Here is a 144,179-nt window from a genome sequence, read left to right as displayed (position 1 = left end):
ATATGCTGTTGTCCAAGTGTGACTTTTGCTGAATGAGATTGCATTCCTTGGACACATAGTGTCAGCTGATGGGATTAGGGTGGATCCCAAGAAAATAGAAGCAGTGATGGAATGGAAGCCTCCCAGGAATACAACTGAGGTCAGAAGCTTTTTGGGGCTAGTTGGGTATTACAGAAGATTTGTGAAGGGATTTTCCTTAATAGCTGCTCCAATGACCAAGTTGTTACACAAGAATGTCAGATTTGACTGGAATGACAAGTGTCAGACCAGTTTTGAGAAGTTGAAGGCTATGTTGATAGAGTCACCAGCAGCACACACGGCCTCGTGAAAGGACTTTGTGGTCTACAGTGATGCCTCACATAATGGGCTAGGGTGTGTATTGATGCAAGAGGGGAAGGTGGTCGCTTATGCTTCCATGCAGCTAAGGCCACATGAACAGAATTATCCTACCCATGATCTAGAGCTTGCAGCAATTATCTTCGCACTGAAGATATGGAGGCATTACTTGTATGGTGAAAAGTGCTACATTTACACAGACCACAAGAGCCTGAAATACTTGCCAACCCAGAAGGAGCTCAACCTTAGACAGAGGCGATGGATTGAGTTCTTGAAGGACTATGATTGTGTAATTGACTACCATCCTGGGAAGGCAAATGTAGTTGCTGATGCTTTGAGCGAAAAATCCATCATAGCTTTGAGATCATTGAATGCCCGTCTATCTTTGGTTCGAGATGGAGCTATTTTGGCTGAGTTGCAAGTGAGGCCAAACCTGTTACAGCAGATTTTAGATGGGCAAAAGGCAGATGAGAAACTAATGGCTATTATGAGCAAAATCTCAGAGGGAAAAGCAACTGACTATGGGGTGAAAGCTGATGGATGTCTGTATTACAAAGGAAGACTGTGTGTACCAGATAATGGGGAATTGAAGGCCAGTATTCTAAAAGAGGCACACACCAGTGCATATGCTATGCACCCAGGAAGTACAAAGATGTATCATGATCCAAGCTTCAGATTGGTGGCTCGGTATGAAGAAGGACATAGTCGATTATGTGACTAAATGCTTGACATGTCGCAAGTCAAGGCGTAACATCAAGTTCCATCAGATTGCTACACTTATACGCATACCGAATGGAAATGGATCGTGTCACCATGGATTTTGTAAGTGGTCTACCTCTCACCTAAAAGAAACATGATGCAAAGATGGGTGATAGTGGATAGATTGACGACGGTCAAGACACTTTCTCGCGCTTAGACCGATCACCACCGAGAAGTTAGCAGAATTATATATCAGTGAGATAGTTAGACTACATGGGATTCCACTTTCCATCATATCTGATCGAGACCCAAGGTTTACATCGAGATTTTGGAAGAAGTTGCATGAATCCTTGGGTACACAACTCCACATCAAGATGCCTTTCCATCCTCGACTTGATGGGCAATCAGAAAGAGTAATCCAGGTAAACAATTGAAACCAATGAAATTGATACAAATATTGAACTGAAATGATAATAATAACATGAAATATATGTCAGGTCCTTAAGGATATGCTGAGGAGTTGTGTCATTGAGTTTGAGGGAAGTTGGGATAGATACCTCCCACTGGCAGAATTTGCATACAACAATAGCTACCAAGCTAGCATCCAAATGGCCCCATATGAAGCACTGTGTGGGAAAATGTAGAACTCACAGGCCGGACTCAATTGGGCTAAGACAAATCGTAGGGCTGCACTGCAAACAGATCGAGGAGAAAGTGAAACTAATCAAAGCCAATCAAGGTTGCCTCGCATGCATGTAAATCTTATGCCGACCAAGAGAAAAGAAATAGAATATGTGGTTGGCGACAAAGTGTTCCTCAAGGTGTCACCGTGGAAGAAGGTATTGAGGTTTGGAAGAAAAGGTAAGTTGAGCCCTAGGTTCATTGGCCCATATGAAGTCATTGAACGTGTGGGTCCAGTGGCCTATAGGCTAGCTTTACCACCAGAGCTGGATAAGATCCACAATGTGTTCCACGTGTCCATGCTTAGAAGATATCGCTAGATCCTTCACATGTCATCTCCAGAAGAAATTGAAATACAACCGGATTTGACATATGAAGAAGAACCTCTACTGATCCTCGGCTTGGGAAGTAAAAGAGTTGAGGAACAAGTGATTCCATCGTGAAAGTGCTTTGGAGGCACCACAACACCGAGGAGGCAACTTGGGAAAGTGAAGAGACAATGAGGCAACAGCCTCAATCAAGCTTGCATCGTAAATTTCGAGGAAGAAATTTAAATTAGAGGGGAAGATTTGTAACACCCTCCCTGTAGCAACTCCGACATTCTACTGCTCCTGATTTAACGTCCAAAAATATTTAAACTAAAGTCAGAACCATAATTAACTCAAATATTAATAAGAAAAATTTAGTAAAAATTTTAGAAATAAAATACAACCAAATACAACCAAGTCAAATGAGCTGGTGCCCAAACAATGGGTAACCAGAGGTAAGTTGCGGTTCTCGCAACTAGGAGCCCTAGACCTGGGGAAAAATTTATAAAATAATTGTTGGGACTCCAGAGAAGGGTCATTGAGGTTCCTATTGTATTAATATGCCAAGAAAATATTTAAAAAAAATTTGTCAATCAGATGCATAATTTTGACCTAAGCCAAATGGAGGGCATTTTGGTCATTTCGCTTTCAGAGTTGATTTTTAGCCGACTTGTCCAGTTAAGTAAATAATTAATATGACATATAATATGAATAAACATTTCTAAAAATTAAATTAAAATTGAGTAGCGATGAAAAGAAAAGAAAATCAATATAAAGCAATTTTTGACATATGATGATGTCATTTAAAAGCTACAACCAATCACTATTGAACAACCATTTAACTAACTAATAAAAAGAGATAAACAAGACCAAAAAAAGACCAAAAGCTAGTAGCCATCTCCTTCCTCCCAAACCAGCCGAAACCCATCCTTAGCCAAACCTCCATTGTTGCTCAAATTGAGCTTGAAATCTCCCAAAAACCAACCTTAAAATCCTAATATCCTTTCAAAAAAAAGTCATCCCCACATCACAAGACAACTCTAGGCAGCCATAAGAAGAAGAAATTCTAAGGAAAATATAAGTCCAAGAAGTGCCACTTAAAGGTTAGTGCACCTATCTACTTAAAACCCTTATTTTTCATGTTAGGGACTAGAAATCAACATGAATTTGTGAATTAAATGAACCAAATTTGTGTGTATGCCTACTATGAATTTCGGCAGCCCTAAGGAAGGAACAATGATGGAGTGTTTTGATGGACTTAAAGTGGATTAGAGATCATGTTTAAAGCATGTATGCATGTGGTTAGTGAATGAGTTAGTGAAAATTTATAATGGAAACTAGGGTTTTGAGAGTAAAATGTGGACTTGGCTTATGAAATTATTAAAGAACATTCTAATGGTCAATTAGTGACCATTTGAGGAAATTTGACCACAATTTGGACTGAAATATAGCATGGCAAAGTGAATGAGTATGTCGCCTAATGAGTGCAGCAGAGTGGCAGTGATTCCAGCTCACTTGGACTGCCATATCTTTGGCTGTGTTGGTCCAATTGGTGTTTGGCCAATTGTACATGAAACTAGACTTATAATGGTACATTTTTTCTGAAGAAATCATGCCCAAAAGACCAAAGCAAGAGGACCAAAAGTTGGCCCCAATCCGGGTACCCTGCAAGCCAATTCTGCAGAATGACCAAATGAACAGTGGCAATAACTCACTGTAGAAATGATCAATTGACCTGAAATTTTTACAGCAACAAGTTAAGACATAGACAAACAACTTTCATGAAGAAACCTATCCCAAATTATGACCAGAACCTAACCAAAATGGCAGTCACAGTCACTGTTCATGGTACTATAGATTTGGTAATTCTGCAGTTTTTCCAATCCGGCCAGCTATGGTTTTGGACCATATCTGAGCTACAAACTCCAAATGGAGTGATTCAAAAAGAAATTCAACTAGACAAAATAAGGAATAACTTTCATGTTTACCATTTCTTCAAATTCCCACTGCACAATAAAGGCTTAATGGAACAGTAAAATTAGGCTTCAAAAACTGAAAATTCTGCCCTCTTGGTTTTAAGTTTAGAAATGGTATGGGTGCTCAATTTCAACAACTTTTAACTGTAAAATGTGGTACATGGGGAGTGTTAAAACTAATGTACCTATTTTCTATCCAAAAGTCAACATTTTTGTTGACCAATGAGGTGAATAGTGACACCAAAACTTGAAATTCAAAACTTGAAGAATTTAAAAGTATCAAATGCCCTAGTATACCTAACAAGATTGGTTTGATAGTTTGGCATGCCAATAAGGTTCAGTTAGCAGTACTGCACATGGCAATATGCCATTCTGTGATTTTATGGCTTTTAGCCATTCTGACCTTGTATTGAGATTAGGCCTTGTGCCTGATATTATTACAGCTTATTAGTTGTTCTATTGCACACCGGGAGATGCATATGTGACCGATGGTGTGACGCCCGAGGTACTAGATACCCAAAGGGCTTACCCGCTTATCCAAATCCACTGCCTAGTATAGGTTACTTGGGCAACCAAATGAATGAAAATGGACAAAATTAAAGAAATAAATGAATATAACAGATACAAAACAAATAAGACATATACATTCAATGCATATCTATTTTCTCGCTATTTTCTTTATTTTATTATTGCACCACTAAGCATTATTGCTTAGCGCTGCTTTTGCCACGCGTAGGTTCCGAGAGATACCGATCGAGAGCCCAAGAGACCATGACCGGGTGAGTCCATCCCGCACTCGCATAGTATCCGTGTCACCTCACCGTCTACAGTACATTGGTAGGACACTAGGCTTCATTTTGGTATTTTGTAATTGATTTTTATTTTTCTTTGTGTAAATGAAACTTATGTAATGTATTTTGATTTTCATGTAAATAATGAAAATTTGTGTTTGTGAATGGAAAAGTGAATATTGATCTTTGACTGATCCATGACTATCAAATGAGATGAATGATTGAGAAATGAATGGTTGTAAAATGTTGAGATTTTGATAAATGGAGTTGAGATGATTGAATATGAATATAGGAAGTGTTTTTCACAGTGTTCAAGAACTTTTCCCATTTTTAGCCTAGATCACGATTTTCTTTAAAATTTTCGGAACCTCAATTAAATAATAATTTTGATAAATGGCTTAAAATAAATTATATTTCATAAATTATATTTAAAACTATGACAAAAATTGATCAAGGTAAAATAGAGTGTGCCGATACACCGTGTGACATTGCTTACTCGGATATACTGTACACGGGTAAGGGGTGTCACAAAATTTCTCACAAATTATTTGATTAAATTGTTTTGAATTGATTTTCTAATTCACACTTAGCATGACAGGGCCTTATTATTCCTACTCCATTTATGGGGTGAGACCGATTATTTTTCTTCCCTCTCTGGTTTACCAGTTGAGGTTGTAGATCGGATGAGTACTCATTAGCTCGCTAGCCACCTTCCTCATTGATTTCGATTAGTGGGGTTATAGATTGCTTTGTCGTGATGTATAATACGGCATTGATCGGAAATTTTGTGTAATGGCTTAAGTTGTGTATGACTTGGCAACACTGTGTTTATTAAATTATTTGACTAAATTGTGTTATTATGAGTTTTGATAATTTGTGAAATGTGATTGAGAAATATTTAAATTGTGTTTTGTTAATGAATGATTTATGTATTGTATTTAAAATTTTTATTGTGCACCACTGAGTATTTTTATACTCAGCGATAGCTTATTTTGCTGTCGCAGATAAGAGCAAGGAGAAAGCAGCAGAGTGAGCTGCTATTGAATTGAGGACCATACTAATCTTTTTGTACGGGTATTATTTTATACCCTTGTAGTTAATTTTGATGTAAATATTGTAATGTTTTATGTATCAATGTAAAGTTGAGCAGTTGTATAATAAATTGCAATGATATTATTTTTGGATTTTCTTCTGTAAATTAAGATTTATATTTGTGAATTTCATACTATATGCACTGTAGATGGAATTATAAAATATCTTAAGTTGATAAATTGTTGGTTGAACTGTGGAATGATTTGAATTGCATTGATTTGAGATTATTTGGAGGTTGAGAGTTGAGAAAATTATTAGAAGTGCTTTTTTTTAGGTATTTGAAGAACTGTTTTCTCCAAATACAAACGGAACTCTGTCAAAATTTTTATAAAATTTACGGAAAAATAAAAATGGACAAAATTTTTACTAGTTTTTAAGCATTGAATAAATGATTTTAATTTATTCCAAAATGGTCACCACTTCCAAAATGTAAGAAAATAGTTTTAAAATTCCTTGTAGTATACTTAATGAATTATCGGTAGGTGAAGCTCGGTAGTTCATTAGGTATTCTACGGGAATATTTCATGCTTTACAGAGGGGTAAGGTGTGACATGTTTTAGTTTTTGCATATTTAAAATGCTGAAATTTTTGTAAAAATTGCAAAAATTTTAAATATCCAAAAATTTGATTTATGTTTGGACTCTAAATGAAGGTTTTTAAAACTTAAAAAAAATTTTACCCACCAATTCCAAAATGAACTAAAATTGTTTTAAAATCCTTTGTAGTATATTTAATGGGTTACCGGTAGGTAAAGTATGGTAATTCATTAGGTGTACTACGGGAACATGTCACATCTTACAAGGAGTAGGGTGTGACAACCATTAATAATAATTATCAATTACAAGTTCAAAACTATTTACATCTAAGAGAACCGTCACAACAAACTATTCATAGTAAATATATTAGTGTCACGCCCTATTCTTCCATAAGATATAACATGATCCCGTAGTACACGTAATGAATTACCATACTTCACCTACCGGTAACCCATTAAATATACTGCAAGGGATTTTAACTCAACTTTCGTGAAATTTAAATCATTGATTAAAATCTGGTGTTATAAAATTTTTTTCAAAATTTCGGCAGAGTGCCGGCTGTATTTTGAGAAAACAGTTCTTCAAACCTGAAAAGGAAAACACTCCCAATATGTTTTCTCAAATACAACTCAAATAAACTTCATTTCATCTCATAATTTAATCTCAATATTCAAATCATTTCATTTTCAAACCAACCTCATCATAAAAGAAACATTTCATTGATTACAAGACTCAAAAATTAATATTATAAACCTATACAGGTAAATGAAATCTCAAATTTATATTACAATAATTTACATTTAATTACATACCAAATATTTTACAAGAGTTTTTATACAATTGCTCAAATAATTTACATACATATTATTACATGCATACATCAAACTTATGTACATGGGTATACCTATGATATACCCGAGTCGATCTCAATGTGTCTTCAAAGAAGCTTACTCAACCGCTTCTATGCTCTTTTCACCTGTAATAAAGATGCAAAGCTATCACGAGTGGTGAACTCAGTGGTACACAACTATAATTTAAAATCTAATACCATATATATGTTGGCAGAATTATAACAAATAATTTGGAAATCTTGAACTTCATAAAAATTCCAAAGGTCAAAATAATCGTTGCTAATAATATAATCATTTGTTAAAATAACCTTGATCAAGAATTTCAGTTTATCAAATCACAATTGAACAATTAAAGTAATTCCAGTAATTTATGGAAATAAATATTAATTTCAATAAAATCAAGTATGCATGTATCCCATTTGAAATCAAAATTCTTTACTATTCAAAAGCCATTCTTTATCTCACTAACTATGCAAGACTAATCCGAAAGGGCCATCTTCGGGGTGATTCTAACTCCCTATGGTTAGGAAGGTCAAATCAGATTCTAACTCCCTATGGTTGGGGAGGTCGAATCATTATGCACAGTACACAACACAATAATGAAACTTCCGAAAGGGCCATAACCAAAAAAAAAAAAAATCTTAGATCTAACTTCTAATAAGAGGAGAATCCAAGCCAATGCATGTACCATGGTAATTAAAACAAAGCTAACTCTATTGTCTCCTCAACAAATGAGAGAGATGGGTAATAACCTAGTCAAGCATCTATAGTGAGATATAAAATAATATCATCAATCTCTTTGTCCTTTTTGTGAGCATAAATCACAATACAATTCAATTCAAAGTCAATTCCAATATCCAATAATTTTATGCTCATCACAATTCAAAACATAATTTATCACAATTTTTTCAAAACTAATTTCAATCCACAACAATGCTCAATACTTATTGAAATACCATTTCACAAGGCTAAATTCATACATACTATAACTATTTCAATAATCATTGAATTAAATCCAATACTTGATAAACATGATACATAAGGAAAATACGTTATTTAGTAATATGAAATTTTCAGAATAAAATCAATTAAAAACTAGTTGTGCACAAACCTCTGATGAGTCGCCTAGCCTTGACTCAAGGGGTCTTTTCCTTCCCAAAGGTCTTTTCTAACTGAAACACGCAATTTAAAGTGTTTAAGTACTCATTTAAATTGTTTCTAATAATAAGGTTTAATAATTAAATTTTATTAATATTATTCCTTTCATTAGTCAACCTATAATGTTGACCTTTAATCACACTAGGTGAATTAGTTTTAATGGCACTAATATGTTCCATTTTTCATTCCTCACATGTTGACATGTGTTGCCAATTTCATTTCAAAGCTTATTGCATTTTATTGCAATTATTCAGATTTCATGGCCAATGTTTACTGTTTATTGGACCAAGTTACAGTGTAAATTTAATAGATTTCTCTTTATTAAATTGTTTCTCATTGTGTCTTCTTTAATTTCCTTTTTGAATCACTCCATTTGGAGTTGTATAGCTCAAGTTATGATCAATTAACCATAATTAGGTCAAATCTAAATTTTAGTTTCCTTTTTAGGCATTTTCGGTTCTGAATTTACTAATTTATTTGGACTGTTTTTAATCACATTAAGGTCTAGCATTCTTCATAAGTATTATTGCTCTATGTCTTAGGGACAACCAGAAATTTTGTTTACCATTTTTCAAGTCTTATAGAATTCTTTATAGACAAATTGTTAACTTGGACTCAAAGGTCTTATATTGGCATGGTCCTCAATTAAGTTAATGGCTTTGACCTTAAATTCTAACCTTATACATTTATAATTTGAGAAAGTTGTTTAAAACAAAGTTTTAGGTCTCTTTCTTAGCTTTCCAGATTGGTATGACTCATTTAAATTGGACACTTCTGGTGGGAGATATGCTTATTTGAATTTTCTAGATTTTATGGTCAATTATGCTAATTCCAGATTTAGTGTGCCAATTTAATCAACTTAATTGACCTAGTTCCCTTAATTTCTGGGTTTTGGTCAAATTACCAATATTATAGATCAATGTCTTATTTAAATTTTGGGACTAATGTGGACCAAGTTAAGGTCATTTTACTATTGCTGATCAAGTTGCACTTATATTGCAAAGTTTAGGTCATTTTCAAGTCAAATTCAATTCTGCCAGTTTTTATAACCCAACTTGCGCAAGCATTCTGACTTGGTTCTGGTCATTTCTGGGCTTTGGTGTCCTCATAAGAGTTGTAGCTCTATGTCTAAGCTTTCCATAGTATAAATTTCAGATCATTTGGACCTGTTTTGAGTGAGCTATGGCCAAAATATTGACTACTGTTCATATGGTCAAAATTCTGAGTTTTCATGTCATGCAATTCCGGATTTGGTCATTCTTTTAGGTCACTTCTAGGTAAAATTTGGACAAGCTCTCTACATGAAAGTTGGTCTATATTGAGTCTAGTTTTACCTCCAATTAGCCTTATACCAATTGGGATCACACAATTAGGGTTATAGCCCCAAATGCATACTACCCTTATACAATTCTTCAATAGCACAAACATTACACATTTAAATTCTAAATCCTCAAACTCCCATACCTAAATTCTGGATTCATCACATTCCATACTCATTCATCACATTTCAAATTGGTTAATTTGAGCAGTTTATACAAGTCTTTAACAAACAATGCACAACACTTAATCAAATGCTCAAAATTAACCATAATACACATATAGATTAACTAACTAATACACATGAATTCAACTTAACAAGTTGCCATATACTCCCACTAATGTATTACACCATAATTCAATATTTATATTCATGAAATTAGCACTCTCCAATGGACCTCAAGGCTGCTGAAATTCATCATCTATCAAAGTCTTCAATACCTCTTACAAAACCTAAATTTAAATATACCAACTTCACACATACACATGACAAAATTTGACTACACATATAATACTTTAATTAACATCATAAATCAATTTCTTTACACATGAATTAATCAATCTCTTACTTCTTCCATGGTTGCCTAAATTGGAGGCCATCAAATACACTTCCATTTCTTTAAATTTCTCACCCATTCAAGTAATCCCAACATTAATTCAAAGTTTACTTGAGAAGGAAAGAAAAATTGACACTTACCTATTTTTGAAGCTTGCTAAACCTCACCAAATCTCTTCCTTTTTGCTCCCTATAATCTGCCCAAGAGGTATACACCACTTTTAATGAAGAAACTTGCAAAAAACCATAGCTTAATCATGGTAGATGGAGCTTGCATGAAGGGGCAACAGTGGAGGTTCTTTAAGAGAAATGAATTCGGCAAAATGAAATGAAAGAGATGAAGATGATGAAATATGGCTATCCACTTTGTCTCATATGCTTATATATGTCCCACTAAGGTCCACTAATTTTAAAATAATAATAATTTAATTAAACTTTTAATTATCCTAAACTTTACCCCTTTAATTTCCCTTAATTACATTTCATTCCAATTTCATTTTTCATGAAATTTTTAAAATTTAATACCACTTTATTTTTATGGACATTTAGGTCAAAAGCCAACTCTAGGTGTCAAATAACCAAAATGCCCCTCTTCGGGTTATATTTTAAATTTTTTGGTACTACCGATTTACTCCTTGTACCGCCGATTTCTTTAATTTTCATTTTTCAATTATATTGACTCACTAAATTTTCTTTGACATTTCCAATGTTAATTACACCTCAGTAGACCTTTAATTATGTCTCGAATTTTAATTCTAAGGGTTCCCCATGGTCCTGGGGTCCGCAATTGCCTTCACCATAACTTTCCGGTGTGGTCACCCATCGCTACGATGCCGGCTCATTTAACCTAGTTTCATTTCCTCTCTTTTAATTTTTCTTAATTTTTATTGTATTTTCTTATTATTTATTTCATCATTTTATGCCTTCTTACTATCACTAAAGTGTAGCCCCAGACATCTTGACTTGTTCGGACAGACATTAGGTCACCGGAGTAGTTGAATGTACAGACTACGTAAAGTGAGGGTGTTACAATTAGTTAGTCTCTCTTATTCTCCTTTGGACATCACACAATATATTTGTTACTTTAACTACATTATACATTGCAAAAGGGTGTCTTCAACTACATGAACAAGAGCCTCTCACTAATAGACAAGAATTCATCTTGAATTTTCCGTTTGTGGAACTATAGTGGACAATAGTCTTTTATCTTAGACTATACCCTTTCTTCACCTTACACTGAAGCTTTTCTCCCTTCATGGGACTGCAATAGGTAGAGCCCCTCATCAATGGGCAAAGTTACTCTCTATAATGGGTAAAGCCAAATAACCTATCCACAATACTCCTATTTATAGTGTTAGTCCTTTAATCCTATCCAATTACATGTCCCATTCAATTTAAGAATAATACTAAAATAAGAGTTTTAGATAATATAAGAAATAATCTTCCATCCTATTGAGGAATATTTCTCTTTTAAATTAGGAAAAGATATCTTTTAAATCCCACTAGGATTTTGAGTCACACATCTAATGATTCCCTCCCCCTCTCCCTATTTTTTCTCAATTTAGTTTGCAACACCTCTTTTTTTTTTATTTTTATTTCACAAGCAATTTATTTTCATATCATAGTCACATTGAATCAAGCAAAATACCCAAATTTTTCTCTATTGAACAAATCCACCGGAGTAACTTCTCTTCTCCTATCTTTCTTTATCAGCCATTCTCAACTAGTTTTTATTATTAACAATCATAAAAAGAAAGAGAACAACTAAATTAAGGAATTAAAGCGAACTACCCTTACCATAATTGTTAGCCAAGAAAGACCTAGGCTAGGGTCCTTTTCAATTAAGTGCTCCACTTAAAAATTTAACACTCTAAAATGAAAAATAAAACCATGAGATGAATGAAAAGACCAAGAAAGGAGGAAAAGAAGTTAGAATTAACCTACCTCTCCATATATGAAGGACAATCCTTCCAAAACTCTTATATTTACCCTTACTATTTTCTCACTTAATATTTGAAAGTTTGAGATAATGGTGGAGTAAGGCTTTTAAGATAAAATTAAAGCGAGGTATAAAAAATGAAAGGTAGCGGCTGCAGTTTTCTAGCAAAGGGCTTGAGAGAAAGATGTGAGATAGATGAACAACATGAAAAGAAGAAAGAAGAAAAAAAAAAAAGAAATAAATAAATAAGAATGAAAGGAAATTGGAAGAAGGTTCTTGACACTTTTTCCTTCCTCCTCATTTTGTGACATAGATCCTCAAACTTAGAATAATTATAATTTGATAGAAATTAATAACTATAGTAATTTACTGAATTGTAAAAGTACAGTACTTTTAAAATTTTTTGGCTATGACACATATTATGTATTTTTTTTTTATAACAAATAAGAATGATGGATGATGTTGAATTGTCTGAAGCACATAAAGCATTGCATATAACAATTCAGAATCTGGCTAATAAAAAGAACATCATCTTTAAAACCGATTCCTCAAATTCTCTATCTTGGTTCAATAGATCTAACGCTAGACCATGGAAGATGAATAATTAGATCAACTCAGCTTTAACATCACAGCGTCATTGAGTGTGAGCTTATTCCATGTCCCTTGTGACTTGAACAATTTTATGGACATCTTAGCTAAAATAGGTAGAAAAAGACAAGAAGATTTTGTGGCTTTCTTATATTGTCCTATTCTATTTTCTTTTATGTGGTTTTTCTTATTTTGTGAGGGTTTTCTTTTTCATTAATAATAATTACTAGTTATTTATGATGGGTGTATAGGGGTTGGGCCTATTGGTTTAGAGGCTTTCTTTGTTAGTTTTTCCCTTGTGAACGACAATTTTGAAGGACAAATTCAAAGGACATAGTGGGCAATAACTTTACCCCTTGCAGAGAACCATTACCCTTCATCACCATAGCCCAAAGGACATGAGCTCGAGACAGTGGATATAAGGGAGGAAAGACGCTAGGAACTCTCTTAGCCTGAGCTTATGTAATACTAGGCATTGAGCCAGCCTCCACTTGTTATTTTCTAAAGCCTATCTCATTATTTTCTGATTAAGTTTCCTATTCAAGCATAATGCCTCTCTAAATTGCACACACATATTGTTCATGTAAAGAAGCAAGTAAAGTCATACACATATACAAGTCCTAGTGTGCTAAGTTTCTAGGTTAATTTACCTTAGCTACCATTTTGCCCTAGTTAGTATGTTCCTAAGTTAGTTTCATGCTTAAGTTTACTTACACATAATAGACTTTATTCTCAACATAGAAAATAAAGATAAAAATCTTAAGGCATGTGATGTTTGTTTCGTGCATATTCTTGTTTTAGCTTAATAAATCTCCCTACTTACCATGTTTCTATGTCATTTTACATGCATTGGTGATTTTAAGCGTAAAACATGAATAATAAGGCAGTTAAAATTGAAATTATAAAAATAAATGGAGGAGGGAAAAGAAGAGATGATTCAAAAAATGCAACAAAATTAATTAAAAAGGCCTTTTAAAGGTAAAATTAATCTATTACAAGGCCTTTGGGCCCATCAACCCAAGCACAGGGCCCTAGAGTTCCTCTTCTTGGGTTTTTAGGCTTCAAATTTGCTTCTCCCTAAAAAATGGTAGACAGAATTGCAGGCCTCAAGCCGTTGTTTTCCAGGTTGGAACACAGCCTGGGGCATGTTCTTTGCTGCCAACTCACCCATGGTTGCTCTTTATCTTTTCCAAGTTCTTCAATTGCTCCTTTGCTTGTCTCATGTAAGTTAATGGACTCTTTAGGATTTTAACCCTTACTTCATAAACTTTAGGTAGTAAACATTATGAAATCATAAAGATTGTGAAATAAAATACAGTTAAAGGAACTTTATTGCGCAAAAATCTAATATTTGAACACTTAAGCCATTACTTTAGGACTTCAATCCCAAATCCCTTCATTTGGTCCTCTAAGCACATCCTAACAAAAATTTAAACTCACATAAGAAAAAAGTAAAATAATTTAGTATGATGATCAAATAGTGGAAAATAAGCAAAAAAAAAAAATCATAAAAGCTTCATGTACATTTGCAAACACTATACCATCTAGCATTATTGTAAAATACATTAAAAATAGAAAACTAGCATTAAATTTCCTAGACTTATATGTGGAGATCTCTAACATATTAAACTAAATCCTAAAAAAAAAAGAAGCAAATATTAAAAGGTAAATGGAAAAAATAATACGAAAATCAAGACATATTAGCATGCTGGCAGATTCAGACCTTCCTACATAAAACCTAGTTGCATGCAAACCCATAAGGAAAATTATATAATAAAAAATTTTACCACAATCTATATGTCCTGGCATACAGTTGCAATACAAGAATCATCCAAAAAGCCATTGAAAAACTTAAGTTATGCCATCTACAAATTCAGGCTTTTTTAGTGACCTGCCTTTTGCCTAAAACATTAACAATTCATAAGTAATGCTAGAAAAATTCTTTTTTGATGATTCAAAAGGCTAAATTACATTTACACAACCCAAAGCAGTCATTACAATTAAGAACTAGTCCATAAGATCATGTTTTCAGTTGGTAAATTTCAAACAGAAGTCAAAATGTATTAAAACATGCAATGGAGTTGTTAACGATGCCCTTTCATTTTACGTTTTTTTTTTGGTGATTTTTCCTTGGATTAGGGCCTTCTTGGGCACCTTAAGACTTTTAGGAACTATTTGTGTGCGTTGATGGAGTGTTTGATGGCCAAAAAATACCAAAACTTACCCTTTCTTCCAATCGGCTAGGATAGAAATGTGCGTGAGTGCAAGTGGTCTATATGGTCGGTGGTTGGGGCGTTCATGATAGTTTTGAGAGAGCTACGGCAACTATAGAGAGTGTTTAAAGAAGGGCCAAAGATGCTAGAATAGGTGAGGGGTGGGGAATATATATGATTAAGCCTATTTAGGAAGATGATCCTCTCCATAAAAGGAAGATATCACCTTCCTCTTTAATTGATTCCCTTTACATTTTCCCTCTCTATTTGCGGCCAGCATATCATCCTCTTCCTATTTTTATTTTTTTCACTTCCTAAATAAGTTATATGCTTCCCAAATTATTTTTAAATCTTCCCATAGATCAAAATTAGGTCTACATTGATGCCCCCCATTTTCACTACGGTTGAATGGGCCAAGGACCAAGCACATATGAGCTTGTCCTTTGGCCAAGCTCAGGTCCGCTCAGGTCCAAGGATCTATTGGTTCTTTAGGGGCTTTTAGGGCTTTAGACCTTACCCTAACGAAGAGGCACAAGGCCTAAGAGCAAATTGTCCATTGAAAACAAAAATTATTTTAGTCCTTCAAAACCTCAGTTTGTGAAAAGTCATCCGTTCAAAACGCTAGCATGTGTCATAGACTCTAGGCTTTGGCATAGGATGAGTGGCACAGGCTTTAAGCCTTTGCCCAATGGCACTGAGGCTTATGGTTAAATAATTGTAGCAAGTGATTTGTGATCAATGTGTTTTGAAGGTTGGCACTTAGAACATCTTCCTACGTATTTCCTTTTATGGGAGAATCAAATCCCCTCATAGTTTGAATGCTTTGTTGCGTGACCCCGATGTTGCTTTCTATATATGTCTCTTATGCCTTATAATTGCAACAGCGCCTTGTGATGATGCATGTGTTCTATGCCTTATTTATCTATCGATGACATTTGACATGCCTTACTTATCTATCATGCCTTACTTATCTATCATGACTTATACAACTATGTCATGTGCCCTAAATTATATCTGGGGACACAATGAACCTACTTCTTCTAAGGCTTACAGTTTGCTTTGATTTGAAATTGCTAACATGGTTGACAAAAGTAATATATTTTTAATATGGTGGGTTTCACAAACAAATAAAAATTAAAAAAATTAATTCAATTTTTATTTTTAATATAATAGGTCTCACAAAAAAATAAAAAATAAATAAATTAAATTTAAAATTGTTTAAATAAATATTATTTTTTCTTATTTTAATTGAATTTTAATATTAAAAGGGAAGAATACGAATCCATTTCCTTAAACCCAGCAATAAAGCCACCATAACAATCTATTTTCAAATCAATAATAAGATTAGAAATTAAAGGGATTATTCCTTTCACTTTTGGGGTAAAGAATAAAAAAATTCATAGAGTTCATAATTTTGAATTAGTGTGATAGTTTTTAAATAATGTAACCAAATTGAAATTACGCCTTAACTAATCATGCAAATATAGTTTATGGTCAAAATATCTCACCCATCTTTATTTTCTCTGCCTTATCTTACCCATTTTATCTTCTCAATCTTCTAAGACACCTAATTGATTGATTATTCCTTCAAATTCTAATTTCAATTTGTCCATTGTTGAATAAACAGAAAATTATCGCATTCAACATCTCTCTATGATTCACACCGCGAGCCAGTAAGAGGACAAAAACCTCTTTCTGTTGAATCCATTTTAGTTTTACATTCTTGCAACGGGATGAAGTCCACCTCCATCTTATGAATTTCAACTGCCTGTTGAATGCTAATGAACTCAAGCTTAGAGTGAAGGTCCTAGAGGACAATTTGATAGGTGCCATGATCGGTAAGCTTGAAGAGAGTGATAAGGATTTGTTGCTTGAGTTCTACCATGGCTAAGTAAAAGGAGAAAGAGGAGGGGTGAATTTGATTTGGGGATTATTGTGGGTTTTGCCAATTTGGGTTCTTATTTACTCAAGCCACAATTTGTATGGGTTTTGTTTATTATTCAGGAAAGTAGGGAAGTCAAAGTTTGGGGTTTTTCATTATTTCTTCAAATAATATATATATATATATATATATATATATATATATATATATATATATATATATATATATATATATATATATTTAATTTACGAGTTTATTGAGATTCCTTACACTTCTCTTAGGTCCAGATCACCTCTTTATTAACAATTGTGCATCCACTAATATATTCTTTATTCTTCAACACTTTGATATGAATTGCCAAAATCCACAGTAGCCCTTTTCTGTTACCCCAATTAGAGCCGTGCCAACTATGAGTGCATTAGTTCTTTTCCCTTTTCTAAGAGGGTAAACTATGGCGTATAGCTTCAACTATTGAACTGCCATTAACACTTCCTACTTGGTAAAATTTCTATTCCACTTAAGAATTACCATACAATGGATGACTTCTTTTCCTACCCTTTTGTGCCCCTATCCCAAGATGACCCCTGGGTACTAGGGATGACCTTCTTGAGAGACGTTGGATACAATGTTATGCACCACATCAACATTATAGGGAGACATCTCATAAAAATTGGCCAAATTTAGTGCCTTTAGTTAAATGGCTAGTAATTATAGTCTCTGTTACTATAACTATTAGTCCTTAAGGCTATTCACCAGCGCATCACAACTTAATTTTACCATTAATATGTTACAAACCAAGTTAAAATATAATTAGGACTAAAGGATTAATTGTTATATTGGGAAGTAAAATTAAAATAGGAAGATAAATTTATTTAGGAAGAAATAATAATAAAAAAGGTTTGGTGCGAGGAAGTTTAAATTCGTATAGAAATTGGAGTATTGTCCAATTTGAATTCGACTTGTAGGTGCCGTCCATAATTGCTTATAAAAGGAAAAAAAAAGGGTTGCTTATTAAGCCATGTTGAAAAGAGCCACCGAACGATATTGTGAAGAGAGCCACCGAATTGTTTTACAGTGAGCAATGGCCATATCCATATAAGGGAGGTGCACCAAGTGAAGCAAGGCCATCGAATTGTTAGGTTTACATTTGTAAGTGAGAAAAATAATCAGCGCTTGTAATTGTTTTTCCTTTAATAGTAGATTTATTTGTGGAGTAAACTTACATCAAATCACATTAAAATTTTGTGTTCTTTTGACTATGATTGGGTGAATTTCACAACAAGTAGCATCAGAGCTATTGTTCAAGATGTCAAAGATAATGAGCACAAAATTTGAGGTGGAGCTGTTTGATAGATAAAATAGTTTTAGTATGTGGCAAAGCATTATGAAGGATGTCCTTAGGCAACAAGGATTAATCAAAGAGTTGAACGAGAAGCAACCAGTAATGAGAAAAGATGATGATTAGGAGGAACTTTAATGAAGGGCAGTAAGTAAAATTAGATTGACGCTAGTCCCTGATGTGAAGTAGGAGGAACTTTAATGAAGGGCAGTAAGTAAAATTAGATTGACGCTAGTCCCTGATGTGAAGTATAATATTTTAGAGGAGAATTTGCTAGTTGTTTTGTGGAAGAAATTAGAGAGCTTGTACATGTCAAAGTCTCTCACAAACCATTTGCACTTGAAGGAGTTATACCAACTCAAAATGGAGGAAGGCAGTGATGTAAGAGATCACCTTAATAAATTTGATAAATTAATTATCCAATTAGCTAGTGTTAGTGTAAAGGTTGATGAAGAAGATAAAGCCTTCTTGCCTTTAACCTCTCTCCCACAATCTTATAAAAGCTTGGTGATGACATTAACAGCTGAGAAGGAGACATTGAAGGTGGAGGAGGTTACTACAAATATCTTAGATGATGAAAAGTTTAAGAAGATAAGTAGTATAAATGAGGGTGGAGCTTTTGTTATTGGTTCTAGTTATGGTAGAAGTAATCCACGTGGAAATAGTTTAGGAAGAAATAGTAGATCGACCTCATGGTTTACTCACTACTACTGTCATGAGAAGGGTAACATGCAATACACTTGTAAGAAGATGAAATAAGATCTTATAGTGTTTAAATAATTTAAGAAGAGTCAGGGAAAAGAAAAGAATAAATTTTGACAACTGTTCCTGAACTTATCTAGTTATAATATTACAGTCCCTCAACTTAAAAATGTAACATAAAACCTCATCAACTTTCAAATTTTGCACAGTAAAATACCTCTAACTTCCAATTACTGCTTTTTCGCTAGACGATCCAATAGTTCCAAAGATGGAGCTTAGTTAGTATAAATTGAATCCTTCTTCTCTTTGTAGACAGAATAATTTTTCACGTGTAGAGAGAATAATTTTACACTTTGCATAAGAGAGGAGAGAGAAATATTGAATAAGCGCCATGCTGGAGCTGTTCACGTCAGTTTCTAACTGAAAAATTAGTAATTGAAAGTCAAAGGGATTTTACTGTGCAAAATTTGAAAGTTTAGAAGGTTTTATGTTACATTTTAAAGTTGAAGGACTGCAGTGTTATAACCATATAAGTTGAAGGACAGTTGTTGAAATTTATCTAAAAAGAAAAAAAAGGAATAGCTACAATTGCAATTGATGATAGTGTTGACAATGATGTTTTGAATGTGGATGATGATGAGGGAAAGGCAAATGATCCATTACAAGATGAGCGGTTAATGTATTCTGCTTCCCCATTCCATATATGCTCAAAGAAGGAGTGGTTTGATGTGATTGAAGAAAAGAAAGGAGAGAAATTAAAGCTAGCTAATGAGAACAAGATGAAAGTCAAAGGTGTAGGAAGATTAAAGATAAAGCTACATGGCAATAGCGTGAAATTATTTGATGAAGTGGGGTATGTTCCTACATTCAAAAGGAACTTAATTTTCTTAGGTAAGTTACATTTTTTGGGTTATAGGTGTTTCATTCATAGTAGAGTCATGAGAGTTAGTCAAGGTGTTCTCATGATCATAAAGGGTGAGAAGATTAGTGTAAAGAATCTCTATAAGTTGGAAAGAAGCACATTGAGTGGAAGGCTGCAGTTGAGGCAAGGGGCAATATCAACAATCAAGTATGCAAGGAAGTACTTAAGAGAAAATTGACTTTCGCAGAAGTTGTGAAGACTAATTGATAAGTGCATAATTTATTAATTTTACTCCCATCACATTTAGTATTTTTAGTGTGTTTTTTTATGTTTAATTCAGTTGGTTAAAATATATTTATCATTTAGACATATTTTTAGATAGTTGTGGAGTAATTGTATTAAATGGATAAATTTTCAGCATTTAACTTTTACTGTATTTTTCAGGTATTTCTAAAGTTATGGGTCTCTAAATTGATTGTTGTTTAATCCATTGAAAAACTAAGATAGAGCACTTCAAATGATAAAGAGCGACCAAAGCCCAAATCAGTCTCCAAGGTTGACAAAATGAGTAATGATTCTATTGCAAAAGCCTAGACTCGATGGGTCACGACCAGTTTTAGTTTTTATTTTGTATCTAGAGTTTCAAATGTCCAAATGAAACAAGGCCAAGCCCAATTGAACCATAAGAGCCGCCTCTACAACTTCTATGAAGGGTTGGATGAGAGATGAGGCCATTTTAATTGTCAAAAATGGCAATGAAGTCGTCACAATGGGTTGGACTATCTGACTGAACCAGTCTTGGTTTTTGGGCCATAACTTGGACTGTAGACCTTGGATTTGGTTCTATGAGTACCCGTTGGAAAGCTAAGAAATAGGGCTACAACTTTCTTGAAGAGGGTAGAGGCAGATTCGGAAAGAAAGTCGTTGAAAATCTGCCTTGATTCCAGAAACGTGAATGCAGGCTGAAAATCTGCATGTTAAATTTCAAAACTTTTCTTAGTTTGGTTTGGTTCCTATCTTTGGGATTAGGTTTTTTTTAGTATAAATACGTCTTTAGGCAGTAGCTAAGAGCATCTCAATTCAGACTTTCGTTCTCCATTTACATTCTAGATTTCTTCTTCATTTCTTCTTTAATTTTCTGTAAGCCATGAACATGAGTGACTAAGTTTTTAATTCAGTCCAAGGAATTCAAGTTTTTATGTGTAATTTGTGAGATCAGGTTCTTAATTTAATTTTTCTTTTTGAATATCTATTGTTTTCTAATTTAATTGTTTTTTATCTATTGAATGATTTGCTAAAAATGCCTATTAGTTAATTGTTTGATTTGATCAATTGCTAGTTCATCTTCATAATCCGTAATTGTTGTGTAAGATTGAATATGACTAGCAATTAGGTTTTATTGATTATGATCCAATTTTTCGATAATAACCTAAGGAAACAATAAGGTGGATTAAATGATTTATGCTTCATAAATTATTGTTCATCTTAACTACTTCCTTTTCTTAAAGCAGTTATTAATTTAATGACGATTGCTTAATACCAACTCAGTTAATAATTATAGTTAATAAGAGTGCTGAGTTCGAATTGATGAATATAGAAAAGTCAGGGGTTTATCTCGCTATTTGGTAAATCTACGTTAAGTATTCAATAAGAGATAATTGTATTTCTTTTGTCTATGATCAAATCAATGCATTGGAATGCGAATTACGTTAGACTGAAGTTTGTTTAAATTGAGATTTTCATATTTAGTTCTTGAATTTCTGATTTCTTCTAATTTTGTGTTACAAACCACCCCCCCCCCCACCAAATATTTGTTTCTTTCATTTTCCATTACACACAAGTGCATGAAATTTAATAATTCAGTCTCTAGGGTTCGACCTGGATTTACCACTTGCTGCAGAAAATATTTCATAATTGGTGATTTTAGTTAATTAAATTTCTGGTGGATTCGACACCCATCACTAATTCCATTTGATTTAGAGGTGGAGATTGTTAGAATCCAAGTTAAAATTGAATTAGGAGCAAAAGATTAATTGTTATATTAGGAAGTAGAATTAAAATAGGAAGATAAATTTGTTTAGGAAGAAACAATAAAAAAAAGGTTTGGTGCGAGGAAGTTCAAATCCTAGTAGAAATTGGAGTATTTTCCCATTGAAATTAGAGTTGTAGTTGTTGTCCATAATTATAAAAAAGACAAAAAAGGTGGCTTATTAAGCCATGCTGAAGAGAGCCACCAAATTGTTTTAGAGTAAGTAGTGGCCATATCCGTATGAGAGAGGAGCACCAAGGGAAGCAAGGCCATCGAATTGTGAGGTTTATATTTGCGAGTGAGAGAAATTATTCTAATTTTGTGTTACAAACCAACCCCAAATCTTTGTTTTTTTTTTCATTTTTCATTACACACAAGTGCACGAAATTTAATAATTCAGTCTCTAGTGTTCGACCTGGATTTACCACTTGCTGCAGAAAATATTTCATAATTGGTGATTTCAGTTAATTAAATTTCTGGTGGATTCGACACCCATCACTAATTCCATTTGATTTAGAGGTGGAGATAGTTAGAATCCAAGTTAAAATTGAATTAGGAGCAAAAGATTAATTGTTATATTAGGAAGTAGAATTAAAATAGGAAGATAAATTTGTTTAGGAAGAAACAATAAAAAAAAGGTTTGGTGCGAGGAAGTTCAAATCGTTGTAGAAATTGGAGTAGTTTCCCATTGAAATCAGAATTGTAGTTGTTGTCCATAATTATAAAAAAGACAAAAAAGGTGGCTTATTAAGCCATGCTGAAGAGAGCCACCAAATTGTTTTAGAGTGAGTAGTGGCCATATCCGCATGAGAGAGGAGCACCAAGGGAAGCAAGGCCATTGAATTGTGAGGTTTATATTTGTGAGTGAGAGAAAAATAATTAGTTCTTGTAATTATATTTTTTTTAATAGTGGATTTGTTTATAGAATTGCTTTACGCCGAATCACGTTAAAATTTTGTGTTCTTTTAATTGCGTGTGGGTGAATTTGACAACATAATAGATAGAAGAACCTACTAGACATTTGGTCATGTAATGAGATGCATATGTATGCAATGATGCATGTAAAACACTTTGAAGATGTACATTTTAAATAGACATGCTATGAGAGCCGAGAATCATATATTACGCTCTAATACCAAAACTATAACATTCAAACTCCTATGTCACTATTCACATTATTGATTTCATAGTTGTAGTCATATTATATATTGTATTCCTTTTAAACGTTTCTAGAAAACTTTAGTAAAATTTTCCCTGTCAAAAAGCTTAAGCAAGAAAGGGAACTTCTAATGGAATCATAAGGCTCAAAAGGGCTTCAATAAGCTTAAGCATTCGCTAATTTTTCCTGTCAATTTTTTTTAAGACCTTTGTTATGAAGACTGATACTGCTAGAAAAGGGATTGGAGCTATTTTGATACAAGAATGGCATCCTTGGTGATGTTAAAAGTTGCTCAATGTTTAGAAAATTATGAAATCAATATAAAAAATTTTCAAAAACTCATCCCTATTCAAAATTCATATATACTTTTTTGCGTTATAACTGATTAATAGAAAAATATTTAGTAAAACTTGCACAAACCACGCTGGAATCCCACCATAAATTGAATAAAAGTAATTTGTTGAAAAATCACAAGGTGGATAGGCTGCAGTCTACAAAAGGACAACGAGAAATAATTGCCACTAAAGAAACCAAGCATTGTATAGAAGATTTGAGTGTATACCCACCTATTTCTTTCTACCTATTCTCGCTTTCCTTTTTCTTTTCTTTTCTTCCCTACTTTGGATGGTGCAATTTGTTAGTCTATGCTTAGTATGGAGATTCTTGGTGATTATGCATATCGCAGTAGTGTAGTGTCAAAAGGCCATTTCTTTTGTTGGAAAACGGTGTTGATTAGATTCTCTGAATTGGATAGTATCGCTTAAATTGTTTTTGGAGAATTTGGCAAGTGCGCAACTTCCACTAGCCTAGTGGATATGACATGACTGCCTATCCTTTTTATAAAGGGTGTTATATATATATATATATATATATCATTCAGTTGCCATAGTTTGTTTAACTAGAAAGCCATTTTTAGCTATTAGCATGGATATGCTTTTGAGCACCATTCATAGGATTCTCTGTTTCATGGTTTCTATTTAGTCCCACATTTTTCTTTCAGGAGTCAGCTCCTTTATCTAGTTTTTTTGGCTAAGATCATTATATATTTTCTATTTAATCTTTTCAGCGGTAAATTGAATATTGCATAACCCAATAAACAAGTAGCTATCTTGTAGCATAGAAAGGTGACAAATAAATGGTAGAAATTGGAGCAAAATAAATTAAATTGAATTGCAAATCAATCATATGCTCATTTATTATTCCGTGTAAAATTTAAGTTTATTTATGTTTTTTTAATTCTAATGGATTTAATCTGACCATTTTAATTTTATTTCATATATTTTATATTTTAATTTTATAATGAATTAAATTGTTTTAAATAAAAATTTAGCAATGATAACGATGAAGATCTCAGAATAATATCGGTGATAGTGATAATTAGAGATCTGGGAATGAATTAGCGATCTTCAAATCCGATAGGACAAGAATTTTCGTGAATGATTGCGCGATTATTTACCGTTCTTTAAAATCCTAATTAAGAAGATGTTTAATCACATAATGTTTAATTTAAGGACATGATTAATGGCTAATGCGCATAAAAATACAGAATTCATCTTTAAAAGCTTAGGCAAAATTTTATGGTGTAAATTTACTTTTTTGGTCCCTAAACTTTTCTTGTCTTTCATTTGAGTCCAAAATTTTAACAAGTGCCCCTACTAAAATTTGATGCTCATTAATACTTGTCCACACAACCATTTAGACATATATGCTTAAATTTACGAATTTATAAAACGTCATTATGAAATATTTAAACCTCGAAACAAATTAAATGAAGCCGATAAATATTAAAGCCAATAATTAAACTAAAAACATATAGCCTTTTAAATCGAGAGAAAAATATAACACGATCAAAATAATTTAGTAAGTCAATCAATAAATGAATAAAATTTTCGGGTTGTTGCATAGCCGATCTGCTAGGCCATGCAACGGATCCTGCACAGTGTCCTGAACTACGATTCACGAAGCCTGGGTTTATAGCAATAATGATAAAACATCATTGTATGTACATGGACGCGCTATTTTATTCTTTGAACCTTATGTCCATATGGTAGCCAAAAGAAACTGGGCTTCTATACAAAAAACTGGGCTCTTATACCATTCACCGTAGAAATTTTCGTTTTATTTTTCCTTTTAATCATTATAAGAGGTAATGGAAATCAATAAGTAAGGAAACAAATCATGCAAAAAAAGTAAAGGCGAAAAATTAGCAGATTGGCTATCCGTTATAAATCAGAATAGAAAAGTCGCATTCTCGCATTATAACAAATGAGGCATCTCATACTTTACAAAGAAACAAGGACGAATGAGTGCATTAACATCCGTGTGGAATTGATTGTCCTATAAGTCTAGGTTTAACATTTGCGATAGGGATTTTATGGGTCCGCTTACCCAATGTACTTGAGGTTAATGTTAGCAAGCTCAACCTTCTCGCACGGGACGATGCTACTACAGTTAAGTCGAAGGGCTATGGGAGTTGTTGAAGTGCCCTTAATATTCTTTAAGCTAACGTTGTTGATCTTTACCTTGGATTGAATCGAAGGTGAAAAGAAAGACAAGATTTTAATCAATTCTTAATGTTTGTGTGTGAGTGTGTGTGCCGATGAAATATCCAAAGATCACGTGACTGCAGGATATATATTAAGAGGAATTTCTTCCCTTTCTTTTTCAAGTTACCTTTGGATTGCATTGATTCCATGGGCAATACACTTGATCAATGAGGATAGGATTGTCGACATTTTTCATGATAATGTCTTCAAATGCATATCGATGCAATGCCACCATGTAATGCATGCCAAGTCATAATTCTCACACCATTATCTGTGTCGTAGACTGTTAAATTACTTACAAAAACTCCAACCACAGGGTCTTCCTTCTCGTACTTCCCTAAACTTCCTACACTAATGCCATGGCCCTGCCCGCATCTTACTTTCGTGATTCGTATTTGTTGGCTCCCATCTCCAATTGAGATGCAATCATCACCGGTGATAATGTCCAATCAATGATATTGATCCTCTTTGATCGCCCAATGTGAATTCCATCCGTGTTGATGCTATGTCCCTGCAATGATCAGTAGTGCCGAAGGTAACGCTGGCCCCATAACATTGACATGGAAATTCTTGCCGCCCAGGAAGTTACGCTCGAACTATGCTATTGGTGACGAAATCGAACCTTAAACTCGATATATTTTTTTGGAACAAGTACGTAAAGAAAATATTATCGCATATTACCATAGATAGGGTTGCGTAAAAGTGAAGATATGCGAGAGCATTCAATTGTGCTTACAATTGGAAGTGACTTGCATTTTGGGTTTTGGCCACGCTTATTTTGCTTCCAAGCAATTTCTCCTCGCCCATCGAATGTCCCACCACGATATTGTTAATCGATCGATGTAGGCAAAGGTAATCCAACTAGCCTTATTGTGCGTTAGGGCTTGTTGGCGCTATAAAGGTTCCTTGAACTTCAAGATGCATGGCACCCTTGCATGGACCTTTTAAATCCACCACGCCTAGTAAATATGTCCCTTTGGTATCATAATTTTGTTAGAACCCATCACAAGACGCCTCTTTCCATGCACTCAATAGAGCTCAAATGGAAAAGGGGAATGAAACTTTTACAAGAATAATCTAGGAAATATCATCATGATATCAAGAGTCGAATTTATTTGCATACCTTACTAGTATCCGACTCTCGCCCGCCTCGCACCATATTTTCGCACATCAAAAGTATTGACCGAGCTCCACTCGCATCGTAAAAGAATAACACCAAAGATATTACGATACATGTATCTTTGAACCCATCTTCTTTATTAATGTGCTTCCTATCCCTTGCTAGTTCTTGCTTAGATTGTGTCGTAAATGTGAATGCATTACTCTTCCACGTAAGGCCCTTTTATACGCTGAGTAGCTAGATTAATTTAGCCAAGGTTTATTACAGTCAGAGCATTTTCATGCATCATTTATTCTGTTTTCCTTTCTTGTTTTAAATTAAAAGTTTTAATTGGCAAAAGCCTACCTACCTATGCTAGTTTACAACCGATAATTGTCCCACAACTTATTCACTTCTCTCCAAACCTATTATTTTCGATATAAAATTCTTTTTAAGTTCTAACAAATTTTTCATACTTTCTAACTGTAGTTATATTTGATGTTGCAACGAGCCAAAGGGATCCCTTCACCTTTAATTTACTTTTCCTATATGTACGCATACTCTTTTAAACCTTACCTCTTCAAAGAGTCTCAGAATATTCGATCGCCCAAATTATTACTCTTACATTTTTTTTTTTATCTCTCTCGTGCCTTGCACTATTTTAGGTATAATATAACTAATGAATAATCGGGAGATTATGCAAAACCAAAGAAAATTATATGCCCATTTTATCCTATTGGTTTCACCCTTGCATTTTATTTTATTTTATTTTATTTTATATTTTAAGTATCTTGCAGCAGTATATTTACAACTCAATAAACAAGGAAAATGAAAGTGAAAAAAAAAAAAAAAATCTAAAATCACAGGGAGAGTGGCAGAATGAAAAGGAAGAATTGAAAAAAAAAATAATAAATTGAAGTGCGCTTGAGTCCATCTAAACTTTTGTCATCTCTTTTCCCATCCTTGTGCAAAACTTTTATTTTCGCTTATATTTCCTATTTTTGTTTTGATAACTTATCTTTATTAATAATTTTATATGATTTTATTTAAACGTGATTAAATATATTACTTACAAAAAAGGAATTTACAACAAAATTTTCACTTAATTCAATGTGACCTAAAACATTTTATTCATAAAAGTGCCCCTACTAAAATTTGATGCTCATTAATACTTGTCCACACAACCATTTAGACATATATGCTTAAATTTACGAATTTATAAAACGTCATTATGAAATATTTAAACCTCGAAACAAATTAAATGAAGCCGATAAATATTAAAGCCAATAATTAAACTAAAAACATATAGCCTTTTAAATCGAGAGAAAAATATAACACGATCAAAATAATTTAGTAAGTCAATCAATAAATGAATAAAATTTTCGGGTTGTTGCATAGCCGATCTGCTAGGCCATGCAACGGATCCTCGCACAAGTTGTCCCAACTACGCTTCACGGCTCGGTTTATAGCAATAATGATAAAACATCATTGTATGTACATGGACGCGCTTATTTTATTCTTTTGAACCTTATGTACATATGGTAGCCAAAAGATACTGGGCTTCTATACAAAAAACTTGGCTCTTATACCATTCAACGTAGAAATTTTCGTTTTATTTTTCATTTTAATCATTATAAGAGGTAATGGAAATCAATAAGTATGGAAACAAATCATGCAAAAAGTAAAGGCGAAAAATTAGCAGATTGGCTATCCGTGATAAATCAGAATAGAAAAGTCGCATTCTCGCATTATAACAAATGAGGCATCTCATACTTTACAAAGAAACAAGGACGAATGAGTGCATTAACATCCGTGGAATTGATTGTCCTATAAGTCTAGGTTTAACATTTGCGCATAGGGATTTTATGGGTCCGCTTACCCAATGTACTTGAGGTTAATGTTAGCAAGCTCAACCTTCTCGCACGGACGATGCTACTACGCTTAAGTCGAATGGCTATGGAGTTGTTGAAGAGCCCCGAATATTCTTGAAGCTAACGTTGTTGATCTTTACCTTGATGGAATCGGGAAGGTGAAAAGAAAGACAAGATTTTAATCAATTCTTAATGTTTGTGTGTGAGTGTGTGTCGATGAAATATCCAAAGATCACGTGACTGCAGGATATATATTAAGAGGAATTTCTTCCCTTTCTTTTTCAAGTTACCTTTGGATTGCAATGATTCCATGGGCAATACACTTGATCAATGACGATAGGATTGCATACATTTAACATGATAATGTCTTCAAATGCATATCGATGCAATGCCACCATGTAATGCAAAGCCAAGTCTTAATTCTCACACCATTATCTGTCGAGATCGTGCAATTCCTTACAAAAATTCCAACCACGTGGTCTTCCTTCTCGCATTTCCCTAAACTTCCTACACTAATGCCATGGCCCTGCCCGCATCTTACTTTCGTGATTCGTATTTGTTGGCTCCCATCTCCAATTGAGATGCAATCATCACCGGTGATAATGTCTGAATCAATGATATTGATCCTCTTTGATCGTCCAATGTGAATTCCATCTGTGTTGACGCTATGTCCCGGTGCAATGATAGTAAAGTGCCGAAGGTAACGCTGGCCCCATAACATTGACATGGAAATTCTTGCCGCCCAGGAAGTTACGCCTCGAACTATGCTTTTGGTGAGGAAATCGAACATTAAACTCGATATATTTTTTTGGAACAAGTACATAAAGAAAATATTATCGCATATTACCATAGATAGGGTTGCAGAAAAGTGAAGATATGCGAGAGAGCATTCGATTGTGCTTACAATTGGAAGTGACTTGCATTTTGGGTTTTGGCCACAGTTATTTTGCTTCCAAGCAATTTCTCCTCGTCCATCGAATGTCCCACCACTGGATATTGTTAATCGATTGATGTAGGCAAAGGTAATCCAACTAGCCTTATTGTGCGCAAGTAGGGCTTGTTGGGGCTATAAAGGTTCCTTGAACTTCAAGATGCATGGCACCCTTACATGGACCTTTTAAATCCACCACGCCTAGTAAATATGTCCCTTTTGGTATCATAATTTTGCTAGAACCCACTACTGCGCACGCCTCTTTCCATGCACTCAATAGAGCCTGAAATGGAAAAGGGGAATGAAACTTTTTACAGTAACAATCTAGGAAATATCATCATGATATCAAGAGTCGAATTTATTTTCATACCTTACTAGTATCTGACTCGCACCCGCTCGCACCATATTTTTGCACATCAAAAGTATTGGACTGAGCTCCACTCGCATCGAAAAAAAAATAACACCAAAGATATTACGTATACATGTATCTTTGAACCCATCTTCTTTATTAATGTGCTTCCTATCCCTTGCTAGTTCTTGCTTAGATTGTGTCAGAAATGTGAATGCATTACTCTTCCACTGTAAGGCCCTTTTATACGTTGAGTAGCTAGATTAATTTAGCCAAGGTTTATTACAGGCTGTAGCATTTTCATGCATCATTTATTCTGTTTTCCTTTCTTGTTTTAAATTAAAAGTTTTAATTGGCAAAAGCCTACCTACCTATGCTAGTTTACAACCGATAATTGTCCCACAACTTATTCACTTCTCTCCAAACCTATTATTTTGGATATAAAATTCTTTTTAAGTTCTAACAAATTTTTCATACTTTCTAACTGTAGTTATATTTGATGTTGCAACGAGCCAAAGGGATCCCTTCACCTTTAATTTACTTTTCCTATATGTACGCATACTCTTTTAAACCTTACCTCTTCAGTAGTCTCGTAATATTCGACTGGCCCAGCTATTACTCTTACATTTTTTTTTTTTTATCTCTCTCGTGCCTTGCACTATTTTAGGGTATAATATAACGGAATGAATAATCGGGGAGATTATGCAAAACCAAAGAAAATTATATGCCCATTTTATCCTATTGGTTTCACCCTTGCATTTTATTTTATTTTATTTTATTTTATATTTTAAGTATCTTGCAGCAGTATATTTACAACTCAATAAACAAGGAAAATGAAAGTGAAAAAAAAAAAAATTCTAAAATCACAGGGAGAGTGGCAGAATGAAAAGGAAGAATTGAAAAAAAATAATAATAAATTGAAGTGCGCGCCCGAGTCCATCTAAACTTTTGTCATCTCTTTTCCCATCCTTGTGCAAAACTTTTATTTTCGCTATATTTCCTATTTTTGTTTTGATAACTTATCTTTATTAATACTTGCAGATGAATTTATTTCAACGGGATTAAATATATTCCTTACAAAAAGGAATTTACAACAAAAGTTTCTTAATTCAATGTGACCAAAACATTTTATTCATAAAAGTGCCCCTACTAAAATTTGATGCTCATTAATACTTGTCCACACAACCATTTAGACATATATGCTTAAATTTACGAATTTATAAAACGTCATTATGAAATATTTAAACCTCGAAACAAATTAAATGAAGCCGATAAATATTAAAGCCAATAATTAAACTAAAAACATATAGCCTTTTAAATCGAGAGAAAAATATAACACGATCAAAATAATTTAGTAAGTCAATCAATAAATGAATAAAATTTTCGGTTGTTGCATAGCCGATCCGCTAGGCCATGCAACTGATCCTCGCACAAAGTTGTCCCGAACTACGCTTCACGGCCTGGTTTATAGCAATAATGATAAAACATCATTGTATGTACATGGACGCGCTTATTTTATTCTTTTGAACCTTATGTCCATATGGTAGCCAAAAGAAATCGGGCTTCTATACAAAAACTGGGCTCTTATACCATTCACCGTAGAAATTTTCATTTTATTTTTCCTTTTAATCATTATAAGAGGTAATGGAAATCAATAAGTAAGGAAACAAATCATGCAAAAAAAGTAAAGGCGAAAAATTAGCAGATTGGCTATCCGTGATAAATCAGAATAGAAAAGTCGCATTCTCGATTATAACAAATGAGGCATCTCATACTTTACAAAGAAACAAGGACGAATGAGTGCATTAACATCCGTGTGGAATTGATTGTCCTATAAGTCTAGGTTTAACATTTGCGCATAGGGATTTTATGGGTCCGCTTACCCAATGTACTTGAGGTTAATGTTAGCAAGCTCAACCTTCTCGCACGGACGATGCTACTACGCTTAAGTCGAATGGCTATGGAGTTGTTGAAGAGCCCTGAATATTCTTGAAGCTAATGTTGTTGATCTTTACCTTGGATGGAATCTGGGAAGGTGAAAAGAAAGACAAGATTTTAATCAATTCTTAATGTTTATGTGTGAGTGTGTGTGCTGATGAAATATCCAAAGATCACGTGACTGCAGGATATATATTAAGAGGAATTTCTTCACCTTTCTTTTTCAAGTTACCTTTGGATTGCATTGATTCCATGGGCAATACACTTGATCAATGAGGATAGGATTGTCGACATTTTTCATGATAATGTCTTCAAATGCATATCGATGCAATGCCACCATGTAATGCAGCCAAGTCTTAATTCTCACACCATTATCTGTCGTAGACTGCAATTCCTTACAAAAATTCCAACCACGTGGTCTTCCTTCTCGTACTTCCCTAAACTTCCTACACTAATGCCATGGCCCTGCCCGCATCTTACTTTCGTGATTCGTATTTGTTGGCTCCCATCTCCAATTGAGATGCAATCATCACCGGTGATAATGTCTGAATCAATGATATTGATCCTCTTTGATCGTCCAATGTGAATTCCATCTGTGTTGATGCTATGTCCCGGTGCAATGATCAGAAGTGCCGAAGGTAACGCTCCCCATAACATTGACATGGAAATTCTTGCTGTCCAGGGAAGTTACGTCTCGAACTATGCTATTGGTGACGAAATCGAACCTTAAACTCTGATATATTTTTTTTGGAACAAGCACATAAAGAAAATATTATCAGTAATATTACCATAGATAGGGTTGCAGAAAAGTGAAGATATGCGAGAGAGCATTCAATTGTGCTTACAATTGGAAGTGACTTGCATTTTGGGTTTTGGCCACAGTTATTTTGCTTCCAAGCAATTTCTCCTCTTCCATCGAATGTCCCACCGCCGGATATTGTTAATCGATCGATGTAGGCAAAGGTAATCCAACTAGCCTTATTGTGCGCAAGTAGGGCTTGTTGGCGCTATAAAGGTTCCTTGAACTTCAAGATGCATGGCACCCTTGCATGGACCTTTTAAATCCACCACGCCTAGTAAATATGTCCCTTTTGGTATCATAATTTTGTTAGAACCCATCACACAAGACGCCTCTTTCCATGCACTCAATAGATCCTTAAATGGAAAAGGTGAATGAAACTTTTTACATTAACAATCTAGGAAATATCATCATTATATCAAGAGTCTAATTTATTTGCATTCCTTACTAGTATCCGACTGGCCCGCTCCGCACCATATTTTCGCACATCAAAAGTATTGACCGAGCTCCACTCGCATCGAAAAGAATAACACCAAAGATATTACGATACATGTATCTTTGAACCCATCTTCTTTATTAATGTGCTTCCTATCCCTTGCTAGTTCTTGCTTAGATTGTGTCGTAAATGTGAATGCATTACTCTTCCAATCGTAAGGCCCTTTTATACGCTGAGTAGCTAGATTAATTTAGCCAAGGTTTATTACAGTCAGAGCATTTTCATGCATCATTTATTCTGCTTTTCCTTTCTTGTTTTAAATTAAAAGTTTTTATTGGCAAAAGCCTACATACCTATGCTAGTTTACAACCGATAATTGTCCCACTACTTATTCACTTCTCTCCAAACCTTTTATTTTGGATATAAAATTATTTGTAATTTCTAACAAATTTTTCATACTTTCTAACAGAGTTATATTTGATGTTGCAACGAGCCAAAGGGATCCCTTCACCTTTAATTTACTTTTCCTATATGTACGCATACTCTTTTAAACCTTACCTCTTCAAAGAGTCTCAGAATATTCGATCGCCCAAATTTATTACTCTTACATTTTTTTTTTTATCTCTCTCGTGCCTTGCACTATTTTAGGTATAATATAACTAATGAATAATCGGGAGATTATGCAAAACCAAAGAAAATTATATGCCCATTTTATCCTATTGGTTTCACCCTTGCATTTTATTTTATTTTATTTTATATTTTAAGTATCTTGCAGCAGATATTTACAACTCAATAAACAAGGAAAATGAAAGTGAAAAAAAAATTCTAAAATCACAGGAGAGTGGCGTAATGAAAAGGAAGAATTGAAAAAAATAATAAATTGAAGTGCTACTGAGTCCATCTAAACTTTTGTCATCTCTTTTCCCATCCTTGTGCAAAACTTTTATTTTCGCTTATATTTCCTATTTTTGTTTTGATAACTTATCTTTATTAATACTTGCAGATGAATTTATTTCAACGGATTAAATATATTCCTTACAAAAAGGAATTTACAACAAAAGTTTCTTAATTCAATGTGACCAAAACATTTTATTCATAAAAGTGCCCTACTAAAATTTGATGCTCATTAATACTTGTCCACACAACCATTTAGACATATATGCTTAAATTTACGAATTTATAAAACGCCATTATGAAATATTTAAACCTCAAACAAATTAAATGAAGCCGATAAATATTAAAGCCAATAATTAAACTAAAAACATATAGCCTTTTAAATCGAGAGAAAAATATAACACGATCAAAATAATTTAGTAAGTCAATCAATAAATGAATAAAATTTTCTGGTTGTTGCATAGCCGATCTGCTAGGCCATGCAACTGATCCTCGCATGTTGTCCTCGAACTACGCTTCACGGCCTGGTTTATAGCAATAATGATAAAACATCATTGTATGTACATGGACGCGCTTATTTTATTCTTTGAACCTTATGTCCATATGGTAGCCAAAAGAAATCGGGCTTCTATACAAAAACTGGCTCTTATACCATTCACAGTAGAAATTTTCGTTTTATTTTTCCTTTTAATCATTATAAGAGGTAATGGAAATCAATAAGTAAGGAAACAAATCATGCAAAAAAAGTAAAGGCGAAAAATTAGCAGATTGGCTATCCGTGATAAATCAGAATAGAAAAGTCGCATTCTCGCATTATAACAAATGAGGCATCTCATACTTTACAAAGAAACAAGGACGAATGAGTGCATTAACATCCGTGTGGAATTGATTGTCCTATAAGTCTAGGTTTAACATTTGCGCATAGGGATTTTATGGGTCCGCTTACCCAATGTACTTGAGGTTAATGTTAGCAAGCTCAACCTTCTCGCACGGACGATGCTACTACAGCTTAAGTCGAATGGCTATGGAGTTGTTGAAGAGCCCCGAATATTCTTGAAGCTAACGTTGTTGATCTTTACCTTGATGGAATCGAAGGTGAAAAGAAAGACAAGATTTTAATCAATTCTTAATGTTTGTGTGTGAGTGTGTGTGCGATGAAATATCCAAAGATCACGTGACTGCAGGATATATATTAAGAGGAATTTCTTCCCCTTTCTTTTTCAAGGTACCTTTGGATTGCATTGATTCCATGGGCAATACACTTGATCAATGAGGATAGGATTGCTGACATTTTTCATGATAATGTCTTCGAAATGCATATCAGATGCAATGCCACCATGTAATGCAGGCCAAGTCTTAATTCTCACACCATTATCTGTCGAGATCGTGCAATTCCTTACAAAAACTCCAACCACAGGGTCTTCCTTCTCGTACTTCCCTAAACTTCCTACACTAATGCCATGGCCCTGCCCGCATCTTACTTTCGTGATTCGTATTTGTTGGCTCCCATCTCCAATTGAGATGCAATCATCACCGGTGATAATGTCTGAATCAATGATATTGATCCTCTTTGATCGTCCAATGTGAATTCCATCTGTGTTGACGCTATGTCCCTGCAATGATCAGAAGTGCCGAAGGTAACGCTGGCCCCCATAACATTGACATGGAAATTCTTGCCGTCTGTGAAGTTACGCCTCGAACTATGCTATTGGTGACGAAATCGAACCTTAAACTCAGATATATTTTTTTGGAACAAGTACATAAAGAAAATATTATCCGTCATATTACCATAAATAGGGTTGCAGAAAAGTGAAGATATGCGAGAGAGCATTCAATTGTGCTTACAATTGGAAGTGACTTGCATTTTGGGTTTTGGCCACAGTTATTTTGCTTCCAAGCAATTTCTCCTCGTCCATCGAATGTCCCACCACTGGATATTGTTAATCGATTGATGTAGGCAAAGGTAATCCAACTAGCCTTATTGTGCGCGTTAGGGCTTGTTGGCGCTATAAAGGTTCCTTGAACTTCAAGATGCATGGCACCCTTGCATGGACCTTTTAAATCCACCACGCCTAGTAAATATGTCCCTTTTGGTATCATAATTTTGCTAGAACCCATCATTACAAGACGCCTCTTTCCATGCACTCAATAGAGCTCAAATGGAAAAGGGGAATGAAACTTTTACAAGAATAATCTAGGAAATATCATCATGATATCAAGAGTCGAATTTATTTGCATACCTTACTAGTATCCGACTGCACCCGCCTCGCACCATATTTTCGCACATCAAAAGTATTGGACTGAGCTCCACTCGCATCGAAAAAGAATAACACCAAAGATATTACGTATACATGTATCTTTGAACCCATCTTCTTTATTAATGTGCTTCCTATCCCTTGCTAGTTCTTGCTTAGATTGTGTCAGAAATGTGAATGCATTACTCTTCCACTGTAAGGCCCTTTTATACGTTGAGTAGCTAGATTAATTTAGCCAAGGTTTATTACAGGCTGTAGCATTTTCATGCATCATTTATTCTGTTTTCCTTTCTTGTTTTAAATTAAAAGTTTTAATTGGCAAAAGCCTACCTACCTATGCTAGTTTACAACCGATAATTGTCCCACAACTTATTCACTTCTCTCCAAACCTATTATTTTGGATATAAAATTCTTTATAAGTTCTAACAAATTTTTCATACTTTCTAACTGTAGTTATATTTGATGTTGCAACGAGCCAAAGGGATCCCTTCACCTTTAATTTACTTTTCCTATATGTACGCATACTCTTTTAAACCTTACCTCTTCAGTAGTCTCGTAATATTCGACTGGCCCAGCTATTACTCTTACATTTTTTTTTTTATCTCTCTCGTGCCTTGCACTATTTTAGGGTATAATATAACGGAATGAATAATCGGGGAGATTATGCAAAACCAGTAAAAATTATATGCCCATTTTATCCTATTGGTTTCACCCTTGCATTTTATTTTATTTTATTTTATATTTTAAGTATCTTGCAGCAGTATATTTACAACTCAATAAACAAGGAAAATGAAAGTGAAAAAAAAAAAAATTCTAAAATCACAGGGAGAGTGGCAGAATGAAAAGGAAGAATTGAAAAAAAAAATAATAAATTGAAGTGCGCGCCCGAGTCCATCTAAACTTTTGTCATCTCTTTTCCCATCCATGTGCAAAACTTTTATTTTCGCTATATTTCCTATTTTTGTTTTGATAACTTATCTTTATTAATACTTGCAGATGAATTTATTTCAACGGGATTAAATATATTCCTTACAAAAAAGGAATTTACAACAAAAGTTTCCCTTAATTCAATGTGACCGAAAACATTTTATTCATAAAAGTGCCTCTACAAAAATTTGATGCTCATTAATACTTGTCCACAGAACCATTTAGACATAAATGCTTAAATTTACGAATTTATAAAACGTCACTATGAAATATTTAAACCTCGAAACAAATTAAATGAAGCTGATAAATATTAAAGCCTATAATTAAACTAAAAACATATAGCCTTTTAAATCGAGAGAAAAATAAAACACGATCAAAATAATTTAGTAAGTCAATCAATAAATGAATAAAATTTTCGGGTTGTTGCATAGCCGATCTGCTAGGCCATGCAACAGATCCTGCACAGTGTCCTGAACTACGTTTCACGAAGCCTGGGTTTATAGCAATAATGATAAAACATCATTGTATGTACATGAACGCGCTATTTTATTCTTTGAACCTTATGTCCATATGGTGGCCAAAAGAAACTGGGCTTCTATACAAAAAACTGGGCTCTTCTACCATTCACTATAGAAATTTTCGTTTTATTTTTCCTTTTAATCATTATAAGAGGTAATGGAAATCAATAAGTAAGGAAACAAATCATGCAAAAAAAGTAAAGGCGAAAAATTAGCAGATTGGCTATCCGTGATAAATCAGAATAGAAAAGTCGGCATTCTCGTGATTATAACAAATGAGGCATCTCATACTTTACAAAGAAACAAGGACGAATGAGTGCATTAACATCCGTGTGGAATTGATTGTCCTATAAGTCTAGGTTTAACATTTGGCGATAGGGATTTTATGGGTCCGCTTACCCAATGTAATTGATGTTAATGTTACCAAGCTCAACCTTCTCGCACTGGACTATGATACTACAGTTAAGTCGAATGGCTATGGGAGTTGTTGAAGAGCCCTGAATATTCTTGAAGCTAACGTTGTTGATCTTCACCTTTGATTGAATCTGGGAAGGTGAGAAGAAAGACAAGATTTTAATCAGTTCTTAATGTTTGTGTGTGAGTGTGTTTGCTGATGAAATATCCAAAGATCACGTGACTGCAGGATATATATTAAGAGGAATTTCTTCCCCTTTCTTTTTGAAGGTACCTTTGAATTGCATTGATTCCTTGGGCAATACACTTGATCAATGAGTATAGGATTGCTGACATTTTTCATGATAATGTCTTCGAAATGCATATCAGATGCAATGCCACCATGTAATGCAAAGCCAAGTCTTAATTCTCACACCATTATCTGTCGAGATCGTGCAATTCCTTACAAAAATTCCAACCACAGGGTCTTCCTTCTCGTACTTCCCTAAACTTCCTACACTAATGCCATGGCCCTGCCCGCAACTTACTTTCGTGATTCGTAGTTGTTGGCTCCCAACTCCAATTGAGATGCAATCATCACCCGGGATAATGTCAGAATCAATGATAATGATCCTCTTTGATCGTCCACTGTGAAATCCATCCGTGTTGATGCTATGTCCCTGCAATGATCAGAAGTGCCGAAGGTAACGCTGGCCCCATAACATTGACATGGAAATTCTTGCCGTCCAGTGAAGTTACGCTCTAACTATGCTATTGGTGACGAAATCGATCCTTAAACTCTGATATATTTTTTTTGGAACAAGTACTTATAGAAAATATTATCTGTATTATGACCATAGATAGGGTTGCAGAACAGTGAAGTTATGCGTGTGAGCATTCAATTGTGCTTACATTTGGAAGTGACTTGCATTTTGGGTTTTGGCCACAGTTATTTTGCTTCCAAGCAATTTCTCCTCGCCCATCGAATGTCCCACCACGGATATTGTTAATCGATCGATGTAGGCAAAGGTAATCCAACTAGCCTTATTGTGCGCTAGGGCTTGTTGGCGCTATAAAGGTTCCTTGAACTTCAAGATGCATGGCACCCTTGCATGGACCTTTTAAATCCACCACGCCTAGTAAATATGTCCCTTTTGGTATCATAATTTTGTTAGAACTCATCACAAGACGCCTCTTTCCATGCACTCAATAGAGCTTGAAATGGAAAAGGGGAATGAAACTTTTTACAGTAACAATCTAGGAAATATCATCATGATATCAAGAGTCGAATTTATTTGCATACCTTACTAGTATCCGACTGGCCCGCCTCGCACCATATTTTCGCACATCAAAAGTATTGACCGAGCTCCACTGCATCGAAAAGAATAACACCAAAGATATTACGATACATGTATCTTTGAACCCATCTTCTTTATTAATGTGCTTCCTATCCCTTGCTAGTTCTTGCTTAGATTGTGTCGTAAATGTGAATGCATTACTCTTCCAATCGTAAGGCCCTTTTATACGCTGAGTAGCTAGATTAATTTAGCCAAGGTTTATTACAGTCAGAGCATTTTCATGCATCATTTATTCTGCTTTTCCTTTCTTGTTTTAAATTAAAAGTTTTAATTGGCAAAAGCCTACCTACCTATGCTAGTTTACAACCGATAATTGTCCCACAACTTATTCACTTCTCTCCAAACCTATTATTTTGGATATAAAATTCTTTGTAAGTTCCAACAAATTTTTCATACTTTCTAATCAGAGTTATATTTGATGTTGCAACGAGCCAAAGGGATCCTTCACCTTTAATTTACTTTTCCTATATGTACGCATACTCTTTTAAACCTTACCTCTTCAGTAGTCTCGTAATATTCGACTGGCCCAGCTATTACTCTTACATTTTTTTTTTTTATCTCTCTCGTGCCTTGCACTATTTTAGGGTATAATATAACGGAATGAATAATCGGGGAGATTATGCAAAACCAGCAAAAATTATATGCCCATTTTATCCTATTTTTTTCACACTTGCATTTTATTTTATTTTATTTTATATTTTAAGTATCTTGCAAAGATATTTACAACTCAATAAACAAGGAAAATGAAAGTGAAAAAAAAAAAATTCTAAAATCACAGGGAGAGTGGCAGAATGAAAAGGAAGAATTGAAAAAAAAAATAATAAATTGAAGTGCGCGCCCGAGTCCATCTAAACTTTTGTCATCTCTTTTCCCATCCTTGTGCAAAACTTTTATTTTCGCTATATTTCCTATTTTTGTTTTGATAACTTATCTTTATTAATACTTGCAGATGAATTTATTTCAACGGGATTAAATATATTCCTTACAAAAAAGGAATTTACAACAAAAGTTTCTTAATTCAATGTGACCAAAACATTTTATTCATAAAAGTGCCCCTACTAAAATTTGATGCTCATTAATACTTGTCCACACAACCATTTAGACATATATGCTTAAATTTACGAATTTATAAAACGTCATTATGAAATATTTAAACCTCGAAACAAATTAAATGAAGCCGATAAATATTAAAGCCAATAATTAAACTAAAAACATATAGCCTTTTAAATCGAGAGAAAATATAACACGAGCAAAATAATTTAGAAAGTCAATCAATAAATGAATAAAATTTTCGCGTTGTTGCATAGCCGATCCGCTAGGCCATGCAACTGATCCCTCGCATGTTGTCTCGAACTACGCTTCACGGCTCGGTTTATAGCAATAATGATAAAACATCATTGTATGTACATGGACGCGCTTATTTTATTCTTTTGAACCTTATGTCCATATGGTAGCCAAAAGAAATCGGGCTTCTATACAAAAATCGGGCTCTTATACCATTCACTGTAGAAATTTTCGTTTTATTTTTCCTTTTAATCCTTCTAAGAGGTAATGGAAATCAATAAGTAAGGAAACAAATCATGAAAAAAAAGTAAAGGCGAAAAATTAGCAGATTGGCTATCAGTGATAAATCAGAATAGAAAAGTCGCATTCTCGTGATTATAACAAATGAGGCATCTCATACTTTACAAAGAAACAAGGACGAATGAGTGCATTAACATCCGTGTGGAATTGATTGTCCTATAAGTCTAGGTTTAACATTTGCGCATAGGGATTTTATGGGTCCGCTTACCCAATGTACTTGAGGTTAATGTTAGCAAGCTCAACCTTCTCGCACGGACGATGCTACTACGCTTAAGTCGAATGGCTATGGAGTTGTTGAAGAGCCCTGAATTTTATTGAAGCTAACGTTGTTGTTCTTCACCTTGGATGGAATCTGGGAAGGTGAAAAGAAAGACAAGATTTTAATCAGTTCTTAATGTTTGTGTGTGAGTGTGTGTGCTGATGAAATATCCAAAGATCACGTGACTGCAGTGATATATATTAAGAGGAATTTCTTCCCTTTCTTTTTCAAGGTTACCTTTGATTGCATTGATTCCATGGGCAATACACTTGATCAATGAGGATAGGATTGTCGACATTTTTCATGATAATGTCTTCAAATGCATATCGATGCAATGCCACCATGTAATGCGTGCCAAGTCTTAATTCTCACACCATTATCGTGTCGAGACGTGCAATTCCTTACAAAAATTCCAACCACGTGGTCTTCCTTCTCGCATTTCCCTAAACTTCCTACACTAATGCCATGGCCCTGCCCGCATCTTACTTTCGTGATTCGTATTTGTTGGCTCCCATCTCCAATTGAGATGCAATCATCACCGGTGATAATGTCTGAATCAATGATATTGATCCTCTTTGATCGTCCAATGTGACTTCCATCCGTGTTGATGCTATGTCCTGCAATGATCAGAAGTGCCGAAGGTAACGCTGGCCCCATAACATTGACATGGAAATTCTTGCCCGTGAAGTTACGCTCGAACTATGCTATTGGTGACGAAATCGAACCTTAAACTCGATATATTTTTTTGGAACAAGTACATAAAGAAAATATTATCGCATATTACCATAGATAGGGTTGCGTAAAAGTGAAGATATGCGAGAGCATTCAATTGTGCTTACAATTGGAAGTGACTTGCATTTTGGGTTTTGGCCACAGTTATTTTGCTTCCAAGCAATTTCTCCTCGCCCATCGAATGTCCCACCGCCGGATATTGTTAATCGATCGATGTAGGCAAAGGTAATCCAACTAGCCTTATTGTGCGCAAGTAGGGCTTGTTGGCGCTATAAAGGTTCCTTGAACTTCAAGATGCATGGCACCCTTGCATGGACCTTTTAAATCCACCACGCCTAGTAAATATGTCGCTTTTGGTATCATAATTTTGCTAGAACCCATCACAAGACGCCTCTTTCCATGCACTCAATAGAGCTCCAAATGGAAAAGGGGAATGAAACTTTTACAAGAATAATCTAGGAAATATCATCATGATATCAAGAGTCGAATTTATTTGCATACCTTACTAGTATCCGACTCGCCCGCTCGCACCATATTTTCGCACATCAAAAGTATTGGACCGAGCTCCACTCGCATCGAAAAGAATAACACCAAAGATATTACGATACATGTATCTTTGAACCCATCTTCTTTATTAATGTGCTTCCTATCCCTTGCTAGTTCTTGCTTAGATTGTGTCGTAAATGTGAATGCATTACTCTTCCAATCGTAAGGCCCTTTTATACGTTGAGTAGCTAGATTAATTTAGCCAAGGTTTATTACAGTCAGAGCATTTTCATGCATCATTTATTCTGTTTTCCTTTCTTGTTTTAAATTAAAAGTTTTAATTGGCAAAAGCCTACCTACCTATGCTAGTTTACAACCGATAATTGTCCCACAACTTATTCACTTCTCTCCAAACCTATTATTTTGGATATAAAATTCTTTATAAGTTCTAACTAATTTTTCATACTTTCTAATCAGAGTTATATTTGATGTTGCAACGAGCCAAAGGGATCCCTTCACCTTTAATTTACTTTTCCTATATGTACGCATACTCTTTTAAACCTTACTCTTCAAGAGTCTCGTAATATTCGATCGCCCAAATTTTTTTTTTTTTTTTTTATCTCTCTCGTGCCTTGCACTATTTTAGGGTATAATATAACGGAATGAATAATCGGGGAGATTATGCAAAACCAGCAAAAATTATATGCCCATTTTATCCTATTGGTTTCACCCTTGCATTTTATTTTATTTTATTTTATATTTTAAGTATCTTGCAGCAGTATATTTACAACTCAATAAACAAGGAAAATGAAAGTGAAAAAAAAAAAAAATTCTAAAATCACAGGGAGAGTGGCAGAATGAAAAGGAAGAATTGAAAAAAAAAAATAAATTGAAGTGCGCGCCCGAGTCCATCTAAACTTTTGTCATCTCTTTTCCCATCCTTGTGCAAAACTTTTATTTTCGCTATATTTCCTATTTTTGTTTTGATAACTTATCTTTATTAATACTTGCAGATGAATTTATTTCAACGGGATTAAATATATTCCTTACAAAAAAGGAATTTACAACAAAAGTTTCCCTTAATTCAATGTGACCGAAAACATTTTATTCATAAAAGTGCCCCTACTAAAATTTGATGCTCATTAATACTTGTCCACACAACCATTTAGACATATATGCTTAAATTTACGAATTTATAAAACGTCATTATGAAATATTTAAACCTCGAAACAAATTAAATGAAGCTGATAAATATTAAAGCCAATAATTAAACTAAAAACATATAGCCTTTTAAATCGAGAGAAAAATATAACACGATCAAAATAATTTAGTAAGTCAATCAATAAATGAATAAAATTTTCGGGTTGTTGCATAGCCGATCAGCTAGGCCATGCAACGATCCTCGCATGTTGTCCGAACTACGCTTCACGGCCTGGTTTATAGCAATAATGATAAAACATCATTGTATGTACATGGACGCGCTTATTTTATTCTTTTGAACCTTATGTCCATATGGTAGCCAAAAGAAACCGGGCTTCTATACAAAAACTGGCTCTTATACCATTCATCAGAGAAATTTTCGCTTTATTTTTCCTTTTAATCATTATAAGAGGTAATGGAAATCAATAAGTAAGGAAACAAATCATGCAAAAAGTAAAGGCTAAAAATTAGCAGATTGGCTATCCGTGATAAATCAGAATAGAAAAGTCGGCATTCTCGCATTATAACAAATGAGGCATCTCATACTTTACAAAGAAACAAGGACGAATGAGTGCATTAACATCCGTGGAATTGATTGTCCTATAAGTCTAGGTTTAACATTTGCGCATAGGGATTTTATGGGTCCGCTTACCCAATGTACTTGAGGTTAATGTTAGCAAGCTCAACCTTCTCGCACGGACGATGCTACTACGCTTAAGTCGAATGGCTATGGGAGTTGTTGAAGAGCCCAATATTCTTGAAGCTAACGTTGTTGATCTTTACCTTGATGGAATCGGGAAGGTGAAAAGAAAGACAAGATTTTAATCAATTCTTAATGTTTGTGTGTGAGTGTGTGTGCCGATGAAATATCCAAAGATCACGTGACTGCAGGATATATATTAAGAGGAATTTCTTCCCCTTTCTTTTTCAAGTTACCTTTGGATTGCATTGATTCCATGGGCAATACACTTGATCAATGAGGATAGGATTGCTGACATTTTTCATGATAATGTCTTCGAAATGCATATCAGATGCAATGCCACCATGTAATGCAGGCCAAGTCTTAATTCTCACACCATTATCGGTGTCGTAGACTGTGCAATTCCTTACAAAAATTCCAACCACAGGGTCTTCCTTCTCGTACTTCCCTAAACTTCCTACACTAATGCCATGGCCCTGCCCGCATCTTACTTTCGTGATTCGTATTTGTTGGCTCCCATCTCCAATTGAGATGCAATCATCACCGGTGATAATGTCTGAATCAATGATATTGATCCTCTTTGATCGTCCAATGTGAATTCCATCTGTGTTGATGCTATGTCCCAGTGCAATGATCAGAAGTGCCGAAGGTAACGCTGGCCCCATAACATTGACATGGAAATTCTTGCCGCCCAGGAAGTTACGCTCGAACTATGCTATTGGTGACGAAATCGAACCTTAAACTCGATATATTTTTTTGGAACAAGTACATAAAGAAAATATTATCGCATATTACCAGAGATAGGGTTGCAGAAAAGTGAAGATATGCGAGAGAGCATTCAATTGTGCTTACAATTGGAAGTGACTTGCATTTTGGGTTTTGGCCACAGTTATTTTGCTTCCAAGCAATTTCTCCTCTTCCATCGAATGTCCCACCGCCGGATATTGTTAATCGATCGATGTAGGCAAAGGTAATCCAACTAGCCTTATTGTGCGCGTTAGGGCTTGTTGGAGCTATAAAGGTTCCTTGAACTTCAAGATGCATGGCACCCTTGCATGGACCTTTTAAATCCACCACGCCTAGTAAATATGTCCCTTTTGGTATCATAATTTTGCTAGAACCCATCACAAGACGCCTCTTTCCATGCACTCAATAGAGCCTGAAATGGAAAAGGGGAATGAAACTTTTTACAGTAACAATCTAGGAAATATCATCATGATATCAAGAGTCGAATTTATTTGCATACCTTACTAGTATCTGACCTCGGCCCGCCTGCACCATATTTTCGCACATCAAAAGTATTGACTGAGCTCCACTCGCATCGAAAAGAATAACACCAAAGATATTACGTATACATGTATCTTTGAACCCATCTTCTTTATTAATGTGCTTCCTATCCCTTGCTAGTTCTTGCTTAGATTGTGTCAGAAATGTGAATGCATTACTCTTCCACTGTAAGGCCCTTTTATACGTTGAGTAGCTAGATTAATTTAGCCAAGGTTTATTACAGGCTGTAGCATTTTCATGCATCATTTATTCTGTTTTCCTTTCTTGTTTTAAATTAAAAGTTTTAATTGGCAAAAGCCTACCTACCTATGCTAGTTTACAACCGATAATTGTCCCACAACTTATTCACTTCTCTCCAAACCTATTATTTTGGATATAAAATTCTTTATAAGTTCTAACAAATTTTTCATACTTTCTAACTGTAGTTATATTTGATGTTGCAACGAGCCAAAGGGATCCCTTCACCTTTAATTTACTTTTCCTGTATGTACGCATACTCTTTTAAACCTTACCTCTTCAGTAGTCTCGTAATATTCGACTGGCCCAGCTATTACTCTTACATTTTTTTTTTTTTTTATCTCTCTCGTGCCTTGCACTATTTTAGGGTATAATATAACGGAATGAATAATCGGGGAGATTATGCAAAACCAGCAAAAATTATATGCCCATTTTATCCTATTGGTTTCACCCTTGCATTTTATTTTATTTTATTTTATATTTTAAGTATCTTGCAGCAGTATATTTACAACTCAATAAACAAGGAAAATGAAAGTGAAAAAAAAAAAAATTCTAAAATCACAGGGAGAGTGGCAGAATGAAAAGGAAGAATTGAAAAAAAAAAATAAATTGAAGTGCGCGCCCGAGTCCATCTAAACTTTTGTCATCTCTTTTCCCATCCTTGTGCAAAACTTTTATTTTCGCTATATTTCCTATTTTTGTTTTGATAACTTATCTTTATTAATACTTGCAGATGAATTTATTTCAACGGGATTAAATATATTCCTTACAAAAAAGGAATTTACAACAAAAGTTTCCCTTAATTCAATGTGACCGAAAACATTTTATTCATAAAAGTGCCCCTACTAAAATTTGATGCTCATTAATACTTGTCCACACAACCATTTAGACATATATGCTTAAATTTACGAATTTATAAAACGTCATTATGAAATATTTAAACCTCGAAACAAATTAAATGAAGCTAATAAATATTAAAGCCAATAATTAAACTAAAAGCATATAGCCTTTTAAATCGAGAGAAAAATATAACACGATCAAAATAATTTAGTAAGTCAATCAATAAATGAATAAAATTTTAGGGTTGTTGCATAGCCGATCTGCTATGCCATGCAACGGATCCTCGCAAAGGTCCTCGAACTACGCTTCACGGCTCGGTTTATAGCGATAATGATAAAACATCATTGTATGTACATGGACGCGCTATTTTATTCTTTGAACCTTATGTCCATATGGTAGCCAAAAGAAACTGGGCTTCTATACAAAAAACTGGGCTCTTATACCATTCACCGTAGAAATTTTCGTTTTATTTTTCCTTTTAATCATTATAAGAGGTAATGGAAATCAATAAGTAAGGAAACAAATCATGCAAAAAAAGTAAAGGCGAAAAATTAGCAGATTGGCTATCCGTGATAAACTGTAAATAGAAAAGCTGGCATTCTGCATTATAACAAATGAGGCATCTCATACTTTACAAAGAAACAAGGACGTAATGAGTGCATTAACATCCAGGTGGAATTGATTGTCCTATAAGTCTAGGTTTAACATTTGCGCATAGGGATTTTATGGGTCCGTCGGCTCCAATGTACTTGAGGTTAATGTTAGCAAGCTCAACCTTCTCGCACGGGACGATGCTACTACAGTTAAGTCGAATGGCTATGGGAGTTGTTGAAGAGCCCTGAATATTCTTGAAGCTAACGTTGTTGATCTTTACCTTGGATGGAATCTGGGAAGGTGAAAAGAAAGACAAGATTTTAATCAATTCTTAATGTTTGTGTGTGAGTGTGTGTGCTGATGAAATATCCAGCATCACGTGACTGCAGGATATATATTAAGAGGAATTTCTTCCCCTTTCTTTTTCAAGTTACCTTTGGATTGCATTGATTCCATGGGCAATACACTTGATCAATGAGGATAGGATTGCTGACATTTTTCATGATAATGTCTTCGAAATGCATATCAGATGCAATGCCACCATGTAATGCAGGCCAAGTCTTAATTCTCACACCATTATCGGTGTCGTAGACTATGCAATTCCTTACAAAAATTCCAACCACAGGGTCTTCCTTCTCGTACTTCCCTAAACTTCCTACACTAATGCCATGGCCCTGCCCGCATCTTACTTTCGTGATTCGTATTTGTTGGCTCCCATCTCCAATTGAGATGCAATCATCACCGGTGATAATGTCTGAATCAATGATATTGATCCTCTTTGATCGTCCAATGTGAATTCCATCTGTGTTGATGCTATGTCCCGGTGCAATGACTGTAAAGTGCTGGAAGGTAACGCTGGCCCCCATAACATTTACATGTAAATTCTTGCCGTCCAGGAAGTTACGCCTCGAACTATGCTATTGGTGACGAATCGAACCTTAAACTCGATATATTTTTTGGAACAAGTACATAAAGAAAATATTATCGCATATTACCATAGATAGGGTTGCAGAAAAGTGAAGATATGCGAGAGAGCATTCAATTGTGCTTACAATTGGAAGTGACTTGCATTTTGGGTTTTGGCCACAGTTATTTTGCTTCCAAGCAATTTCTCCTCGCCCATCGAATGTCCCACCGCCGGATATTGTTAATCGATCGATGTAGGCAAAGGTAATCCAACTAGCCTTATTGTGCAAGTAGGGCTTGTTGGCGCTATAAAGGTTCCTTGAACTTCAAGATGCATGGCACCCTTGCATGGACCTTTTAAATCCACCACGCCTAGTAAATATGTCCCTTTTGGTATCATAATTTTGCTAGAACCCACTGCTGCGCACGCCTCTTTCCATGCACTCAATAGAGCCTGAAATGGAAAAGGGGAATGAAACTTTTTACAGTAACAATCTAGGAAATATCATCATGATATCAAGAGTCGAATTTATTTGCATACCTTACTAGTATCTGACTCGGCCCGCCTGCACCATATTTTCGCACATCAAAAGTATTGGACTGAGCTCCACTCGCATCGAAAAAGAATAACACCAAAGATATTACGTATACATGTATCTTTGAACCCATCTTCTTTATTAATGTGCTTCCTATCCCTTGCTAGTTCTTGCTTAGATTGTGTCAGAAATGTGAATGCATTACTCTTCCACTGTAAGGCCCTTTTATACGTTGAGTAGCTAGATTAATTTAGCCAAGGTTTATTACAGGCTGTAGCATTTTCATGCATCATTTATTCTGTTTTCCTTTCTTGTTTTAAATTAAAAGTTTTAATTGGCAAAAGCCTACCTACCTATGCTAGTTTACAACCGATAATTGTCCCACAACTTATTCACTTCTCTCCAAACCTATTATTTTGGATATAAAATTCTTTATAAGTTCTAACAAATTTTTCATACTTTCTAACTGTAGTTATATTTGATGTTGCAACGAGCCAAAGGGATCCCTTCACCTTTAATTTACTTTTCCTGTATGTACGCATACTCTTTTAAACCTTACCTCTTCAGTAGTCTCGTAATATTCGACTGGCCCAGCTATTACTCTTACATTTTTTTTTTTTTATCTCTCTCGTGCCTTGCACTATTTTAGGGTATAATATAACGGAATGAATAATCGGGGAGATTATGCAAAACCAGCAAAAATTATATGCCCATTTTATCCTATTGGTTTCACCCTTGCATTTTATTTTATTTTATTTTATATTTTAAGTATCTTGCAGCAGTATATTTACAACTCAATAAACAAGGAAAATGAAAGTGAAAAAAAAAAAATTCTAAAATCACAGGGAGAGTGGCAGAATGAAAAGGAAGAATTGAAAAAAAAAAAATAAATTGAAGTGCGCGCCCGAGTCCATCTAAACTTTTGTCATCTCTTTTCCCATCCTTGTGCAAAACTTTTATTTTCGCTATATTTCCTATTTTTGTTTTGATAACTTATCTTTATTAATACTTGCAGATGAATTTATTTCAACGGGATTAAATATATTCCTTACAAAAAAGGAATTTACAACAAAAGTTTCCCTTAATTCAATGTGACCGAAAACATTTTATTCATAAAAGTGCCCCTACTAAAATTTGATGCTCATTAATACTTGTCCACACAACCATTTAGACATATATGCTTAAATTTACGAATTTATAAAACGTCATTATGAAATATTTAAACCTCGAAACAAATTAAATGAAGCTGATAAATATTAAAGCCAATAATTAAACTAAAAACATATAGCCTTTTAAATCGAGAGAAAAATATAACACGATCAAAATAATTTAGTAAGTCAATCAATAAATGAATAAAATTTTCGGGTTGTTGCATAGCCGATCTGCTAGGCCATGCAACAGATCCTGCACAGTGTCCTGAACTACGTTTCACGAAGCCTGGGTTTATAGCGATAATGATAAAACATCATTGTATGTACATGGACGCGCTATTTTATTCTTTGAACCTTATGTCCATATGGTAGCCAAAAGAAACTGGGCTTCTATACAAAAAACTGGGCTCTTATACCATTCACTGTAGAAATTTTCGTTTTATTTTTCCTTTTAATCATTATAAGAGGTAATGGAAATCAATAAGTAAGGAAACAAATCATGCAAAAAAAGTAAAGGCGAAAAATTAGCAGATTGGCTATCCGTGATAAATCAGAATAGAAAAGTCGCATTCTCGTGATTATTACAAATGATGCATCTCATTCTTTACAAAGAAACAAGTAAGTAATGAGTGCATTAACATCCAGGTGGAATTGATTGTCCTATAAGTCTAGGTTTAACATTTGCGCATAGGGATTTTATGGGTCCGCTTACCCAATGTACTTGAGGTTAATGTTAGCAAGCTCAACCTTCTCGCACGGGACGATGCTACTACAGTTAAGTCGAATGGCTATGGGAGTTGTTGAAGAGCCCTGAATATTCTTGAAGCTAACGTTGTTGATCTTCACCTTGGATGGAATCTGGGAAGGTGAAAAGAAAGACAAGATTTTAATCAGTTCTTAATGTTTGTGTGTGAGTGTGTGTGCTGATGAAATATCCAGCATCACGTGACTGCAGGATATATATTAAGAGGAATTTCTTCCCCTTTCTTTTTCAAGGTACCTTTGGATTGCATTGATTCCATGGGCAATACACTTGATCAATGAGGATAGGATTGCTGACATTTTTCATGATAATGTCTTCGAAATGCATATCAGATGCAATGCCACCATGTAATGCAGGCCAAGTCTTAATTCTCACACCATTATCGGTGTCGTAGACTGTGCAATTCCTTACAAAAACTCCAACCACAGGGTCTTCCTTCTCGTACTTCCCTAAACTTCCTACACTAATGCCATGGCCCTGCCCGCATCTTACTTTCGTGATTCGTATTTGTTGGCTCCCATCTCCAATTGAGATGCAATCATCACCGGTGATAATGTCTGAATCAATGATATTGATCCTCTTTGATCGTCCAATGTGAATTCCATCTGTGTTGATGCTATTGTTAGTAGTATGCCCTAGAGCATATCATTTAGTATGTATCTTGTACATATTTTGTTAATAAATGGCATTTCCACTTTTCTATTTATATAATATATTTATGTGTAATAGAAAAGATCCATTGATATTTTGTTAGAAATATTATTCTTAAGTTGTTAAGAATATGAGTGACAATATTTCTAGCACAAAGTATCATAAATAGGTTCACAATCGAGGATACTTCATAATAAGGACATGACTTATCCAGAAAGATTGTATTCATGTTTGTTCCCAAGTTATTTATATGAGATATAAATAAGATGGAATGGTGAGTCTCATGCCATATGACAAACATGATAGGCACTTATAAATGATAAGTAGGCCGAACCAGTGACACTTATGACAAGCACATGGAGTTTACTCTTGTCAATGTTTTGTCATAAATCATATCAGTGCATGTCGCAATGGGATTTTGCGGTCGCCCGGACGATCACTCACCGAAGTGGGAAAGAGTGAGGAGTCGCCACCTTAGTTTTGAGGGGAACTAAAGAAAACCATTTGAGAAGATAAATAAAGAATGAAACCACTTCAAGACAGAGATTCTAGGTTCGGGGTCCGTAAACGGGTGGGGAAGGTGTTAGGCACCCCACCTCGTCCCTTAATAAGGGTAAGTAGGTTTAATTTTGCGTCCTTTATAAATTAGTTAGAAGGGCTTGAACGGGAATGTTAATCCTTTTGGTAAGAGGAATATTTGGTTTTTCACTAATTAGGATTACCCAGATACACAAGTAAATGAGACAACCTTAGTGAACGAGTGTGAGAATCGGATAAGAACTCTCCTCCGACCTCTTTTAAGTTATTTATTAAAGTTTTGAGGGGAGACCGGATAAGAACTCTCCTCCGGTCTCTTTTAGGTTATTTATTTGAAGTTTTGAGGATGAGACCGGATAAGAACTCTCCTCCGATCTCTTTTAGATGTTTATTAAAATTTTGAAGGGAGACCGGATAAGAATCCTCCTCCGATCTCTTTTAAGTTATTTATTAAAATTTTGAGAGGAGACCGGATAAGAACCCTCCTCCGATCTCCTTTAGAGTTATTCGTTAATGTTTTGAGTTGAGACCGGATAAGAACTCTCTTCCGACCCCTACTTAATGTTTATCAAAATTTTGAAGGGAGACCGGATAAGAACCCTCCTCCGATCTCCTTTAAGAGTTGACTTAAAACTTTTAGGCAAGGATAAGATAAGGACTCTTCCGACCCCTTCTATTTTGATGAGACTCGGACAAAGACTTTTCCGACCTTTAAAAATTTAACCACAGCTACGGGTCTTAAGAACCTAAAACTAAGAATTCTGACCTTCAAAAATGCCGGGGATAAGGTTTATGGATATCCTGTGGCTGAACGGGGAACACTAGACTTGATTCACTGACCTTTTCATGTAGTCATTTTACCAATATCTATTAATAACCGATCTACTGCTTCGTTTACTTTGGTCTTATTCCACTTCATGACATCTTTGTCGAATCGCTTACGCCAACCTAATAGTTCGCTATCTTCCCGACGTGTTATTCAGTCCTCTTTTTAAAGGAGACCTCTAAGTTGCAGCTACCTACGCTTACTCCAACCATTTACATACTACAAAGAGTTAGAAAACTTGTTTTCAGAAATTACAGAGATCAATAAAATGAACTGATCACTAAAAAGATGATTTGAGAGTGACTTTCTTTGGGATTGCTTGTGCAGAAATGGTCTAGATGTAAGAAGAAAAAGGAAAATGCGGGAAATAAACGTAGACACTTAATAAAACAGTAACATGAACTCTTATAACACTATTTTCTCTGGGTTCTCTTGTACAAAATAACCTTGAAGAAAGTTGCAGATGTATGAAGAACAAAGGAAGTGCAGGAAACAAACGTAAACAGTAGTGTGAACTCTTACCTGTGAGGAGCCAAATATATTGAAATAACTGAGGTGGTAAATAGTGATAAAGATGGCGGATTGATCAGCCTGAGGGTTGATGTCTGTAAGGAGCCAAATGTATTGAAATAACTATGAGGTGGTAAATAGTGATGAAGATGGCGGATTAACCAGCCTGAGAGTTGATGTCTTTCGTGAAACCGAGAGATGCTTTAGCTAAAAGGTAACCGGTAAGAACCAGTGGAAGGAAGTTGAGCTTGAATGTAAGAAAAGAAAGCAAAGAGGACGAGAGTATGACCAGATAATGAACAAACTGGAAATGTAGAGTTCCAGTATTCACAATCCTTTCCAAGAAAACACTCCTGAAAACTAGTTTCAAAAGTCTTTTTGATTACTACAAAACAGCAGAGTAACAAACTGAATGAAGTTTCAGAGTTCCTCCACGATAATAGCAGCCTCTTGTCTATATTTTTTTGTCCGTCCTTGAACGCTTTTTCATGCAGTATTTATAGGAATCGGGTGCTCCCATGAAGGGTCGATTTATTTTGAGGAAGATGGAGGGTCAAGATTTTGAAGTACATGATCGGATGTTCAGAATTAAAGAGAATCAAAACGAATGGTAGATCGCTTCTCGGAATATTTGTCCTTTTCCTCTTTTAACTGACGTCTTGAATCCTCTTGTCCGAACGATCCGAGGGCTAAGAGTGAAAAACGCTGGTATTGTCGTCTTCTCTTTTGATCCAAGGGTTCCGATTCATCCTTACAAGTGAGATCAACGGTGGAGATTGGGATGTACAGATCGTCATGACATACCCGCACAAGATTGGCGGCGATTCTTAGCGCATGTGGAGATCTCGCCACGCTTTAACTACCTCCGATCGACGACGGTTATTGGAATTTGTCTTATTCTTTTTGTCTTCCGATCCTCCCTAGCTCCTATTCCGATCTCTCATGCCGATCTCCTATCTCCGATCTCTTTATCCCTTGATCACCGATTCTAAGCATTAATTACATCTCGATTCTCAAGCGTCCCGCTTTTTCCGCAAAGATTAAATGCTCATTTTCCTATATATACCCCGCTGATAGTGGCATTTCCTTCATTCGATTTTTCTCTTTCTCCTTGCTTTCCTGTTCTGCCCGTGATTGCTCGTGCCATGATTGTGGTTTTTGATCTTTTCCGATGGACTTCCTTTCTCACCGATCAAAATTTACGATCCTGATTGGATGACCCTAATTGATGGTGAGAGAACCGATTTGATCAATCAGTATTGCGGACCTCGGTTGTACCGATCTCGAGTCGCTCAATCGAAGTTCATTCGGCTTCATCACATTGAGTGTTCCGACGATTCTCGATCCACATTGGGTGTTCCGACAATGATGAAGCATCCGGCCGAATATCCTTGGGATCGCTTATAAACCGATCCTTAGAACACCGGGAGTATCCTTGGGATAAGTTATAAACCGATCCTTAGATCTCCGGGAGTATCCTTGGGATCTTGTAAACCGATCCTTAGATCGCCTTTTGATATAGTCGGATCTCCAATGTATTCCGATCCTTAGAGATTGCCCAAATGATGTAGTCTCATCAATGTAATCGATCTCTAGAGATCACCCAAATGATGTAGTTAGTCCTTTATTGTAATCCGATCCTAGAGATCGCCCAAATGATGTAATCCGATCTTTTGGAAATAAAAGTCTTGTTTCTCCAATTATTATCTTATTGATTATTTTCTCGATTTCCGATATATTTGTCCGATTCGATTCTTTACCGAATGACCCTTAATCGATCCTTTATTCAAAATGTTTAACCCATTATGCCGATCTCTAATTAACCGATCTCGTAACGTTCGATTATTTGAGAAATTGCCGAGTCCCTCCAATCGATGCGCGCTTGAAACTTCGCGAGCATTAAATGCTCGACTAGTATAAATAGGGGTGGAGGGTTAGCCATTGTTCTCTCATTCCTTTCTCACCTCTTGTTCGCAACTCAAGTTCTCTCCTTTTCTTCAAAGGTCTCCGACGATCGACTCCTGTAAGGGCTTTAATCCTCTTTTTAGTTTAAGTTCTTTGTTTTTCTTGAAAATGAGCTGCCGAAGGTCGAGAGCGCGAGCCCTCCTTCCATTCAGTTCTCATGGTCATCGTCGATGAAGAAGAGGCAATCGGGCCACTGCAACCTAAACCCCTAGGGTCTCTCGCCAGTGCCTGGTCTGGTCATACCATCAAGGCTTGCACCACCTTCAAGGAGAGAGACCTTCCTATAGACGAGCTTCCATCGGTTCTTCTGAACTGATCCGCAATCGCTTGTTCAAGAATACAATATTTGTCCCGATTCATATGAGCGATCAAGTGCCATGGCGATCTTCGTGTCGATCACTCTTTTGAAGAGGATGACATGGTCATGGTGTACGAAGAACGCTTAAAGGCCGATCGAGGTTCCTCTAGCCGATTTCTATAAGGAGGTCCTAAAATTTCACCGAATATCCATTGTTCAAATCCACCCCAACTCGTGGCGGATCTTGGTTGCTTTCCGAGGTCTATGCCGAGCTAAGGGAATCAGACCTACGGCTAAGGTGTTCGCCGAGCTACACGCACTAACTCACAAAGGAAGACGAACATCGGTTCTTTCAGTAAGCCTCTATGCGGACTCTTTTCCGATCTGCCCTCATCCCTTAAGAATTGGAAGAACTGGTTCTTCATTCCGAGGAGTAAAGATCCGAGCCGCTGAGGACTTTCTCGTAGTCGTGGTACCAAGGGCCTCGCTCAAGCACTTTACCCCGAGTCAAGAGGAAAGCTTGATAGTGATGGAGTGAAAAGTCGTGCCACCACTCTAAAATATTCTGTCAAATGCGGTGATCGCCGAATCGCACCATTGGACCATGCAATCGATCACCGCCGAGATCGCGAACTTCCGCTCTCGACTCGGCATTGGTATTTTCTATATCTCACTCTCAGACCTTAGCGATCTCACTAACCTCTTTTCTCGTGTATGGCGGGTGGTGAGGGTTCTAGGAAGCGGAAGAAGGACAAAGAGATCTTCCGAAAGTAAAGGAGATGAAGCGTGCGAACGTCTTCAAACACCCCCACGAACACAGGGAGATGCAAAGAGACCTGCCTCAACCTTCGGTCCGCGACCATTGAGGTCACGGATCTCCTCCTAGATCGGAAGAGCAGCCCCGCCTATCTCGCTTATTCCAAGCACGAAAGGGAGCCTTCTCAATCTTCCGGGAGGACCTCTTCTCGTGGCGCCGACATCGACCGATCGCTTGAAGAATAACCGATCGTTAGGGAGAACCCCGATTTTGCCAAAGTCCCGGGATCTACCATCTTCTTTCAAGAGGATCGACAGTTATCCTGAATGGTCTCGATGATATCTTGACTCGAACCATGAGCTTGAATGTGGAGTGTCCGTGAACCGCACCATGATTCGAAAAGATTCAAGCCTGGTAAGGAGGTTGGGAAGAAAAATCAGAATTAACTTCCTCCGATCCCAACTCTCATCCGCCGGATTATATATCTCAAGTCGAGGGACGCGAAGCACCATGAAGACCACCGCCGAAAGGTCTCGTGACTGGCCGAAAGAGAACGGGCTCTCAGAGAGGTCCAGCACTTCAGCCAATGAAGCGCCAGTCGCCCAACTCGTCGAAGAGCTTAAGGAGAAAGACGAGGAGCTTAAGGCGAAAGATGAAGAGATGGTGACAGGATAGCCGAGCCTATGTGAATGCTCACAAGGACCTCTTGGCCGAACTCCAAAGCGCTACCCGAGGAGGACTTCTCCGGATGGACGACTGCTCCTGGGGCGATGGTGAAGATAGTGAGGAGGAGGGCGAGGGAGAGAGAGAGAGTGAGCAATGTAAATCAGTCAGTGATCCTCACCGAATAACTTGTACAAATTATGAAATGAAATGGAATATCTCTTTTGTTCAATGAATGGATGTGATTGGAAAATCTTCAAATTTGCCTAAGTATTTAATTGTATGAGCATAGCGAAACATGAACTAAATTCCATTATTAATCTCAGTATAAAAGATCGGAAAGCACAATAAGCATGAGATCGGTGGGGAGAAATGCTGAACGGGACTTGGTTAAAATTGAAAATTTAACTTGAACACTTAAGATCGGGACCCTCGTTAAACCGAACCCAAACTTTAGCTCTTAATCTTCCTAAAAGGAGGTCGGCAATAAAACTGTTAGGAAAAGATCTAGTGCCATTCATTTTATTTATCAACAGAGATCAAATATACTTGACAGTCCGAAATTCGACAACGGGTTTGAGAGGTCGGTAAATGATTTGAGAGATCGGCGAGGCTTAATGAATATGAGGACTCAGATTAATTCAATTTTTGTGAGGAGAGATCGGGAATGTGACCGCCTAAAGAGGATCGGAAACGAGATTAGCTGCTCAAAGAAGAATTTTTATTGATTCTAGGATCGCCAAAATATGGTGTCGACAAGCCCTCTCTTTACATAATTTCTATTAAAGGAAAAATTTCCGATAGGAATTATGTAAAGATTCGCACTCATATTTTGGACGATTAGGTGTTCAAATTAGGGAACTAAAGCACACCTAAGTTAATGACCTCGAACATTAAAATCAACTTGGATCTAGAAACCAGAGGTTGATAACAGGAATTAAAATTGCATGAAATTAAAATCAACTTAGATCAAGGAACCAGAGGTTGATAGCAGGTAATGTAAATTGCATGAAATTAAAATCAACTTAGATCAAGGAACCAGAGGTTGATGGTGGAATTGCAGGAAATTAAAATCAACTTAGATCAAGGAATCAGAGGTTGATGACAGGAAATGTAAATTGCAGGAAATTAAAATCAACTTAGATCAAGGAACCAGAGGTTGATAGCAGAAATTTAAATTGCAGGGAATTAAAATCAACTTAGATCAAGGAACCAGAGGTTGATGACAGAAATGTAAATTGCAGAAAATTAAAATCAACTTAGATCAAGGAACCAGAGGTTGATAGCAGAAATTTAAATTGCAGGGAATTAAAATCAACTTAGATCAAGGAACCAGAGGTTGATAGCAGGTAATGTAAATTGCATGAAATTAAAATCAACTTAGATCAAGGAACCAGAGGTTGATAGCAGGTAATGTAAATTGCAGAAAATTAAAATCAACTTAGATCAAGGAACCAGAGGTTGATGGTGGAATCGCAGAAAATTAAAATCAACTTAGATCGAGGAACCAGAGGTTGATAGCAGGAAATATAAATTGCATGAAATTAAAATCAACTTAGATCAAGGAACCAGAGGTTGATGACAGGAAATGTAAATTGCAGGAAATTAAAATCAACTTAGATCAAGGAACCAGAGGTTGATGGTAGAATTGCAAGAAATTAAAATCAACTTACAAGGCAAGTCTAACCTTAACACATGAAGTTCTTTCCTCGAAGTGTACTTAACAAGATACCAAGGCGATGATTAACGAAAAGAAGTTGCAAGACTTGACCTATAACCCCATTTTCTTCAAATGCCCCTCTTCTGCTTCGATTTTCTTCTTATTCTATAGAAAGCGCCTCATGGTTTTCACTTTCTTTCGTCCATTTAACTGCGCCCTTTCGGGTTTTCACCCCGTGTTTTTTTTTTTTTTTTTTTTTTTTTTTTTTTTTTTTTCGGCTATTCCTCAAATCTCATAGTAAAGTACGCGAGGTTATCAATTTTAAATTCAAATCTTATGGCAGAAATTTAACTAATCAATAGCGCATTAGTCAAAGAGAAAGGATAATAAATAAAAAAATGAGTAAGGTGAAAACAAAAGAACGAATGGAGTATAACTTTATCATGGCTTTAGGAAAATAGACTTTCAAAGGAAAAGGAAAGGTACAAGGATAGATCTCATATATTCCTTTTAGTTGGTTTTGAAGTCTTTAACCGCCATATTCCAAGTTCTCCAAAGTCCCTTCTTGCGGTTGCCTCTCTATCCGCGGTTTCATGCCCTTCCTTATTCCTCCGCTTTGGTTCTTGGGACGCCTTTTGGTTTTCACCCCAAGAAGGTTTTTTTTTTTTTTTTTTTTTTTTTAGGGCGCCTTTCGGTTTTCATCCCTTCTCCTTTTATGCATAGTATCTCTTGACGGTGTCGGCATTCACGTGTCTCGGAATTCTTCACCGTCCATGTGGTCAAGATCAAGGCTCCTCCAAGAAACGCCTTTTTAACCACATAGGGTCCTCGTAGGTTGGTGACCATTTGCCCCGAATCGCTTTGGTTTGGTAGTACTTTCTTTAGAACTAAGTCCCGGTAGGAATTCCGTGGGCGTATGTTTTTATCAAATGCTCGCCATTCTCCTCCGATATAATTGCCCGTGACATGTCAGTTAACCTTTTCTCATCCAAAGAAGTTTAATCGATCCAACCTTGATGGATCCATTCGACTCACCAATCGATTCCTTCGTAATCCTTAGGAAGGAATTTCAACCTCAACAGTAATACCGCTTCCATCCCGTGAGACGGTGAGTATGGAGTTGCCCAGATTGAGGTTCTTATGGAAGTCCTAGATGCATGAAGAGCGTAGGAGCATGTCATGCCAATCCCTATATGTGACCGTCATTTTCCGGATTATCCTCTTTAGATTTTTGTTCGCGCTTCCACCGCTCCATTCATCCGGGACGGTATGGGGAGGAATTGAGATGTCGGATTCTATTGATCACACAACGAATCTTCTGACGTTCAGTTCTTGGCGTTATCGATAACAATTTCATTCGAGACCATGCCGGCATATGATATTGTTTCTGAAGAATTTGAGAAACGTGTTCTGCGTGATGTGAGCATAGGATGTCGCCTCGACCCACTTGGAGAAATAGTCGATGGCTACAAGGATGAATCTGTGCCCATTGGATGCCTTGGGATTGATGGGACCAATCACATCTATGCCCCACATTGCAAAAGGCCACGGTGAGACGAGATTGAACAGCTTGTGAGGTGGCACATTTATCGGATCTCACAAATCGACACTTGTGGCATTTCCTAAATACTCGATTCAATCCTTTTCCATTGTGGTAATTTTATAGCCACGTCTCATGATTTGCTTAGCCATCATGTGTCCATTGGCGTGAGTTGCACAATTTCCCTCATGAGTTTCAAAAAGGATTCTCTTTGCCTCCTTTGCATCCACACATCTCAATAATTCACCGTTGGAGCTTCTTTTGTATAGGGTTTCCCCACTGGGAAAATACCCCAATGCTAACCTCCGCATCATTTTCTTTTCATTTTTGCTTGCCCCTGAAGGGAATTCTCCGGTTCTACAGTAGACCAGGATGTCGTGGTACCAAGGCTTTCCATCGAGCTCTTCTTCAATCATGATGCAATAGGCTGGCTCATCCCTTACTTTAATCTTCAACGTCAAACGTCGCTCTTCTTCGATTTGAGCCATAACCTAGAGTAGCTAAGGCGTCAAGAAATTGATTCTTGTCTCTACTGATGAGTGAAAGAGATTTCTTCAATTCCCGATCATCTCCAAGAAGTATTTCGTAGGGGATTAACTTGGGATCCTTGGTTTGCCATTCTCCCTTGACTGATAAATTATCGTGAGTCTCCATACACCTCCAACTTTCTGATTTTCATCTCCATAGCAAGATGTAGACCCATTACACAAGCTTCATATTCTCGACATTGTTGGTACAAATAAATCCCAACTTAGCAACTATTGGGAAGTGCTTTCCTTCCGGGATACTAGTACAGCTCCAATTCCATTCTGATAAATTGATCAGACCACAAAATACATTTCCCACACATCGAGTGACCCTCTTCTTCGTAGTCTACTTCATTAATATGTTCGCCGTGGAACTCAAAATCCGAGCTTCATAATCCGATAGGGTTTTCCGCTAGGAGGTCAAGAATTACGCTACCTTTACCGCTTCCGGTCATGTAGACTATATCATCTTGGGAGAGTATAACTCGCCACTTGGCTATCCTTCCGCACGAATGGGCTTTCGAATACGTATCGATAGGATCCATCCGGAGATAAGCCATGTTTTGTGATTCAACATGTAGTGCTTGAGGCGATTTGTCAGTCTGTGCTAACGCGCAGCAAGTCTTTTCTAAGAAAGAGTACCTTGACTCACAATCATTGAACTTCTTGCTCGGGTAGTAAATGGCCCTCTTTTCGGCGGTATCATCATGTCGTCCCAAAACACATCCCATAGAGCTCATGACCGCCATGTACAAGATCGAGGCCTGCCGCCACGCGGGACCAATCTTGTGGGTTTGACAAATCGCTTGATTGTCTCGAAGCCTTTTGACAATCCGAATCCCATTGGGTAGGATTGTTTTTCCGAGTAGTCCAAAATAGGCTCACTTTGGCGGTGAGATTAGAAATAAATCTTGAAATGTAGTTCAACTTTCCTAGAAAATCACGACCTCCCTTTCTGCTTTTGGGGACGGCATCTCTTGAATAGCTCGAACTTTGTCCGATCCACTTCTATCCCTTTCTCGCTACTATGAATCCCAATAGCTTTCTCGTTCTAGCTCAAGATGCATTTAGCAGGTTCACTTCAACTTGTATTTCTGAGTCTTTCGAGCACCCTCCTCATCACCCGAACGTGGCTCTCTTTTCCCCTGGATTTGATGATCATATCATCCACGTATACCTCCACTTCTTTATGCATCATATCGTGGAATAATGTGACCATCGCGCGTTAGTAAGTAGCCCCAGCATTCTTCAACCCGAAGGGCATAACCCGATAGCAAAATACTCCCCATTGAGTGATGAAAGCGCTTTATCCTTGTCCTCCTTGTCCATCGGAATATGATTGTACCCTGATGCCCCATCAATACACGAACACCTACCCAATCCCGCGGCATTGTCAACTAACACATCAATGTGAGGGAGAGGGAAATCATCTTTCAAACTTGCTTTATTAAGGTCCCTGTAGTCAACACACACCCTGACTCTCCCGTCTTTCTTCACATCGACGACATTAGCCACCCATTGGGGATATTTGACTACTTCCAAGAATCCACATATCGCTTTCTTGACTTCATCCCAAACCTTGAGCAAGGTGTCGATTCATTCTCCTCGATTCCGCTTCACCGGATCGTTCTCGAATTAAGGGTATCTTGTGCGTCACTATCTGAGGGTCCAAACCGACCATATCATCATAGCTCCATGAAAATACGTCGAGAAATTCCTTAAGCTGCACGATCATATCTCCCAATTCCTCACTCTCCACTATCTTAAGTTCCTTTACTTCTTCCGAACCTAAGTTTATTGTGCGCTTTCATCTCCACAAGGCACGAGGAGGGCTCATCCTTTTCACTGCTTCTTGTAAGTTCTTCCTCGTAATCACTTGAAGTAATGGCGCTATGGGGATTTCAAAATTAACTGAGGAATTTCCGAGTCTATTGGATTATTAGGTGTTAATTGATGAATGGTCCTGAATGAATAAAGAATAGAACATGTTATAAGGATGGAATTAAAAAGGAAAGAGAGTATTGGATTTAAAATGCGCTATCAATTCATTAATATTAATGCCATAAGAAAAGGTCCATTTACAGTATTACACTTGTCACCATGGACAAAATGATCAAGTGTAGATAACCAGAGGTACTTTACTCGAGATTGAGTACAGGATGTCCTCTGGTCCAGCTGCCCGATTCTTGCTCCTCACCATGGTAAAAATTTCCTCAAAGTGAGGAATTAGCTTGTCTACCCTTGGTGCCAACCTCTCTTCATCTGGCTCTATCACATTTACTCCATTACCCGCATTATGGTTGGGCAATGGGTTTGAGGTAACATTGGGGAGGGAACCATTTCCCTCGATCTTTAGCCACCCGTTTCGGATTAAAGCGTGCACTCTCCCTCTGAGTGCCCCGCAGCTTGTCGATTGAATGCCCTTGTGCTCCTCCATGATACTCACAACGGCAAGGCATCATACCACCGGGATATGGCTACCGGATTGGGTCTAAAGGGACTGATACGATTTGGTTTATACCGACAAGGTATCGGTATATTTCCGAGAGGGAGGGGAAGGGGTGGATCAGATTCCTTGGAGGTCTTGGGTTATTTTGTGGTGGCCGTGGTTGAGCCGGAGGAGGAGGTGGTCTTGGTTGGAAATTTGCGGTGGGGCGTATTGTGGGCGTGGTTGTGAATAATTAGGAAAGGGGGAATGTTTGCGATAGTTGGTCCATGAGAGGGAGGATATGGCCGTAGTTATTTTGGGGGAATTGGGGAAAATTATTCACGAGTGATGGAATGTACATCACTCTCCTTCTTCTTGCCAAAATTGGCGCCTTTTCACAGGTTCTCACAACTCGTAGCCTTCCTATTCTCGATTAGCTTCAATTCTCTCACCGCTTGGATGATATCCGAGAAGTCTGGAGGTATTTCCGATCATCGAGTTGAAGTAGGAGCTTTCAATGTTTCAATAAATAGGAGCAAAGTTCATTGTCAACACCGGAGGATATACTTCGCAGCCTTCTCCCTCCATCGTTGGGCATCGCTTAAAACCTTCCCGTCTTTCTACTGTGTCTGAGGTCCCTCCTTGTGGGTGCCGCATCACAATTGAATTTGTACCGCTTAAGAAAGGTATCGCTAAGTCCTTCCAGAGTGCAGCTTGCTCGCCCAATTGTATGCACCATCTCGTAGCCGCTCCGAGAGGCTCTCGTGAAAGAAGTGAATGAGAAGTCTATCGCCTTCTGTTAAGGCGCACATTTTGGCAATGTAGGTTGCGGTGGATGCGGATCCGAGTTTCACTGTATTTGTCAAATCAGAACCTTGAATTTGGGTGGTACCACCACATCCGCACCAATCTCGTGATTTACACATCGATCGAGCCATACATGTTCAACCCTCTATTGCTCTCAATCTTTCTTCTAGGCGTATAGTTTCTCGCTTTCTCTCGCCCTATGTTCTCCTTCCACCGCATGATACACTCCTCCAACCGGAGCCGAGGGGTGGAGTAAATCGAGGGATCGGGATTGAATGGTGAGGCTCGGCATTTGAGACGGCCGTAATAGGAAAAAGGTGGGTCATTATTTACGGTCACCGGATTGACAAAGTGATTTTCGGTCCGAATGGGAGACCGAAAGGTAAAAGAGGTTGAAGCTTGCGAGGATCATTTGTTGTAGGAGGCGGAGGAGGTAATGGTGGGCTAGGTTACTCAGTGTTTGCTCGAGACATTTCCTTCATTAGTCTCATAATTTGAAAGTCGATCCTTCAACTCGAGACCGCCCTTGTAGGTTCTGTACTTGCTCCTGATTTTCCATTATCTTCCTCGTTCGAGATCTTGTTAAGTACACTCGCTTGGGTTGGATCGTGTGCTTGGTCAGACTTGCCTTGTTTGAATCAATATTGATTTCCTGTGAAAGATAAAAAAAAATTTAAATGAATTTGAGTTTTGCAAAGAAACTAAAAGCCCTTGTCTGGACGAAGGATACAAATGGCGTTTGAGAGCCAAAGTTGAGTCTGCAAAAGGATAATCGCCTCAACTTTATCATGGCATCGTTCGATAGTCTGACCGTGAATGACGGGATTGAATGCGCATTTATGATACCTGTCCATATAGCGCATTTCAATTTTTCACATAACCCTAGCGAGGAAGTTCCTACGGGAGTCATACTATTCATTCACAAATTTTGCTAAACAATGGTCCAAAAATCACTTCATTAACTGAGTAATTTGTACATCGTATCTTTTACATTGGCCTAGGCTCGAAGATTCTTTATAATAAGATGACATTTTCTCGAGATACTCATATAACCTTTCTTCTTGCTTGGCGGTCGAACACTTTCGTGAGCATACTCGGATTCTGTAATAGTTCCTTTTTCCCTCTGCTATCATCTTCTCCAATCGGTCCACATTTTCTTTCACCCTTGATAGAGGGCAGCTTGTTTCTCTTTCTCTTTCCTTTCTTTAGCACACTCTTTCAAGATGTCATTGATGAGGAGTGCCTGTTCTTTTAATTCAAGCTTCTTCTTCTTGTTTTCCTGTTTATACTCTTCAACGAGTACCTCTTGGTACTTCATCCTTTCCTGAAGCTTACTATTCTGCCCTTTCATTTCTTTGACCTCAGCTTGGAGAGAGTTTCTTTCTTTTTCCCACTGTACCTCTTGCTCTTCGACCCCTATCCTTTCGGCCCTTGCCTCTTCCTTGAGCTTTCTTATCCTTCTCTTAAGTTTTTGCTGTCGGTCCTCCAATTGTTCCATTCGTTCTTGCAGCTGTGAGTTCTCGGTATTCGCCTTTTGTAGTGAGTCATCCAGATGGCCATTCATTTCTTCTAATAGGACGTCTCGGAGCGGGTTGTTGTCCTTGAATTCTACAATAGAGTGTTCTCGGTCCCCGTCGACTCCATTTAAGATAATCGCCCGAGGCACTTGGGCCTTTGGGTGATCTCTCCATCAGAGTGATGTTTTCCCAGGACTTGCGAGCCATTTTCAACCCTTCTTCTCCTTTGAGCTCGTGGTAGAAGTGACCTTGGTGGTATTCTTCAATGTTGATCATGGACTGTGTTGAGCCGAACTGCCTCATTACCAATGCCGGAATGTAATTTGTGTATCCGGTTACTCCGATCAGGGACACTGACTGAATACCGCCTGTACCAATCAAAACGGGTTGGTTTGACGTCCACAGCTTCCTCCAACAGTAATCATGGCTATTGAAACTCAAAATCCTTTCCGCCATCGTCTTTCATTCTTTGAGCCGATTAACCGGATCATCTTCTCAATGGGAGGCTGGTCAAGGTACCAAGTCAATCCTTTTGTCTCCACGGACACATGTGACCGATAGTCCGAGGTATAACAACTGAGAACAACACTTAATGAACCCTTTGCCCTATCTTCTGCAGTGTAAGGGTCAACAGGGTCTCTGCAAGAATTGCTGGTATCGGATTGATCCCCGCTTTCATCGCCCAAAATACCTCCATGCGACCGCAAGTGATGATCCCCAATGGCCCCGGAACAGGATCGGACCATAGATTCCCAAGGCGAAAAGCTAAGCTTGATCCCATTGTTTCTCTTGGAGGTAATGATCTAACCGCTTCAAGGTACGCCCAATACCATCCATGCGTGTTCCTTTGATCTCTTTCCGACTTTACTTCCTCCGGGAGAACCCAACATATGTGCCAACCGCTTCTGTGTCCTGCTATGTTCGAGGTGTAAGTAGATCCGGTTCTGCAAGGAGTATGGGATCTCCAGCAATGCCTGATATTCTTCCATAGTGGGAACCGTGTCAATGTCATTGAAAGAGAATACTCCGTACTCAGGATTCCAAACTGACAACATGGCTCTTAATGCCGGGATTTGGACCTTGACTTGCATTAAGGTTGCAATCCTTCCGTACTTTTCTTCAAACTGTACCTTGACCTGATCGGGAAGCGACTTCCACCTATTAGATGCACTTCGAGGTTGTTCATTTTGAGCTCTATTTTATCCAGATCCAATGAAGGTATTGAGCTAATGTGTGCCTTGGAAACATCATTTTGCGAGGGTACCGACCAATGAGCTGATTTGGACCAAAGTTTAACATTCTGAACCTTTTCTGCCAACTGACTCGAGGATGCCATGATAAGAATGATGCCTATCCTTCTACAGACTCTTGGTTTGGTAACGACTGCGGGAAAATTTGTTAGTAAAACAAATTAGGGTAATTTTGAATCATACTGTTGACAGGATGACACGTACACATTTATCAAAGTAGGAAAATGTGTAGGTGTTCTAGTAGGATTCAAGATTACCCTCAAAAGAAATGAACAAAAGGAAATCAAAACAGAGCAAGGTAAGAGTAAACATGTCCCTTTGTCCTATAATAGGAGACTCGACACGGTAAGCGCTACCTATCCGGATAGTTCTATCTTATGAGGCGCTTTACTACGGCCACTATCGTGACGGTTTAGCTCAGATCTAATTTTTCTAATAGCCACGAGTTCCCAAATTGCCCCTCATCAGAAACAAGAGAGCCCCATTCTACCCCCATGATATTGTCGGAAAATTCCACTGTATCACGATAAATAGAACAAGTTTCAATTTGAGCAGAAGCCTTCACGGATACTAACGGGTAAAACCCACTGCATCACATGACCCCTCCTACTTTCCTAAAAGGGTAAGAAAGCCCTGTTAGGACCATAGTGGGTGAGGACATTGTGTAAGTGTTCAGTGTGAAGGGACACTTTACCTCTTCCCAATTCAGGGGGATTTTATTTTTCCATTTTTCTTTTTTCTTTTTCTTTGAAATGAAGAGCACTGTAGGAGATATAACAGGCAAAACAAAATAGTTAGTAGCAATAATAATTAGCATATGAAACATCGCCGAGTGAGCCCCTCTAAATATAATTTGATCGGACAAAAATTAAGCCTACTTTTGGACCTCTAGACTGGGGTTGGGATACTTCCCCAGCGGAGTCGCCAAGCTGTCGCAATGGGATTTTGCGGTCGCCCGGACGATCACTCACCGAAGTGGGAAAGAGTGAGGAGTCGCCACCTTAGTTTTGAGGGGAACTAAAGAAAACCATTTGAGAAGATAAATAAAGAATGAAACCACTTCAAGACAGAGATTCTAGGTTCGGGGTCCGTAAACGGGTGGGGAAGGTGTTAGGCACCCCACCTCGTCCCTTAATAAGGGTAAGTAGGTTTAATTTTGCGTCCTTTATAAATTAGTTAGAAGGGCTTGAACGGGAATGTTAATCCTTTTGGTAAGAGGAATATTTGGTTTTTCACTAATTAGGATTACCCAGATACACAAGTAAATGAGACAACCTTAGTGAACGAGTGTGAGAATCGGATAAGAACTCTCCTCCGACCTCTTTTAAGTTATTTATTAAAGTTTTGAGGGGAGACCGGATAAGAACTCTCCTCCGGTCTCTTTTAGGTTATTTATTTGAAGTTTTGAGGATGAGACCGGATAAGAACTCTCCTCCGATCTCTTTTAGATGTTTATTAAAATTTTGAAGGGAGACCGGATAAGAATCCTCCTCCGATCTCTTTTAAGTTATTTATTAAAATTTTGAGAGGAGACCGGATAAGAACCCTCCTCCGATCTCCTTTAGAGTTATTCGTTAATGTTTTGAGTTGAGACCGGATAAGAACTCTCTTCCGATCCCTACTTAATGTTTATCAAAATTTTGAAGGGAGACCGGATAAGAACCCTCCTCCGATCTCCTTTAAGAGTTGACTTAAAACTTTTAGGCAAGGATAAGATAAGGACTCTTCCGACCCCTTCTATTTTGATGAGACTCGGACAAAGACTTTTCCGACCTTTAAAAATTTAACCACAGCTACGGGTCTTAAGAACCTAAAACTAAGAATTCTGACCTTCAAAAATGCCGGGGATAAGGTTTATGGATATCCTGTGGCTGAACGGGGAACACTAGACTTGATTCATTGACCTTTTCATGTAGTCATTTTACCAATATCTATTAATAACCGATCTACTCTGTTTCGTTTACTTTGGTCTTATTCCACTTCATGACATCTTTGTCGAATTACTGTTTACGTCAACCTAATAGTTCGGCTATCTTCCTGACGTGTTATTCAGGTCCTCTTTTTTAAAGGAGACCTCTAAGTTGCAGCTACCTACGTTTACCCAACCATTTACATACTACAAAGAGTTAGAAAACTTGTTTTCAGAAATTACAGAGATCAATAAAATGAACTGATCACTAAAAAGATGATTTGAGAGTGACTTTCTTTGGGATTGCTTGTGCAGAAATGGTCTAGATGTAAGAAGAAAAAGGAAAATGCGGGAAATAAACGTAGACACTTAATAAAACAGTAACATGAACTCTTATAACAATATTTTCTCTTGGGTTCTCTTGTACAAAATAACCTTGAAGAAAGTTGCAGATGTATGAAGAACAAAGGAAGTGCAGGAAACAAACGTAAACAGTAGTGTGAACTCTTACCTGTGAGGAGCCAAATATATTGAAATAACTGAGGTGGTAAATAGTGATAAAGATGGCGGATTGATCAGCCTGAGGGTTGATGTCTGTAAGGAGCCAAATGTATTGAAATAACTATGAGGTGGTAAATAGTGATGAAGATGGCGGATTAACCAGCCTGAGAGTTGATGTCTTTCGTGAAACCGAGAGATGCTTTAGCTAAAAGGTAACCGGGTAAGAACCAGGTGGAAGGAAGTTGAGCTTGAACAGAAGAAAAGAAAGCAAAGAGGGCGAGTATGACCAGATAATGAACAAACTGGAAATGTAGAGTTCCAGATTCACAATCCTTTCCAAGAAAACACTCAAAAACTAGTTTCAAAAGTCTTTTTGATTACTACAAAGCAATGAGTAACAAATGAATGAAGTTTGAGTTCCTCCACGATAATAGCGACCTCTTGTCTATCTTTTTTGTCCGTCCTTGAAGCAGTTTTCATGCGGTATTTATAGGAATCGGGTGCTCCCCATGAAGGGTCGATTTATTTTGAGGAAGATGGAGGGTCAAGATTTTGAAGTACATGATCGGATGTTCGGAATTAAAGAGAATCAAAGCGAATAGCCGAGATCGCTTCTCGGAATATTTGTCCTTTTCCTCTTTTAACTGACGGTCTTGAATCCTCTTGTCCGAACGATCCGAGGCTAAGAGTGAAAAAGCTGGTATTGTCGTCTACTCTATAGATCCAAGGGTTCAGGATTCATACTAACAAGTGAGATAAACGGTGGAGATTGTGATGTACAGATCACATGACATACCCGGCACTGTCAAAGATTGCGGGCGATTCTTAGGCGTGCGGTGGAGATCTCGTCGCCACGCTTTAACTACCTCGGCTCATTCGACGGCGGTTATTGGAATTTGTCTTATTCTTTTTGTCTTCCGATCCCTCCCTAGCTCCTATTCCGATCTCTCATGCGATCTCCTATCTCCGATCTCTTTTATCCCTTGATCGATGCCGATTCGGCCTAAGCATTAATTACATCTCGATTCTCGGCGTCCGCCGTTTTCCTTCGACATTAAATGCTCATTTTCCCTATATATACCCCACATCGATAGTGGCATTTCCTTCATTCGATTTTCTCTCTTTCTCCTTGCTTTCCCTGTTCTAGCTGCTCGTGATTGCTCAAAGCCATGATTGTGGTTTTTGATCTTTTTCCGATGGACTTCCTTTCTCACCGACTGAAAATTTACGATCCCGGTGATTGGATGACCCTAATTGACGATGGTGAGAGAACTGGATTTGATCAATCTGTATTGCGGACCTCGGTTGTACCGATCTCGAGTCGCCAATCAGAAGTTCATTCGGCTTCTCATCACATTGAGTGTTCCGAATGCGATTCGATCCACATTGGGTGTTCGAAATGATGAAGCATCCGGTCGGCAATATCCTTGGGATCAGTTATAAACTGATCCTTAGAACACCTGGGAGTATCCTTGGGATAAGTTATAAACTGATCCTTAGATCTCCTGGGAGTATCCTTGGGATCAGTTGTAAACCGATCCTTAGATCGGCCTTTTGATATAGTCAGATCTCCAATGTATTCCGATCCTTAGAGATTGCCCAAATGATGTAGTCTGTCAATGTAATCAGATCTCTAGAGATCACCCAAATGATGTAGTTAGTCCTTTATTGTAATCCGATCCCTAGAGATCGCCCAAATGATGTAATCCGATCTTTTTGGAAATAAAAGTCTTGTTTCTCCAATTATTATCTTATTGATTATTTTCTGATTTCTGATATATTTGTCCGATCTGATTCTTTACCTGAATGACCCTTAACTGATCCTTTATTCAAAATGTTTAACCCATTATGCCGATCTCTAATTAACCGATCTCAGAACGTTCGATTATTTGAGAACAGCTGTCGAGTCCCTCCAATCGATGCGCTGCCTAGAACTTCGCGAGCATTAAATGCTCGGACTAGTATAAATAGGGGTGGGAGGGTTAGCCAGTTGTTCTCTCATTCCTTTCTCAGCCTCTTGTTCGCAACTTCGAAGTTCTCTCCTTTTCTTCAGTGTCTCCGACGCCGATCAGACTCCGGTAAGGGCTTTAATCCTCTTTTTAGTTTAAGTTCTTTGTTTTTTCTTGAAAATGAGCGGTGCCGAAGGTCAGAGAGCGGCGAGCCCTCCTTCCATTCAGTTCTCATGGTCATCGTCTGATGAAGAAGAGGCAGTCGGGCCCAGCGTGCAACCTAAACCCGCTAGGGTCTCTGCTCGGTGTCGGGTCATACCATCAAGGCTTGCACCACCTTCAAGGAGAGAGACCCTTCCTATAGACGAGCTTCCATCGGTTCTTCGGGAATCCGATCTGCAATCGTTTGTTCAAGAATACAATATTTGTCCTGATTCATATGAGCTGATCAAGTGCCATGGCGATCTTCGTGTCGATCACTCTTTTGAAGAGGATGACATGGTCATGGTGTACGAAGAAACGCTTAAAGGCCGATCGAGGTTCCCTCTAGCCGATTTCTATAAGGAGGTCCTAAAATTTCACCGAATATCCATTGTTCAAATCCACCCCAACTCGTGGCGGATCTTGGTTGCTTTCCGAGGTCTATGCCGAGCTAAGGGAATCAGACCTACGGCTAAGGTGTTCGCCGAGCTACGTACTAACTCGCCAAAGGAAGACGAACACTGGTTCTTTCAGCGAAGCCTCGTTGCGGACTCTTTTCCGATCTGCCTCATCCCTTAAGAATTGGAAGAACCGGTTCTTCATTCCGAGGAGTAAAGATCCGAGCCGCTTTGAGGACTTTCCTCGTGGTGGTGGTACCAAGGGCCCCTGCTCAAGCACTTTACCCGAGTCAAGAGGAAAGCTTGATAGTGATGGAGTGAAAAGTCGTGCCACCACTCTAAAATATTCTGTCCAAATGCGGTGGATCGCGAACTACACCATTGGACCATGCAATCGATCACCGCCGAGATCGCAAACTTCCGCTCTCTGACCTCGGCATTGGTATTTTCTATATCTCAGTCCTCAGGACCTTAGCGATCTCACTAACCTCTTTTCTGTGCAGGTATGGCGGGTGGTGAGGGTTCTAGGAAGCGGAAGAAGGACAAAGAGATCTTCCGAAAAGTAAAGGAGATGAAGCGTTGAACGTCTTCAAACACCCGATCACGAACACTGGGAGATGCAAAGAGACCCGCCTCAACCTTCGGTCCGCCGACCATTGAGGTGTCGGATCTCCTCCTAGATCGGAAGAGCAGCCCCGCCTATCTCGCTTATTCCAAGCACGGAAGGAGCCTTCTCAATCTTCCGGGAGGACCTCTTCTTGTGGCGCTCGACATCGACCGGCGCTTGAAGAATAACCGATCGTTAGGGAGAACCCGATTTTGCCAAAGTCCCGGATCTACCATCTTCTTTCAAGAGGATCGGGACAGCTATCCTGCATGGTCTCGATGATATCTTGACTCGAACCATGAGCTTGAATGTGGAGTGTCCGTGAACCGCACCATGATTCGGAAAAGATTCAGCGTGCAGGTAAGGAGGTTGGGAAGAAAATCAGAATTGACTTCCTCCGATCCCAACTCTCATCCGCCGGGATTATATATCTCAAGTCGAGGGACGGGCGAAGTACCATGAAGACCACCGCCGAAAGGTCTCGTGACTGGCCGAAAGAGAACGGGCTCAGAGAGGTCCGCACTTGTGCCAATGAAGCCGCTCAGGTCGCCCAACTCGTCGAAGAGCTTAAGGAGAAAGACGAGGAGCTTAAGGCGAAAGATGAAGAGATGGTGACAGGGATAGCCGGAGCCTATGTGAATGCTCACAAGGACCTCTTGGCCGAACTCCAAAAGCGCTACCCTGAGGAGGACTTCTCCTGGATGGACGACCTGGCTCCCGGGGGCGATGGTGAAGATAGTGAGGAGGAGGGCGAGGGAGAGAGAGAGAGTGAGCAGAATGTAAATCAGGCTGGGGGTGATCCCCCAGCCGAATAACTTGTACAAATTATGAAATGAAATGGAATATCTCTTTTGTTCAATGAATGGATGTGATTGGAAAATCTTCGAATTTGCCTAAGTATTTAATTGTATGAGCATAGCGAAACATGAACTAAATTCCATTATTAATCTAAGTATAAAAGATCGGAAAGCACAATAAGCATGAGATCGGTGGGGGAGAAATGCTGAACGGGACTTGGTTAAAATTGAAAATTTAACTTGAACACTTAAGATCGGGACCCTCGTTAAACCGAACCCAAACTTTAGCTCTTAATCTTCCGAAAAGGAGGTCGGCAATAAAACTGTTAGGAAAAGATCTAGTGCCAGTTCATTTTATTTATCAACAGAGATCAGAAATATACTTGACAGGTCCGGAAATTCGACAACGGGTTTGAGAGGTCGGTAAATGATTTGAGAGATCGGCGAGGCTTAATGAATATGAGGACTCAGTATTAATTCAATTTTTGTGAGGAGAGATCGGGAATGTGACCGCCTAAAGAGGGATCGGAAACGAGATTAGCTGTTCAAAGAAGAATTTTTATTGATTCTAGGGATCGGCCAAAATATGGTGTCGACAGTGCATATAATCTTTAGACCTGAGATAGCACAGTTATCTTGTATATAGGTAGTTTGAGTTTGATACTGCTTTCATACTTGTACTGTGTATGGGTATATGGGCATGTGTTGGCTCCTACTAGTTATATATGGAGGTAGGTGTTGATCAAGATGGAATATGTTCCTCTAAGTAAATAGAGATAAAATCCTATGTTCATTTAATTGTTCTTGATGTTTCAAGTTCCTGGCCAGGACAGATAGATTTATTCAGAAGAGAGTTTCTGATGAGAAAATCTTTTTAATCAAGAACTGGAATTAAAAGAGAACATAATATTCATAGCAAATGGAGTTTGACATAAACCATGACTCCAGCTTGAGTTGCGATTTTGTAACAGAGAGATTCTAGTGCATGGTAACATATGATTATAGGTTCATTTAAGGTAAACCTTATTCCTAATTGGGTGGCCATGGCATGCTATGCTAGGTGTTAACCATGGTCTATGAGGTTCATAAAATGATTTAGAGAAATCATTTATGGTAAGAAAGAGTTCTGATGATATTAAGAGTTGATATCATGTCTCATTGCCAATTAGTGATGAGCCTAGTAAGTTACACACATACACAAGTTATCACCTATTTAAATATGATTTAATTAATTAATTAAAGAGTTTAATTGATTAATTAAATAGGTTTGGTTTGCAATTAGATTGCAAAGTCCCTAGCATGACTTGAAACCAAATCTAGATTATTGGATGTATAATATAAGTTAAATTTATATTTAAAGTGTTTAAATATGAATTTAATTAATGAGAAATTAATTAATAGAGATTAATTAATTAATTTATATTTGATATAAATTAATTAGAAGAAGAAAATAATTATGTTGGGTTAAGAACTCAAAATAAAGACACAAGGGCATTTTGGTCATTTTACAGTGTGACACGTGGCACCATGAGATGGTGACACATGGCATAACACATAAGCTTGCCAAATATTTTTTTTAATCATGTAAGATGATTAAAATCAAGATTAAATATAGGTTTGACACTTGGCACAATGTGATTGGGTCACTTAAACCTAGAGCTAATCAAAGGGTGACATGTGGCAAGGGTTTAATGTGTTAACCTAGCTATTTAAGTGTTGTTATGAGAAAATAAAACACAACCAGCAGCCACACTCCTTTTTCACGGCACTTTGAGGGTTTTTATCTCTTCTTCTTCATCTCTTATCAATTCAAAGAGATTAGGCATCAATCTCTTGAATTAAGAACACTAGGAATTGTTTCTAGTGTCCTGTTTACATCTCTAATCTCTTAAAAGGCAGAACTTGAATTTCTAATTAATAGAAAAAGCTTTAGAAGCTATTCAAGGGCTGCCACAGGTGTTCTTGGTGTGGACAAGCTAGAGGGACAACATCTGGTGTCATAAAGATGAATCTCAAAGGCGCAGACACGCTGCAGTGCATCAAGAGGTTAGTGTAATCGTTCTTGATTTAATCTAGGGTTCTAAAATTAATCTGATTAATTTTAAAATCTTAAATGGAAAATACAGATCCAAAAACATATTAAAAGAGTTTTAATATGTTGTTTATCATTGAAATCAAATAGATAAAAATAAATCTTGCATGATGCATGTGACCCTAGTTGAAAATTTTTGAATTCAATGGTATAAACTTGTGTTTTTCACGCCTGCCTTCAATTGGTATCAGAGCCACTATATTTGCCATTTAGATTGATGTTTATATGATTTAATTGTGTGTTTGATCATGAGATCAAGAGTTTATTGCTGGTTGCAAAGTCAAAGTGGCGGCACAAATGATGAACAGCATGGTGTGCATGGTTGATGCATCACAATGGTGTGCAAAGGTAAATGGATGGTGAATGTCCAATTGTTGTATGATTTAAGATCCATTTTATGTTTGATTAAATTTTTTAATTAGAATTTTTATCACACAATTAAATTATGATTCAAATCAGAATTTTAAAAATTGTTTGAATGTGATTCAAATCTGAATTTTAAAAGTTGTTTGAATGTGATTCAAATCTGAATTTTTAAAGTGGTTTGAATCATATTTAAATTGATTTTTTAAAATTGATTGAATAAAATTCAGATCTGATTTTTTAAAAAATATTTGAATGTTATTCAAATCTGATTTTTTAAAAAATGTTTGAATGTGATTCAAATCTGAATTTTTAAAGTTGTTTGAATGTGATTCAAATCTGAATTTTTAAATTTGTTTGAATGAGATTCAAATCTGAATTTTTAAATTTATTTGAATCATATTCAAATCTGAATTTTTAAGTTGAATATGAGATATTCAATTTAATTTAAGTATGTATGTTTTATTTAATTGTTAAATAGTGATATGCATGATGGATGATCATGGACTATAAAAGACCAATGTGATTGGATTTATTTCTTTTATGTTTCTTTGGGATTGTAAATTAATTAATTTATTTTAATTTATTTTGGGCATGTATTATTAAGTTTGTAATAATTTTTGGGTTGTAATTTCATTTATTTAAGTTCTTGTAAATTCGCTTGGTATGCCAAGGATTACTATGTAATATTGGATTGCAAGAAGTTCAAGGAGGTCAAGAGCATTGGTGGGACCAGTGGGAGGAATTCAAGATCAAGTGTTGATTATGTACTCCTTCAGCAACTCTTGTAAAATGAATGAATGAAATGCACCTAGGAATGCCCTGATTCAATTCTTGGTGGCTCAATTGAATCCCTTAGAAAGTCCATGATCATACCATATTTATCGCTTTTCCTTGTATGCTTGAGATGTATGGGATTGTATGCAATTATATGATATATGCATGCTAAATGGATAATGTGCAAAGTGAGACCTTAATAGTAAATAGAATGACCATAAAATCTTCCAAACAAATGATTAAGTTGGAAATGCTATAATTAAAGTAATTATAACATAGGCCCTCCATTGGGGCAATTATTTTAAGAAATTTAAAATAGTTGCATAAGATGCACTTTATTTAAGAGATTTTCTTAAGAATAATTGTTAAGCATGAGATGTTGTAAATATGTAAATAGTTTAGTGGCTAATATTGGATGTACTGAGGACATTAAAATTATTTGCATAATTATCGCTCAATGGGATCAACTTAACTAATGCAAGATAAGTCAATAATGGATGTACCGAGATTTTGAGCATTAGGGGCTAGGTAAAGGATTGAAGCTCACATGAGATGTGATGTGCAAGGAGTTTCTCTATTATAGTTTATTGTTATTCCAATAATGGATGTACCGAGGATGATCAATAGAATTATAAGAATTCAATCACCCACTAGAAATCCATCCAACTAGGATTTCCGTTTTCTACTTTGGAAGTGTAGGATTCGCTAAGTTAGTGGGAGGACCAATTTGATTAAAAGACCATAATCATTTTGGTTAATTACATGATACATTTACTAATTAATCTGGTTATTTTCTGCAGTTAATTTTCTGATAAAAATGAGCACAAAACAACCACCACCATCCAATATCCTTGCAAGCATACTTGATCACAATAGGTTGACAGGACCTAATCTGTCAGTTTGGCTAAGAAATTTGAAACTTGTCCGGAACCTTGAACATATAGGATATATTCTAGATTCAAATGTTCCTGGTCCCTTACCTCCAGAGGCCACACAAGAGGAACATGAAACTTTGGACAAGTGGAAGGAGCATGATATGAGAGCTAAGTGTTACATGCTTGCTTCCATGAGTAATGAGTTACAGAAGCAACATGAGAACATGCAGAGTGCGAGTGAGATCCTCCTTTACCTACAAGAGTTGTATGGTGAGCACAGCAGGAATGCTAGGTATGAGATATCTAGGCAGCTGTTCCGCATGAGGATGTCTGAGGGATAGAATGTTAGGGATCATGTCCACAAGATGATTCGGCTGATTGAGCAGTTGGAATATCTTGACTTCAACATGGATTTCCAACTACAGACGGATTTGATCCTTCAGTCCCTTCCTAGGTCTTTTGGGAAATTTTGTGACAAATTTCCATATGACTCAACAGGAATGCACCTTAACTGGTTTACTCAACATGCTGGTTATTGCCCAAAAGAATATGCCAGGCAATAAAGGAAAAGAGGTAGCTTTGGTTGCATCTTCTTCTGCTGGAAAGTCCAACAAGAAGAAGGGCAATAAGAAAAAGAAACCTCAGATTCCTGGCCCTTCTAAGAAAATAGCTAAACAGAAAAGGAAGACTAAAGCTGATGAAGGCAAAGGAAAGTGTCTCCACTGCCAATAGGGAAGTGTTTCCATTGCCAATAAGAAAGTGTTTCCATTACCAGTAAGAAAGTGTTTCCACTGGCCAGAGTATAGCAATCTAAATGAATGCAATGCCATGGTGAAAACCAACTCAAGTTCAAAATATATTTGGCACTTAAGGTTATGTCATGTTACAGAAGATAGGATTGCAAAACTGGAGAAAATGGGGATTGTATCCTCATTGGGCTCTGAGCCTACTCCAACTTGTGAATCTTGCCTTCAGTGCAAAATGACTAGATCACCCTTTGTTGGACAAGGGCTAAGAGCTGAAAATATTTTGGAGCTAATACATAGTGATGTATGTGGTCCATTTAAAGAAATGGCTAGAGGGGGTTTTCATTATTTTATTACCTTTACTGATGATAAATCAAGGTTTGGGTATTTGTATTTGATGAAATATAAACATGAATCTTTTGAAAAGTTCAAAGAATTTAAATCTGAAGTAGAAAATCAAACAGGAAAGAGTATTAAAGCTCTTCGATCGATCGTGGAGGTGAATATTTGAGTCTTGAATTTGATGAATACTTGAGAGAGCATGGCATTGTTTTCACCGACTCCTCCAGAACACCACAATGAATGGTGTATCTGAAGGAGAAATCGTACTTATTAGATATGTTACTTAGTATGATGAGCTATACTGATATGCCAATCTCCTTTTGGGGATTTGCATTAGAATCAGCTTTCTATATTCTGAATAGGATTCCATCAAAATCAGTTTCTTCCACACCATATGAGATATGGCATGGAAGAAAACCAAGTCTTAAGCATGTTAAGATTTGGGGTTGTCCAGCTTATATCAAAAAGCTGAACACTGATAAATTGGAGACCAGATCAGAAAAGGGTCGATTTGTTGGATATCCAAAAGATAGTTTTGGATATTATTTTTATTTGCTTACTTCACAAAAGGTTGTGATAAGTAGAGATGCCACATTTCTTGAACAAATAGTTTGTTCAAGAAGGAGGCAAAGGAAGGCAAATAGAGATAGAAATGCAGAATTCAGACCAACCAACATATCAGATCGATATAGATTCATCTAGTCAACCTATACCCGATGATGAAACAACTACAGCTGTACCTCATAGAACAACTAGGGTATCTCACCCACTGAGATATGGTTTTCTTCATGAAGAAGAACATGAGTTGTCTACTCATGAAGAAGTAGATCATGGAGATGATCCACTTACCTATGAAGAAGCTATATCAGATATAGACTCTTCAAAATGGATTGATGCTATGAAATCCGAGATTGATTCCATGTTTAAGAATCAAGTTTGGGATCTTGTTGACCCACCAAGGTATTATACCTATAGGGAACAAATGGGTTTTCAAGAAGAAAATTGGTTCGATGGAAAGGTAGAGACCTATAAGGCAAGGCTAGTAGCGAAAGGGTTTCGCCAAAGGCAAGGAATCGACTATGAGGAGACTTTCTCTTTGTTGCCATGCTTAAATCAATTAGGATTTTATTAGCAATAGTGCATACTATGATTATGAGATTTGGCGATGGATGTCAAAATGCTTTTCTCAATGGATACATTGAAGAAAACATTTTCATGGAACAACCTAGGGATTAGAATCCCAAGATGGTTCCAAGGTATGCAAGCTAAAGCGATTCATTTATGGGTTGAAACAAGCTTCGAGGAGTTGGAACATCCGCTTTGATGAAGCCATTAAATCCTTTGGTTTTATCAAAAATGAGGATGAGCCATGTGTATATAAGAAGGTTAGTGACAAAGGCTATCACTTTCCTTGTCTTATATGTGGATGACATCGTTGATGGGTAATGACACGGGTATGTTGACGACTATAAAGGTATGGTTGTCAAATACATTCTCCATGAAAACTTAGGGAGGCAACCTATATTCTTGGGATTCGCATCTATAGAGATAGAGCTAAAAGAATAATTGGTTTATCCCAAAGTCTATACTTGGAAAAGGTGTTAAAGAGGTTTAACATGCTTGATTCCAAGAGAGGATTGTTACAGTGAGACATGGTATCCATCTTTCTAAAGAGATGTCTCCAAAGACACCAAGAAAGAGATAAGATGGCCAGATTCCATATGCTTCACTATTGGAAGTTTAATGTATGCAATGTTGTGTACTAGGCCTGATATCGCATATGCTATTAGTTTGACTAGCGGTATCAATCCAATCTAGGTTTGGAACATCGATAGTCACAAGAATATCCTTAAGTACTTGAGAAGAACTAAGGATTTATTCTTGATTTATGGAGGTGGAGACTTGCAATTGGATGGTTATACCGATTCGATTTCCAATCGGATATCGATGATAGAAAGTCTACCTCTGGATATGTGTTCATTTGTAATGGAGGTGCGATCGGTTGGAAGAGTTCCAACAGAGCGATCAGATTCCACTACAGAGGTCGAGTATATTCTTTGCATCGAGATCGCAAAGGAAGTTGTTTGGATAAAGAAGTTCGTGATGTAACTTATAGTAGTTCCTTCCATTGAGTCGTTAGCCCACTACATCGCGACAACAATGGAGCGATACTGAGCTAAGGAACTAAGGTCTCACCCAAAATCCAAACACATAGAAAGGCACTATCACATTATCAGAGATATAGTTGGGCAAGGCGATTTAGCCATGCAGAAAATAGCATAAGCTGAAAATCCAGCTGATCCATTCACTAAGCCTATGTCACAAGCTCAGTTAGACTGACATCTTGAGAAGATGGGTCTAAGGTATTGTAATGAATGGCTTTAGTGCTAGTGGGAGATTGTTAGTAGTATGCCCTAGAGCATATCATTTAGTATGTATCTTGTACATATTTTATTAATAAATGGCATTTCCACTTTTCTATTTATATAATATATTTATGTGTAATAGAAAAGATCCATTGATATTTTGTTAGAAATATTATTCTTAAGTTGTTAAGAATATGAGTGACAATATTTCTAGCACAAAGTGTCATAAATAGGTTCACAATCGAGGATACTTCATAATAAGGACATGACTTATCCAGAAAGATTGTATTCATGTTTGTTCCCAAGTTATTTATATGAGATATAAATAAGATGGAATGGTGAGTCTCATGCCATGTGACAAACATGATAGGCACTTATAAATGATAAGTAGGCCGAACCAGTGACACTTATGACAAGCACATGGAGTTTACTCTTGTCAATGTTTTGTCATAAATCATATCGGTGCATATAATCTTTAGACCTGAGATAGCACAGTTATCCTCTATATAGGTAGTTTGAGTTTGATACTGCTTTCATACTTGTACTGTGTATGGGTATATGGGCATGTGTTGGCACCTACTAGTTATATATGGAGATAGGTGTTGATCAAGATGGAATCTGTTCCTCTAAGTAAATAGAGATAAAATCCTATGTTCATTTAATTGTTCTTGATGTTTCAAGTTCTGCCAGACAGATAGATTTATTCGTAAAAGAGTTTCGATGAGAAAATCTTTTAATCAAGAACTGGAATTAAAAGAGAACATAATATTCATAGCAAATGGAGTTTGACATAAGCCATGACTCCAGCTTGAGTTGGGATTTTGTAACAGAGAGATTCTAGTGCATGGTAACATATGATTATAGATTCATTTAAGGTAAACCTTATTCCTAATTGGGTGGCCATGGCATGCTATGCTAGGTGTTAACCATGGTCTATGAGGTTCATAAAATGATTTAGAGAAATCATTTATGGTAAGAAAGAGTTCTGATGATATTAAGAGTTGATATCATGTCTCATTGCCAATTAGTGATGAGCCTAGTAAGTCACACACATACACAAGTTATCACCTATTTAAATATGATTTAATTAATTAATTAAAGAGTTTAATTGATTAATTAAATATGTTTGGTTTGCAATTAGATTGCAAAGTCCCTAGCATGACTTGAAACCAAATCTAGATTATTGGATGTATAATATAAGTTAAATTTATATTTAAAGTGTTTAAATATGAATTTAATTAATGAGAAATTAATTAATAGAGATTAATTAATTAATTTATATTTGATATAAATTAATTAGAAGAAGAAAATAATTATTTTGGGTTAAGAACTCAAAATAAAGACACAAGGGCATTTTGGTCATTTTACAGTGTGACACGTGGCACCATGAGATGGTGACACATGGCATAACACATAAGCTTGCCAAATATTTTTTTAATCATGTAAGATGATTAAAATCAAGATTAAATATAGGTTTGACACTTGGCACAATGTGATTGGGTCACTTAAACCTAGAGCTAATCAAAGGGTGACATGTGGCAAGGGTTTAATGTGTTAACCTAGCTATTTAAGTGTTGTTATGAGAAAATAAAACACAACCAGCAGCCACACTCCTTTGTCATGCCACTTTGAGGGTTTTTATCTCTTCTTCTTCATCTCTTATCAATTCAAAGAGATTAGCCATCAATCTCTTGAATTAAGAACACTAGAAATTGTTTCTAGTGTCCTGTTTACATCTCTAATCTCTTAAAAGGCAGAACTTGAATTTCTAATTAATAGAAAAAGCTTTAGAAGCTATTCAAGGGCTGCCATAGGTGTTCTTGGTGTGGACAAGCTAGAGGGACAACATCCGGTGTCCTGAAAACGAATCTCAAAGGCGCAGACACGCTGCAGTGCATCAAGAGGTTAGTGTAATCATTCTTGATTTAATCTAGGGTTCTAAAATTAATCTGATTAATTTTAAAATCTTAAATGGCAAATACAGATCCAAAAACATATTAAAAGAGTTTTAATATGTTGTTTATCATTGAAATCAAATAGATAAAAATAAATCTTGCATGATGCATGTGACCCTAGGTGAAAATTTTTGAATTCAATGGTATAAACTTGTGTTTTTCACGCTTCCGTTCCTTCAGCTATGTCCCGGTGAAATGACTGTAAAGTGCTGGAAGGTAACGTTTTCGCTCCCCATAACATTGACATGGAAATTCTTGCTGTCCAGGGAAGTTACGTCTCGAACTATGCTATTGGTGACGAAATCGAACCTTAAACTCTGATATATTTTTTTTGGAACAAGTACATAAAGAAAATATTATCAGTAATATTACCATAGATAGGGTTGCAGAAAAGTGAAGATATGCGAGAGAGCATTCAATTGTGCTTACAATTGGAAGTGACTTGCATTTTGGGTTTTGGCCACAGTTATTTTGCTTCCAAGCAATTTCTCCTCGCCCATCGAATGTCCCACCGCCGGATATTGTTAATCGATCGATGTAGGCAAAGGTAATCCAACTAGCCTTATTGTGCGCGTTAGGGCTTGTTGGCGCTATAAAGGTTCCTTGAACTTCAAGATGCATGGCACCCTTGCATGGACCTTTTAAATCCACCACGCCTAGTAAATATGTCCCTTTTGGTATCATAATTTTGCTAGAACCCACTGCTGCGCACGCCTCTTTCCATGCACTCAATAGAGCCTGAAATGGAAAAGGGGAATGAAACTTTTTACAGTAACAATCTAGGAAATATCATCATGATATCAAGAGTCGAATTTATTTGCATACCTTACTAGTATCTGACCTCGCGTCCGCTCTGGCACCATATTTTCGCACATCAAAAGTATTGGACTGAGCTCCACTCCCATCGAAAAAGAATAACACCAAAGATATTACGTATACATGTATCTTTGAACCCATCTTCTTTATTAATGTGCTTCCTATCCCTTGCTAGTTCTTGCTTAGATTGTGTCAGAAATGTGAATGCATTACTCTTCCACTGTAAGGCCCTTTTATACGTTGAGTAGCTAGATTAATTTAGCCAAGGTTTGTTACAGGCTGTAGCAATTTCATGCATCATTTATTCTGTTTTCCTTTCTTGTTTTAAATTAAAATTTTTAATTGGCAAAAGCCTACCTACCTATGCTAGTTTACAACCGATAATTGTCCCACAACTTATTCACTTCTCTCCAAACCTATTATTTTGGATATAAAATTCTTTATAAGTTCTAACAAATTTTTCATACTTTCTAACTGTAGTTATATTTGATGTTGCAACGAGCCAAAGGGATCCCTTCACCTTTAATTTACTTTTCCTATATGTACGCATACTCTTTTAAACCTTACCTCTTCAGTAGTCTCGTAATATTCGACTGGCCCAGCTATTACTCTTACATTTTTTTTTTTTATCTCTCTCGTGCCTTGCACTATTTTAGGGTATAATATAACGGAATGAATAATCGGGGAGATTATGCAAAACCAGCAAAAATTATATGCCCATTTTATCCTATTGGTTTCACCCTTGCATTTTATTTTATATTTTAAGCATCTTGCAGCAGTATATTTACACCTCAATAAACAAGGAAAATGAAAGTGAAAAAAAAAAATCTAAAATCACAGGGAAAGTGGCAGAATGAAAAGGAAGAATTAAAAAAATAATAATAAATTGAAGTGCGCGCCCGAGTCCATCTAATCTTTTGTCAGCTCTTTTCCCATCCTTGTGCAAAACTTTTATTTTCGCTATATTTCCTATTTTTGTTTTGATAACTTATCTTTATTAATGCTTGCAAATGAATTTATTTCAACGGGATTAAATATATTCCTTACAAAAAAGGAATTTACAACAATAGTTTCCCTTAATTCAATGTGACCAAAAACATTTTATTCACAAAAGTGCCCCTACTAAAATTTGATGCTCAATAATACTTGTCCACACAACCATTTAGACATATATGCTTAAATTTACGAATTTATAAAACGTCATTATGAAATATTTAAACCTCGAAACAAATTAAATGAAGCTGATAAATATTAAAGCCAATAATTAAACTAAAAACATATAGCCTTTTAAATCGAGAGAAAAATATAACACGATCAAAATAATTTAGTTAGTCAATCAATAAATGAATAAAATTTTCGGGTTGTTGCATAGTCGATCTGCTAGGCCATGCAACAGAACCTGCACAGTGTCCTGAACTACGTTTCACGAAGCCTGGGTTTATAGCAGTAATGATAAAACATCATTGTATGTACATGGACGCGCTATTTTATTCTTTGAAACTGATGTCCATATGGTAGCCAAAAGAAACTGGGCTTCTATACAAAAAACTGGGCTCTTATACATTCACTGTAGAAATTTTCATTTTATTTTTCCTTTTAATCATTATAAGAGGTAATGGAAATCAATAAGTAAGGAAACAAATCATGCAAAAAAAGTAAAGGCGAAAAATTAGCAGATTGGCTATCCATGATAAACTGAAAATAGAAAAGCTGGCATTCTGCATTATAACAAATGAGGCATCTCATACTTTACAAAGAAACAAGGACGTAATGAGTGCATTCACATCCAGGTGGAATTGATTGTCCTATAAGTCTAGGTTTAACAATTGCACACAGGGATTCTATGGGTCCGTCGGTTCCAATGTACTTGAGGTTCATGTTAGCAAGCTCAACCTTCTCACACGGGACGATGCTACTACAGTTAAGTCGAATGGCTATGGGTGTTGTTGAAGAGCCCTGAATATTCTTGAAGCTAACGCTATCGATCTTTACATTGGATGGAATCTGGGAAGGTGAAAAGAAAGGCAAGATTTTAATCAATTCTTAATGTTTGTGTGTGAGTGTGCGTGCTGATGAAATATCCAGCATCACATGACCATGTGATATATTTTAAGAGGAATTTCTTCCCCTTTCTTTTTCAAGTTACCTTTGGATTGCATTGATTCCATGGGAAATACACTTGAACAATGAGGATAGGATTGCTGACATTTTTCATGATAATGTCTTTGAAATGCATATCAGATGCAATGCCACCATGTAATGCAGGCCAAGTCTTAATTCTCACACCATTATCGGTGTCATAGATTGTGCAATTCCTTACAAAAATTCCAACCACAGGGTCTTCCTTCTCGTACTTCCCTAAACTTCCTAAATAATGCCATGGCCCTGCCCGCATCTTACTTTCGTGATTCATATTTGTTGGCTCCCATCTCCAATTAAGATGCAATCATCACCGGTGATAATGTCTGAATCAATGATATTGATCCTCTTTGATCGTCCAATGTGAATTCCATCTGTGTTAATGCTATGTCCCGGTGCAATGACTGTAAAGTGATGGAAGGTAACGTTTTCGCTCCCCATAACATTGACATGGAAATTCTTGCTGTCCAAGGAAGTTACGTCTCGAACTATGCTATTGGTGACGAAATCGAACCTTAAACTCTGATATATATTTTTTGGAACAAGTACATGAAGAAATTATTATCAGTAATATTACCATAGATAGGGTTGCAGAAAAGTGAAGATATGCGAGAGAGCATTCAATTGTGCTTACAATTGGAAGTGATTTGCATTTTGGTTTTTGGCCACAGTTATTTTGCTTCCAAGCAATTTCTCCTCGTCCATCGAATGTCCCACCACCGGATAATGTTAATCGATCGATGTAGGCAAAGGTAATCCAACTAGCCTTTTTGTGCGCGTTAGGGCTTATTGGCGCTATAAAGGTTCCTTGAACTTCAAGATGCATGGCACCCTTGCATGGACCTTTTAAATCCACTACGCCTAGTAAATATGTCCCTTTTGGTATCATAATTTTGCTAGAACCCACTGCTGCGCAAGCCTCTTTCCACGCACTCCATAGAGCCTGAAATGGAAAAGAGGAATGAAACTTTTTACAGTAACAATCTAGGAAATATCATCATGATATCAAAAGTCGAATTTATTTGCATACCTTACTAGTATCTGACCTCGCGTCCGCTCTGGCACCATATTTTCGCACATTAAAAGTATTGGACTGAGCTCCACTCGCATCAAAAAAGAATAACACCAAAGATATTACGTATACATGTATCTTTAAACCCATCTTCTTTATTAATGTGCTTCCTATCCCTTGCTAGTTCTTGCTTAGATTGTGTCGGAAATGTGAATGCATTACTCTTCCACTGTAAGGCCCTTTTATACGTTGAGTAGCTAGATTAATTTAGCCAAGGTTTATTACAGGCTGTAGCATTTTCATGCGTCATTTATTCTGTTTTCCTTTCTTGTTTTAAATTAAAAGTTTTAATTGGCAAAAGCCTACCTACCTATGCTAGTTTACAATCGATAATTGCCCCACAACTTATTCACTTCTCTCCAAACCTATTATTTTGGATATAAAATTCTTTATAAGTTCTAACAAATTTTTCATACTTTCAAACTGTAGTTATATTTGATGTTGCAACGACCCAAAGGGATCCCTTCACCTTTAATTTACTTTTCCTATATGTACACATACTCTTTTAAACCTTACCTCTTCAGTAGTCTCGTAATATTCGACTAGCCCAGCTATTACTCTTACATTTTTTTTTTATCTCTCTCTTACCTTGCACTATTTTAGGGTATAATATAACGGAATGAATAATCGGGGAGATTATGCAAAACCAGCAAAAATTATATGCCCATTTTATCCTATTGGTTTCACCCTTGCATTTTATTTTATTTTATTTTATATTTTAAGTATCTTGCAGCAGTATATTTGCAACCCAATAAACAAGGAAAATGAAAGTGAAGAAAAAAAAAATTCTAAAATCGCAGGGAGAGTGGCAGAATGAAAAGGAAGAATTGAAAAAAAAAATAATAAATTGAAGTGCGCGCCCGAGTCCATCTAAACTTTTGTCATCTCTTTTCCCATCCTTGTGCAAAACTTTTATTTTCGCTATATTTCCTATTTTTGTTTTGATAACTTATCTTTATTAATACTTGCAGATGAATTTATTTCAACGGGATTAAATATATTCCTTACAAAAAAGGAATTTACAACAAAAGTTTCCCTTAATTCAATGTGACCGAAAACATTTTATTCATAAAAGTGCCCCTACTAAAATTTGATGCTCATTAATACTTGTCCACACAACCATTTAGACATATATGCTTAAATTTACGAATTTATAAAACGTCATTATGAAATATTTAAACCTCGAAACAAATTAAATGAAGCTGATAAATATTAAAGCCTATAATTAAACTAAAAACATATAGCCTTTTAAATCGAGAGAAAAATATAACACGATCAAAATAATTTAGTAAGTCAATCAATAAATGAATAAAATTTTCGGGTTGTTGCATAGCCGATCTGCTAGGCCATGCAACAGATCCTGCACAGTGTCCTGAACTACGTTTCACGAAGCCTGGGTTTATAGCAATAATGACAAAACATCATTGTATGTACATGGACGCGCTATATTATTCTTTGAAACATTTTTCCATATGATAGCCAAAAGAAACTGGGCTTCTATACAAAAAACTGGGCTCTTATACCATTCACTGTAGAAATTTTCGTTTTATTTTTCCTTTTAATCATTATAAGAGGTAATGGAAATCAATAAGTAAGGAAACAAATCATGCAAAAAAAGTAAAGGCGAAAAATTAGCAGATTGGCTATCCGTGATAAACTGTAAATAGAAAAGCTGGAATTCTGCATTATAACAAATGAGGCATCTCATAATTTACAAAGAAACAAGGACGCAATGAGTGCATTAACTTCCAGGTGGAATTGATTGTCCTATAAGTCTAGGTTTAACATTTGCGCATAGGGATTTTATAGGTCCGTCGGCTCCAATGTACTCGAGGTTAATGTTAGCAAGCTCAACCTTCTCGCATGGGACGCTGCTACTACAGTTAAGTCGAATGGCTATGGGAGTTGTTGAAGAGCCCTGAATATTCTTGAAGCTAACGTTGTTGATCTTCACCTTGGATGGAATCTGGGAAGGTGAAAAGAAAGACAAGATTTTAATCAGTTCTTAATGTTTGTGTGTGAGTGTGTGTGCTGATGAAATATCCAGCATCACGTGACCGTGTGATATATATTAAGAGGAATTTCTTCCCCTTTCTTTTTCAAGGTACCTTTGGATTGCATTGATTCCATGGGCAATACACTTGATCAATGAGGATAGGATTGCTGACATTTTTCATGATAATGTCTTCGAAATGCATATCAGATGCAATGCCACCATGTAATGCAGGCCAAGTCTTAATTCTCACACCATTATCGGTGTCGTAGACTGTGCAATTCCTTACAAAAACTCCAACCACAGGGTCTTCCTTCTCGTACTTCCCTAAACTTCCTACACTAATGCCATGGCCCTGCCCGCATCTTACTTTCGTGATTCGTATTTGTTGGCTCCCATCTCCAATTGAGATGCAATCATCACCGGTGATAATGTCTGAATCAATGATATTGATCCTCTTTGATCGTCCAATGTGAATTCCATCTGTGTTGATGCTATGTCCCGGTGCAATGACTGTAAAGTGCTGGAAGGTAACGTTTTCGCTCCCCATAACATTGACATGGAAATTCTTGCTGTCCAGGGAAGTTACGTCTCGAACTATGCTATTGGTGACGAAATCGAACCTTAAACTCTGATATATTTTTTTTGGAACAAGTACATAAAGAAAATATTATCAGTAATATTACCATAGATAGGGTTGCAGAAAAGTGAAGATATGCGAGAGAGCATTCAATTGTGCTTACAATTGGAAGTGACTTGCATTTTGGGTTTTGGCCACAGTTATTTTGCTTCCAAGCAATTTCTCCTCGTCCATCGAATGTCCCACCGCCGGATATTGTTAATCGATCGATGTAGGCAAAGGTAATCCAACTAGCCTTATTGTGCGCGTTAGGGCTTGTTGGCGCTATAAAGGTTCCTTGAACTTCAAAATGCATGGCACCCTTGCATGGTCCTTTTAAATCCACTACGCCTACTAAATATGTCCCTTTTGGTATCATAATTTTGCTAGAACCCACTGCTGTGCACGCCTCTTTCCATGCACTCGATAGAGCCTGAAATGGAAAAGAGGAATGAAGCTTTTTACAGTAACAATCTAGGAAATATCATCATGATATCAAGATTCGAATTTATTTGCATAACTTACTAGTATCTGACCTCGCGTCCGCTCTGGCACCATATTTTCTCACATCAAAAATATTGGACTGAGCTCCACTCGCATCGAAAAAGAATAACACCAAAGATATTACGTATACATGTATCTTTGAACCCATCTTCTTTATTAATGTGCTTCCTATCCCTTGCTAGTTCTTGCTTAGATTGTGTCAGAAATGTGAACGCATTATTCTTCCACTGTAAGGCCCTTTAATACGTTGAGTAGCTAGATTAATTTAGCCAAGGTTTATTACAGGCTGTAGCATTTTCATGCATCATTTATTCTATTTTCCTTTCTTGTTTTAAATTAAAAGTTTTAATTGGCAAAAGCCTACCTACCTATGCTAGTTTACAATCGATAATTGTCCCACAACTTATTCACTTCTCTCCAAACCTATTATTTTGGATATAAAATTCTTTGTAAGTTCTAAGAAATTTTTCATACTTTCTAACTATAGTTACATTTGATGTTGCAACGAGCGAAAGGGATCCCTTCACCTTTAATTTACTTTTCCTATATGTACGCATACTCTTTTAAACCTTACCTCTTCAGTAGTCTCGTAGTATTCGACTGGCCCAGCTATTACTCTTACATTTTTTTTTTTTTATCTCTCTCTTGCCTTGCACTATTTTAGGGTATAATATAACGGAATGAATAATCGGGGAGATTATGCAAAACCAGCAAAAATTATATGCCCATTTTATCCTATTGGTTTCACCCTTGCATTTTATTTTATTTTATTTTATATTTTAAGTATCTTGCAGCAGTATATTTACAACTCAATAAACAAGGAAAATGAAAGTGAAAAAAAAAATTTCTAAAATCACAGGGAAAGTGGCAGAATGAAAAGGAAGAATTGAAAAAAAAAATAATAAATTGAAGTGCGCGCCCGAGTCCATCTAAACTTTTGTCAGCTCTTTTCCCATCCTTGTGCAAAACTTTTATTTTCGCTATATTTCCTATTTTTGTTTTGATAACTTATCTTTATTAATGCTTGCAGATGAATTTATTTCAACGGGATTAAATATATTCCTTACAAAAAAGGAATTTACAACAATAGTTTCCCTTAATTCAATGTGACCGAAAACATTTTATTCACAAAAGTGCCCCTACTAAAATTTGATGCTCAATAATACTTGTCCACACAACCATTTAGACATATATGCTTAAATTTACGAATTTATAAAACATCATTATGAAATATTTAAACCTCGAAACAAATTAAATGAAGCTGATAAATATTAAAGCCTATAATTAAACTAAAAACATATAGCCTTTTAAATCGAGAGAAAAATATAACACGATCAAAATAATTTAGTTAGTCAATCAATAAATGAATAAAATTTTCGGGTTGTTGCATAGTCGATCTGCTAGGCCATGCAACAGATCCTGCACAGTGTCCTGAACTACGTTTCACGAAGCCTGGGTTTATAGCAGTAATGATAAAACATCATTGTATGTACATGGACGCGCTATTTTATTCTTTGAAACTGATGTCCATATGGTAGCCAAAAGAAACTGGGCTTCTATACAAAAAACTGGGCTCTTATACATTCACTGTAGAAATTTTCGTTTTATTTTTCCTTTTAATCATTATAAGAGGTAATGGAAATCAATAAGTAAGGAAACAAATCATGCAAAAAGTAAAGCGAAAAATTAGCAGATTGGCTATCCATGATAAACTGAAAATAGAAAAGCTGGCATTCTGCATTATAACAAATGAGGCATCTCATACTTTACAAAGAAACAAGGACGTAATGAGAGCATTCACATCCAGGTGGAATTGATTGTCCTATAAGTCTAGGTTTAACAATTGCACACAGGGATTCTATGGGTCCATCGGTTCCAATGTACTTGAGGTTCATGTTAGCAAGCTCAACCTTCTCACACGGGACGATGCTACTACAGTTAAGTCGAATGGCTATGGGTGTTGTTGAAGAGCCCTGAATATTCTTGAAGCTAACGCTATCGATCTTTACATTGGATGGAATCTGGGAAGGTGAAAAGAAAGGCAAGATTTTAATCAATTCTTAATGTTTGTGTGTGAGTGTGCGTGCTGATGAAATATCCAGCATCACATGACCATGTGATATATATTAAGAGGAATTTCTTCCCCTTTCTTTTTCAAGTTACCTTTGGATTGCATTGATTCCATGGGAAATACACTTGAACAATGAGGATAGGATTGCTGACATTTTTCATGATAATGTCTTCGAAATGCATATCAGATGCAATGCCACCATGTAATGCAGGCCAAGTCTTAATTCTCACACCATTATCGATGTCATAGATTGTGCAATTCCTTACAAAAATTCCAACCACAGGGTCTTCCTTCTCGTACTTCCCTAAACTTCCTAAATAATGCCATGGCCCTGCCCGCATCTTACTTTCGTGATTCGTATTTGTTGGCTCCCATCTCCAATTAAGATGCAATCATCACCGGTGATAATGTCTGAATCAATGATATTGATCCTCTTTGATCGTCCAATGTGAATTCCATCTGTGTTGATGCTATGTCCCGGTGCAATGACTGTAAAGTGATGGAAGGTAACGTTTTCGCTCCCCATAACATTGACATGGAAATTCTTGCTGTCCAGGAAGTTACGTCTCGAACTATGCTATTGGTGACGAAATCGAACCTTAAACTCTGATATATTTTTTTTGGAACAAGTACATGAAGAAATTATTATCAGTAATATTACCATTGATAGGGTTGCAGAAAAGTGAAGATATGCGAGAGAGCATTCAATTGTGCTTACAATTGGAAGTGATTTGCATTTTGGTTTTTGGCCACAGTTATTTTGCTTCCAAGCAATTTCTCCTCGTCCATCGAATGTCCCACCACCGGATAATGTTAATCGATCGATGTAGGCAAAGGTAATCCAACTAGCCTTATTGTGCGCGTTAGGGCTTGTTGGCGCTATAAAGGTTCCTTGAACTTCAAGATGCATGGCACCCTTGCATGGACCTTTTAAATCCACTACGCCTAGTAAATATGTCCCTTTTGGTATCATAATTTTGCTAGAACCCACTGCTGCGCAAGCCTCTTTCCATGCACTCCATAGAGCCTGAAATGGAAAAGAGGAATGAAACTTTTTACAGTAACAATCTAGGAAATATCATCATGATATCAAAAGTCGAATTTATTTGCATACCTTACTAGTATCTGACCTCGCGTCCGCTCTGGCACCATATTTTCGCACATCAAAAGTATTGGACTGAGCTCCACTCGCATCGAAAAAGAATAACACCAAAGATTTTACGTATACATGTATCTTTAAACCCATCTTCTTTATTAATGTGCTTCCTATCCCTTGCTAGTTCTTGCTTAGATTGTGTCGGAAATGTGAATGCATTACTCTTCCACTGTAAGGCCCTTTTATACGTTGAGTAGCTAGATTAATTTAGCCAAGGTTTATTACAGGCTGTAGCATTTTCATGCGTCATTTATTCTGTTTTCCTTTCTTGTTTTAAATTAAAAGTTTTAATTGGCAAAAGCCAACCTACCTACGCTAGTTTACAACCGATAATTGTCCCACAACTTATTCACTTCTCTCCAAACCTATTATTTTGGATGTAAAATTCTTTATAAGTTCTAACAAATTTTTCATACTTTCCAACTGTAGTTATATTTGATGTTGCAACGAGCCAAAGGGATCCCTTCACCTTTAATTTACTTTTCCTATATGTACGCATACTCTTTTAAACCTTACCTCTTCTGTAGTCTCGTAATATTTGACTGGCCCAGCTATTACTCTTACATTTTTTTTTATCTCTCTCTTGCCTTGCACTATTTTAGGGTATAATATAACGGAATGAATAATTGGGGAGATTATGCAAAACCAGCAAAAATTATATGCCCATTTTATCCTATTGGTTTCACCCTTGCATTTTATTTTATTTTTTAAGTATCTTGCAGCAGTATATTTACAACTCAATAAACAAGGAAAATGAAAGTGAAAAAAAAAATTCTAAAATCACAGGGAGAGTGGCAGAATGAAAAGGAAGAATTGAAAAAAAAATAATAAATTGAAGTGCGCACCGGAGTCCATCTAAACTTTTGTCATCTCTTTTCCCATCCTTGTGCAAAACTTTTATTTTCGCTAGATTTCCTATTTTTGTTTTGATAACTTATCTTTATTAATACTTGCAAATGAATTTATTTCAACGGGATTAAATATATTCCTTACAAAAAAGGAATTTACAACAAAAGTTTTCCTGAATTCAATGTGACCGAAAACATTTTATTCATAAAAGTGCCCCTACTAAAATTTGATGCTCATTAATACTTGTCCACACAACCATTTAGACATATATGCTTAAATTTACGAATTTATAAAACGTCATTATGAAATATTTAAACCTCGAAACAAATTAAATGAAGCTGATAAATATTAAAGCCAATAATTAAACTAAAAACATATAGCCTTTTAAATCGAGAGAAAAATATAACACGATCAAAATAATTTAGTAAGTCAATCAATAAATGAATAAAATTTTCGGGTTGTTGCATAGCCGATCTGCTAGGCCATGCAACAGATCCTGCACAGTGTCCTGAACTACGTTTCACGAAGCCTGGGTTTATAGCAATAATGATAAAACATCATTGTATGTACATGGACGCGCTATATTATTCTTTGAAACATTTTTCCATATGATAGCCAAAAGAAACTGGGCTTCTATACAAAAAACTGGGCTCTTATACCATTCACTGTAGAAATTTTCGTTTTACTTTTCCTTTTAATCATTAAAAGAGGTAATGGAAATCAATAAGTAAGGAAACAAATCATGCAAAAAAAGTAAAGGCGAAAAATTAGCAGATTGGCTATCCGTGATAAACTGTAAATAGAAAAGCTGGCATTCTGCATTATAACAAATGAGGCATCTCATACTTTACAAAGAAACAAGGACGTAATGAGTGCATTAACATCCAGGTGGAATTGATTGTCCTATAAGTCTAGGTTTAACATTTGCGCATAGGGATTTTATAGGTCCGTCGGCTCCAATGTACTTGAGGTTAATGTTAGCAAGCTCAACCTTCTCGCACGGGACGATGCTACTACAGTTAAGTCGAATGGCTATGGGAGTTGTTGAAGAGCCCTGAATATTCTTGAAGCTAACGTTGTTGATCTTTACCTTGGATGGAATCTGGGAAGGTGAAAAGAAAGACAAGATTTTAATCAATTCTTAATGTTTGTGTGTGAGTGTGTGTGCTGATGAAATATCCAGCATCACGTGACCGTGTGATATATATTAAGAGGAATTTCTTCCCCTTTCTTTTTCAAGTTACCTTTGGATTGCATTGATTCCATGGGCAATACACTTGATCAATGAGGATAGGAATGCTGACATTTTTCATGATAATGTCTTCGAAATGCATATCAGATGCAATTCCACCATGTAATGCAGGCCAAGTCTTAATTCTCACACCATTATTGGTGTCGTAGATTGTGCAATTCCTTATAAAAATTCCAACCACATGGTCTTCCTTCTCGTACTTCCCTAAACTTCCTACACTAATGCCAATTCAGCAAAAATTACCCCCTAAGTGTAAGGATCTGGGTTCATTTTCTATTCCCTACTAAATAGGTGATTCTATATTTGAACGTGCAATGGCAAATTTAGGAGCATATATTAATGTTATGTCAATTTCAGTTTTTCGAACTTTAAATTTGGGTCCTTTGAAAGAATCCAATGTCATTATTTAGTTAGCTGATCGTTCTAGTGCTTACCCATTGGGAGTAGTTGAGGATGTGTTAGTGCAAGTTGGAGAATTAATTTTTCCTGCAGATTTTTACATTCTGGATATGGAGGATAGTGTTCCCACATCAAAGTCAGCTTTGATTTTGTTTGGAAGACCTTTCCTCAAAACTGCTATGACAAAAATTAATGTGGATGATGGTACCTTAACTATGGGGTTTGATAGAGAGACTGTCAAATTTAATATCTTTGATGCCCTGAAGTATCCTGTTGATGACCATTCTGTTTTTTCTATTGATGCTGTTGATGCATTTGTGAAGGATGTTTTTGAGTTAAGCATGGAGGATGAGTTAGAAGTGGTGATTAGTCAAGGAATTCAAGAAATTAGTGCCAATAAACCATTAAGTGTAGAGGTTCAAGAGGTAATAATGGCATTGCAGTCATTACCTCTTGTTCCAAAAAAGTATGGAGTATCAAAGATTGACTTACCTGTATCTCACACAAAATTATTATCTTCTGTGGTGCAGGCACCAGTTCTTGAACTTAAGCCTTTACCTGAGCATTTGAAGTATGTTTACTTGGGAAACAATGAGACACTTCCTGTTATCATCTCAAGTAATTTAACAAAGATTCAAAAAGACAGATTGATTAGAGTTCTGAGAATACACAAGGAAGCAATTGGATGGACAATAGTTGACATCAAAGGTATAAGTCCATCAGTGTGCATGCACAGGATTTTACTAGAAGATGAGGCTAAACCAAGTAGAGAAGCTCAAAGGAGGTTAAACCCACAGATGATGGAGGTTGTGAAGAAGAAGATTTTAAAGCTACTGGATGCAGGAGTTATTTACCCAATTTTAGACAGCAAATGGGTAAGTCCAATCCAAGTAGTGCTAAAAAAATCAGGAGTCACTGTGGTAGCAAATCAAGATAATGAACTTGTTCCAACAAGGATTCAAAGTGGATGGCGAATGTTCATAAACTGCCGCAAGCTGAATTCAACAACAAAGAAGGACCACTTCCCACTGCCATTCATTGATCAGATGCTTGAGCAGTTAGCAGGTAAGTCTTATTTCTGCTTTCTCGATGGCTTTTTGGGATATAATCAAATTGTGATTGCACCGGAGGATCAAGAGAAGACTACCTTCACTTGCCCTTTTGGAACTTTTGCTGTTAGGAGGATGCCCTTCGGGCTTTGTAATACACTTGCCACATTTCAGAGATGTATGATGAGTGTATTTTCATATTACATTGATAATTGCATTGAGGTGTTCATGGATGATTTTACTATGTATGGTGATTCATTTGATGCATGTTTACATCATTTAACTTCTGTTCTTGAGATGCATTGAGAAAAATCTTGTTTTGAATTATGAGAAGTTGTCACACCTTACCCCTCCATAAGGCATAACATGATCCCGTAGAATACTTAATGAACTACCGAACTTCACCTACCGATAACTCATTAAGTACCCTACAAGAGATTTTAAAACAATTTTCTGACATTTTGGAAGTGGTGAGCATTTTGGTAGGAATTAAAAACCATTTATTCAAAGTTTAAATACTAGTAAAAATTTTTGTCCATTTTAATTTTGCCGCAAATTTTATAAAAATTTTGACAGAGTTCCCTCTGTATTTTGAGAAACCAGTTCTTCAAAGACCTATAAAAAGCACTTCCAAAAATATTTCACAACTCCCAACCTTCAATAACTCAATCATCTCAATTCAATGCACTTCAAAATAATTTCACAATACAAATCAAGTTTTCTCATCTCAAAATATTTAATATTTCCATTCACCAAGCATAAAGCAGAAAATCCATATGTACAAATATTAAATTTACAGAAGAGAATTCAAAATAATATTATTACAATTTATTTACAACTGCTCAACTACATTGATACATACAACATTTTTATATTTACATCAAGATTATCTACAAGGGTATAAAATAATACATGTACAAAATGATCAAAGTAGTCCTCGATTTAACAGCAGCTCACTCTGCTGCTTTCGCCTTGCTCTTATATGCGACAGCAAAATAAGCTATCGCTGAGTATAAAAATACTCAGTGGTGCACAATAAAAATTTAAAATACAATAAATAAATCATTCATTGCCAAATACAATTTAAATATTTCTCAGTCACATTTTGCAAATATCAAAGTCCATAATGACACCATTTTGTCAAATAATCCTTTAAACACAGTTTAGTCAAACAATTTCATAATCACAGTATTGTCAAAGTCATACACAACCTAAGTCATGACACAAAATTTCTGATCAATGCCGTGTTGTACACCACGACAAAGCAATCTACAACCCCATTAATCGAAATCAATGAGGGAGGTGGCTAGCTAGCTAATGAGTACTCATCCGATCTACAACCTCAACTGGCAAGCCAGAGAGGGAGGAAAATAAACGATCTCAACCCCATAAATGGAGGAGGAAATGTGATACTGTCATGCTAAGTGTGAATCCAAAATCAATTTAAAACAATTATTTTCAATAATTTATGAGAGATCCCAAACAATTTTCAAAGTCATTTTTGTAGTCACAAAGTGGCAACACAATTCATAAATAACACAGCGACTTCATAAAGTATAGCAATTCAAATTTTCAATTGGAAACCAATTACATAAATTTATTGTGCACAAACCTGACTCGAGTCGCCTCTAGGCCTTGACTCAGTCTTTAAGGGCTTCCAAGTCTTTTTCAGCTGAAACACACAATTTCACAGTGTTTCAGTACCATAACTTAGCATAAATCCAAAATAAATTTAGCTTCACATTTACCTAGCTCTAACGTGTTAAATTCGACGTTCTTGAAATTTTGTATTTCGGGTTACTATTCACTACACTATTCAAGTCAAGTTGTTGACTTTTTAAGGCTTAATAGATATGGGAACTCCAACTCCACCCACATACCACATTTTGGTCATTAAATTTGTTGGTTTTGGTCATTTTCTCAAAGCTTAGGTCTTTTAGGCAAAATTGCCAATTTTCGATTTTGGTACTCCGAAGTTGCACTGTTCCATTGGTCAATCTACTGTTGAAATTTGGCAAAACTTCCTTCATAGAAAATGTTCCTTATTGTCTTAAGTATATTCTCATTTTTGGATCACCCCAATCGGAGTTTTGTAGCTCAAGTTATAGCCAAAATACAGTTACTGTTTACGTGCACTGTTCATACTGCTATTTTGGTTCTGGCAGATTTTTGATCCAACTTCGTTCAGTAATTTGATCAAGTTAAGTCCATAATTTGGTCTAATTTCCTTCATACGAAATGTTCTACTATGTCTTAGGTTTCCATCGGTTCAAGAATCGCCTAAATCGGAGTTTTCTAGAGAGAGTTATAGCCATTGGAACTTTACTGTTCAAATGGAAATCTGCAGTTTTGCAGGTTCAGTAACTCAACTTTGCTCAATAATTTGATTAGGTTAATGGCATAATTTGGGTTGGTGTTCTTCATGAAAGTTTTAGATCTATATCTTATCTAATTACTGGTAAAATTTCAGGTCATTTTGACCTGCCTAGCTCGAGTTATGACCAAATGAACAGTTACTGTTCATTTGGTCAGTTTGTGCAGTGGCAGACTGCTCTTACTCAACTTTGGTCAATTTGTTCACTAGGTTTTGGTCAGTTTTTGGGCATGGTTCCTTAATGAAAATTGTGTCATTTTATGTCTATTTTCATCCTCAATTGATATAATATCAATTGGACTTGTAAAATTTCAGTTTTGGTCCTTCAAAGTTGACTTGGTCATGTTGCCAGCAGCATGACCATTCATCCTCCGAATTTGGCTTCACTTCCAACAATTCAAACACAACTCATTTGGTCACAATTGACCATTTTTCACTTCACAATAGGTCAAACATGCCATTTACTCATTTCTTGCATTTTTGGTTCACAAACCCTAAGTCCCAAAACCCTAACTCAGTTAATTTGTCACATTATACTAATTCCAACCATACAAACACAATTCCTCAACTCATTCAAGCTTTCTAACATAATTTATTCAATCAAACTCATGCAATTCTCACCCCTACATAGGCTGGACGAATTTTCTTTTGGTCCTCTAGAGATGTTTTCTTTTCATTTTAAGTATATTTCTAGGTTAATTAAGCTATGAACATAACTAAATCAACTAACAAATCAACTTTAGTTTACTAACCTTGTGTGCAGAATTTTCTTCTCCCTTTTCTTCAAATTTTTCTTCTTTCTTTTCCTTGAATCTTCTTTCCTAGTTGCCCAAACAAAGTCTAGTTATGGTAGGACAATTTTCTATGGTTGGATTTTGGTTCTTCAAGCTCAAAAATGAGCTTTAATGGTGATTTAAGTGAGGGAGAGGGTGAGGGAGAGAGAGTGACGTTTTGAAGAAGAAGACTTGTGTTTTATTTTTTTTTTTTTCTTTTCTTTCTTTTATAAATTTGGCTTATGGAAGACCACAAATTCTAAATTAATAAATAAATAAATTTATTTATTTATGGCATCATGCATGAGATCATGCATGATGTCATCACCTTTTTACTTTTTCATTTTCCACTCTTTTTTTTTCTATTAGTTCTTTAATTTAATTCTCGATTCTGAAATTTTCTTTTCTCCGATTTTATTTGACAGTTAGGTCAGGAGTCAGCTCTCGGGGTCAATTGACCAAATTGCCCCTTGCCGGTTCATCCCGGTTTGCAAATAATCCAATATTTCTTCCGGCTCCCTAACCTAATTATTTGACTGGCTTAACAGTTCTTTTTCATGATTTTCTCTTTTTCACTGTGTTCATAAGGGTCCTAAGGACCGCGGCGTCACATTTTATGGTTCGAAATTTGAGTTTAAAACGACTTCGCAGTCGTTCCCGAGAAGGTCACCCATCGCTGTGACTCTCGGCTCGTTTAACTTCTTATGTTCTATTTTTCTTGTTTATACTTAACTAATTGAACATTACTAATTATTTGTGTTTATGGCTTCTCAAGTTGTCTTAAGTGTGGCCCTAATCCCATTAATTGTCCGGACCGACACCGGTCACCGAAACAGTGAAATATACCAGGCTATACCAATAGGGGTGTTACAGAAGTGTCATTTTATAGTGGAACAGGGGATTGTTTTGGGTCATGTTGTCTCTAATAGGGGTATTGAGGTGGATAAATCTAAAACTGATTTAATTATGAACTTACCCTACCCCACAACTATGAGGGAAGTATGTTTTTTTCTTGGTCATGCAGGTTTCTATCGCAGGTTCATTAATGATTTCTCTAAGATAGCATTGCCTTTATCTAGACTCTTGCAAAAAGATATTTCTTTTGAGTTGAGTGAAGAGTGCAAGGAGGCTTTTGACAAATTGAAATCTGCCTTGACATCACCCCCTATTATCCAGGCTCCTGATTGGACAATACCATTTGAAATTATGTGTGATGCAAGTAATTATGCAGTGGAAGCAGTTTTAGGGCAGCGTGTTAGGAAGCTCTTTCATGTGATTTATTATGCATCCAGAACACTCAATTCATCTCAGCTCAATTATTCTACCACTGAAAAAGAGTTTTTTACTATAGTTTTTGCTTTAGCTAAATTTCAGTCATATTTGCTTGGTTCTAAAATAATTATCTTCTCTGATCATGCAGCATTGAAGTATCTCTTCGCAAAGAAGGAAGCAAAACCAAGGTTGCTTAGATGGATCCTTCTGCTACAAGAATTTGATCTTCAAATCAAAGATAAGAAAGGAGCTGAAAACCTGATAGCAGATTATTTGAGCAGGTTAGTGACACAAGAAGATACAATTCCTTTATAGGAATCTTTTCCTGATGAGCAGTTATTTAAATTGTAAGGTATGATCCCTTAGTATGCTGATTTGGTGAATTATTTGGTTACTAAGGTTGTGCCTTTTGATTTGAGTAGAGCTAAGAAAGAGAAATTGAAAAGTGAGGCTAAGTATTATGTGTGGGATGACCCGTATTTGTGAAAATTTTATTCAAATCAAATTATTATGAGATGTGTTCCTGATAATGAGATTCAATCTATACTTGCTTTTTGTCATGCTTGTAACACCCCTATTTGCATAGCCTGGTATATTTCACTATTCCGGTGATCGATGTCGGTCCGGATAATTAAGGAGATTAGAACCACACTTAATACAACTAGATAAGCCATAAACACAAACAATTAGTAATTGTCAATTAGTTAAGTATAAATTAGAAAAACAGAACATAAAAAGTTAAATGAGCCGAGAGTCACAGCGATGGGTGACCTTCTCGGGAAGGATTGCGAAGTTGATTTAAACTCAAATTTCGAATCGTAAAATGTGACGCCGCGGTCCTTAGGACTATTACGAACACAGTGGAAAAGAGAAAATCACGAAAAAGAATTGTTAGGCCAGTCAAATAATTAGGTCAGAGAGCCAAAAGAAATATTAAATTATTTGCAAACCAGGTTGAACCGGCAAGAAGCAATTTGGTCAATTGACCCCGAGAGCTGACTCCTGACCTAACTGTCAGATAAAATCGGAGAAAAGAAAATTTCAGAGTCGGGAATTAAATTAGAGAACTAATAGAAAAATAAATAGAAAAGAAAAAGAAAAAGTGAAAAAGTGATGACATCATCATGCATGACATAATGCATGACATAATAAATTTAATTTTAAATTTTAAAAAGTGGGATATTTATCTACTTAAGTGACCAATAAAAAAAAAGGAATTAAATTAAAACAAAATTCATTTTTGGGTCTTCTTCATCCATATTGCTGTAACTCTCCCTTGGTCACTCTCTTATTTTCTTTCTTGAAACCTCCATGGAAGCTTGACTCAAGCTTCATAAACCCTAACCTAGCCATAATTTCCCTAAGGTTTCTTGATTAAATATTGTCCTTGAACCTTGATTCATCTATTGACAACAAAAAAAAAGAAGAAAGGAAGAAGTTGAAGAAGTGAAAAAAATTCTGCATAAAGGTTAGTAATCTAAACTTTAAATTGCTAGTTTAATTATTATGCTTATGGTTGAATAAACTTAGAAATTATGGAAAATGGAAAAGAAAACAATTGTTAGAGGACTAAACATGAATTTCGGCCAGCCATGGTACCTTGAAGTTTTGATATGTTCAATTTAATTTAGACATGAATTTGACATTGATTAAGGTTGAATATGTGGTTAGTGTAGTAAATTGGGTATGAATTAATCAATTGTGTAAATTAGTGTTTGGCACCTAGGGTTTTGGAAGACAAAAATGTGAGAAATTGTGAAATGGTGTGTTTGACCTTGTTTGAGAAGGAAAATGGTCATTTGTGACCAATTGAGGTGTGTTGGAAGTGTTGGAAGTGAGTTTAAATTCGGATTGAAAATGGTCATGCTGCAGGCAGCATGACCAAGGTCCATTTCAGGGACCAAAACTGAAAATTTACAAGTCTAATTGGTATGAGACCAATTGGGAATGAAACTATACACAAAATGGAACATTTTTCATTTAGGAATCATGCCCAAAAAGTGACTAAAACCTAGTGAACAAATTGACCAAATCCGGACTTAGGCAATCTGACCTGTACAAAAATGACCAAATGAACAGTGTTTGTTCATTTGGCAACTTGGGTTAGGCATGTCTAAATAATCTGAAATTTTACCAGTGGAAAGCTGAGATATGGACCTAAAACTTTCATGAAGAACACAAACTCAAATTATGCCCTTAACTAAGTCATTTGGCCACCCAAATTTGGTGACCTAAAACTGCCAGAACCAGTTTGGTGCCCAGAAATCTGGGTTAAGTCCAATCCGGCAGCCATAATTCAAATGGCTATAACTTGAGCTACAAAACTCCAAATGGAGTGATTCAAAAAGGAGAATAAAGTTAAGATAATAGGGAACATTTTCTATGAAGAAAGGTTTGCCAAATTCTAATAGAAAAATGACAAATGAAATAGTGCAACTTAAGACACCAAAACTGAAAATTTGCAAATTTGCCTAAAAGACTTAGAATTTGAGTAAACAGCCAAAACCAACAAATTTAGTAACCAAAATGTGGTATGTGGGTGAAGTTGGGATTCCCATACCTATTAAGCCTTAGAAAGTCAACAAATTGACTTAAATAGTATTGTGAATAGTAACCCCGAAATACAAATTTTAAAGAACGTCAAGTTTAGCACATTAGAGCTAGGTAAAAATGAATTTAAATTTATTTTGGATTCATGCTAAGTTATGATACTGAAATACTGTAAAACTGTGTGTTTCAGTGGAAAAGAATACCGGGAAGGAACCCGAGGTGTTGAGTCAAGGCCAAAAGGCGACTCATATAAGGTTTGTGCACAACGTAGAATTTCTGTAAATTTTCTTCTGCATATTATTTTGAATAATTTGAAATATTGAATTGTGACATCATTGTGATGAAATATTTATTATGTTTTTTATTTAAATTGTTGAAAGCTATTTGTGTATATTTGAAATGGCAATGTTTAGTAAATTGTTAAGATAAGTTTTGAAACCATAATGTCATTACCATATATTTGAATACCTCACTAGCATGACTAGTGGGGGTAATCAGTTTCGAATTTTGATTCCTTCTCTGGCTGAAGTGTTGAGGTGTATGCTAGTAGAAGAAGAAATTGAATGGATATCCATATATTTGAGCTAGCTAGCCTTGTGATGTGACTTCTCCTTAGCCTCTGGCTATTGAGATTCTATTTGTTTCGAATGGCATGATATAACTGTGGGTTTTATGAAATTAGTTTTGACACTTCGAAATGAAATTGTTTGGATTAAAATCTCATAATTCATATTTTATATTTAATTCTCATGTTCAGTCTAATTTTTTAATAAATATGATTTAAATTCTGTATAAATATTATTTGAGTATGTTGTGCACCACTGAGTTCTAGTACTCAGCGATGGTTGTTATTGCTGTCGCAGATTTAGAGACTAGAAGAGCAGCAGACTGAGCTACTGAGGATTAAGGAGCTACCTGTTTGAAGTTATCGGGTATATTTTATACCTTGACTGTAAAAAATTAATTTTGACGTATGTAATGTATGTAAAGGTATGGACATGTAAAACTGGTCTTGAACAGTTTGTATAAAGTTTATAATAAATTTTAGTTTGAATTTCTCTTAATGTAAATTTTTGTAATGATGTATATAAATTGTTTTATCTTTAATGAAATATGAATGGAAGTATTTTGTTTTAAATTGAATGAAATTAATTAATGGTATTTTGATGATTGTTGAATATTGGAAATTGTGGATTTGAATTTTTGGATATTGATAAATGATGTTGAAATTGATTGGGATGATTGTGAATTTGAAGAAGTTGTTGAGACAAATTATTGGAAGTGCTTTTTGCAGGAATTTGAAGAACTGTTTTCTCAAAATATAGACAGCACTCTGCCGAAATTTTTAAAAAATTTGCAGAAAAATAAAATGGGCCAAAAATTTTAACTAGTTTTCAACTTTAATTAAATGTTTTAATACCTAAAAAAAATACTCACCACTTATAAAAAGTAAGAAAATGATTTTAAAATCCCTTGTAGGGTACTTAATGAGTTATCGGTAGGTGAAATTCGATAGTTTATTAGGTATTCTACGGGATCATGTTATGCCTTACAGAGGGGTAAGGTGTGACAATGCCTATGCATGTGGAGGTCATTTTAAACCCAAGAGAACAGGTAGAAAAATATTAGACTATGGTTTTTACTGGCCCACTATATTTTGTTATTCATATTTGATTTGCAAAAATTGTGAACAATGTCAAAGAACAGGAAGTTTAGCTCATAGGAATGAGATGATTCAGAATCCAATACTTGTTTGTGAGATTTTTTATGTGTGGGTATTGATTTTATGGGTCCATTTCCTTCTTCTTTTGGCTTTATTTATATATTACTTGCTATTGATTATGTTTCGAAATGGGTGGAAGCCAAAGCCACCAGGACTAATGATTCTAAAATTGTTGTAGGTTTTATGAAGTCAAACATTTTTAGCAGGTTTGGAGTTCCTAGAGCTTTGATCAGTGATCGGGGCACACATTTTTGTAATAGAATTGTTGCGGCATTGTTGAGGAGATATAGTGTTTTCCATAGAGTATCTACAGCTTATCATCCTCAAACAAGTGGGCAAACAGAGGTGTCTAACAGAGAGATCAAGTATATTTTGGAAAAAATAGTGAAGCCAAATAGAAAAGATTGGAGCCTTAGACTTGATGATGCTTTGTGGGCTTATAGGACTGCTTATAAAACACCTATAGGTATGTCCCCCTATAGATTGCTATTTGGTAAGTTATGTCACCTTCCTGTTGAGTTAGAACATAAGGCTTATTGGGCTGTTAGACATTGTAATTTGGATTTGGATACTGCTGGTGTGGAAAGAAAATTACAATTGCAGGAATTAGAGGAAATTCGACTTGAGGCTTATGAGAATTGTAAGATCTATAAAGAAAAGACCAAGGCATTCCATGACAAACTAATTCTAAGGAAGCAGTTTGTGGTTGGATAAAAAGTTTTATTGTATAATTCCATATTAAAGTTGATGCCTGGTAAGTTGTGTTCTCGTTGGATTGGACCCTTTGTTGTTACTAATGTGTTTCCTTATGGTGCAGTCAAAATTCAAAGTTTAGGAACTAACAAAGTGTTTAAGGTCAATGGTCATAGACTCAAGCCATTTTATGAAGGGTTTCAGGAGCATACAGTGGAGGAGCTCAAATTGAGTAACCCAATTTATGTGGATTAAGGAGCTTTGCCATGTCGAGCTAACGACGATAAACAAAAGCGCTTATTGGGAGGCAACCCATGGGTGGCTTGTTAGCCACAATCAGATTTGTTTTCTTTCCCTTATCTTATTTTATTTTCTAGGATTTTTTTTCTTTTCTTTTGCATTTGGGCTTTACATTGGGGACAATGTAAGTTTTAAGTGTGGGGGAGGAGAAATTTATTGCTGCAACTTTGAAAATATATATATATATATATATATATATATATATATATATATATATATATATATATATATTTGTTCTTATAAGCTTGATTCATGATTCTATATTAACTCTCAGAGAGAAGTGCTTTGTCCTTGAAATGACTTTTCTATTTTAGATTGAATTTTTGAAATTTTAGGCAAGGTAATAGTAACTTTAATAATGGATTTTCCCTCTTCTCCATACCATAGAGTAATTTTTTTTCTACATAAATCATTTAGGCTTGATTTAATGGTGAATGATTAGTTATGTGTACTTTAAACTAGTGTCATGCATATTTCAAAACTTTGTTTAATTTATCAGGCACTTTATAATATGTCGATGCATAAATTAGGGGAAATAAAAGATTGAACTTGAAAATTGCTCCGCTATTTTAGTTAAACAAACTAACCAGGGGTCTTCATGAACCCCATGTCAATTCTCAAGCCAAAAGCTAGCTAGAATATGAGCAAGGTACTTTTCTAAAGGTGACGGTTGAAATAAAAAAAAAAAAGTAACTGTGACAAGAGAGAAGTACCAATTTCAAATATATATAAAAAAAATGGGCATTTCTATCTCCCCTAAGATTTGCAAAGTGTAACACCCTAGGCAAATCCCACATCGACAAAACACGGGAGAGATGCTGGATTTATAAGTTGGTGGTTCGTAACCCCTAGTGACACGTTTTAAAACCGTGAGGACTTCGGTCTAGAGGTGGACAATATCACTAGTGGGCCGGGCCATTACATTTGTGGTATCAGAGCCGCTCCGCGTGCAACCTTGAACGATGGTGGGGCAAACCTCAGCGAGGACGCTGAGTCCCATAAGGGGGGTGGATTGTAACACCCTAGGCAAATCCCACATCAACAAAACACAGGAGAGATGCTAGGTTTATAAGTTGGTGGTTCGTAACCCCTAGTGACGCATTTTAAAACCGTGAGGACTTCGGTCCAGAGCGGACAATATTACTAGTGGGCCGAGCCATTACATTTGTGGTAGTGACGTGTTTTAAAACAATGAGGACTTCGGTCCAGAGCGGACAATATCACTAGTGGGTCGGGCCATTACACAAAGAGCTATAATTGTTGTGCCTTGATAAATTAGCCTTGTGTTTTGGTATGTATTGATTTAAAATTTTATGAAACTTTAATTGTGTGAGCTTAATTGATTTCAAGCCTTTTGTTTTGTGTTGGAAAATTATTGATATTTGGTATGGTGTTGATGGAATTTATTGTGATGGTTATTACCTTCTTTCAAACTTTTAATCTTTTGTTAGAGAATGTTGTGATAGGGTGAAGTTAAGGAACTTCTAAGTGTAGTTGATTGAGAATTTTAGTTATACTTGAGGACAAGCATGGAATAAGTGTGGGAGAATTTGATAAGTGCATAATTTATTAATTTTACTTCCATCACATTTAGTGTTTCTCGGGTATATTTATACCTAATTCAGTTGATTAAAGTATAATTATCTATTAAGCATATATTTAGAGAGTTGTTGGAATAATTGTGTTAAATGGAGAAATTTTTAGCATTTGCATTAATTTGATTCTTTCTGTATTTTTTAGGGTTTTGGTGAAGTTCTAGAGCATAGAAGTGTGGAAGGAACCTTGAAAAGGGCGAAGGATTGAGAAGCGTTGTTGGTACAAAGTATACGGGTCATGCAAGCACAACCACAGACCCGTGTAACATTTTGCCAGAAGAAATCCAGAGAACCGAGGAAGAAATAAAGTACATGGGCTGTGTAACTTGACCCGTGTAAATCCTGGAGACCCGTGTAACCTTCTGTGCTAATACAAAGCATACCCACTCAGTTCCAGTAAGTTACACGTGACCATATGATATGTATTAAGAGGAATTCCTTTCCCTTTCTTTATTCAAGTTACCTTCGAATTGCATTGATTCCATGGGCAATGCACTTGATCTATGAGAATAGGATTGCTGACATTTTTCATGACAATATCTTTGAAATGCATATTAGATGCAATGCCACCATGTAACACAAGCCAACTCTTAATTCTCACAAAAATTGCTTGCAAAAATGCCAACCACAGGGTCTTCCTTCTCGCACTTCCCTAAACTTCCTACACTAATGCCATGACCTTGCCCGCATCTTACTTTTGTGATTCGTATTAGTTGGCTCCCATCTCCAATTGATATGTAATCATCACTGCTGATAATGTCTAAATCAATGATAGTGATCCTCTTTGATTGTCCAATGTGAATTCCATTTGTGTTGATACTATGTCCCGATGCAATGACTACAAAGTGCTGGAAGGTAACATTTTTGCTCCCCATAACATTGACATGGAAATTCTTGCTATCCAGGGAAGTTACGCCCCCAACTATGCTATTGGTGACAAAATCAAACCTTAAACTGATATATTTTTTTTTTTTGGAACAAGTACATAAAGAGAATATTATTAGTAATATTACCATAGATAGGGCTATAGAATAGTGAAGATATGCGAGATAGCATTCAATTGTGCTTACAATTGGAAGTGACTTGCATTTTGGGTTTTAGCCACAGTTATTTTGCTTCCAAGCAATTTCTCCTTGTCCATCGAAGGTCCCACCACCAGATATTGTTAATCGATCGATGTAGGCAAAGATAATCCAACTAGCCTTATTGTGCGCGCTAGGGTTTGTTGGTGTTATAAAGGTTCCTTGAACTTCAAGATGCATCGCACCCTTGCATGGACATTTTAAATCCACTACACCTAATAAATATGTCCCTTTTGATATCATAACTTTGCTAGAACCCACTACTGCGCACACCTCTTTCCATGCACTCAATAGAGTCTAAAATGGAAAAAGGGAATGAAACTTTTTACAATAATAATTTAGGAAATATCTTCATGATATCGAGAGTAGAATTTATTTGCATACCTTACTAGAATCTAACCTCGCGTCTGCTCTGGCACCATTTTTTCGCACATCAAAAATATTGGACTGAGCTTCACCCGTATCGAAAAAGAATTAATTATTTTTGGTGTAAAGAAGAAGGTTTTAGAGCAAGAAGAAACAATGTGGGTGTAGTGATCCAGAGATAATTGGCATAGAGATGGGGACAAGAACAACTTTGCTTTTCATCAGAAGGCAAATCAGCACAGGAGACATAATCATATTGAGAGGATTCAGGATGGAAATGGTAATTGGGTTATTGACAGACAGAAGATTAAGCAAATATTTGTCAATTATTTCTTTGATTTGTTTTCTTCAAGGGATAATTTGGATGTAGCAGTTCTAATTGACACGGTCAACTCACGAGCATCTATGCAGATGAATGATAAATTGACAAAACCTTGTACAGCTAAAGAAATTCTTGGTGCCTTAAAGCAAATGCATCCAACCAAAACTCTTGGTCCCTATAGTATGCCTGCTTCTTTTCTTTCAAAAATTTTGATATATAGTAGGTTTAGATATTGTGTTCGTTGTGCTTAATATCCTGAATAACCAAGCTGATCCCTCTGTTTTTAATAGGACGTTTATTGTCCTCATTCCAAAGTTCAAAAACCTGAGACTCTAAAGAATTATCACTCTATAGCCTTGTGTAATGTTATTTTTAAACTAATAACTAAAGATATAGAAAATAGGTTAACCCCTTATTTGGATGATGGTTTATTATAATTTCATATTTATTGGCATGATTATACTCCTTGTTTGTTCAGATTGTTCCAAACCACCATATCGGTGGTTTGAGATCGTTTTAAATTTTTATATTCCCATTTTATACAATAACCATTTATATATTTAAAATAATAATAATGACATTTTAGCAATCTCATATTTATTTTACCATATCATACCATCTAACCAAATAAGAAACCATCCTATACCACACTACTTTTCTAAACATGTTAACAATAAAAAACCATACTATACAATACAATACGATACATTAATAAACCACATTGCACTCAATCCAAACGGGTGTAAAACTTATATAAACCTGAAGTGCTTTCATCCCGGGTGGGCTAGCTCAAGATAATGCCCTAGCTGCTTTCGAGCTTTTTCACTAGAAAAAAAAATCTAGAAGTAATTGTGAGCACTTTGCTTTGAAACTAGACATGAATAAAGCCTATGATTGGGTTGAATGAGTAATTCTTCGTCAAATTATGCTAAAACTGGGTTTTAATGTTTCCTTTGTGAATTAGTGATGATGTGTATTACTAAAGTTTCGTATTCACTGCTAATTAATGATTGTCCTTCTGTAGCTGTCATGCCTACTAGGGGACTTCGAGAGGATCTAACGTCATTGATCTGCAAGGCCAAGCTTCATGGAGGTATCATGATAGTAAAGCAGCGCAGTCTGCTCCAGCCATCAGTCATTTATTTTTTGCCGATGACAATAGTTTGTTTGGTAGAGCTACCCTCCATGAAACTGGTTCTATTTAGCAATTCCTCCCAACTGAATGAAAATGCTTCAAGAAAGCAAATCAACCTGTTTGCTGATCAGGGGTATAGTCCCCACTAGAGGCAATTTGCTAAAAAGAATGATGTTGGTAGATGAATATTGCTGCCACTGTGGTGAGTCAAAGGAATCAATTCAGCATTTGTTTCTTGAATGCCACGAGTCACTTCGGGTATGGTATTCATCTCCATGGCGACTTTGTGCTAATAAGTTTGAGATGAATGATGTTGGTTGCTTAGCCAATCTTTTTGACAAATTTGATATGGATTTTATGGGATTTTTTCCTGTTCTACTGTGGGAATTATGGAAAAACAATAATGCAATTTGTTTTCAAGGCCATGTTTTTTATGAACGGAGGGCTATATCCAAGGACACAGCTTCTGGTTGGAATTTGTTGGAGCTGAGGTACAGCATGAAGCAATCCGGAGAGACAGCATAATCTCTTATTGGAGTGTTCCACCACCACATATGTACGAGCTTAACACTGATGCAGGTGTAAGCGATGCCTGTTTAGTGAGTTTTGGCATGGTTGTTAGAAATGCATCAGGTCAAATTATAATGGCTGCTGTTAGAAGTTTCAAAGCGGGAATGGGATCTTGCTAGAATTCATGCCATTAAATTAGGCGTGCAACTTGCCCTGTATGCCGGTTTTCAGCAATTTGTAATAGAGTGATAACCTCCCGTCAGTCAATGCGCTGAATGGTGGCCCTGGTCTTTCCTTTGCACGAGCTGTGTGTTGAATATGTTCTCCTCCTTGTCTCTACACTAGAACTGTATTCCTTTCTATTTATTATGGAATAATAATTCAGAAATTGATTCTTCCTCTCTCATTTAGTTTCTCTTTCTCTGGTTTTCTCTTCCTATTTCTGTGTTTCTTCTTAACTTTTTCCAGTTTATATCACGAGATATAAATGCAAATAATAAATTGTGTACTAATACAATGCCATTACATAGTAATTGCATTTTTTTCTCCCAGCATTACAATTGTTCGAGATAAATGATAGGCATACAGAACTTGCAAGCAAACCATAGTATCCTCTTTCTAGGCATTAATGTTTCAGTAGAATACTCCATTTTTAGAGACGGCTGCAGTTTCCTTCTCTCCACAATGCTTTGCATGCTCATCTTACGAGTGGTATGAGCAAGTATTCTGCATAAAAGAGCTGCAAGAGTAAAGGAGCATCATAGACCTTTGGTAAAGAGGAGGGGGAGGGTTCTTGTTTATGAGGTTTTTCTTTTTTTTATGGATCTTGTTTATTGAGTATTGAGAGTATTCTATTTATTTTTCCTTTTTAAAGAGTTGGTTATTATTAACTTCAAATAAAAAAAAAAATTAACCAGCTAATACTTGTTCAGCCTCAAGTCATGATTAATACATCATATGAACAGCCATGGCACCTTGGGAATAATACAGGTTAAGGTAGGCAGAAAAGTGTGTGATCTTTAACGTCAGACTAAACCACGTTAGCTCTTATTAATATTTTTTTGTAAAAACAATCACAAGGATACAATAGTGAGTTTGGCGCCCATATTTCTGTTTGAACTTGATCCAGCTCCAGTGAAAAATGAGCAAGCTTTGGTAACCTTTACATTCTTAAATTTAAATCTTATTGAACAAGAAAATAAAATAATAAAAACAAAAAAGGTTAATCTACTTTGTGTGTAAAAAAATGGATATCTTTACAAAACTAGAAAGTAAGTGGTTAATGATTGATGTAAACATGGTAGTCCATGTGAATGCAAGATGATGGCATAAGTACTTCAATATCATCGGGTCATTTTATTCATTTTAATTATTTAATTTGATCAACTTACACTTCCTGTAATATTTACTGTCAATCAGTAAGAGGCAGAAAGTTACCTTCCAAATAAACATGTAACATGAAGTTATAGCAGCTTTGCTCTTGAGATCAACAGCTTTAGCACGGTTCCACAGTATTGAAGCCAATATGGCATGCCCCAGAACCTAAACGAATGTAATGTGAGTTTGAAATTAAACCATAGGCAAGAGTGGAATCAATTGATAACTTAATCATACTTGCAAGGAACAACACATACAATGAGGATCAGTTATAAACCAAAGAGGACATGAATGGTTTCTGAATCCATCATTGATAACTTGGAATTGCAACAGAAATGGTATCTCAGAATCCATATGGAAGGCTAGTTATAACCTACAAAACTCATGGGAAGTAATTCCCTCCAAACTCGAGGAAAATGATTTCACCCAAGTGTTTAGCTTTAACTGAGATTTATAACATAGCTCCCAAGCAAAGAAATGCATAATAGGAAGCTTAGAATTTTATTTAGGAATTTTAATTATTATAGAATTAGGAAATTTAAAGAGTTTGTATTATTTAGAAATTTTATTATTATTAGGTCTATTATTTTCTTATTTTCTTATTTAGTATTCCTAATTAGAGCTGAATTAATATTTCTATTCCTAATTTGATTAAGGTTGTAAGCTCCATAAACAGAGCTAATTTTCTATTATTTAGAAGCTTTGATATGACAATTTTTATGAGATCAATAATATCTTGAGAATTAGTTCTCTCTTCAATGATTTGTCCTTGATTTCTCTAAGTTCTTTAATCTTCTTTATTTGTTCTATATCAATTTTTTATATCAGAGCCTAAAGTCAATCCAAATTCCACAACTTCTGCAAAAATTCCCAAACATCCCACTTGTGTTCTCACTTTTCCTTAGAAATTTCCCATCACAAACCCTTACCCTTCAAAAGTTTTATTGCCTTAGTTTACTGTTTATTATCAAGAAGAAGAAGAAGGGAGAAAAAAAAAAAGTCTTTCACGAAACAGATCCAAAAGCTGATGCCACTGTCCCTTCACACCCACCGCCTCGGGCCTTCCAAAACTCCCTGCCGCCAATGCAGATCTCCTCGCCAGCCTGAGGCGACCCCAACACATCAACTTCGGCCACCATATGAAGATCAGAGGCAAAGATCCATTCAGGTCAAAACTGGACCCGAATCTCCACTCGCCGGAATTTCACAATTTCCAGCCATCTGACCCTCCATAACTCTTAATCTACTTCTGCTTCCACCACGTCAGCTTACGTCACTGCCACTCAACGTCACATCATCAGAAGGTGCCATGTTGTCACCGCCACATCATCAACACAACAGCTGTCTGTGCCATGCCATCACTACTACATCATAACTGCCACATCAACAAAATTTTAGGAGTTTCTTTCCTTGCTAAGTTCAGCATCCTGCATCTGAAACAACCTTTTTATATTCAAGTAAGGTATGTTTTCTTACTTCGAATGCCATGGAAACTTATATTAAGAGGTTCGAAGAGGAGTTCAATTACTACAAAAATATTCACAAAGAAATTAATTATGGCATTGGATTTCACAATGGTCAATTAGTATCTCTATGTCATTGCATAAATAATTATAATCATAGTCATGATCATAAAAGGTGTTCTTTCTTACATGATGAATATCGTGAAGTTAGACAGATTTTACTAGATAAAGAAAGGGAATATGAAAATTTATAACAACACTTGCAAGTTAAGGAGAGAGAGCTTGAAAAATGCAGGAAAGAACTTGTGATTTCAAGTGTAAAAAAATGAATGCACATCTTGATAAGTTCTCAAAAGTAAAGCTTAATGGGTTATCAAAAGTATAGCTCAATCAATCATCAATAGCTTTGCGAGAACATAAAAAAGAAATTAAAATTTTAAAGCAAGAAACAAAGCTTGACGTTGAATATGAACGATAAGAATTCAAGAGCAACTTGTAGAAGAAAACGAGGAACAAAATGAGCAAGCTGAAGAAACTAAAACTTGAATGGTCTAAGATTAAAGAATCCAAAGATTTGAGTCTTGAACATTTACATGCTGCAGAGCGAATTCTAAAGCAAGAAGTTAATCAAGTATTGGAGCCTTCAATGGAGATTAAAAACAATCAAGTCTGGAGTTAACAAAAATTGAAGATCTTATTGAGTTAAAGACCCTTTCAACTATTATTCTAATTGATTTTATTTATACAGATGTTACAAGGAATACAAAAGAGAGCGCAAACCTCTTCAAGTCAATTTTGTTGCTACCGTCCAAGAAGACTGTATTGTGCATTCCCCGCATCTAGTTTGTGATCATTCAACACTTCAAGGAGAGAATAATGCAGAATAGGAAGCTTAGAATTTTATTTAGGAATTTTAATTATTATAGAATTAGGAAATTTAAAGAGTGTTTATTATTTAGTAATTCTATTATTATTCAGTCTATTATTTTTATAGTTTATCTTATTTAGTATTCCTAATTAGAGTCGAATTAGTGTTTCTATTCCTAATTTGATTAGAGTTGTAAGCTCTATAAATAAAGCTAATTTTCTATTATTCAGAAGCTTTGATATGACAATTTTTATGAGATCAATAATAGCTTGAGAATTAGTTCTCTCTTCAAGGATTGGCCCTTGATTTCTCCAAGTTCTTTATTCTTCTTTATTGTTCTACATCACAAACGGAAGATAGTTATATTGAATATTATCGAGCACAAACAGATGTCCTTGCATTTCAACTTTTAACCCTTTTTTCTTCAACATTTCCAAAGCTAAATAAGGAGGAGAATCTATGCCATTCAATAAAATCAGCAACAAAATTTATGCATGTCACTAAATAAAATCAATACATGGCCAAAAGTGTGAACAGCAGATTACCGTGATACACTTGCTCCAGGTGTGGGAAGAAGCTGCTCCAACTAAAATAGCAACACCATAAGCTATTTCAAGCAGAGAAATACAGGTCCAGAAAACCTGCCAATGTAAATTAGGCACAGCCAAAAGATATTACTATATTGACAGACTATATCTAAATGTTAATAGAAGTTTGCATTTAGAGAACGTAGAATGTTCAGAACTAACCCGTTCTTGGCCCAAGCGCACTGTAAAGGATCGGATACCAAATATCTTATCCCCTTCAATATCAGGTATATCCTACATGCAATGCAGTTAAAGGTGAAAGCATAAATTATGCCAGCAGCTAATTTTGCCCTTAAATGCCCAGATACTGTGAAAATTAAAAGTAAAAACTATTTACCTTGAATAATGCTATAACAACAGAGAATAAGCACATGAATGCAGTTGCAAAAATCAGAGGCCTGGAAAAGACAGTAGGTCTTCTGTACACGTGGGTCTGGAAATTGACAGCACATCATTATTCAAGCACCTAAATATGTCACATGTATACATGTATAATGACTTGCCAATGTTGATAGCTTCAGCACTCATGTACGTCAGGCAATACTTTGGGTTTAAACATCTATTTCATAAAAAAATTTTAGTTAGAAGCACCTGCATGTGCAGATAAAAGGCAAGTTGAACGATCACTGCCCGGACAACTAAGATGCACATTGCTGCAACAAATGCAAACCTTTTCCATCTCAATAATGGCAACTGAAAAAAAACAAGAAGTTACATAGATCATTAGGTTATAAAACAAAAAATGTGACATCTCATCATGTCATTCCATACACACATGAAATTAAAAAAAAAAATACGTATCATTTTTAAATTCTTTCCTTTCCTTTATTCATCCAACAACTACAAATAAAGGACAATTTCTATCCTTCCTCTAACCTTTCATTCCCAATTTCTTTTCCTCCAACCATGTAACCATGGTTTAGTTTCTTCTATAACACTCATATGTCATCTTATCATGTTCTCCTTATGGTAAATGCAAAATCACAAGTGGAACTGAAGTTTAAGAACCATCTCCCATTCCAAATCATAAAAATGAAGAAAATTAGTCCATCCATTGCTAATGGTCTTCCCCAAGCCAACATTGTGAGACAAGCCAGTTGCTTAGGTACACCATCCACATTATCTCCTACATTTAGCCTTGATTGGTCTTGCAAAGCCTATTGATTTAGAACCTATAGTTTTCACGCCCATGATATTTTAGTTCAATCTAAGAAACAAATATGTCTATCAAGGCTATATATATATATATATATATATATATATATATATACATATAAACTATTAAATAACCCTACAACATACAAAATTACTTATTTTTCTATTCCTAGGAGGCCTAAAAGAAACTCTATCTAAGTAGTTTGTGCTTAACCGGTCCCAAGCCCGGATAAAAGAGGAGGGTTGCGGTAGGTGACAACCAGCGTAAAATTTCGTCACATCTCATAATATGGATTCAAATGATATAAACGTTGGGGCGTCCTCCACTTACGACGCGCTACATCGAAACCCGAGTGTAATGAGAAATATGCAAGGATGTAAAGCATTCACCGAAAGCGACGCGCCATGCCGACGCCCGGGTGTGGTGTTAAATAAGTAAGGGTTCCCACATCAAGGACAGGTGTGGGTAAAGAAGTTAGTCCATAGGACAGATAGTAGAATAGATGGTGGAACAGAACACAAGATAGGCATAGAGAGCAATAGAAGATATCATAGAAGGAGATCAATTAGAAAGGAACAGGATAGGAAGAGAATCAGGGTTGACACTTGGAATGTTGGATCACTTACAGGAAAATTAATGGAGCTTGTGGATACCTTGGAAAGAAGAAGGATGAATATTGCTTGAATTCAGGAGACTAAATGGATAGAAGAGAAAAACAAGGAAGTGGGTAACTCAGGGTACAAACTGTGGTTTACCGGAAAGGAGAGGAACAATAACAGAGTGAGCATAATCATAGATAGGACATTGAAGGATGCTGTAATAGCTAAGTATGAAATAGAATTATACTAGTAAAGCTAGTACTAGAAGGAGAAACAATAAATGTAGTTAATGCTTATGCCCCATAAATAGGACTAGATAATGAGAGTAAACAAAGGTTTTGGAAAGATATGGATGATCAAATGCAAAGCATACCGAATGAAGAGAATGTTTTCATTGGTGGAGATTTGAATGGACATATAGGAAATGATAAGCAAGGTTATGAGAATGTTCATAGAGGTTTTGGTTTTGGTAGCCGAAATGAGGAGGGAAAAAACATCCTGGATTTTGCTATGGCATACGACCTAATACTAGCAAATACCTACTTTATTCAAAAATGAGTAACATAGAAGCCAAATTGACTTCCTCTTAATCAGAAAGACAAATAGAGCTCTATGCACGGATCATAAGGTCATTCCGAGAGAGGCTTTAACAAGTCAGCATCGGTTGGTGGTCTTGGATGTCAAGTTTAAGAACAATTCAAGTAAGATTAGAAGAAATAGTATAGCTCGAACAAAGTAGTGGGAGTTCAAAGGAGTAAAGCAATTGAAGTTCAAAAATGAGCTTATCGAGTCCGAAGCATAGAAGCTGGATGTGGATACCAATAGTGCATACATATGACATCAAAGATTAGAGAAGCATCCAGAAAAGTACTTGGAGGACATGGACCACCCTCAAAAGAGAGATGGCGGTGGAATGAGGAAGTACAAAAGGCAGTGAGGAGAAAGAGAGAATGGTATAAGAAACTACTTAAGTGTGATAATAATGAGACATATGAACAGTACAAGATAGAAAAGAAAGAGGCAAAAAAGGCAATTAGTCAAGCAAGAGCACAGGCCTTTGAAAAGTTATATGAGAAACTTGAAACTAAAGAAAGGGGGAAAGACATTTATAGATTAGCAAGGAGGAGAGAAAAGAAATGTCAAGATCTCAATCAAGTTAGGTGCATTAAGGATAAAGAAGGAAAAGTGTTGGTGAAAGATGAGGACATTAAAGAAAGATGGAGAAATTATTTTAATGATCTCTTTAATGATAGTCAAAGTGGTAATAGCGGGAATATAGACTACATAGCAATAGAAAAGAATGTGAATTATACTAGAAGGATTAGATCTTTAGAAGTAAAAGAAGCATTCAAGAGAATGAAAGTAGGTAAAGCCTGTGGACCTGATGGAATACCAATTGAAGTGTGGAAGTGTTTAGGAGATATGAGAATAGCATGGTTAACTAAATTGTTTAATAATATTCTAAACTCAAAGAAAATACATGATGAATGGAGGAGGAGTATTTGAGTACCTATTTTTAAAAATAAGGGAGATACACAGAGTTGTTCAAACTATAGGAGAATTAAACTCATGAGCCATACTATGAAGTTGTGGGAGAGAGTTGTGGAACATGGACTACGTCAGGACACTTCTATCTCTCCCAATCAATTTGGCTTCATGCCCAATCGTTCAACTATGAAAGCGATCTTTCTTATTAGAAGCTTGATGGATGTAGAAAGAGATGATTCTCATTTGTTTCAATTAATCTGTACATGGGTATTTATATACAATTGATTCCTATAATTGTGTTATACTAATTAGGAAGAAATCCTAAATAAGAATCCTAAATAGGAATACAGAATACAAAATAATATAATGATTGACTTTCCATAACACTCCCCTCAAGTTGGAGCATAGATGTTAATCATGCCCAACTTGTTACAAATAGTCAATCCTAGCTCCATTCGAGCTTTTGTGAAAATATCTTTGATATGTCTGTTGAGATGATCTGTTGAATCTTTTCACGAACAAAGTGACAATCAATCTCAATATGTTTGGTCCGCTCATGAAATACCGGATTAGAAGCAATATGAAGAGCTGATTATCACACCACAATTTGGTCTTAAAACTCTCATCTAGTAATTGAAATATCCACATTACCTCACATCTTGTGCCATGGCTCAGATTCGGATTCAGCACTAGATCGAGAAACTACACTCGCTTCTTGCTTTTCCAAGACACCAAATTTCCTCCAACAAAAACGCAATATCCGTTGACCTCCTATCAACCTTAGATCCAAAACATTCAACATTCAAATGCCCATGATTACCATATAACAAACCTCTTCCTGGAGCTCCTTCAGATAGCACAAGATTTGTCCCAAGGCTTCCCAATGAGCGGAAGACATAAAGCGACTTACCACACTAACGGCATAAGCAATGTCAGGTAGTTCAATTTTCCTACCAATCTCATCTCTGGATCTTCAAACAACTCACTATCCCTGTAAATTTGGAGTCATTGGTGCACTACAAGGCTTAGCACCTAATTTTCTGTCTGTCAATAGATCAAGGACATATTTTCTTTGAGACAAGAAAATACCCTTCTTACTTCTCATAACTTCAATACCCAAAAATACTTTAATAATCCCAAGTCTTTGGTGATGAAGGTTTTAAGAGATGAAATACAGTCACTCCCGGTGATGATAATGTCATCCACATAGACTACGGGAGAATTAGACCAGCCTCAGATTGCTTATAAAATACTGAGTAATCACACTTACTCTTTTGCATACCAAATTCCTCTTCACTGAATCTCCCAAACCAGGCCCTAGGACTTTGTTTTAAGCCATAAAGAGACTTCCAAAGCCTACAAACTTTACCCAACTCCCCCTGAGCAACAAACCCAGGTGGTTGCTCCATATACACCTCCTCCTGAAGATCACCATGAAGGAAGGCATTCTTGATATCCAATTGGTGTATGGGCCAATCATATGTAGCTGCTAAAGAGATAAACAAGCTAAGTTTAGCTACAGGAGAAAAAGTGTCAGAGTAATCAACCCCATATGTCTGAGCATATCCTTTTGCTACAAGGCGTGCTTTTAATCTAGCCACAGAACCATCATGATTTACCTTTAATACCCATTTGCAACCAATAGCTTTCTTACCAAAGTGATTCCATGTACCATTAGCATCTAAAGCCTCCATTTCCTCTTTCATAGCACTCTGCAATGAATAAGGATGGGAATAGAGTCTAAATAAGTAACAAAACACCGAGAACAAGAAGACAATTGATTATCAGAAACAAAAGAAGAGATAGGGTACGTACATGAACGTTTACCTTTACGAAGAGCAATGGGTAAGTCTAGATCAATCATGAGATCTCCCATGGAGGATGAGTCAAGAATCTCCAATCTCCTGGAATAAACATGAACAACGGGAGGCCGAGTAGGTCTAGAGACGGAAGAAATAGGTGTGAGAGAGGACTAGACATTGGTATATATTAAGATATCATCTTCCTCCCCGACTCTCATACGGATGATTGAGAAAAAATGGAGTGGACTCAAAAATATGACATCTAAACAAGATAACGATTAAGAGTAGGAGAGAAACAACTTTGGATCGGAGTACCCAAGGAAGACACATTTGAGAGACTTTGGATCCAATTTAGTAACTAACATCACGTACAAAACAAGTACAACCAAAAATACGGGGTTCAACGGAAATAAAGATTTTGTAGGAACAAAGCATAAGGAATATCCCCATTAAGAGAAGGCATACGATTGATCAAAAAACATGAAATCGATCCGCCCAAAAGTGTTTAGGAACTTTCATCCGGAAAGAAGAGCACGAGTTACCTCAAGAAGATGCCGATTTTTCTTTCGCCACGCCATTTTGGGATGGGGTATCCACACAGAAGACTGATGAAGAATGTCATTTTGTGTCATATAAGACTGAAATTGTAAAATATTCTTTAGCATTGTCACTTCTTAATATAATATTAAATTGAGTTTTGATTTCATTACAAAAGGCACAAAAGATAGAAAACAACTCGAGCGATTCTCCATTAAATATAACTAACACGAGTAATCATCAACAAAAGTAACAAAATAACGAAATCCGGTTTAGAAGTAACAAGGACCCCAAACATCGAATGAACTAACTCAAAAGGGGATGAAGCCCGTTTATTGACTCTAGACACGAAGGCAAGCGATGATGTTTTGCCGACTCACATTCTAGTATAAAGACTGCGAGGACACAACTTCTTCATGGTAGACAAAGAAGGATGACCCAATCTACAATGAGCTTCAAGAGGTGTTAAGGAGCAAACAAGCGATCGCGGTACATGATTTTCGAATGTAGAGACCACGACTCACGTCCTCTACCAATAAAGATCCTAAAACAAACACCGATCGAAAAAAGGAAATAGAACAATTTAAGGTACGAGTAAGTTTACTAACGAAAGTAGATTAAAGAGAAATTTGGTAGACACAAAGCAGATGACAAAGAAATTGACGAAGTCGGATTCGCAGATCCGAACCCATAACACAAGAAGTAGAACCATCGAGGAAGTGGGATTAGAAAGTAGATAGAAGACTAGAATTACCATGTGATCAATCAATAACCCATTTGGATGGGGAAGACACAAGGCATGTAGTGGATTTACTCGACTCGTGATCATGATAGGGAACCGTAGGCTTTAGAGATGCCCGATCTTGGAAAAGCGTGCAAAATCCTCTGCGAATACCTTTCTCGGAGGAAGATCTAGAGAATCCTCTCCATATTTGCCATCTGTGATCGCTGATTTTTCCTCTGAAGTTGCGGACAATTATATTTTGTATGGCCTCATGACAATAATAACAAATGACTCCTCTTGAGTCTGATTAGAACTAGCCTCTCCATTACATTGCTGACGTAATTCCTCCTCTACTTCCTCTTCTATTACCTGTTGTCCATTTGGATTACGGCTAATAAGAGCACTGAAGATTGGGTACTCTAGGACCCGTGTGAATGTTTCATGCAAAGAGGAAATCTGAAAGAATCGAGATTTAGCGCCTCATACTCAAGGAAGGCACAAGAAAACTCATAAAACTTTCACATCGTAACTAAAAGGCAACAATACATTAAGTTCCTCATATACTCGTTTAAAATCCATAAAATAAGCCGTGAGAGACTTATTCTCTTTCTCGTAAAATGCCTTACAAACATCATAAATACGGAGATATTCCCTTTACAAAATCTAAGTAATCCATCAATTCCTTAACAAATTCAGATTAATTAAACTAATTACCTCACAATCGAAACAACCGAGCATCCTCCCTTAGCCAAGTTTGTTGTGTATCATCGAGGTGGATCTTTAGTAAGGTGATCGGTGATCATCCTTATCAATGCTACGCAAATAGACCCTAACAGTCTTACTCCACTCTAGATAATTCGAACCATTAAGTTTGTGTTCCGTGATCTTAGTCATCATCGGAATCATATCAGAAATAACATTCTTATTGTCTGCCATTTGTTGAGACAAAGAAAACTAACCGAAACGCTAATCCAAAGTCTTGTGACGATAAACAAAATGATCCAAAATCACAAATCAAGCAAATACCAAATAGGATCGAGAGCCAAACCTCGGAAGTCCTTTAATGGTGTCTTGGATCGGGTGGAATGAGGGGATTGAGGCGGCAATGTTGATTGGAGTCCCAAGGTCTCTCTGGTAATGGTGGTGAGAACAAATAATCACCCTAGATAGATGAGATACCATGTAGAATGAGATGATTCTCATTTGTTTCAATTAATCTGTACATGGGTATTTATATACAATTGATTCCTATAATTGTGTTATACTAATTAGGAAGAAATCCTAAATAAGAAATCCTAAATAGGAATACAGAATACATAATATACACATAAATAATATAATGATTGACTTTCCATAACAATGGAGAAATATAGAGATGTGAAGAAAGATCTACACATGGTTTTTATCGATTTGGAGAAAGCTTATGATAGTGTTCCAAGAGGTATCTTCTGGAGAGTGTTAGAACAAAAGAGGGTATCTATTAGGTATATACAAGTGTTGAAGGATATGTATGAAGGAGCAAATACTATTGTGCGCACAGTGGGAGGGGACACAAGATTTTCCTATCTGAGTTGAATTACACCAAGGTTCAACTATAAGCCCTTACCTTTTTACATTAGTTTTAGATGAATTGACGAAACACATACAAGAGAGTATCCCTTGGTGCTTGATGTTTGTGGATGATATAGTTCTGATAGATGAGACACGAGAAGGAGTCAATAGAAAGCTAGAGCTTTGGAGAAGCACTCTAGAGCCTTGGAGAAGCACTCTAGAGCCAAAGGGCTTTATGTAGAACGAAGACAGAATACATGCATTGCAAGTTTTGTGAAGGCCGAACTGGTGATAGGGAAAGAGTTAGTTTGGATGGAATAGTACTGCCCCAAAGAAATCACTTTAAATATCTCGACTCAATCCTTCAAGTAGATAGGGGATGTGAGGAGGATGTTAGTCATAGGATTAAAGCCGGATGATTGAAGTGGAAACGTGCCACGGGAGTTTTATGTGATCACAAAATTCCCAATAATTTAAAAGGATAATTTTACCGTACAGCCATACAACTGGCCATGTTATATGGTAGTGAGTGTTGGGCACTAAAGGAGCCGTATGTGTCTAAGATAAGAATTGCGGAGATGAGAATGTTAAGGTGAATGAGTGGTCATACTAGACTAGATAAAGTCCGTAATGAAAGTATTAGAGAAAAGGTAGAAGTGGTTTCAATTGAGGATAAGTTGAGAGAAGGAAGATTGAGGTGATTTGATCACATAAAGCGTAGACATACAAAGGTTCCAGTTAGACAAGTAGAGCACATTAGGTTAGAGAATAGAAAGAAAAATAGAGGTAGACCTAAACTGACTTGGATAAGAGTAGTACAAAATGACTTAAAAGCATTACACATTTCCGATGACTTAACCCAAAATCGTTTAGAGTAGAGAAAGAGAATCCATATAGCCAACTCCAAATTTTTAGAATAAAGGCTTAGTTGAATTGAGTTGAGTTGAGTTGAGTTGAGTTTAGGAGGCCTAAAAGAAGAGCTCAGATTGTGAGGGAGTCCTCTCCAGGATGCTTGGGTCACAACTATAACTCAGGATTTTCTTGCAAGAATAAATGCATACCGCATCATGCTACACCTCCTCTGAAGAGCTCTAGCTTGAAAGAAAAGAAGAAAATTTGGAATAGCTAAGAAAAACGAGTATAATAGTAGATGTCACACTCTGTTGCTCTTTTCCCTCTTCATCAAATCACAAAGACTCAACAGAATCAACAATTTGCTCTTCAATCTTCATCACAACCTCCTCATCAATTTTCTATTGGAGCATGATAACAAATCTCCTAAGGAAAATGCCTATAAGTATGTCATTTCTTTTGACAACGGTAACTCTAAAATGGAACACCCTCAAACTTCTTATACTAGAAAGATTTAGATAGGTGTAGTTGTTGATTTAAATGCTATATTTTTTGTTGAATCTTGCATATACCAGTGTATTTTCTCTATTTTCCTTGCATAAACCATAAGATAACCCTGATATATATATATAGACGAAATCCTTATATTTTAGCTCCATAGTTCAGTCCATCAAAATATCAAGGTGATGAGCTGCTGGTTCCCTCCTTAAAGTTAAACCAAACAACTAGCTTGTGTTAAAAAACTTACCCACGCAAAACACACAGAAACGTGAATAACAATAACAAAAAAGGAGAAATACACTACTCATGGAATTTTACATGATTTGATGATGTTCCTACATCCACAAAGGGCCACCTGCATTTTTCTTCATTGTGAAGGATAAAATTACAAGCGTGCTAGAGTTTTCATTACAAAAAGAAATGAGAGACTCAATATTACAAAAATATCCCCGATAATTAGAACTGTCCTAGGCTATCGAAGTTGCATAGTACCTCTTCCCTAACAATCTAGCTGGAACTTTTACCGTACTGTATTTCAACTTAAAAATATGAGCCACAAACTTAACATTAAGAAACTTCAGGATGTAAACATCAACATCTTCGTCATGTTGGGAGAGAGCACTCATCTTCAGTCTAATGTCTAAGGATCCCTACAAAGTGTTCCCTTTTGAACTCAGGTTTGAGTTTATATTATTTAATTTTCTTCTTTTGCCTTTTTTCCCTAGTGTGAACTCAATTTTAGCTAGTCTCTTAAGCGTACAACCCATTCTTTGAAATCAGCCATTTACAGTCCTTAAATAATTGACCTTGAGATGCTTAATTTGATTTTAAAAAAAATAAATAATAATAATAATAATAACAAATTCCTACTATAGCTTCTGCTAAATCAATTTTAGGTGTTACGACTTCGGGTTCCCCGCAACTCTCCTCCTCCCCCCTTCCCCCAAAAAAAACCAAAACATCCCCAGCCGTCTACTTCAACAAGTAATCACACCCTTAACTACCAACATGGTAAATCATACCAAAATTGTAATTTTTTGCATGCTTAAGTGTTGACAAAAGCTCATATTATTGAACTCCTCATGCTAGCATCAAACTTACCTGCTCTATTCCTGCAGTTGAAGATAAATTGTTATCTGGCATCTTGCAAGGTTATTATGCATAAATGCAACATCAAGCAAAAAGTAATGTTATTTTTATATGACTTGAATTTTTTATATATCTTTATGGACCCGAATTGTGACCTGACCCGAAAGTTTCACGCTACGACTCAATTGGAATAAAAGTGAAATCAGTGATGGTAGCGGAAGACATGGGCCAATAGACTCGGCCCGTAGCCCACCATTGATCTTGTTTTTGACATCTGCAATATGGACCAGTATAAATATTGTAATATTCTGCTCTTTGCGGTAGATTTTGATATATCCAGAAAACACATTAGGGTTAGTATTTGAGAGTTCTGAATAATTGTATCTTACTGTTTTCATCATAGTGAAACTTTTTCTCGCCTTACCATGGATGTAGACCTTAATGTCGAACCACGTAAATTCCAGCATTATTCTTTTTTCTTTTTTCTATACTATGTGATTATGCAATTATGTGTATGCCGTAGATTTGTGTGCCAGCTATAACAAACTGGTATCAGAGCTTTGTGCGCACAATCTAGTGTTTACAGATGGCGTTGTCTTCTACGAAGTATGAGGTGCAGAAATTTAATGGTAGATTGAATTTCAGTTTATGAAAAAATAAAATCAAATCTTCATCAATCTTGCAAGGTTAATGAAAGGCAATCGAGGATAACTTTCCAAAGAATACGAAAGAAGTGAGGAAGGCTGATCTAAAAGAGAGAGCCTTGAGTGCGATTTTCATGAGTATAACTGATAATGTCCTACGAGAAATTGATGGTGAAAACTCAGCGCCTGCAACATGGAAGAAATTGAAGGAGCTGTACTCTGTCAAATCGTTGACCAATCGTCTCTATCTGAAGAAAAGGCCATTCAATCTAAGAATGAGCAAAGGTACGCCCATTAAAGAACATCTGGTTGAATATAATTCAATCATTATGGACCTAAAAAATATTGATATTGAAATTGAAAGTGAGGATCAGGCTCTTATTGTGTTATGTTCTTTGCCATCCTTCTATGAGACTTTTGTTAATACAATGTTATATGGGAAAGACAACATTTCACTAGATAATGTTAGTAATTCTCTAAAATCGAAGGAGTTGATAACAATTTTCCAAAAAAATAGAGAGATTTCAAGGGGAAGGTTTGATGAGCAGGAAAAGAATACAGTGAAGGAAGGATTCTTCCAGCAGGAAGAAATCTAAGGCCAAATCTAAGTCAAAAATGAAAAAGGCTAACTGTTTTAAGTGCAAGGAGCAAGGTCACTACAAGAGAGACTGTCCCAAATTGAAAAATAAAAAGAGAAAACAGCTAGAAAATTTTGCGAATGTGGTTGACAGGTTTAATGATTCTGATGACTATGATAGTGCTGGTGACATTTTATCCGTGAGTTCAGATCATGGACAGAATTCTTGGATTCTTCATCTGGTGCTACTTATAACATATATCCACACAGAAGCTAATTTGTTGCTTACAAACAGATAAGTGGTAAGGTGTTTCTAGGCAATGATTGTGCATTACCTGTGGAAGGAGTTAGTAACATCAAATTGAGGATATTTGATGGCGTTGTCAGAACTATGAAGTATTGGCATGTTCCAGGACTAAAGAAGAACCTGATTTCTCTTGGGACACTTAACTCTCATGGATTCCGATACCAAGTAGAGAATAGTGTTCTCAAAGTGTGCAGGGGCACTATGGTACCATAAAGAGCAGTTTGGTTTCAAGATTATATATTCTTTAGGGCAGTACAGTTTTAGAAAAAGCTACAGTAGCATTCGAAAGTAATAATCAGAATCAGACTCAATTGTAGCATCTGCGCCTGGGTCATATGAGTAAAAGAGGGTTATTTGTATTTAGCAAGCAGGATTTGTTGGACGAGCAGAAAATAGAATCTGTAGACTTTTATGAACACTATATGTTTGGCAAACAGACCAGGATGAAGTTCAACAAAAGAGCAATGCACAACACTAGAGGTACAGTGGATTATATCCATTCAGATCAATGGAGTCCTAACAGAATCCCTTCCAAAAGCAATGCTAGGTATTTCATGACTTTGATTGATGATTACTCTCAATTAGTTTGGGTGTATTTCTTGAAAACAAAAGATGAGACATTTTCAACCTTTGTAAAGTGGAAGACGATGATTTAAAAGTAGACAGAAAAGAAGGTCAAGCATTTTAGAACTGATAACAAATTGGAATTTTGCAATCGTAAGTTTGATGTATTCCACAGCAATGAAGGTATAATGAGACATCGCACTTGTATAAGGACGCCACACTAGAATGGTATTGCAGAACGCATGAACAGAACGCTTTGTGACAAAGTACGAAGCATGCTCTCACATTTAGGTTTGGAAAAGGATTTCTAGGTTGAAGCAATTAATACAATCTGTTTCTTGGTTAATAGATCTTCATTTATAGCTATTGAGTGCAAAACTCCTTTTGAGATCTAGTCCGGTTCACCTACTGATTACTCTCAGCTGAAAGTGTTTGCTTGCACTACTTATGCTCATGTGAGCTATGGTAAGCTTGAATCGAGAGCAAGAAAATGCATATTTCTAGAGTATGCATCTGGAGTGAAAGGCTACAGTTTGTAGTGCAATGATCCAAAGTCTCCATGATTAATTATCAACAGGAATGTGACATTTAATGAGTCTACTTTATTGGATAGTCAAACGGAGAAATCAATAGCAGAATCATATCACAGTGTCGAAGAACAAGTGGAGCTTGAGGTTGATACTTCAACAATTCAGTCCAATGATTCAAAGGATGAGATGCAAGATCTTGATCAACAAGAGGATGCACATGAGCAATAGCAATAGGAACCATACAGCATTGCAACTGGTAGGGAGAGAAGACATATCAGACTCCCACAGAAATATGCATATGTAGATCTAGTTGCATTTGCCTTGTCAATTGCTAAAATAGTTGATGTGCATGAACATAGCAATTATAGAGAAGTTATTTCTTGTTCAGATGCAGATCAATGGGTCGATGCTATGGGTTAAGAAATTGAATCTCTTTACAAGAATCAGACTTAGGAGCTAGTAACATTGCCTAAGGGACAGAAAATAGTAGGCTGCAAATTGGTGTTCAAGAATGTAGAAAGAGATGATTCTCATTGATTTCAATTAATCTGTACATGGGTATTTATATACAATTGATTCCTATAATTGTGTTATACTAATTAGGAAGAAATCCTAAATAAGAAATCCTAAATAGGAATACAGAATACAGAATATACACAGAAATAATATAATGATCGACTTTCCATAACACTCCCCCTCAAGTTGGAGCATAGATGTTAATCATGCCCAACTTGTTACAAATGTAGTCAATCCTAGCTCCATTCAGAGCTTTTGTGAAAATATCTCCTAAGCGCTCTCGGTTTGATATGTCTGTTGAGATGATCTTGTTGAATCTTTTCACGAACAAAGTGACAATCAATCTCAATATGTTTGGTCCGCTCATGAAATACAGATTAGAAGCAATATGGAGAGCGACTTGATTATCACACCACAATTTCGCAGCGGGGTCTTAAAACTGTCTCATCTAGTAATTGAAATATCCAATTTATCTAACATACTGATTGTGCCATGGCTCTGTTTTCGGTTTCAGCACTAGATCGAGAATCTACACTCTTCTTCTTGCTTTTCCAAGACGACAAATTTCCTCCCACAAAAACGCAATATCCGATAGTTGACCTCCTATCAACCTTAGATCCAGCCAGTCGGCATCGAAAAACATTCAACATTCAAATGTCCATGATTACCATATAACAAACCTCTTCTGGAGCTCCCTTTAGATAGCACAAGATTTGTCCCAAGGCTTCCCAATGAGCAACGGTTGGGGAAGACATAAACCGACTTACCACACTAACGGCATAAGTAATGTCAGGACGAGTGACAGTAAGGTAGTTCAATTTTCCTACCAATCTCTTGTATCTCTCTGGATCTTCAAACAACTCACTATCCCCTGCTAACAGTTGTATATTTGGAGTCATTGGTGCACTACAAGGATTAGCACCTAATTTTCTGTCTCATTAATAGATCGATGACATATTTTCTTTGAGACAAGAAAATACCCTTCTTACTTCTCATAACTTCAATACCCAAAAATACTTTAATAATCCCAAGTCTTTGGTCCAAACTGGGTTTGGAGGAAGGTTTTAAGAGATTAAATACTGCAGAGTCACTCCTAGTGATGATAATGTCATCCACATAGACTACCGGAGAATTAGACCCGACCTCAGTTGCTTATAAAATACTGAGTGATCACACTTACTCTTTTGCATACCAAATTCCTGTACTGCTTCACTGAATCTCCCAAACCAGGCCCTAGGACTTTGTTTCAAGCCATAAAGAGACTTCCGAAGCCTACAAACTTTACCCAACTCCCCCTGAGCAACAAACCCAGGTGGTTGCTCCATATACACCTCCTCCTGAAGATCACCATGAAGGAAAGCATTCTTGATATCCAATTGGTGCAGGGACCAATCATATGTAGCTGCTAAAGAGATAAACAAGCGAACAGAAGTAAGTTTAGCTACAGGAGAAAAAGTGTCAGAGTAATCAACCCCATATGTCTGAGCATATCCTTTTGCTACAAGGCGTGCTTTTAACCTAGCCACAGAACCATCAAGATTTACCTTTACTGTAAATACCCATTTGCAACCAATAGCTTTCTTACCAGTGGGCAAAGGCAACAGTTCCCATGTACCATTAGCATCTAAAGCCTCCATTTCCTCTTTCATAGCAAGACACCGGCCGGGATGAGACGATTGCCTCACTAACGATATTAGGGATAGGAGCAGTCTACAGAAGTAACACAACACCGAGAACAAGAAGACAATTGATTATAAGAAACAAAAGAAGAGATAGGGTAAGTACATGAACGTTTACCTTTACGAAGAGCAATGGGTAAGTCTAGATCAGAATCATGATCAATATGAGGTACAGGATCTCCCAACGAAGTAGCTGGTGGAGGATATGAGTCAGGAATCTCCAATCTCTTGGAATAAACATGAACAACGGGAGGCCGAGTAGGTCTAGAGACAGAAGAAATAGGCTGTGAGAGAGGACTAGACATTGGTTGGACAGTATATATTAAGATATCATCCTCCTCCCCCTGACTCTCATACACAGATGATTGAGAAAAAAATGGAGTGGACTCAAAAAATGTGACATCTGCAGAAACAAGATAACGATTAAGAGTAGGAGAGAAAGCAGGTACCCTTTTTGGATCCGGGAGTACCCAAGGAAGACACATTTGAGAGACTTTGGATCCAATTTAGTAACCTGCGGACGAACATCACGTACAAAACAAGTACAACCAAAAATACGGGGTTCAACAGGAAACAAAAATTTTGTAGGGAACAAAGCAGTGTAAGGAATATCCCCATTAAGGAATGTAAGACGGCATACGATTGATCAAAAACATGTCGTAGAAAGCGCATCCGCCCAAAAGTGTTTAGGAACTTTCATCTGAAAAGAAGAGCACGAGTTACCTCAAGAAGATGCCGATTTTTCTTTCGCCACGCCATTTTGGGATGGGGTATCCACAAAGGAAGACGATGAAGAATGCCATTTTGTGTCATATAAACTGAAATTGTCTGAAAAGTATTCTTTGGCATTGTCACTTCTTAATATGCGCACAGAAATATTAAATTGAGTTTTGATTTCATTACAAAATGCACAAAAGATAGAAAACAACTCAGAACCATTCTTCATTAAATATAACCAGGTAACAAAAGAGTAATCATCAACAAAAGTAACAAAATAACGAAATTCAGTTTTAGAAGTAATGAACAAGGACCCCAAACATCGAATGAACTAACTCAAAAGGGGATGAAGCGTTTATTGACTCTAGACACGAGAAGGCAAGCGATGATGTTTTGCAAATTGACACGACTCACATTCTAGTCTTGATAAAGATCAAATCGAGGACACAACTTCTTCATGGTAGACAGAAGGATGACCCAATCTACAATAAGCTTCAAGAGGTGTTAAGATACTGGAGCAAACAAGCGACCGCGGTACATGATTTTCCAGAATATAGAGACCACCTGACTCACGTCCTCTACCAATAATCTGCCGTCGTAAGATCTGAAACAAGCACCGATCGGAAAAAAGGAAATAGAACAATTTAAGATGCGCGTAAGTTTACTAACAGAAAGTAGATTAAAAGAGAAATTTGGTAGACACAAAGCAGATGACAAAGAAATTGAAATGCGATTCGCGATTCAGAACCCATGACACAAGAAGTAGAACCATCACTAAAGTAATGATGAGGAAGTGGGATTAGACTGAAAAGCAGATAGAATACTAGAATTACCTGTCATGTGATCTGTTGCACCAGAATCAATAACCCATTTGGATGAGGAAGACACAAGGCATGTAGTTGATTTACCTGACTCAGCGATCGCAGTGATAGGGGAACTGGTAGGCTTTAGAGATGCCATTAGAGATGCCTGATACTGGGAAAACTGTGCAAAATCCTCTGCAGATACCAAAACAGTTTTCTCAGAGGAAGATACTGTAGAATCCTCTGCTGCCATATTTGCCATCTGTGATCGCTGATTTTTCCTTTGAAATTGCGGACAATTATATTTTGTATGGCCAGGCTCATGACAATAATAACAAATGACTTCTCTTGAGTCCTGATTAGAACTAGCCTCTCCATTACGCTGATTACTTCTGTTGCCTGTAATTCCTCCTCTACTTCCTCTTTTATTACCCTGTTGTCCATTTGGATTACGGCTAATAAGAGCACTACTGGCAGGCTGTGAAGATTGGGTACTCTCTGTACGAAGGACCCATGTGAATGTTTCATGCAAAGAGGAAATCTCAGAACTGGAAAGAATCTGAGATTTAGCAGTCTCATACTCTGAAGGAAGGCCTGCAAGAAAACTCATAACAGCCAGTTGCTCCGTTGGGCTCTTTGAACTTTCACATCGTAACTAAAAGGCAACAATACATTAAGTTCCTCATATACCGTTTAAAATCCATAAAATAAGCCGTGAGAGACTTATTCTCTTTCTTATAGTAGAATGCCTTACAAACATCATAAATACGGGTGATATTCCCTTTTTGAGATTACATAATATCTAAGTAATCCATCATTTCATTAACTAATTCACTGTGTTTTATTAATCTACTTACCTCACTGTGTATCGTGTTCCGAAGCTGCAAAAACAACCGAGCATCCTCCCTTAGCCAAGTTTGTTGTGTATCATCGATGGGTGGATCTTTAGTAAGGTGATCATCCTTATCAATGCTACGCAAATAGACCCTAACTGTCTTACTCCACTCCAGGTAATTCGAACCATTAAGTTTGTGTTCCGTGATCTTGGTCATCATCGGAATCACATCAGAAATAACATTCTTATTGTCTGCCATTTGTTGAGACAAAGAAAACTAACCGAAACGCTAATTCAAAGTCTTGTGACAACAAAATAATCCAAAATCACAAATCAAGCAAATACCGAAATAGGATCGAGAGCCAAACCTCGAAGTCCTTTAATGGTGTCTTGGATCGAACAACGACACAGTGGTGGAATGAGGGGATTGAGGCAACGCTGGCAATGTTGATCGGAGTCGAAATGGCCGGTCGGCGGCTAAGGTCTCTCCTGAGTTGGGTGGTGAGAACAAATAGTCACCCTAGAGAGATGACCTGCTCTGATACCATGTAGAAAGAGATGATTCTCATTGATTTCAATTAATCTGTACATGGGTATTTATATACAATTGATTCCTATAATTGTATTATACTAACTAGGAAGAAATCCTAAATAAGAAATCCTAAATAGGAATACAGAATACAGAATATACACAGAAATAATATAATGATTGACTTTCCATAACAAAGAACAAGGAAGACACTCCAGAGGTTAAAGCACCTCGGCACAAGGCACAGTTGATCACTAAAGGCTTTACTCAGAGAGAGGGGATTGACTTTAATGAAGTATTTTCTCTAGTTATAAAGCATAGTTCTATCAAGGTTTTACTTGCTATGGTTACTCTTCATGATCTAGAGTTTAAGCAACTAAATGTGAAGATAGTATTTTTACATGGTGAACTGCAGGAGCAAATTTATATAAGTCAGCCAAAGGGATTTATCAGACTAGGTATGGAAAACCATGTTTGTTTGCTTAAGAAATCTTTATATGGTCTGAAACAGTCGCCTAGGCAGTGGTGCAAAAGATTTGATACATTCATGGTTTATAATGACTTTATTTTGCAATTCATATAATAGTTGTATGTATCATAAGAAGCTTTTAGATGATTCCTTTGCATTGAAACTAACGTATTTGAGGGAAATCTCTATGTTTTTCATATATTAAACTCTTTGTACATGCTCTTGTTTTTATACAAGTAATTTATCCTAATAAGAAAACTAAGATAAATAGAAAATAATAGTACAATAGGAAAGAATAATCAAATAAGATCCTAATAATCTGCTACTACAACAAATCAAGGATTTCAATACTCCCCCTCAAGTTGGTTCATGTATATCATGCATGCCCAACTTGCAAACTAGAATATGAAACAAATTACCGCTTAAACCCTTAGTATACACATCGGCCAACTATTCTTTTGAAGACACATGAGAGACTAAAAATTCCATCAACTATTTTCTCCTTTATGAAGTGTCGATCGATTTCTACATACTTGGTTCGATCATGTTAGACTGGATTGTATACTATGTTAATGGCAGCCTTGTTATCACACAATAAGGATAAACTGTTAATCTCGATAGCTTCATTTCTTCCATTAATTTCTGTAACCATAATAGCTCACAAATGTCCTGTGCCATGGCCCTGTATTATGCTTCTGCGCTAGATCTAGCTATCACATTTTGCTTTTTACTTCTCAAGTGATTAGGTTACCACCAACAAAGGTACAATAACCAGTTATAAACCTCTTATTATCAAGAGATCCAGCCCAATCTGTATATGTAAAGGCTTTCATTTGGAGATGGCCATGCTTTGAAAAAAGAAATCCTTTTTCAGGGGCAGATTTCAAATATCTAAAAATACAGAAAACAGCTTCTAAGTGAGGTTCTCTAGGATCATGCATATACTAGCTTACTAGACTCACCACATAAGCTATGTCAGGTCTAGTATGTGAGAGATAAATCAATCTCCCAACCAACCTTTGATATCTACCAAAGTCAACTGATTCCCAACTCTTGCTTGCAATCAGTGATTAGTTTTAATAGGTGATTTTGTAGGTTTACAGCCTAACATTCTTGTTTCTTCTAGTAGGTTAAAATATACTTCCTTTGAGAAATGAAGATTCCTTCGCCTAATCTAGCAACCTATATCACAAGAAAGTATATTAATTTACCTAAATCCTTAATCTCAAACTCCTAAGCCAAGAGTTTCTTCAGATGAGTAATTTCTTCATCTCCTATTATAACTATATCATCAACATAAATAATAAGCAAGTTGATCATACCTCTACAGTGTTTCACAAATAGAGTATGATCTACATTGCTTTGATAATATCCAAAAGATATCATGGCCTTACTGAATCTATCAAACCATGCTTTAGGTGACTGCTTCAGACCATACAATGTCTTTTTCAACCTGCAAACTTTTCCTTTGTTTTTATCATCATCAAATCCTAGAGGAATCTCCATACACTTCCTCCTCTAAGTCTTCATGCAAAAAAGTATTCTTTACATCAAATTGCTTTAGGTCCCACTCAAGATTTGCTACACATGACAACAAGATTCTTGATGGTATTCATTTTTACAACAGAGGCAAAAGTCTCCTGATAATCCACTCCAAATGTCTGAGTGAAGCCTTTAGCCACTAACTTGGCCTTACACCTTTCAATGGAACCATCTACATTATGTTTAATTGTGAACATCTACTTACATCCTACTGCTTTCTTTCTCGATGGAAGAGAAACAAGATCCCATGTCCCATTTTTTGCTAAAGCTCTCATCTCCTCTACCATAGCTACCTTCCATTTTAGATCAAAACATGCTTCCTTCCAACCCTATGGTATAAAAACAAAACAGCAAGACAAGACAAAGACTCCAAAGGAAAGAGACAATGAGTCATAGGAAATAAAATTAGAAATATGATGCTTAGTACAAGCCCTAACTCCTTTTCTAAGAGCAATAGGAATATCAAGATCATCAATAGTAGCATTCAACTCAGAAATAGAAATAGGATCATCAAGAAGTAAAGGAGACTCACCACATTCTCAAGAATTGATTCTAGGGATACTAGTTGATTAGGTGTATCAAGCTCACAGCTGTATCTGTCTTATTCCAACGCATGTAGGTTTTCAAATCCAATCTATTCACTTTCTCTGGGGTTTGAGGAGGTAGTTGATCCTAATTAGATGGCTCATTACTAAGGTGTGATCCAAGCCTAATAGTCTCCCCCTGATGTGATTGATCCTGGTTAGATGGCTCCTTACCAAAGTGCCACCCAAGCCTAATAGCCTGGTTAGGAAAAAACACCTCTTCCTTTTCCTCCTCATGCTCCCCCTGGAAAGGTGACTTGATAGGAAAATAAAGCTCAGATTCTCTAAAGGTAATATCCATACCAACAAAATATTTCTTAATAGGAGGAGGATAATATTTATAGCCCTTTTGAGTACTAGAATAACCTATAAATACACATTTAGGAACTCTAGGTTCTAAATTCTCAACATTTTTTTGTGGACAAAATTGACACATTCAAAAATTTTTTGAAGAACAGTATAAGGATTATAGCCTTGTAAAACCTCTAAAGGGCTATTAAAGTTCAATGTTCTCAGAGACATTCTATTAATAAGATATGTTGCAGCAAGAATTGCATCCCACCAATAAAGTATAGGAAAATTCATAGTAAATATGAGAGATCGAACCACCTCTAATAAATGTCTATTTTTTCTTTTAAACATCTCATTTTGTTCATTAATATTGACACAACTATTTTGATGTATTATACCATTTGAATCCAAATAAGCACGAGAAATACCATTAACATACTCTGTGCCATTATCAATTCTTAAGATTTTAACCTTGGCATCAAACTGTGTGTAAATCATTTTGTGAAACTGCTGGAAGCAAGAAAATATTTCACTTTTTGCTTTCATCAAATAAACCCATGTCAACTTAGTGCAACAGTCAATAAGAGTAACAAACCATTTATATCCAGACAAAAAAATAGTTTGGATAGTCCCCATACATCAAAATAAATAGTCTTAAAAAGGACCAAACTTCTATTATCTATTGAAGGATAAAACTGTCTTGTATGTTTAACAAATTCACAAGCATCATAAACTAGTAAATTTGAGTTGCAATTTCTAAACAAATTAGAATATAACCTTTTTAAAACAAGAAAAGATGGATGTGCTAATCTCCTATCCATTGGATAATCTCTCAATTAGCACTTATAGACTATCTTAACAAAGCCTAGTTTGCTTCGGGATTTGAAGAATTACAACCGTCATTTAGAAAATACAGATCATCTTGCAATTTGCCACTGCCAATCAGTTTCCCTATTTTCAAATCCTGAAATATGCAATGAGTAGAAAAAAAAATTCAATTTTGCAATTAAGGGCTTGGTAATGGAACTGACAAATAAAAGACTAATAGAAAAGCTGGGAATATGAAGAACTGAGTGAAATTTATATTGGGAGTGCATGTAATAGAATTTGTACTAGAAATTGTGATTAAGAAACCATCCGCTATACGGGTTTTTTTTTCCTAAGCATGGAAAATCGGTAGAGAATTTATTTAAAGGGCCTATCATATATTTGTTTGCTCAAGAATCTATAACCCAACAAGATTTGTCAAAATTGACAAGGAAAGCATTACCTTGTATGACAAAATTTGAAAAGCTAACTGTGAAAGATTGAGATTCAAGCCAAAATAACAAACGCCTTAGGGATTGAACTTCTTTATTAGAAAAAATTCCAATATCATTTGTTCTTTCAGAGTAATTCACTATTTTAGACATATTCGCTTGTGATTAGGTCAAGGACAAGGGTTGGGTAGAAGCGCAACACACAAGAAATAATTGAAAAAAGCTGAAAAAACGGTTCACATGCTATGATTATGAACAGCAATGTGAACAGTGCCGATGAATAGTACCCCTGAACAGTGCGCGTAAACAGTATCTAATGAACAGTGCGCGTGAACAGTACTAAAGCCCACCCTAATGAATCAAAAGTTATGATACCATGTTGAAACTAATGCATTTGAGAGAAATCTCCGTATTTTTCATATATTAAATTCTTTGTATATGCTCCTATTTATATACAAGTGATTTATCCTAATAAGAAAACTAAGATAAATAAGAAATAATAATACAATAAGAATGAATAATCAAATAAGATGCTAATAATCTGCTACTACAACAAATCAGAGAATCCAACACTTGGTCTATTTGCCGTTGTATGTGGATGACATGCTTATTGCTGCTAAAAGCATGTAACAGATTAACATTATGAAAAAGCAATTGAGTGATGAGTTTGAGATGAAGAATTTGGGTGCTGCAAAGAAGATATTGGGAATGTAAATTACTAGGGATAGAAGTGTTGAAAAGCTTTTCTTGTCTCAGCAAGCCTATGTTGAGAACATGTTTAAGTGTTTCAACATGACTAATGCTAAGCCTGTAGCTATTCCATTTGCTACCCATTTCAAGTTATCTGCAAACATGTCACCAAAAACAGATGAGGAGATGGAGCACATGTCCAGTGTTCCTTGTTCAAGAGCTGTTGGTAGCATCATATATGCTATGATTTGCACCCAACTTGACATTTCACATATAGTTAGTGTAGTGAGTAGATACATGGCGTGTCCTGAGAAAGAGCATTAGCAGCAAGTTTATACATTGCCTAGACTTGGTTGATGTTTGTAGTACTCAGTAGTGCCCTTGCGAGAGGATATGAAAAGACAGAGTGTTGTGGTGATTTTGTTGATGATAGAGGGAATTCAAGCCAAGGGAAAGAATTATTATTTTTATGTGGCTTGAATTTTGGATGTCTTTACAGACCCGAATTATAAACCGACTTGAAAGTTTCGTGCTATGACCCAATTGGAATAAAAAGTGAAGTTTGTGATAGTAGCAAAAGGCCCAAGCCCGTAGCCCACCGCTAATCTAGTTGAGGGTGCAAAGGGCAACAACCCCCCACAGTATGGACCAGTATAAATATTATAATATTCTGCAATTTACAGCAAATTTATGAGATATTCAGAAAATACATTGGAGTTAGAGTTTGAGAGTTCTAAGTAATTGTATATTGTTTTTTTCATCATAGTGAAACTTTCTCTCGTCTTGCCTATAGACGTAGACCTTACTGTCAAACCACATAAATTCCTGTATTATTTTTTTCTCTTTTCTATACTGTGTGATTTGTGCAATTGTGTGTGCTTTATATTTGTATGCCTACTATAACAAGTAACTTCTAGAATATAAGAAGGATATTCAACTATGCCAGTAAGCTATGCTAGAAAGTGGCAAAACTAACCAACAAAGTTCTCCTGGAGATTTAAATAACAAGACTTTTCAGGCAAGGGCTGAGGATTTAAAAGATGACTAATCTATATATATTCTATATAATGCACTAAAGATTACACAGTTTTTTGGCCCTTATACAACTGCTTAAGAATTGAGCCAAATCTATTTCGGTGAAAAACTTACATTGATTGAATATGCTGTTCCAAGAACAAAACTGACAAAAAGAGCCCAAAACAATGGCCATGAACCAACAACCCATCCAAGCCAAAAGCTCTGTAAAGAAAGGAAACATTAGTAGTGTTGGCACAATCTAGATGCATTAACAGAATGTTCTAACTTGTGTAAAAGTATTCCTATCAATTGAATAACGTTCAAAGTAGCGTCTTTTTTTTTTCAACATATTAATGACCAAAAAATCTTGGAAATTGGGCATTTTTAGTTTTGGAAAATTATTTTTTACAATATGGTATAAGCTCTCCAATAACTGCTGCAATGATGTCTCCATTAAGATTCCATACAAATCACCACTAAATTACCTACATATCTCATACTTCTGCAAAGTATCAAATAAATTATGAGGACATGGTAAAATGAAGAACAGATATAAGGACATATCTCAACACTATATTACATACATATCTCATACTATGCAATTTTTTTTCCCATTCCTTAATGCCAATACTATAATATTATTGTAAGGTTTTCACTTGTTTACTAATGAGCTTCTAGCATATAACAGAGGAAAAACAAGACTACTCCATTACTTTGCAGTATATGAATCTAGATTTATAGGCCACTACCATAAGTACATTGGTACTCATAAATGTAGATACCATTATGGAGAAAGATGCAACAATCATAACACCAATGCCCTTGGAATACTCTCCAGATGCCAATGGAAGATATGGCTTGTTAACCTGGAATGAAACATGAAGCCCATGTCCATCATTAGAATATCCAAACAAGCGATACTATCAATTTATTTATTACTTGATTACTTCTATGATATTATTCCAGCTACATAAGGAACAGAAAGTTGAGAGAGACTCTCATAGTAATAATTAAACATCAACTGGCCAAGATAGAATCAACCAAACCGCAGGATCCCATCTTTTTAGTCATTTCCACATGCTAACTACAAAATAACTTGAAAATATTGGAATAAGAAATAGAAGAGGCACATAGACTTTCAGTTTAATAAATGTCTATTAAGTGATCTCCAGTTGATGACACCAAATAACAAATCCTCACAGCAATAATATCTGCTGTGCTGTATCTACAGGTATCAGTTGAAAACCATTAAAGGCTAAAGAAGGCAATTGAGCCTTAATACATATAGCTACCTTGTCTATTTCGATGTCAGTTAATTGATTTAAACCAACTATGTATACATTCATCATGAGGGCAGCAACCACTGCCTGAAATACAAAAAATAACAAATGAAAGAATTATATTCATCAGTGATGTCTCCAAACTCTTTAAATTTATTAAAGTTATTGGCATCATCACCTCCAAAACACCTGTCAAGAACAGTGGAGAAAGATCCGAGAGTTTCTCTACTGCAAGGAGAGAAACCGATAAGATGCTCAAAGCCTGTCCACAGAAACATAATGTGAGCCTTAGCTTTTTCTTAAGAGGAGAAAAAATTCTTTTCTTGAAATTTTTATTAATGAATAAATTCACAATTAAATTAGATGAGAAGCTTTTGAACACTAGTAAGTAGTAAAAAAAACACGTGAACATTTAACTTTTGTCAGATTTGCATAAATACAATTGAACTTAACTGTGCCTATAACCGTATGAGGACGTGAAAATCTGTAGAAAGCATCTAATGCATTGAGAACAGAATTTGAAGTAATCTTAGGACTATAAGCATCTGACTCAGATTCAAGAGGCTGTCCAGAGGCGGTATACACCAAGAAATGGGCACCCTTTTTTCTCTGATAAATGTTAGATCTTTCCACACTACATCTAAGATGATGGTTCATTCGAGGAAGCGGAAACTTTGCAACATAATATCTTTCTAGGACGTTCCATGTTCTGCACCTGGCAACTCTGACTGATGCTATAGAACGGGTTACCCCTGCAAACAGAATGATAGCATAATGTGGTCATGTAAGAGCAAAAGGCATGCTATTACATTAAAGTATAAAGGTAAAAATGCACAAATAAGAAACAAAGAAATGACAAATTGCAACATAAGAACAATCCGATAATTAATTGGAATGAAAATGAAGCATGGCAGGGAAGGTTTTGACATTCCCATCTCCATCTTGTAAGGGGTTAGGCCAAGGCAAGGATGGGTATCCCCATTTTATTTTTCTAATTTCTAAATTATTAAAAAATATATTCTTGACTTTAAATAAATATATTTATGTTATAAATTTTGACCTACATATATACAAAAAAAAAAAATTCTTTATCATTAAAATTATATGATTTATTAGGTAATACTCTTTCTTCTTTCTCAAGTATTAACTAAACCCATCTCTTACCAACAACCTTTGCTAGGAAGCCCATGGGGGGGGCGCGGTAGAATTCCATCTCTTCTTAAAAGAAATGTTTAACTATTAAAATCTTTCTAAGCTTAGGCATATCCTGCATTTTAATCATTGCATTACCAATCCATCCAACTTTTAGTTTCTACATCATTTTCTAATGTAACATGTTTTCCATTAAATTACATGTTTTATATATTAAACTATTCTCCGTTTGAACAAATGTAATACAAATAAGTAGAATCTAGAATCCAAGAACTCTCCAAAGGTCCTTATCTACCTTGTCCATGAGAACATCAAAATTTCATACCATCTTTTAGCAGACATTATGCCATTAGTAGACTTCTCACAACTCTTCTTGGATTCTTCTAAATCATTGATGATTTTCTTATGATAGACAAATTTCATTTGTTTACAAGAAATGATAATTTCTTTATGAGACACTCAAATTTTTCATATGGTAATATGGTTCATAATATTTCTTCTTTATTTTCTACCCATGAATTTTTGTTAAAATCAACCAAAGCCAGCACCTAGCAAATACAATTTAAATATGTAATTGTAGCACAAAAACCAATAAGAAGGAAAGTCAAATTCTGCCAAAGAAACGTGCTACCAGCAATTATTTTAACACAAAATAAAATAATTTAAAACTATAATAAACAAGTAACAAGAGCATACTTGGAGAGTGACCCACTCTGAAATTGTTACTCTCCCAACAATTTCCACCTAGTATCAAATAAAGCATGAAAATCAGCCAAATTTAAGCAACCCATAAAAAATTTAAAAATTAAAAAAAAAAAACTTGAAAGAAGAAGAAGGAACTGTACAGTAAAACAAACATAAACACAAATGGGTTAGAGAAGCATACTTTGACCATCACAAATACAAATTCCAATTTTTTTTTTTCTGAAAAAGGGACATTATTATATAGTGAGTAAGTTGAAACCAGCTGCCCTTCTATAAAAAAGAATTGGAAAGTCATACCAGAAGTGACCGAAGAAGGCTTAGGAAACGACCCAAGAAGCAGAGACTCCATAACCACCATCTCCAACTGATTGGGAACTGATGCTTCTTAAGTTAATCAGAAGTCCAAAACTACTGCTACTACTAATCTCTCTTTCTGTGTTGCTCCTGTGAATAGAAGAAATTATTTGAGTGAGAAAGTAGGATGGAGAAGCAAAGAAGCAACTGGGTTGCCCATTTGGAATTTTCTGACCTTTTGTTTTGTTGTCGTTCAAACGGTACAGCGACTGCAAATTTCGCATGACCAAATACAAATAAATATCAAAAATGTTTTTTCCTTTAAGATAAAATTAAAAAAAAAAAAAATATATATATATATATATATATATATATATATTTTATATTTATCAAAAATTGAATTATCGATCACAAAATCTATGAGATTTATTTTTAATTAAAAGATTTTTAAAATTTTAACTTATTAATATTATATTTATTTTTAAAATTATAATATCTTGAATTTATACTTAATGAAAAAATATTCTTCTTTGTATATACTAATATTTTTTAAAAAAATTACAATTTTAATTTATATAATTTATTATTTATTCTGCTATTTTAATATAGAATTCTCCTCTTCCATATAAAAATATATATAATTCTCCTTTTTTTGAATTTTAACATCTTGATAGTGTTTGCTTAACTTAAAAAAAAAATAACTTATAAACTAATATAAATTTATAAATATTTAAAATTTTAAATAATTATATATTATTAAAATATTGATTAATCATTAATGAATAGCTAATATATTTAATAAAAAAATAATTTATAAATATATTTATTATTAAATTATTTAAAAGAATATTAAATAAAATATATGGTTAAATTTTAAAAATCAAAAGAAAATATTATGAAAATAAAAAGTTAATCTCTTCACTTTTTTATAAGCTTAAAAAATATTGTAAAGTGTAAACAAATAAATAAATTTATTTTTAAAATTTACAAATTGAAATAAATGTTATTTTTAAATGTTTAAATTTAATTTTTAATCATTATATTATAAAATTATTAAATTCAATAATTTTTTTAATAATAATAAATTAAAATAACATGACTGATTTTCTTTCCTATAAATAAAAAAATTACTTTTATTATATAGTTTATTAATTATTATTAAGTATATTAAATTAAAATTAGTCCACTATCAATAGCTTCCATTTCATTCAATGCACATCAAAAGTACTTGAGAAAATTGCTAAAGCCGTTGAGAAAAGAATCGTTAACTACTCTGAATTATTACAACTAGTCAAAAATAGGAAACTACAATTTCGGAGCTAAGTGGAATCTTCAAACATTTGGCCGCTATGGCTGCACGATAATGCGATCTCAAGATTTGGGGTTGTCAAAAGTCAAAACACATTTAAAAGGGTGACAATAATATAAAGTTTGTATTTATTATTTAATTAATTTAAAATAAATCATAATTATTTTTTTATAAAAAGTGAATAATATTTTTATTAGTTGAAAATAAAATATAAATATTAAGATAGAAGAGAAGAATAATAATTAAGATGATAATAATATT

At 36.0% G+C, this 144,179-nt stretch overlaps 6 protein-coding genes and 6 pseudogenes across 17 annotated transcripts; all 12 read right to left on the bottom strand.

Moving 5' to 3' along the window:
* Nucleotides 1-25,398: 25,398 nt before the first annotated feature.
* On the bottom strand, nucleotides 25,399-29,320 carry LOC131172153 (polygalacturonase-like). The gene is made up of 4 exons (XM_058133102.1): nucleotides 28,926-29,320; nucleotides 28,462-28,486; nucleotides 25,688-25,771; nucleotides 25,399-25,536 (listed from the first exon to the last, which is right to left on the bottom strand). The coding sequence occupies exons 1-4, from the start codon at nucleotides 29,318-29,320 to the stop codon at nucleotides 25,399-25,401; spliced, it is 642 nt and encodes a 213-aa protein (XP_057989085.1).
* Nucleotides 29,321-34,899: 5,579 nt separating this feature from the next.
* LOC131172152 (polygalacturonase-like) lies at nucleotides 34,900-36,246 on the bottom strand (annotated as a pseudogene).
* Nucleotides 36,247-37,972: 1,726 nt separating this feature from the next.
* Nucleotides 37,973-41,828, bottom strand: LOC131172151 (polygalacturonase-like; annotated as a pseudogene).
* A 2,475-nt stretch (nucleotides 41,829-44,303) lies between these two features.
* Nucleotides 44,304-45,333, bottom strand: LOC131172150 (exopolygalacturonase-like). The gene is made up of 3 exons (XM_058133099.1): nucleotides 45,085-45,333; nucleotides 44,526-44,999; nucleotides 44,304-44,372 (listed from the first exon to the last, which is right to left on the bottom strand). Exons 1-3 carry the CDS (start codon nucleotides 45,331-45,333, stop codon nucleotides 44,304-44,306), a joined length of 792 nt encoding a protein of 263 aa, XP_057989082.1.
* A 1,981-nt stretch (nucleotides 45,334-47,314) lies between these two features.
* Nucleotides 47,315-48,822, bottom strand: LOC131172148 (exopolygalacturonase-like; annotated as a pseudogene).
* Nucleotides 48,823-50,474: 1,652 nt separating this feature from the next.
* LOC131169011 (exopolygalacturonase-like) lies at nucleotides 50,475-83,374 on the bottom strand (annotated as a pseudogene).
* Nucleotides 83,375-84,982: 1,608 nt separating this feature from the next.
* LOC131172147 (exopolygalacturonase-like) lies at nucleotides 84,983-86,534 on the bottom strand (annotated as a pseudogene).
* A 1,651-nt stretch (nucleotides 86,535-88,185) lies between these two features.
* On the bottom strand, nucleotides 88,186-89,708 carry LOC131172146 (exopolygalacturonase-like). The gene is made up of 4 exons (XM_058133098.1): nucleotides 89,581-89,708; nucleotides 89,181-89,493; nucleotides 88,553-89,068; nucleotides 88,186-88,410 (listed from the first exon to the last, which is right to left on the bottom strand). The coding sequence occupies exons 1-4, from the start codon at nucleotides 89,706-89,708 to the stop codon at nucleotides 88,186-88,188; spliced, it is 1,182 nt and encodes a 393-aa protein (XP_057989081.1).
* A 1,618-nt stretch (nucleotides 89,709-91,326) lies between these two features.
* On the bottom strand, nucleotides 91,327-91,972 carry LOC131172145 (polygalacturonase-like). The gene is made up of 2 exons (XM_058133097.1): nucleotides 91,724-91,972; nucleotides 91,327-91,581 (listed from the first exon to the last, which is right to left on the bottom strand). Exons 1-2 carry the CDS (start codon nucleotides 91,970-91,972, stop codon nucleotides 91,327-91,329), a joined length of 504 nt encoding a protein of 167 aa, XP_057989080.1.
* Nucleotides 91,973-92,012: 40 nt separating this feature from the next.
* Nucleotides 92,013-92,877, bottom strand: LOC131172144 (polygalacturonase-like). Its single transcript, XM_058133096.1, has 3 exons — nucleotides 92,746-92,877; nucleotides 92,350-92,658; nucleotides 92,013-92,237 (listed from the first exon to the last, which is right to left on the bottom strand). The coding sequence occupies exons 1-3, from the start codon at nucleotides 92,875-92,877 to the stop codon at nucleotides 92,013-92,015; spliced, it is 666 nt and encodes a 221-aa protein (XP_057989079.1).
* Nucleotides 92,878-94,513: 1,636 nt separating this feature from the next.
* Nucleotides 94,514-109,313, bottom strand: LOC110644056 (exopolygalacturonase-like; annotated as a pseudogene).
* Nucleotides 109,314-111,515: 2,202 nt separating this feature from the next.
* Nucleotides 111,516-142,947, bottom strand: LOC110641326 (homogentisate phytyltransferase 1, chloroplastic). 12 transcript variants are annotated; one of them, XM_021793106.2, is made up of 15 exons: nucleotides 142,845-142,947; nucleotides 142,613-142,759; nucleotides 142,307-142,354; nucleotides 140,912-141,210; nucleotides 140,637-140,720; nucleotides 140,471-140,545; nucleotides 139,961-140,044; nucleotides 139,311-139,400; nucleotides 115,918-116,019; nucleotides 115,664-115,759; nucleotides 115,489-115,560; nucleotides 115,285-115,380; nucleotides 112,469-112,573; nucleotides 112,117-112,191; nucleotides 111,516-111,770 (listed from the first exon to the last, which is right to left on the bottom strand). In XM_021793106.2, exons 2-15 carry the CDS (start codon nucleotides 142,671-142,673, stop codon nucleotides 111,729-111,731), a joined length of 1,329 nt encoding a protein of 442 aa, XP_021648798.1. In that variant the 5' UTR covers nucleotides 142,674-142,759; nucleotides 142,845-142,947; the 3' UTR covers nucleotides 111,516-111,728. The 12 variants fall into 12 exon arrangements, 9 of the variants coding, with proteins under 9 accessions (XP_021648798.1, XP_057988006.1, XP_057988005.1 ...); XR_009142531.1 differs by lacking the exon at nucleotides 142,845-142,947 and having other exon boundaries at nucleotides 111,516-111,757; nucleotides 112,117-112,213; nucleotides 142,613-142,838; XM_058132023.1 differs by lacking the exon at nucleotides 112,117-112,191.
* Nucleotides 142,948-144,179: the final 1,232 nt, after the last annotated feature.

This window comes from Hevea brasiliensis, chromosome 13 (genome assembly GCF_030052815.1).
Source record: "Hevea brasiliensis isolate MT/VB/25A 57/8 chromosome 13, ASM3005281v1, whole genome shotgun sequence".
NCBI classification, from domain to species: domain Eukaryota; kingdom Viridiplantae; phylum Streptophyta; class Magnoliopsida; order Malpighiales; family Euphorbiaceae; genus Hevea; species Hevea brasiliensis.
The sequence above is the reverse complement of the archived record's forward strand: the minus strand, read 5'-3'. Positions and strand labels throughout refer to the sequence as shown.

What these genes read in the sequence shown, in the direction of transcription:
- LOC131172144 (XM_058133096.1), bottom strand. Translation starts at nt 92,877, where the DNA reads ATGGGTTTAAAGATACATGTATACGTAAAATCTTTGGTGTTATTCTTT. An exon ending in CGAGGTCAGATACTAGTAAG is followed by an intron (nt 92,659 to 92,745) that starts GTATGCAAATAA and finishes TTTCCATTTCAG; the next exon opens with GCTCTATGGAGTGCATGGAA. An exon ending in AATGCAAATCACTTCCAATT is followed by an intron (nt 92,238 to 92,349) that starts GTAAGCACAATT and finishes AAAATATATCAG; the next exon opens with AGTTTAAGGTTCGATTTCGT.
- LOC131172146 (XM_058133098.1), bottom strand. Translation starts at nt 89,708, where the DNA reads ATGGGTTCAAAGATACATGTATACGTAATATCTTTGGTGTTATTCTTT. An exon ending in GACGCGAGGTCAGATACTAG is followed by an intron (nt 89,494 to 89,580) that starts TAAGTTATGCAA and finishes CTCTTTTCCATT; the next exon opens with TCAGGCTCTATCGAGTGCAT. An exon ending in GGAATCAATGCAATCCAAAG is followed by an intron (nt 88,411 to 88,552) that starts GTACCTTGAAAA and finishes TCACCTTCCCAG; the next exon opens with ATTCCATCCAAGGTGAAGAT.
- LOC110641326 (XM_021793106.2), bottom strand. Translation starts at nt 142,673, where the DNA reads ATGGTGGTTATGGAGTCTCTGCTTCTTGGGTCGTTTCCTAAGCCTTCT. An exon ending in CTCATACGGTTATAGGCACA is followed by an intron (nt 140,721 to 140,911) that starts GTTAAGTTCAAT and finishes TTCTGTGGACAG; the next exon opens with GCTTTGAGCATCTTATCGGT. An exon ending in TGGGCGCCAAACTCACTATT is followed by an intron (nt 111,771 to 112,116) that starts GTATCCTTGTGA and finishes TTACTCTTGCAG; the next exon opens with CTCTTTTATGCAGAATACTT.
- LOC131172145 (XM_058133097.1), bottom strand. Translation starts at nt 91,972, where the DNA reads ATGCGGGCAGGGCCATGGCATTATTTAGGAAGTTTAGGGAAGTACGAG. An exon ending in GGAATCAATGCAATCCAAAG is followed by an intron (nt 91,582 to 91,723) that starts GTAACTTGAAAA and finishes TCACCTTCCCAG; the next exon opens with ATTCCATCCAATGTAAAGAT.
- LOC131172153 (XM_058133102.1), bottom strand. Translation starts at nt 29,320, where the DNA reads ATGTTCGATTTCCTCACCAAAAGCATAGTTCGAGGCGTAACTTCCTGG. An exon ending in ACTTGGCTTTGCATTACATG is followed by an intron (nt 28,487 to 28,925) that starts GTGGCATTGCAT and finishes CTAGACTTATAG; the next exon opens with GACAATCAATTCCACGGATG. An exon ending in TCAATTCCACGGATGTTAAT is followed by an intron (nt 25,772 to 28,461) that starts GCACTCATTCGT and finishes CATCGATATGCA; the next exon opens with TTTGAAGACATTATCATGAA.
- LOC131172150 (XM_058133099.1), bottom strand. Translation starts at nt 45,333, where the DNA reads ATGCATCTTGAAGTTCAAGGAACCTTTATAGCTCCAACAAGCCCTAAC. An exon ending in TTTCTGCAACCCTATCTCTG is followed by an intron (nt 45,000 to 45,084) that starts GTAATATGCGAT and finishes CCAATAGCATAG; the next exon opens with TTCGAGCGTAACTTCCTGGG. An exon ending in GGAATCAATGCAATCCAAAG is followed by an intron (nt 44,373 to 44,525) that starts GTAACTTGAAAA and finishes GATTCCATCAAG; the next exon opens with GTAAAGATCAACAACGTTAG.